The following is a 144179-nucleotide window of genomic DNA, read 5'->3' on the forward strand; positions in this document are numbered from 1 at the left end:
AATAGTCGTTTTTGCAGTGGACCGTATATCAGATATCACGGTAACTGCAAAACGACTAACTGCGGATCCGCAGTTACCGTAGTAACAGGGGTATCAGCAAAACGTAACATATGTGTGTTTACGTCATATCTACTGTGATTCGACGTCATATCTGCTTTGACGAAACTGGTCAAAACTTCCTGCCTTGCTTCTACTAAATTTCCGACTTCAGCCGGATTCCCGGCGAAGGATTTATCCGGAAAGAACAAAGGGTTCTCCGCAGGCTGGTGCTTGAAGAAATTAAACTAATTCAGGTTCGTTTCTTTCATCAGCAAGTCAATCTATGAAAGAAAGGACATAATAGCCAAATATTTCTCTTGTTTATAGACCAAACGTGTTACAACATAATGGCAGAAGTGATAGATATCAATCAGGAATATAAGGACGGTGATAAAGACTCGGACGATAGTGAACCCTCCAACAAAAAACCGAGGATCACCAAGAAAAGGGCAGACCAAAGATATAAAACTGAGTGGGAAAGAGAATCTGACTTTAATGAAAGGTTACGAAAAGGAAAGGTGCTGACCGGTCATAACAATGGATATTTAGCTCACTGTCTTTACTGCAAAAAGGATTTTGTTTGTAAAAAGGGGAAACATGACGCAAAAAGGCACAAACAGACCAAAGCTCACAAAGATTATAAAAAAGTGTGGATGACTTCGTCTTCTAAGGCCATGCCATTGAGTCTTCATTTTTCTGGTGATTCAAAAATCTAAAAAGTGGCCACTGTTGAAGCGAAGGCAGTGACATTTCTCGTTGAGCACGATCTACCCTATTCGCTTTCTGTAGACTTGCTGAAACTTGTAAAAAGTATGCCAGATCTTCTAAGCCCGGCCACTCTTGGTACAACTAAAGCAAATAATATTGCCCGACAAGCATTAGCCCCTCATTTTCATGAAAAGATTCTTGAAAACCTGAAAACGAATCTTTTCTCCATAGTAATTGACGAGACCACAGATTCCTCTGTAGCCAAACAACTTGCTGTTTGTGTCAGCTTTTGTGACGAAGCAATGTATGTGCAGGTATATTTGCTCGCTCTTGTCGAATGCAGAGAAGGATCAGCGTCTGGTCTATTCAACCCACTAGTAAAGGTGATGGAAGATGTCACAACGACGGATGTTACTTTACAAAACTGGGTAGGATTCTCTTCTGACACAACGAATGCTATGATGGGGATAAACCACTCAGTCAATGCACTTGTTGAAGGGAAATATCCCTGGGTTACAGTTGTGAAATGTAGCTGCCATTTGTGTGCCCAAGTTGCAAGTCATGCTTGCAAAAAACTGTCTAAGAGCCTCGAAGATCTATGTCGGACTGTGTGCAATCACTTCAGACACAGTGCAAAACACCAAGATGCATATAGGAAGGAGTTTCAAGTCTTTACTCAAGTGGAACAGCACAGAGTCCTTGCTTTGGATCCAACAAGGTGGTTGTTGTTTCAAAAATGTGCACGTCGTATTCTTGAACAATGGAATACTTTTACGCTCGACTGGAACTTTTTGGTACTAGATAACCACTCGCATGCTAATGATCATGTAATAATGACACTAAACAACCCATACTGGAGGGTTATGATGTTTTTTGTCGAGTACGTGTTAGGAGAGCTGAATGAGTTCAATACCATATTCCAATCTGAAAACTTTTCTTTCACCTGATGAAAACCCAGATGAAAAAACTTCTTCGGACATTAGTCATTATCCTTATGAAGCCTTCATGTGTTAAAACAATCAATCCTATCGACATCAATCTGAATGACGAAGTGAACAATTTTCCTGACAAAAATGTCTATATCGGCTACAAAGGGTACAATTTTCTTGTGGGTCTGAAAACAAGAGAAGTTACCAATGGCCATTTTATAGCGAAAAGTCTCCAAATTCGTTGCTCCGCGAGGGATTTCTACGTCGAAGCTGTTCAACAGATTCTTGACCGTTTTACATTCTCTGAAAAGATCTACGACCTGGTACACTTGCTTACCCCAAGCTCCTCTAGTTATGAACTGATAGTTCTCAGTCTTCGTCAGTTCTTCAACTACTACGATTCTGCAGTTTGGAATAAAGTAAAGATAGAACAGGAATAGCGGTATATACTGAATGTAGCTCTACCTATTACTGTCGATTTTCCTGATGTAGATGACTTGGATATTGTCGTTTATTGGCACCACACCTCACAAACGAAGTCACCAACTGGTAGTCGGATGTTCCCAAATATCGAGTAAATGGTTCTGTGCTTTTTCTCACTCCTTTTCTCAAACGTTATTGCCGAGCGTCTCATCAGTTTGCTCAAGGAAGCGAAAACTGATAAGTGAAACCGACTGAGTGCAGTGACTCTTTCGGTAACACTGGAAACCAGGTGTGGCCTTAAGCGCAATTCTAAAGGAGGCCTTGACTCGGGTAAGTCAGTGCTAGAGCTAAAACCTGGACTAGTCAAGTGTGTACTCAAAGTTAAGGCTAGTGCCTCATCTCGTGACTGTAACGTTTTGAACCAAAGCATTGTGTATGATCTGGCCAAAGATATTGTTTGTGACATACGTGAACAGTCCGATTCCAATTAATCTTGTCTCTTTTTGTCTTGTATTATTTGTCTGAGATTAATCTTGTTTGTTTCTCTTGTATTATTTGTGTGAATATTCATTCTTAAACCTTTTGATAACGATTTTTATTAAAAAATTATCGAAAAGGTTGAGATATGATAATCTAGGTACCTATTGGATACTCGATTGGATGGACTTGAAGACCCAAGGAAAAACAGCTCTTAATTTAATAACTATTCACTTCACATTTATACGGTTTTCCCACCGTGGACTTTCCCTGCTGTGGTACCTCTGCACTTTTACTTCTGTTGTGTGCTTTACGAAAACGATGAACGACAAATGTGTGTTCACGGACTGAGCTGACAATGCTTTCCTTTGACCGCTGAAAAGAAGGACAGACAGCACGTGTTTTCTCAAATTTATGACAGATCTTCACCACACTTCACTTGACACTGAATCAACATTCATATTGAAGCGATATTTTTCACCAATTTTCTCTAAAAAATACAAAACAGCTTGTTCCGAGAATTTCGGGCATGCCGTGGTTTTTACCGCATTTTGGTTTAAGGATGCCGCGGAAATGCCGCTTTTTGACGAGGCCGGGGCCGCGGAGCGGTGCCGGTCGAGTGGCAACACTGATGGAAATCCTACGAGTATCGGCAAGATTTTTAAAAACTATTAACCTTAATTTAGAAAATATAATAGGAAGGAGAATTTTTGGGCTTGCCAAATTAGTTACGGTATATAGTATACGTTTCAACCTTGAATTTAAGTTATCAGGCTTTTTCTTTCCCAGAAGCCAGCTACACTGGTAGTACAGTACTAATTTTGGCTAGTAGCCTAGCCTATACACCTTTCATATGAAACAAGAGGAACTGTAAAGAGATTGCAGTTATTTTGAAGCCTTAGTTTTTGGACAACCTTAAATTTATCATGATTCATGGATCTACTTATGGTGAACTTGTAGTTTAGGAGCTTCTTGCTATCTTGAAAAGTGGCTGGGTTAGGAAAATGAAACTTTCAAGGATGGATGTAGGCTACAGCTTAAAGTACATCCCATAAAGGTCTTTTAACGTTTCTACCTCCACCCCTCCCTGCTCTTTATAATAAGCATTGCAAATCATTTTCTGTTTACATTTTATCCTGTATTAATGTTAAAAGTAGGCTATTAGGCTAATCTGTCCTTACCTTTAAAAAAATCCAACTTTTTATATTCAAAATTGTTTTAAACACAATAGGCCTATTTAGTGATTAACTTATTTACTTACAACTTGTCAATTTTAAAGACCAGCTACCTGTTTTATGTAGTAGGCCTATGCTCAATAGACTAGGATAAGATACAACATGTCAAAGTTTAACAAGTAGCCTATGTGATTAGCTTGAGTATTTTAACTATATACAGCACTCAAAATATCAAATATTCTGATAGACAACAGCAGAATATAATCTTGGCCACACATTTAAAGCTTGATCCAAAACTTAGAAAATGTTGTCTGATCTTTGACACAGGATCTTAAAGTTATAACTACATATCCTAATCACAGACACAGTCAACCTTGGTCAGATTTAATCTAAGAGAAATATTGGTAAACAGAATAATTATTATCAAATATGTAGAATAGCCTACCTATTTTTGGGAAAGACCACTTTTCTTTGGCATTCTGGAAAAATAGAGATGGTTTTTGGACTATCCCTATTCTACTACAGCATGACACAATGCAAGTGCGGACCCAATCACCTCTCACTAGAGCCAGTCCAATGGGAGTAATTTGTCATCATAAATTTAAAATGTGGTCTCTGTTTTGACAAGCAATTGAAAAGAAAAAAATTATAGGTAATATTTGTGATTTATAGAATAAATGAAAAGCAATAAAAACTACATTTTTAGAACCAGAAGACAATCAGCTTTCTGTTAATATGTGAATAAAACTGAAACAATGAAAGGATATGTACATCAAAATAGAGTAATTAATATTTCTAAAAAGAGGTCCTTCTAGGTAAGTCTATAAACTAATTATTTCAGGTGTTTGATCTTAAATAGTTTTTATGATAACTATATTGATGCATAGATAAGCTATTTATTAGCATATGCAATTCTTCTCAGTTTCTATTTGGTAATAAGATGTGAGGGTTTAAGTTTTAGATAATTTTGCTCAATTTTGTACTTTTTTTTACCCTAGGCTAGGTTGTTGAGGCAACTTTTGTCTAAATTCAAATGTTTAAAAACAAGATGCTTTCTAAGATTGTAGTCAGTCAATCCCAACTGGTCTAGTTGTAACCATTGGCCAATCATAACTATCTAACCCTATACACATAAGGTCCAAAATTAGGAACATGCTGTGTATGTATAAAGGAGATACTTTTTAATCAGAATATCTGGCCAAGATTGGGCACTGGTCAAGTACTTTAGGGTCTTACCCTATAGGATTTCATAAAACTGACATGGTTCTGATCTTAGTAATGGCAACCCTGTACTTGTTAACAAAAGTTAAAAAAAGTTGTAGAACATAACCTTTTTTGTGAATTTGTTAAATAGGAAGAAAAGATAAGAACAATAAGCATCTTGTTGAATTCTAAGTTTTATTTGTAAAGACTAAAAGTCACTGGTTAAGTATTTAAAGTATTTGTTTTTTAAACAAAAGTAAGCCACAGGCTTTTCTCTTCATAAATACAATAGAAAAATATGAGAACCAAAGCATAAATGATAGTCATAACAAAATAACAAGAAGAGTATAACAAAAATAGAGACAAAACCTATGATTTTGGGTACCAAAGCCATAAATGTTGTAGCCCCATTGGCCCTTCACATTTCTAAAAAAAACAACAACCATTCTGACAACCACTAATAAACTAACTTTACAATAAAAAAATGGATAATAAAGAAGATTTATACACCAGGGTATGGATGGGTACCATAAATAATAAATAAATTCCATAGGCTTAACATGTTATGGAAATAAACAAATAACCTGCTTAAGGATACACAGGGAAACAAATTCATGACACTCTTCTTGGGGGCACCAAGTAAATTGTATCACTATACTGTATACTGTAATTGTATCACTACCTCTTTTATAAAAAGAGGCTCCAACCAAAGCTCCAGCTAAAGCTGTCATTATTTTTTGAAAAAACCTGGTCAGGCAGCATGCTACATAATTTGATTGACCAATTTACTAAAGAACCTTGTCCAACTTTTCTTGAAACCCTTTTCTGGTACAATTTTAACAATTTCTCCAGTATGGGTGAATATTGGCTGTGAAAGAAATTACTACAAAAAAATCATCAATACCTTTAGCAATTTGAAATGTCTTAACAAAGTCTAATCTACCCCTCCTGAATTGCAGAGGTAGTAGATACAGCTTAGCCTATGCTCATAAGGTAAATATTCCAAATAAGAAACAAATTTTAATGCCTGTTTTTGCACTTTTTCAATAATTTGTGAATCAGATTTTCCTGTTGGATACCACACAAATGTGCTGTAGTCAACTAAGACAAGTTTAGATAATGTTTTTCATTTATTTGTTCAAAAAGTCAGCATTCTGTTTCCTTCAGGGATTATGCTACTAATAAAGCAATCTAAAGATTCCAGGCCTATATTGGTTGGTTTAATAGACTAAGGTCATTGTCTATAGATTAACAACCAAGTTATGCTGGAGGAGGTGATTAAGTTATGAAAGATAGACTTGTCTGCTGAACTAACACCACATTTTTCATGTAATGCAGATGTCTCTGACAAAATTATTCTAGGAATACCAACAAACTCCACTAAGGGCTACTTGCCTGAGGAACATGTCATCTTTGATAAAGATATCTTTACTGTAGAGAGTCTATTAGAAGACTTAGAGGGACAAGGTAGTCCAGGAAGGGAACGGTTTGACGGGGAACAAATTGCAATAGAAAAGATTCTTTCAATACCCGACTCAAAAAAATGTGCTGATTCCAAATATGCAAAGTTTGCTCATCTAGCTGTTTCAAATATATGTTTTTTTTTAGGTTGAGGGTGATTTGAGCAGGTGAATTTTGTGTTTCCATATATAGGCGTACAACAAAAAAATTGATGTCTAGAATAGGGTACTAGATCATGGTGAGTCTGAAAATCACCTTTATTTGAACGTAAAATTGAAACTTTCATTTATCTTTTTAGGTTGAACGATGAATATATAGCAAACTACTAAAAATTATGTTTTTGAGGTTGATTTTGAGGATGTAAAATTCGTGTTTTCATATAAAGGCGTACAACAATGAAATTAATGTCTAGAATAGGGTACTAGATCATTGTGATTATGAAAATCACCTTTAGTTGAATGTAAAATTAGAACTTTCATCTAAATATTCCATCGGTTTCATAACCCTTTTGTGACTAACGGGACCTAACAATCCCAGAATGTAAAAATCCTTCAGGCGATTCTAAATCTATCATTACAGTGATAAAACCTGTTCCATCGTGTTTTGCCTTATCTGGCCAGTCGATTAATGGATAACAGGTCAAAGTTGTGTTCAGTCAGTGAGAGTTGTTTAGCTGATGGTGAAGTTCAACCACTTCCTATATGCGAAGTATGCCAGGGTGTAACTGCAAAATATGAAACAGCTGGAAACTACCAATCCCGACGTGTTTGACAATTTTCAGAACGGGAGCCATGTTATCCGCAGATCCGAAAAATTTTGGGCGGGCCTGTCGTCAGATCTGGTCATTGAGCAGGTCCTCATGCACTCGTTGAAAACTAATGGTGGTCTTACAAGGGGAAGCGGCATGTGTGAGTTGCAGAGGCTGACTTGGTTACTCTCAGCACCAACTTGTAGTGCAATTAACTCTTCAATGCAAACTTTGCTAAGGTCCAATACAAGACGAGCAAACAGCACAAAGAAGTTAGAGAGTCGAGGATTGAACGTGACAACCATGACACTAGCAAGCTCCTTTGCTTTCTTGCTGAGAATACCCCTTTTGCAGAAGTCCTGAGCTTGTGAAACATTACCTCTGGAGTTACAGCTGATGAAAAAGTCAATGTCAACACAGCTAGATCCGTCAGACAAGAAATCATGGATAGCATGACTGGGAAAAACGTCAACACGTACACATTCAAGAAAATGTCTGTGGCTGTAATGCTTGCTAATAAAGCTGCACCAGTTATTGACGGACAGTCAGTTGCCGTTGATCCAGCATTCATGTTTCAGTGGCTGGAAATAGCAAAGACGATTTGGAGTCATACTTTAAGTATGAATTGTGTTCACCGCCTCCATCACTTTTTGAAGCAAACGGACTTACACTGACAGCTGATAAGCCTGCCCTCACCAATGCGATGTGGCGTCTTGTTGCAGAGCAGCAGCCGAAAACTGAAGACTTCGTCAGAGATTTCAGTGACAAGCATATAGCTCTCGATGGTGGGGCACTGCTTCAGCAAATTCTTTAGGAAAAAGACTCAACTATGATAGCATCTGCCAGATGTACGTTGACGACGTTGGACAAAAATACAACGCGCAAAGGACGTCGGTGGTTTTCGACGGATGCAACCAAGCACCTTCAATCAAAAACATCACCCATTTGAGATGGAAAGGGAAACGATCGTGCCCACAGATCAATTTTAGCAGGAATATGGTCTGTTCTACAAAGAAAGGAGTGTTCCTAAGCAACTTCAAGAATAAGCAAGCAATCATAGCCATGACCAGTGAGTACCTGACCAAAGCTGGGTGTCAGGTATACCAAGCAGAAGGGGACGCTGATCTTCTCATTGTTCTAACCACAATCGATCTGGTTCTATTATGCCTACTGTCCTGGTTGGAGATGACACAGATCTGCTTATACTCCTCTGTTATCACGCCCAGACAAATAGCCAAGCGATCTACTTTTACTCTGAACCTCGAGCTGAAATCTCAAAGAATAGAATTTGGGATAAATGCAACAAAACACAAACTTGGATCTCGTATATGCAGCACAATCCTGTATGTCCACGCCTTCCTTGGGTGCGATTCAATTTCTCGTGTCTATGGCATTGGGAAGTCAGCGGGACTACAGCTTCTGATAAAAAACAACAAGTTTTACAAATCCGCTAAAGTTTTTATGGACCCACTATCCACCAAGCACAACATTTCAGCAGCTGGGGAGAAAGCAATGATGCTTTTGTTTAAGTGTCCAGGCTCAATTTCAACCCTCAATCAGTTGCATCATCTCAAAACCGACTGCTCAAATATGCAATGCACTTGCAAAAGAAATGGCATGAAATGCACCTGGGCCTGTGGAGCTTGCAAGGGAACAAGTTGTGCAAACTGTGTTACAACTGAGTTTCTCGGAGTTGATGATCTCGAAGATAACAAAGATCTATGAATATTGATATTTCGTTTTTTTTATCACATTTGCATATTATATAACTGAAAAAGTTGAGAATGCTTTAATCGTTAATTAAACCATCAAAATGGGTGATAGTTGTCATTCGACATTTTAAGACTGGTTTCTTTCAGATTCAGCGTGGTATAACTCTAGATGAGAAAATTCACCCTCCTCCTGCATACTTCCCCTTTAAATATTGATAACCGTAGTTTATCCTTGCAGTTAGAGATCATTTTCAGATTCAGCGTACTTTATTACCCCTGAATGCATATTGTTTTTCGTGGTTCTACGCATTTCTGCAAAAGACATTTTTCTCCTCCTCGTTATTTACCTCAACCCCCAAAAAAACGTATTTGTGAAACAGCTAGATGCGCAAACTTTGCATATTCGGAATCAGCACATTTTTTTGAGTCGGGTAGTCAAAGAATCATTTCTATTCCAATTTGTTCTGGGTTAGGCCCTTTTTTTCACACACTTCCTGGACTAAGGTATAGAGCCAGAGTCAAACATGTCATCCTTTCTTTATTACATTCTTAATACATTACCTTTCATAATTAGAACCAAAGTTTAAAATAGCAAAGCAAGATGTTCAGGATATACCAACAGCCATATAACATCAGCTTGTTCTATTTTTTATGAAAATAGCCTAGAAAACTTTTTAAGTGCCCTAATTGTCTTGGCAACCATCATGTTAAAGCTGGAATATGATACAATGAAATGGCAGATGAAGCAGGCAAGGGTGGGACATCATTGGGATACTATGGTCCAAAACTTTTTATTCTCATTTCTCAGGGCTGCTGGAAGGTGTTGGTGCAGAGTTGGGTAATGAGAGAACAGGTCAAAATTGGCATTGGAAGGTTGGATGTAAGGAAATAAAGGAATTACTCCCAAAGTTTAACTCCATCTTGACTAAATATTTTCTATGACTGAACAGGTCTGAGACAAAGATGGTTACAGAAGCCATAACAGGAATTGAAAATTTTGAGAGGGTTGAATCTGCATTATGCCAAAAGTGTGAGATGGCCTGTAGAAACAGGAAGGCATCTGATAAAAGAATGTCCAGCTAGGAATAGCTACCAGCTTGAGATATTTCATAATGTTTCTGTCAAGCTGGAGGACATAGTGATGGAAGGAAAAGTCTGACAGTTGGCAAGATTTATGGTAAGGGTGGGGAAGCCCTAATCCATTTTTGCCCCCCTCCCCCCACCACTATTGGAGCATAGTTTTTTGAAAGACTTGGTGACCTGAGTTTTAATCCAGGGACAGCTGGTCCACTCCCATCTAATAATAATGTTAAAAATCATGCTAAAGACAAAACATTTCCCATCATTATGAGTGTTGCAAAGGTTATAAATAAGGCAGTAGAAGAGAAGATCCCAATTAGTGCTGCAAAGAAAAAGTATGCAGCTGTCTTCAAATCATATATTCATTTTGAGGAATTGGCTTTTTGGCTTACCAATGAAATATTTCCTCCCATTTCAATTCCAGAAACCCAAAACTAAGTTCAAATAATTCAATACAACAGGGAGTCTTAGAGGCTTTGATTAAGAATAAAACACAAATTCTTAAAATACCTAAGAATTAGGGAACTTATGTGCATTCCTTTAATAGCATGGATTCAACCATTGCTTTTGTTGTGCTAGTAGCAGACTATCTGCTTGTCTGATAATCTGGGTTGTCAATATTATCTAATCTTTACAGAAATTGTTGTCTAAAAGAGAATTTTTTCCAAATTCCACAGTGCTCCCTGATGGATTTTTTGTGATGATAATTGGAAACCATGGAAGGATAAATTGGGAGGCATGGTCTTTCAAATCATTAATGTATTAATGAATCACAAAAAGTATTATTAATTTCTCATAATTTTGTTTCAACCTTTAAACCAAACTAATTAAAATAAGAAAAAAAATGTTCATCTCTGGAATAATAAATTTTCCATAATAACTATTTACCATTTCTCTGATTAAATCTCATTTGAATTATTGCCCAACAGTCTATTTAAATACGTTTTTTGTATACATTTTACAATATAAAGCAATAAAAATATTAGTTAAGGATCTTCCTTTAATCATCAAGATACCTTAGACAAAACTGGGTTGATTCTAGCTTTATCTATTGACATTTTTATCAGTATCTCTCCCCTTTGGGGATATTTTCCCCTTTTTTCAAAAATTACACTAATTTTCTCAGGTTCAAAAATTTTCATTAGCAATTATATACAACTGATAGAGAGAAAAAAGGGTTTTATTAAAAAAAGAAACAACACATTAACAACAAAACCTGAAGTTTATTAAACTTGTATAGGCAGACATCACTCTTTACAAACCCTGCATACACAATTACTACCAGCCATCCTTAGCCCCCCCCCTAAAAAAGGCAAAAAAATAAATAAATAAAAATAAACGAAATAAATTAATTTCTAAAAATTTCATGACCTAATTGGATACCGAAGACACAAAATTCAAAATCATTCTTCTATTCTACCTCCTTGTTGCCCTCCCAAAAAAGGTGTCACAATCACTTGAGAGAAAATTTGCTCAGCAAGGATTAAAACTCATATGTAGACAAACACTGTCCTTTTAGTTTACTACGAAATTCATTTAGCTCATCAATTGTTGAAATTGCCTGATGTAATGGTTCCCACACCCAAGGACCAACATGTCTTATGGAAAAAACGGATCGCTTTGTAATAACTTGAGGTCGCCGAACTAGTTTTGATGCTCTAGTCAAGTAGTTATGAAAATTAACACCACTTATAAACATTTCCCTAAAACACTCAGGTAATAACGCGTGTGTATATTTAAACATAAAAAGAGCATTATAAAAACGGAATAATCCAGCAGTCGGTAATATATTTACTTGATTATATCTATGTCTAACAGACATATTATGATTATCTCCAGTTAAAACACATAGGGCATTATTTTGTAAACTTCTAAGGGGACGAAGGTGAATTAAAAACGTACTTGACCACACAAGACAACCATATAGAAGGTATGGGTGAACAAAAGAAAAATAAAGCAATCTCATAATATCTTTTGGAAAAAAGTGCTTGAGTTTCCTCATCATCCCAACATTTCTTGCAACCTTGCCACTAACACATGAAACGTGCTCTTTGAAGTTAAGGCACTCATCAACAATCACCCCTAGATACTGTGTCAAAACTTCCCAAGGCAGAATATTTTCACTGAACTGTATTTTGTCAATCCAAGGGTAGTAATTGCTACTTCTCCAGTACATTACAAAATGGAATTTTGCATGGATTAGCTGAAGTCTGTTAACCCTCATCCATTTTTCAATGTTTAACATGCCAGTCTGAAGATTCTGTATAAGCATTTTCCCGGTTTTTGCAACAACAGTTAGATGCATGTCATCAGCAAAATAAGGAAAAATAGATTTTGATGCTCCAGTATGACTACATTTTAAATTAAAAGAGAGTCCATTGATAGCATTTTGCAGGTCATCAATATATATAAGAAACAGTAGTGGCCCCAAAACAGACCCTTGAGGGACACCGAATTCAGCACTTTTATCTTGCGATTTGATTTCACCAGCACTGACAAACTGTTTTCAATCTTGGAGAAAATATTCCAATAGACGATAAAACATAACTTGAAAACCACAATTCCTCAGCTTCACCAGAAGAATTCCATGGTCCACTTCATCTAAGGCTTTCACAATGTCAAAAAAAAAAGATGCAACTTTCCACCCTTGGTCCAGAGCATTGTTCACAAAAGTCGTGAGAAAATGAACAGCTTGATCTGTCGACATTGCTTTATGGAATCCAAACTGAGTTTTACTAAAATACTTTTTATTCTCAAGAAAATCAACCATCCTGCCACTAATCAATGTTTCAAAAACTTGATAAAACTGGCAGCAATGAAATAGGCCTATAATCATTTGGCATATTTTTTTCTCTGCCCTCAAAAAGCGGAACCACTCTAGCAATTTTCATAAAATTGGGAAAAACACCAGATTTTAGGCACATATTAAATAGAACACAAACCTGGTGGCATATTTCCGAGAAAACATACTTAATTACACGCAATGAAAGGTAATCAGCACCTGAAGCATTATTTCTCATGTTCCACAATGTGGTAAGTAATTTACTAGCAGTCACTGGTTTCAGATGTGCAGATACATCACTTTCCTTGGGTAAAAATTGGTGGTATTTTCCATCCTCAAAAAATTGTGTTGTGGAGTTTGCTATCCGTTTACCAACAATAGAAAAATGGTCACACATATTATCTACAATCAAAGCATCAGTGTTGAAATTTTCAAATAAAATTGAACTTTTGGAAGGGCTCACAACAGACTGAATTACTCTCCACGTTTGCCTGGGATTACCTGCACTTTTTTTTAAAATTCATTTTCATAATAATAATCAATTCTCGCTTTTCGCAATAGGATATTGAGTTCACAATTATATTTCTTGTATCTCACTTTTGCCTCAGGAGACATTACAGAATATTTATATAGCAGTCTCCGATTTGATATGGCCTTCGTCAGTCCTCTAGTAACCCAGGGTTTTCTAGGGGTAACATGAAAAGCCGGCTTTTTAATAACTGTACAACTTTCTTTTAGTAATTTAGTTATTTCTGAATACCACAATGAAAACTTTTCATTCACTTGCAGATCACTACTTTCTAGAAAGTCAAATTGAGTGTTTTTTAATTTTCTTCTGAATATGTTAAGAGCCTCAGCATCCATTTTTAATGCAGAAATTTGTGGTGGTATATTCATAGCTGTAGGAACACCAAACTCTCTAATAACAACAAGAACACCAAAATGATCAGAAACATCATTCAAAATAACATCAGCAAAATCATACTTCACATTAACAAATATATTATCCAAAAGTGATTCCGAGCACAAAGTCACTCGACTACATATATTAACTGTTGGTCTTAAACCATAACCCAACATAACATTTAAAAAATCTCAAACTCTCGGGTTTACATTTACTGAAAATAGATCAAGATTAAAGTCTTCACAAACAAAGCATGGGCGATTTGAACCTGACAACTTATCCATTTGCCGCTCTAGCAAATCACTAAATTCCTGCACATTTCTAGATGGAGGTCGATAAACAACCACCACAAAGAAAAATTTTCCTGACTTACAAAGTTCAACCACCATTGATTCAAAAACCATCTCTTTATTTGCACGTAGATCATTCCGTATTTTCATTGTAATATTCTTCCTGCATTATCAAGCCAATCCACCATGTAATTGTGATTCCCTATTCTGCATCACACAGTCATAACTATCAATTTCAAGTAGATTCATTGTATGATTACAAAGCCACGTTTCATTCTATGCAAGCACATCCAACTCAGAAAACTTGCATAGTTGTTTTAAATAATTAAATGAACTAGAAAGACCTTGACAATTCAAATAGAAAATGCTCAAACTTTGTGGACCCATAGTAGATTTGTTTCCAATATCAACTGGAAATTTATATTTAACCACTGGAAAATCCTTCAGTGGTCATCAAAAGGGACGATTCCCTTCATCATAATCCGGATTTAAGACCCCATTCCCCAGAACATCCCAACTCAACGAATTTCTCTCAAGTTTTTTCAATCTATTATTGTCATAATCCAATTCTTTTTTTCAAGACACTAGCTTAGGAGACAAAGGAGGAAACTCATAGAAAAATTAACTCTACTTACAACAACCACAAGTGATCTCCAGTATCCAGGAGGGCCGCAACCAATAACAAAAGAAAAAACTGAAATAAAGAGAAAATAAATTAAAAATAAAATTTATCATAAATAAAACACAAAATAAAAAGATACAACATAACATAATCAGTCTCTGTTTAGTCTCCGGAGTGATAACATCTTTTTGGATCTAGTGAACTTTAAAACCAGCTGTGAAATTGTATTAATTCAGTGCTTTGAGCTATAATATATTCAGTGACCTTGAGGATTAGAGAAATTTCACAATACTCTGCTACGGATTATAATCTAAAGTAAACTTATTGATATGGACTAATTGCTTTGTTTGGACTTAATAATACGGTAGCAACAACAGGTACGACATTTCCGTGTTTTGAACAATTTTTTTTTTTTTTCGAATTTTAAGGGAAAGAAAAGGAAGGAAAGAAGGGAAAGAAAAGGGATTATTTGGCAAATAAAACAGTTTATTAGCCAAATTTCATTATTTTTTCGCTAATTCAGTGACAGCCTGTGCAGAAGAGAGTGGGAACAAACACAAGAGTCGTATCGGTACCGGCCGGATATTGATCCTTAAACTGCTGGGGAAAGGCGATTTGGGTACCGGCACTTCCCACAGGTTTTGTTAGCTGTATCTCGTTAGCATTCATTCTGTGTAGTTCATTCAGCATTCATTCACCCAAGAAACGAGTGAATAGCCAGAAGCAATACGTATATGTCTGCGAATACTTTTTGGACCGACTTTGAATGTGATTAAGGACCTGAATTGTTAATTGTTTTGACATTATTGGATGCGATTGGACTTAATTTGGATAGATTATAAGCGAAAGAAAAATGGCGAAAATCAAGTATTTATATAGCCCTTTTTTAAATTTCATCCAGCGTTCACTTAACTTCAAAGATATTCCCCATGAATCGGTTGTAAGCACTGCCGTGAGATCTTTTGACAAGGAATCTGTCACACAAGCCATAAGATTTATACGAGATCAATTAGATAACCAGATGGAACCATTTTGAAAGAGCGTAGAAGCACAATAAATGCATCGGTTTTTGTAGAAGATGCGATTCATGCTATGAAGGAATTGGACGCTAAGGGTGATTTCCCTTTCAAATTCACTATTTATTATCCATCTGAGACTCCTTCCATACCTCACGATGTATTTACCTCATTAACATGCAAACTAAAAGAATGTGGTGAAAAAATGAATGCATGGCTAGACTGATGCAAGGCCAGTTTTGACACTAAAACATGGCCTACTCCCAGCGATCTCTAAATATCCCGCTTCACGTAAAAGAAGCACCACCCGAAATCTATAAATCGTGCCAAAAGCAGAAAGAATTTCTTGATTCCAATGGTGCATCCGGAAAAGTACAGATGGTAGTTACGAGAAGCGATACGCTGGTGTTGTATGTTAGAACCGAGCATGATGCAGAAGCTATAGCTAATAGCATAAAATCGAATTCCGCGGCTGTAGTTAAAGTCCATAAACCGAAATTCCTGGCAGTGAATAAATTTGCCCCTGAAGATACGACAAATGAGGATATTGAGTCTGATATGGAAGGGATCTAAAAAGCGAAACGCTATGGCACTAGCAAGTCAGTCAAGCTAACATTCAGAGACAAAGAAGCTCTTGAAAAAGCACTGAAATATGGCGTTTACGTCGGTTATTGCCATATCAAGGTGGACAAATATGTTGCCACCCCTCTGAGGTGTTTTAAATGCCAAAGGTTTGACCACTTGCAACGAGATTGCCCTAACAATGCGAAGTGTTCCAGATGCTCCGGCAATCACGAAAACCCTAAAGACAATCCATGTGTCCGTGACACTAAATGTGCTAATTGCTCTGGAAAGCATCCATGCTATAGCTCGCAATGCCCGGTTTATAAAAGACAATTAGAGGCTAGTTCAAACAAACGTAAGCAATTAATGCAACTATCTCGCTTTATATCAGAAATATAAATGGGCATACTCCACAGAAACTGTCTGTTTTAAGTGATCTAGTAGCCAAGCATAGCATAATGTGCATTCAGGAGTATTTGATAACATCCAATCATTCAGCAGTTCTTGACCAATTTCCAGGAAACGACTATTTTTTTTAGCCTGCTATCCGTAACAGCCCAGTTGGAAGGTCGAGTGGTGGACTCTTGATCATTGCAGACTCTAATTTGCAATGCACGCTAATTGATTCATGCGATTCTTTTTCTGCGATCAGAGTTCCTGGTCCAAATGGCTTTATAGTCATATCAGTGTACCTTCCTACAAATTATCGTGATGTCCTCTCAGAAAAGGCGTTATACGAAGGCTTGGGTGAGACTCGGGAGGTTGGTCAAACAATACAAGTCAAAAAAGATTATTATCTGTGGGGATTTCAACTGTCAGCTTCTGGATGATGATTGTTTTTTCACCATATTAAGGGGGTGTCTGCCAGACGCTACGGTCCCGGTTCCAAAATCCCAGTCCTTCACGTTTGTCCACAGCGCATCCCTGGCTACATCAGATATCGATCACTTTTTCGTAAATTTCCTACTTCCGACCGGGATTAAAGCCATTGTTGACTCGGAACACAATTGTAGCGATCACCTTGGGATTAGCTTAATGGTACCATTCTCCACCTACAAGCGGTGCCCTGGGCGATCATGGTTTATCAAGAGTGAATGGCAAAGGATAGATCAGTCCTTGTACAAAGATATTCTTGACTCAACTCTTGCTAAAATCAAAGTACCGTTCCACATGCTTACTCATGGCCAAAATGAAGACAGACTAGCCCTGAACATCTTTTGCTCCGAAATTGTTCATTCGATGAAGCTGGCGGAATCTGCCGCTGTTCTAGTCGCAAAAGTGTACCCCAATACTCGTAAAAAGGGATGGGATAACCCAAATGTCAAGTTTGTCAAGAAGAGATCCAACTTCTGGTACGAATTGTGGAAGGATTGCGACAAACCCCGCTCTGGAGTAGTTTTTCAGTGCTTTCGATATGCCAAAAAAGAATTCAAACGTACTGTCGAGAATATGCAAGTCCAGCAAGTGGAGAAGTTGTCTTGTGATTGCAGGAGTGACCCAAACATCTTATGGAAGCGATTCCAATCTAACAGGGCCGACGCTGATGTGCAAAGTCCCATTCCCGATGAAAGTTGGTTAAACCATTACAAGGACGTGTTTGCGCCACCACCCAACGAGCTGGACTCCGTATATAAATCTGAGTTAGATAGGCAATTAATGAGCGCAAAACTCCGCCGCACTGCTGTCATTGTTTCTAAATGGCATATTGAGATAATTATGAGAAAATTGAAAAAGAACAAGTCTCCAGGGCTCGATGGGATCACTCCGAGGCACTTACAGCACGGCACAGAACGTCTACATGAGTACTTAGCCTTACTATTCCAAATGAGTATCGAGCAGGGACTCACACCTGCCAACTTTCATGGTTGCCGCACATCCAATATTCTGAAAAAGAATTGAGATCTCTTGCTTTGTAAAAGCTACAGACCAATCACATTGGTTATCAGCACAGTATTTGAGCAGGTACTGTTGCCCCATATTATGTCACATGCTCTAATGGGAGACAAACAACTTGGATTCAGAAATGGGTTGGGCTGTGGACACGCCCATCGGCTACTAAGAAGAATAATGAGGTCTACATCTTTAGTTAAAAAGCCACTCTTTGCCTGCAGTGTCAACATTTCCGCTGCGTTCGATTCTGTCGTCCAATCGCAGGCACTGTGGTACCTCTTAGATTCAGGAGTCGACCCCCGCATTGTCCTTGTTCTCCATGACTGGTACTCCCACACGCATATTCGTCTAGCTTTGGGATGGGAAACAATCGCCGGTCACCGCAAGCAAAAGCTTTCTGAACCCATTCGGCTCTTCAAAGGAGTTCGGCAAGGATCTGCTCTAAGCCCTATCATCTTCAATTCTGCGATTTACTCTGTAACTAGATTCGTTCGTGGGACCTTCTTTTTGGATAGCTTGGATCTAAGTTTCATTTCTTATGCAGATGACTTGTTGCTCCTAAGCAGCACGCTGAAGGGTCTACAAGAGAATCTTCGTCTCTTAGTGACCCTATACAGAAGAATAGGACTACGAGTCAACATAGAGAAAACCGATTTTATCGTTTTTAGCGGCACCAACTCGACCAATTCCAATCTTGTCCTTGACGGTATCAGAATCCAGCAGTCGCAGTCCCTAAATTACCTTGGTATCACGTTTGGCCAGACGCCTAGGTCAACTAGAGGCTTGTTGGCTGAATCAGTCTGTAAATCTATCCGCTCAGCATATGGAAAAGCTGTCAAATGCAAGTGGTCATTTAATCGATTTATTAAGTCAAAACTATTCAACGCCGTCGTCTCTCCTGCCATCTGGTATATATCACCCTTGTGGGAAATGTTGTCCCTCACCGAGCGTCGAAAAATACGAACCACGTGCTACAGATTTGCAAACTTTTGCTGGGACTTCCACTAAGATTTTCTAACACGGAGATCTCATCCATGTATGGAATCCTTAATGCATCAACCAGGGTGATTGATCTAGAACGGAGAGCCTCAAGACGATCCCTCAGTAAACTCTACGACTCACCGCTGACTCAACTGTTTCTGTGAATGAAATACCTGCATTTAATTTTTAGTGTTGAACATGTTTTTCTTCTTTCTTTGTTTCATTTTGTACTCCGCTTTTTTTTTGTTTTTCCATTTCTCCATTGTAAGCGGGCATAAATAAATATATATATATATAAATAGTGACGAAGACCACACTGCCTTTTCATAATAAACAATAAGTAGAACAACATGGAAACCTCCATACAAGACAGTAGAACGCGTTCCACCGTCCTGTACAAAAACCTCCCCGCTGCTCCACCCACTGCCCATACAACATAACAAAAAATTTTTTTATGGAAAATAAAAATGGGACAACCTCACACAAACTAAAAAAGACTGGATAATGCAATCGAAGAAAATATAATTGGTTTTCTTCGTCATGCACATACTTGTACCAGTGCCGCTAACCACAATAACAAAATTCATCTAATAATAGCAAAAAAATGACTCTTAACTTCAAAACAAACAAATGAAATGCTAGAATCAACTATCAAGTAGCTCTGGTATTGGCTCATTATACATGTATTTCACTTTTCAACACCTTCTCTCTCAATCTGAATGAATGGAAGAACAGTATTAGATACCCAAGCTGGAATACTCTTTCTACTCAATTTAGATTTAGTCTCGTAAAGTCTCTTCCGCGCTTCACGAACACACAATGGAGCATCATCGCTGACGTAAACATTTTTCATGGCTGTATTTAAACCGAAAGTCTTATTCTTAAGTTTTTTTTCTGATTACGTAAGATCATAATCTTCGCCTCGGGTGAATTAACATTCTCTTTGAAAAACTTTTGCTCTTTTTTATTCGCAACAATTGTAAATTCTGGAACCTTTGTTAATTCTAAACCATTGGCACATATTTTTTGAAATAAACTTTTGCAGTAGCTACATCATCACAAACCGTAGTCCATACAATAATACTATTTTCTTTTGATAAATATTCCACCGACGTCAATCGTGCCGAAAACGAAGACATTATTTCACGGTGATAGTTTGCCTCAGTGCATACAATATACATACGCGTTTTTAGTGTAATTACTTCTTCATTTACTGGATAGCAATGTTTTCCAACTTAAGCAACGTTGGATTGTAAGATAGCTTGAGCATTTTCCACAGAAATTACTCGATTTTATAGATTAGCTAATCTCGTGTCAATTGATTTTAATGTACTTTGAGACTCCATTACGGTTTCAAGAATTTTCGAGAAAACGTCCGCTAATGACTGGATCGAAGCACGATTTATATAATAAATCGTTTTTTTGCGTTGAAGATGAATGATTTTTGCGTTGAAGATGAATGCCCAGATTCGTCATGCGAAACCGATCCAAATTGGTCCTCTGTTTTACGTTTACGCTTATTCCTCGTCATCACAAACAAGTAAGTAAAAAATTAGAACATTCTTACTAGAAAAAGTATCTATTATTTATCCACGTAAGTACCGACCTGCAGTTCGCTAAACCGTTAATGCACGGTTAACACATAAATTGTCAACAGGAACTCCTCAAATCTTCGCTTGGAACCCTCAGCTAATAAATTGACTTCTGTTTATGCGTAATCATTCATTAGCAGTCTCCTTACATAGAAAGAACTTGTTCGCATTCACAGAACAAAACTCCGCCCTCTTTGCTATTTCAATTCATTTTATCTCACATCAACCTAGGTTAAAAGCACTAGCCAAACGATGTTACTTGGCTGATAGCTAATTCATAACTGAATCAGCTATCGATATTGCTATCTGTTATTGATAAGCAGACATATTTCGTTATATTTAAACCTTTACAATAAAATCGTTACCTTGCTTGTGTTTTTGGAATCAGCATAGGCTTAAATTATTTTGATGTAAATATTATTTCCACAATTTTTTTTCTTTAGAATTTGGTTACTTTTGGTACATGTTGCTCTTTAGTTAGTTTTTTTCGCACACAAATTTTTTGAAATGCCACAAATCCTAGTTAAAATATAAAATTCACAAGTGAAATTTTACTATACATTAGAGCATAAAACAAATTGTAAGCAACCTCTAAAAATTATGAAAAGAGAATTCAATGGCAAGTTGTTATGAAAAGTACATTTGGAAATTGAATCCAAAATTACAAAGATGTTTTGTTGTATTTAAGCCAGGAATTTGATTTCAATCAATAAAAATCTAATTATAATTGGCTCTATTTTTTCATTTTTAATTGGAAGGTTCTATTCTAGTTAGAGTTCTAATTTGGATTTTTTTTTTATTCGTAATGTTAAAATAACGTTGGTTAAAATAACTGCTTTCTCTCCTTGATGGTGACTACTAGTCAGCACTTGTTGTAGTGCCTTTTCTATAGCAGTAACTTCTCAATCATATATTGTTCCTTCTTCCTCTAGCCTTTCCTATATAACTTCTCCTGAATATTGGCTACACACAGCAAAGTCAAGTTTATGCCCATTTTTGAACCATAAATGTAATAAAAATAGTATTGTTTGTATTTAACTGCTAGTATGTTCAGTAGACAGTTTGTCTTTAAAGATGGTGGATTGTCTTTTCTACAATTTGGTCCAATTCTTTTTGAACTATAAGCTTCTAGTCTTCAACTTCATATGCCAAATGTTCGTATACAGAATGGAGTACCGAATAAATACTAGATGGAAAAAACCAGGAACAAGGGAAGTGTCCGGACCCTCTCACCTATTCCCCACAATTACAGGTACTGACTGGTACAATAGGTGCTTTTGAGGGATTCCTTCCCCTCCTCTGCTTGTTCCCAGAGAATGCAGATGTATCCTAATGATATGAAACCATAGATGGCATTTTAATATTGGTAATATAGATGGCATGTCAGTCTACTCGAGAGAAAAGATTTCACTGGTGAAAGTACACAGAGAGAAAGACCTACACCAGTAATTGAAGAATGTCTCTCAACTACTGCTTAACTAAGAAGCTAGTTTTAAAGGGTAGAAATCAATATGAAAATAACCTCAAAAGAATTTAGCAACTTAGTGCAATAAAAAGCCAAGAAGCAAATTCAGCCACAATAACACTTGATATAACATTGATGTCAATCTCTGGAAAACATTTGGTTTTCTGATGGACTGACCTTGTTGCTTTGTTTCATAATGGATGAATATCATTACATTTATTGTCCAGTGCTGAATTTCATCAAGACATGTTTAGCTTTCCCTGATAGCATCCCAAAAGAGGCAGTGATTAATGCAGGTGGTAAATTTTTCTTGAAGAAGCTAATTAGAGATGTATATACATCATTGAACAAGCTAGTTATAACTTACAATGAGATTCTAGCACTTGTCAAACGTCAACAGATAGGAAGAGATATCCTTAGGGGCAATATGTTGATACACTAAAGGCAGCAACTGATAAACTGAAAATTAAAAGCCAAATTTACAATATATAGCGCATATGAGATACCAAAGATGCCATGACAGCATTATATGTTCACATCATGGAGTGCTCTGATCAAGTTGAGTCTGTTGTGGATGAGCTCAAAGTTTATGGCCTGAGAACTAAGACTTAATAAGTGGGTCCTCAAAGTTACGGCTAATGCAGGGTACCCATGATGTGAATAAAGTTAATAAGGTTTTTCATGAAATTGCGAACTATAAAGTTTGTCCCACTCACACAAGAATTTCACCTTTTTAACTTGATAGCAATTTTTTATAGAAAATAACTGAAATTATCATATGTGGAGCTGAGAAAACCATCTTTTTAAACATTTTTTCCTTTTAATAAGTAAGGCTTAGATGAAAATATTTCTTTTTCCAACCCTTAATCTTTTACCAAGCAAAATATTTGAACGAGCATACACTATTATATAAGTACACACTAATTTGTGTGTGGTTTATTTGAATTTTATACAAGTCTTCAGCTAGGTCTATTGGCTGAACTTCGCAGACTTTCTTGAAAAAGTTCAACTTTTTTCTGACAGCAATAAAGTCAATAAAGTTATATGAGGAAAATGGTTTATTAGGTTTGTGGACAGCTCTATCAACTTTATCAACGCAATGGGAGCCCTACATAATGTGACTTGAATGACTGCATTGCTATGAGTCGAAATATTTTCAACAGCGCATCCAACGTAGGCATTGGCGAATCTCGTGACAAGCTGTCTGATTTAAATTGATCTTGGTCTGCCCATCTCAATATTTTTTAATGCTTTCATTACGTTTAGTATGATGATTCTCATTATAACTAAATATAATTAGTTATAATTACTGGGGAATACGAAGGCAGCAAACCATGCCATACTCGTCAGCAGCATGATAGGAGCTTTCCAAAAACTTGGGTGCTTGATGAGTATAAATATGTACTTCCTGTTCTCACACATGAAAGAAGTTTCCTGAAAACCTTGGGACGATAAGTGACGAGCAGGGAGAAAGGTTCCATCAAGACATGTGCCAAATGAAGGATAGGTAACAGGGAAGTTGGGATGCAGTCATGATGGTGGACTACTGATGGTTGCTGAAGAAAGACAACCCAGCAGCTACTCACACGCAGGAATCATAGAAATGCTGATTTATGCTGTAAACTTTAAAATTTTGTGCCATGTAATGCTCATTCTTTTACCAATATTATGAATTATGCTTATCAAATTTGATGGAGTAAATAAAACTGAATTTGGATACGTTGACTATTATTTCTTGAGGAAAACAGTAAAGATCGTCAGGTTTCTCAGCTGACAATCCACAAAAAATTGTTTTTTTATGCAAAATAATTTTTTTTTTTTAATTTCTTTAGCAAAAACTCCTGACCTGATTGAGTAAAACCAAGGTCATTTTTAGACTCAGAGCATCAAAATTAATCTAATTCAGCTGGAAAATCCAGGATGATTTTCAAAAGATATTTTTTTGTTACCCAGTGTTATCGTAATAATGGTTGTTTGCTGGCCATTTCCTTTTTCATTTTCCGTCTCATATTCCAGGCAACGCCGCATCTCAGGGCCCATGCACACAGTTCCTCCAACAAAATTTGCAAAATTGACTTTTGAATATGAAAAATGACCTACAGGGTCACAGAAAACCAGTAAGTACACATAGAACCAGATGCAATCTTTTCAAGCCTAGTCCTCACGTTTCCATATGTCTTTAACATCTGGTTCCAATGTGTACTTGAGTCATTTTAACTGAAGAATCCAATAGTGGTAGAGTCAGGCTTCAGAAAAGGGGAGGGGGAATCCACCAAGAAACACAATTAAACTCTGTCTTAGATACTTGTTGTTGTAGACACGGGCATCACTAACTATATTCCTTTGGGGACGGGAGGGGGTGAAAATGTGTGGTTACATCTAAAATCCAGACCATGGCGATGATTTTTTATTTTTTTTGAACAATCAAATATTATATTCCTGCGAAACAGTGAAAATTGCAGAAAACTATTACTGCAAATTATCTGTAAAAATAGAAACATAGAATTTTGGATAATGTATTAAAACCTGGATAGTTAAGCTTCTATTGAAGAACAAGATGATTTTCTCTTAGATAATGTTCTATTTATCACTCGTAGTTGGAGAAGTTTGAACCTATGTATTTGGAGAAATGCCTAATATTTTGATCATCCTAAACAGTATTATTAAGTGTTAGTAAGCACATAGAAGATTATCAACTTGACGCATTAATCTCATTTTAGACTCAATATCGAAACTGGGCCTCAATGAATGCGAGCTAGTTTCGTTTTTTCTGTTCGAATGTAATTTTTTTAGCTAAATAGATGTTGAACCAATGAAGAAGTGGGTATTATTATATCTCTCTTAGACCAATAGTTAGGGTCTTATGGTATCAGTTAAAGGATAAAATGCAGCATGTTTCTTAGTTTTCACTTGTATTTCAGATTTGTAGAAACTAATAGGAAAATGATTGACTATCCTAAAATCAAGAGGGATGAAACAGCTGAAGAAACTCTTCATGGTGTGACAGTAAGTATTTTTTTTTTTTCAGAGGAATTATCACTAAATCAATCCTTATATTTCTACTGTAAGTATAAGATATGATTCCCACATGTAAGAAAATGTGTTTATAGTAACGATGGTGTTACTCAGTGTAGATTCAGTTTTAAATCGAGACTTTTATATTTATTGTATAATAAAATTCGTAATTAATCCTTCGTAAATACCGATTTAATATCAAACCAATTACTAATTTCAGTCTATCTATTGCTCTCTTACATAGCACCATTTACTTTAGTACATTGATCTGGTGTACTTTCTACCATACATGAATAGGAAATTAATTATAACTCTCTTATCGACTAAACCGAACGCCTGTTCACAATCTAGAAAACTGAGGACTAAAGGGATCTGATCATCCAGACATCGAATTATTAATCTAACAAAGAAAAATAGTTGACTTATCCTCTTCCCTTCCTTAAATCTCCTGTTCTTCAGTTAAAAGTTTATACCATCTCTGAATCTTAAAATTATCATCATAGTAAGTAATTTGCTTCCTACGGATACCAAGCCAATGCCTCTATAATTACCGCATTCACTCGTATCACCAATCTAATAAATGAATTTATTAAAAAAATCTCTTATAATCCCTAGGTACTTTCCCTTTTGCAAAAATCATAGAACTGCCAGAGATTTATCTCTAACTTCATAGTGACCATATTTCGAAAACCCGTTTGCCACACTATCAGTACCTAAGGGGTTATTGTTTTTTTATTCATTTTACTACTGTATTAACTCAAATAAATCTTCATCACACTTTTTATTGTTTTCTGTATCATTTCCTGTAACTTTATCAGGTTTTAACACATTCTTAAAATGTTCTGACCATTTCTTTTTAACACTTTCCGTATTACTAATTTAGATCTTGTTTTTATGTTTAAGTGGGACTTCACTTCATGTTTGACGGGCCACTTTATCTCAATTTCTTAATATGTGTACACATTACTTTACTAATATGCCGCCTGGCTGCATCTTTCAGATCCTCGACAGTGTTATCATTGGCCTCAACTTCACACCTCCTAACTCGCACATTCGAAGCTTCGTCACTTCTTTTACTTTCTTCTTATTCTCATACAATCTATCATTCAGATATTCCTTGCACAACCTCCTCTTGTCTATCGAGCTTTAAAACGTTTTGCTCCTTATTGCGTTTCTAACTTTTTCCCTTAGAATATTTTAGGAACATTCTTCCTTATTTAACCGGTTCAACATAATCAACTCAAATGAGTAAATCCTTTGGACACGTTTTGGTTGGCGTGAATAAGAACACAAGCCATGATTTGCTACATTATGTTTGCCTATATTATGAAAGTCTCAGGGAAAGTGGTGAGCCTTGTGAAGGACTACTAAGAAAACACACGAAGCAACATCTTCGTATGTGGGGAGCACATAGAACTCTTCTAAGTTGCCTATGGTGTTTGGTAAGGCTGCCCGGCTTCATGAATCCTCTTCAACTACATCCATTGATTGAATCTTCAAAAACTCCATAAAATCAGAAGAAAAAATCGAACTGGCCGGACGGAGAAACTAGGGGTAATTGGATACGCAGATGATTGTGCACTCCTCGCTGAATCAACCGGCCAAGCCAAGGACATGCGCAGAGAGCAGCAAACAGAGCTAGCCTGACAACCCTGACCGCCCGTGTTTTTCAAAATCAAGTAACTTTTGACGGATAGGAATTCGTCAGTTATCTGCAATGAACAGCAGCTTGAACAGGTACTGAATGATTGATTTCAAGGGCAGGTCCTCTATCAGAATGAAAGCTAAACTAAGTAAATCATGGAACACTTTAGCCAAACTACGAAAGGCATTATGGTTCAGAAGAGATATCGATCTGAATACCATATTCTGAGTCTAAGTGGAGTATATTCGCTCTATTTTGCTGCATGGATGCGAAACTAGTCCACCAAAAAAAAGAATGCTCACTCGACATACCTGACTGGAAGTGCCTAAGAGTCTAAGCGTAGCCAAAGTTTTATTAACGAGCACCTTATGAAAATGTGTAATCGGAAGTATTCATTATCCCTCATCATCAAGAGCAGAAGGCTCATGGGGTTTGGGCAGGTTATACAACGTACAAGCGAGTTCCTTACCCACCAGTCACTTGAATATAAGCCCCCCTCCCAGCGAAAGAAAAAGAACAAGGAGGTCGAACTAAATCCTGGCATGCCACACTGAAGAAAGATCCCAAGCTTGTGGGTTGATTCTGGAAGTAAGGTTGCAAATGGGACAATCCACGGTTGGAAATCATCTGCCCCCAAATAGTAGACCGAAGACACTGCCAGTATGTGGTTCAGTGTATTCTTGGTGCCGAATTAGAGTGAACAGAATTTATAACTTCTTAAGTACCAGTGCAAGTAAGTCCTCCAGGAAGACGAAAAAAAAATTCGAAACCCAGAAAAAACTCAAATTTTGGAGTTGTTTTCTTTTACATCTAGCATTATCTTTGAACCTTTGCCAACTGAATTCGTGTAAAAATACGGGCACTAGTGGCTGTTATTAACGCAACTTCAACCCATGAATTTACTGGTACGGTGGAACCCTTCAGGATAGTGTAATCCACACCTATGCATAAGGGGACTGTAAGGGAATTTTCTCACTGTTATTCGTCTTTAAGACCCCACCCCCGTCGAAATTGAAAATCAGTTTATAAAAACGTACTTTTTCTGTGATGGCCACAACCCCACCCCTAAGACTCAAGCATATACATAACTATGATGTAATCTATTTCGTATTATATCTTCTTCCAGGTAAAGGATCCATATAGATGGCTAGAAAACCCTTACTCAGACGAAACCAAGGAATTTGTGGCTGCACAAATGAAAATTACTGGCCCCTTTCTAAAGTCCTCGCCAATCTATGGCAAAGTCAAAGATAGGCTCACTGAATTGTGGAATTTCCCGAAATACACAGTGCCTACTAAACATGGCTCCAAGTACTTTTTCGAGAAGAATTCAGGACTACAAAATCAAAAGTAAGGTGTTTTTAGAGTAACTTTATAGAAATTGTGTTCTGATATGAAGCCTAATGATTCTTTTAAACTAAGCTCTAAAACCTTCGACACTAGTATAACTGAAGACTTTATGTTACGTTGTGTAGTCTTACGGATCTATTTTGTCACTAACTCAGACAGTAAGTGAACTTGAGCTCTACTTTAAATCTTACACTACATGCGTTTGTTACGTCAGGGAAAGCCCAAAATAGCAGCAACAAAATGGAATCTCTGGATGAGCAATTAATAAATCTCAGAAATAAATTAACACGCTTTTCCTAGAAAACCTTTCATGCTTGATTCGAGATGTTGTGGATCATAGGCAGCGCGCTAGCGCTGCATAAGTAAAGAACGGCGTGACCACAATGTTTTTTTTTCTCCGACAGGCACTTCGTATCGAAGGAGTTGTCGTAGAAACTTCGAAAAGGGCTCATTCAATTGGAAATTGGGGTGGCTAGTACCCTTTTTAATAGTCGAAAGTGATTGGAGGGTAACTAGCCACCCCCCCACGCCCATCATTTTCCCAAACACCTCCAATAAAAAGTTGAAGATAGATATTTTGTTCAGCATAGATGATTTCCACATTGAAAATATCTCTTTGAGGAGGACGCTCCCCCACTAGCATCGGATCTAGGGTTGTAAGTTCTGCTCTGGGGGCATATAAGGTTTTTATAGAAGGCGGTGTCGTAGGAACTTCAAAACAGGCTCATTCGATAGAAAATTCGAAGGGCTAGTGCCCTTTTTAATAGTCGAAAGTGATTGGAGGGTAACTAGCCCCCCCCCCACACCCATCATTCCCCCAAACACATCCAATCAAAATTTTGAGATAGCCATTTTGTTCAGCGTAGTTGTTTTCCAGATAGAAAATATGTTTTTGAGGAGGACACACTCCCACAACCCTCAGGGCAAGGGTTTTAAGTTTTGCCCTAAGGGCATATAAGAACGATGTTGGCACAATGCACTATGCATTATTTTTTTCCTTTAGAGGGCGCTTCATATGGAAGAGGTCGTCGTAGAAACTTCAAAAGGAGCTCATTCGATTGGAAATTAAGAGTTCTAGTGCCCTTTTTAATAGTCGAAAGTGATTGGAGGGCAACTAGCCCCTCCCCCCCCCCCCACGCCCATCGTTCCCCGAAACATATCCAATAAAAATTTTGAGATAGCCCGATTGTTCAACGTAGTTAATTTCCATATAGAAAATATGTTTTTGACGAGGGCATTCCCCCGCAACCCACGGGGTAAGGGTTTTAAGTTATACCCTGGGAGCATATAAGGTTTTATATAAGGCGTCATTGTATAAAATTCAAAGAAGGTTTGTTCGATTAGAAATTCGAATGGATATTACCCCTTTTAATATTCGAAAGTGATTGGAGGGCAAGTAGCCCCCCCCTCACGCCCAGTATTCCACCAAACACATACACTCAATATTTTTACATAGCTATTTTGTTCAACGTAGTTGATTTCCAGATAGAAAATGTGTTTTTGAGGAGGACAGACCCCCACTACCCCCAGGGCAAGGGTTTTAAGTTATGCCCTTGGGGCATATAAGGTTTTTATAAAAGGCGTTGTCGTAGAAAAAGGCTCATTCGATTTTAAATTCAAAGGGCTAGTGCCTTTTCTAATAGTCGAAAGTGATTGGAAGGCAACTACCCCCCTCCCCCCCCCACGCCCATCATTTCCCCAAACCCATCCCATCAAAATTTTCAGATAGCCATTTTTTTCAGCATAGTTGATTCACAGATAGAAAATTGCTTTTTGATGAGGACACTCAACCGCAACCCCCGGGACACTTGTTGAAATTTCAGACCTGAGATTATCTAAGGTTCTTGTAGAAGGTGTTGTTTTAGTAACTTCTAACCAGGCTCATTCGATTGGAAATTCGAAGGGTTAGTACCCTTTTTAATAGTCGAAAGTGATTGGAGGGCAACTAGCCCCCCCCCCCCACCCCCCTCATTACCCCAAACACATCCCATCAAAATTTTGTGATAGCTGTTTTGTTCAGCGTAGTTGATTTCCAGATAGAAAATATGTTTTCGAGGAGGACACTCCCCTCAACCCTCAGGGCAAGGGTTTTAAGTTATGCCCTGAGGGCATACAAGATTTTTAAAGAAGGCGTTGTCGTAGAAACTTCGAAAAGGGCTCATTTGATTGGAAATTAGAGTTGCTAGTGCCATGTTTAAGAGTCGAAATTGATTGGAGGGCAACTAGCCCCCCTCCCCCCCCCCCCGTCATTCCCCCAAACACATCAATCAAAATTGTGAGGTTGCGATTTTGTTCAGCGTAGTTGATTTCCAGATAGAAAATATTTTTTTAAGGAGGATTCTCCCCCACAACCTTCGGGACAGGGGTTATAAGTTATGCCCTGAGGGCATACGTATAAGAACGATGTTGGCACAATGTACTATGTATTATTTTTTTCCTTTAGAGGGCACTTCATATGGAAGGGGTCGTCGTAGAAATTTCAAAAGGGGCTCATTCAATTGGAAATTAAGAGTTCTAGTGCCCTTTTTAATACCTTTTTAAAACACCTCCAATCAAAATTTTGAGATATATGTTTTGTTCAGCGTAGTTGATTTCCAGATAGAAAATATGTTTTTAAGGAGGACACTCCACTCAACCCTCAGGGCAAGGGTTTTAAGTAATGCCCTGAGGGCATACAAGGTTTTTATAGAAGGTGTTGTCGTAGAAACTTCAAAAAGGGCTCATTTGATTGGAAATTGGAGTTGCTAGTGCCATTTTTAAGACTCGAAAGAGATTGGAGGGCAACTAGCCCCCCTCCCCCCACGCCCGGCATTCCCCCAAACACATCAATCAAAATTGTGAGGTAGCGATTATGTTCAGCGTAGTTGATTTCCAGATAGAAAATATGTTTTTAAGGAGGATACTCCCCCACAACCTTCGGGACAGGTTGAAAGTTATGCCCTGAGGGCATATAAGAACGATGTTGGCACAATGTACTATGTATTATTTTTTCCTTTAGAGGGCACTTCATATGGAAGGGGTCGTCGTAGAAACTTCAAAAGGGGCTCATTCAATTGGAAATTAAGAGTTCTAGTGCCCTTTTTAATAGTCGGAAGTGATTGGAGGGCAACAAGCCCCCCCCCACGCCCATTATTCCCCCAAACACATCCAATAACAATTTTGAGATAGCCATTTTGTTCAGCGTGGTTGATTTCCAGATAGAAAATATATTTTTGAGATGGATATTCCCCCACAACCCTCGGGGCAAGAGTTTTAAGTTATGCCCTGGGGGCATATAAGGTTTTTATAGAAGGCCTTGTCGTAGAAACTTCAAAACAGGCTAATTCGATTGTAAATTCGAAGGGCTAGTACTCTTTTTAATAGTCGAAAGTGATTGGAGGGCAACTAGCCCCCCCCCCCCACGCCCATTACCCCCAAACACATCCAATAAAAATTTTAGATATCCATTTTGTTGAGAGTAGTTGATTTCCGGATAGAAAATATGTTTTAGAGGAGGACACTCCCCAACAACCCTCGGGACAAGGGTTTTAATTTATGCCCTGGGGGCATATAAGGTTTTTATACAAGGCATTGTCTTAGAAACTTCAATATAGGCTCATTCGATCGGAAATTCAAAGGGCCAGTGCCCTTTTTAATAGTCGAAAGTGATTGGAGGGCAACTAGCCCCCCCCCCCCCACGCCCATCATTCCCCCAAACACAACCAATCAAAATTTTAGGATAACCATGTTGTTCATCTTAGTTCATTTCCTGGTAGAAAATATGTTTTTGATGAGGACACTCCCCCACCAACCTCGGGGTAAGGGTTTTAAGTTATGCCCTGACGGCATATAAGAACGATGTTGGCACACTGTACTATGCATTATTTTTTTCCTTTAGAGGGCACTTCAAATGGAAGAGGTCATCGTAGAAACTTCAAAAAGGGGCTCATTCGATTGGAAATTAAGAGTTCTAGTGCCCTCTTTAAGAGTTGTAAAGTATTGGCCGGAAACTCGCCCCCCCCCCCCCACGCCCATCATTTGCCAAAGCATATCGGTTAAAAATTGTGAGATAGTTATATTGTTTAGCGTAGTGAGTTTTACGATAAAAAATGCATTTCTGAGGAGGATACTCCCCCAAAACCCTCAAAGCAAGGGTTTTAAGTTATGCCCTGGGGGCATATAAGGTTTTATAGAAGGCGTTGTTCTAGAAACTTCAAAACAGGCTCATTCGATTGGAAATTCGAAGGGCTAGTTCCCTTTTTAATAGTCGAAAGTGATTGGAGGGGAACTAGCCCCCCCCCTCACGCCCATTATTCCACCAAACACATCCAATCAATATTTTGAGATAGCCATTTTGTTCAACGTAGTTGATTTCCAGATAGAAAATATGTTCTTGAGGAGGACAGACCCCCACTACCCCCAGGGCAAGGGTTTTAAGTTATGCCCTTGGGGCATATAAGGTTTTTATAGAAGGCGTTGTCGTAGAAAAAGGCTCATTCGATTTTAAAATCAAAGGGCTAGTGCCTGCTTTAATAGTTGAAAGTGATTGGAGGGCAACTAGCCCCCCCCCTCACGCCCATTATTCCCCCAAACACATCCAATCAAAATTTTGAGATAGCCATTTTGTTCAACGTAGTTGATTTCCAGATAGAAAATATGTTTTTGAGGAGGACAGACCCCCACTACCCCCAGGGCAAGGGTTTTAAGTTATGCCCTTGGGGCATATAAGGTTTTTATAAAAGGCGTTGTCGTAGAAAAAGGCTCATTCGATTTTAAATTCAAAGGGCTAGTGCCTGTTTTAGTAGTCGAAAGTGATTGGAGGGCAACTATCCCCCCCCCACGCCTATCATTACCCCAAACACATCCAATCAAAAGTTTGAGATAGCCATTTTGTTCAGCGTAGTTGATTTCCAGATAGAAAATATGTTTTTGAGGAGGACACTCCCCCACAACCCTCGGGGCAAGGGTTTTAACTTATGCCCTGGGGGTATATAAGGTTTTTATAGAAGGTGTTGTCGTAGAAACTTCAAACCAGGCTCATTCGATAGGAATTTCGAAGGGCTAGTACCCCATTTTTAATAGTCGAAAATGATTGGAGGGCAACTAGCCCCCCCCCCACGCCCATCATTCCCCCAAACACATCCAATCAAAATTTTGAGATAGCTGTTTTGTTCAGCGTAGTTGATTTCCAGATAGAAAATATGTTCTTAAGGAGGACACTCCCTCAAAACCCTCAGGGCAAGGGTTCTAAGTTATGCCCTGGCGGCATGCAAGGTTTTTATAGAAGGTGTTGTTGTAGAAACTTCAAAAAAGGTTCATTCGATTGGAAATTGGAGTGGCTCGTACCTTTTTTAATATTTGAAAATGATTGAAGGGCAACTAGCCCCCCTCTCCCCACGCCCATCATTTCCCCAAACACATCAATCAAAATTGTGAGGTAGCGATTTTGTCCAGCGTAGTTGATTTTCAGATAGAAAATATGTTTTTAAGGAGGATACTCCCCCACAACCTTCGGGACAGGGGTTATAAGTTATGCCCTGAGGGCATATAAGAACGATGTTGGCACAATGTACTATGTACTATTTTTTTCGTTTAGAGGGCACTTCATATGGAAGAAGTTGTCGTAGAAATTTCAAAAGGAGCTCAGTTACTCCAAAATTGAGAACTCTAGCATCCTTTTTAATAGACAGAAGTGATTGAAAGTTAGCAAGCCCCCTAAGCCCATGACTCCCCCAAACACATCCAATCAAAATTTGGAGATAGCCATTTTGTTCAGCGTAGTAGATTTCCAGATAGAAAATATGTTTTTGAGAAGGACACTCCCCCACAACCCTCAGGGCAAGAGTTTTAAGTTATGCCCTGGGGTATATAAGGTTTTTATAGAAGGCGTTGTCGTTGAAACTTCAAAACAGGCTCATTCGATTGGAAATTTAAAGGGCTAGTGCCCTTTTTAATAGTCAAAAGTGATTGGAGGGCAACGAGCCCCCCCCCACGCCCATTCGTTCCTCAAACAAATCCAACCCAAATTTTAGATAGCCATTTTGTTCATCGTAGTTGATTTTCAGTTGGAAGATACTTATTTGAGGTGGAAACTCTCCCACAACCCTTAGGGCAAGGGTTTTAAGTTATACCCAGGGGGCATATAAGGTTTTTATAGAAGGCGTTGTCGTAGAAACTTCAAAAAAGGCTCATTCTATCGGAAATTCAAAGGGCTAGTACCCTTTTTAATAGTCGAAAGTGATTGGAGGGAAACTAGCCCCCCCCCCCCACGCCCATCTTTTCCCCAACCACCTCCAATCAAAATTTTGAGATAGCCATTTTGTTCAGCGTCGTTGATTTCCAGATAGAAAATATGTTTTTGAGGAGGTCACTCCCCCACAGCCCTCAGGGCAAGGGTTTTAAGTTATGCCCTGGGGGCATATAAGGTTTTTTAAGAAGGTTTTGTCGTAGAAACTTCTAAAAAAGCTCATTCGATTGGAAATTCAAAGGACTAGTACCCTTTTTAATAGTCGAAAGTGATTGGAGGGTAACTAGCCCCACCCCCACGCCCATTATTTCCCAAACACCTCCAATCAAATTTTGAGATAACCATTTTGTTCAGCGTAGTTGATTTCCAGATATAAAATATGTTTTTGAAGAGGACACACCCCCACTACCCTCAGGGCAAGGGTTTTAAGTTATACCCTGAGGGCATATAAGGTTTTTAAAGAAGGCGTTGTCGTAGAAACTTCTTAAAAAAGCTCATTCGATTGGAAATTCAAAGGGCTAGTGTCCTTTTTAATAGTCGAAAGTGATGGGAGGGCAACTAATCCCCTCACCCACGCCCATCATTCCCTCAAACACATCCAATCAAAATTTTGACATAGCCATTTTGATCAGCGTAGTTTATTTCCAGATAGAAAATATCTTTTTGAGGAGGACACTCCCCCACAACCCTCTGGGCAAGGGTTCTAAGTAATTCCCCGGGGGCATGTAAAATTTTCATAGAAGGCGTTGTCGTAGAAACTTCAAAACAGGCTCATTCGATTGGAATTCGAAGGGCTAGTACCCTTTTTAATAGTCGAAAGTGATTGGAGGGCAACTATCCCCCTTCCCCCCCACGCCTATTATTCCCCCAAACACATCCAATAAAAATTGTGAGATATCTATTTTGTTCAGCGTAGCTGATTTCCAGATAGAAAATATATTTTGAGGAGGACACTCCCCCACTACCCTCGGTGCAAGGGTTTTAAGTTACGCCCTGGGGGCATATAAGGTTTTTATAGAAGGCGTTGTCGTAGAAACTTCAAAAAAGGCTCATTCGATTGGAAATTCAAAGGGCTAGTGCCCTTTTTAAAAGTCGAAAGGTATTGTAGGGCAACTAGCCGCCCCAAGCCCATCATTTCCCCAAACACATCCAATCAAAATTTTGAGATAGCCATTTTGTTCAGGGTAGTTGATTTCCAGCTAGAAAATGTGTTTTTGAGAAGGACACCCCCCACAGCCCTCAGGGCAAGGGTTTTAAGTTATGCCCTGGGGGCATATAAGGGTTTTAAAGAAGGTGTTGTCGTAGAAACTTCTAAAAAAGCTCATTCGATTGGAAATTCAAAGGGCTAGTACCATTTTAATAGTTGAAAGTGATCGGAGGGCAATTAGCCCCCCCCCCCACGCCCATTATTCCCCAAACACCTCCAATCAAATTTTGAGATAGCCATTTTGTTCAGCGTAGTTGATTTACAGATAGAAAAAATGTTTTTGAGGAGGACCACCCCCACTACCCTCAGGGCAAGGGTTTCAAGTTATACCCTGAGGGCATATAAGGTTTTTAAAGAAGGTGTTGTCGTAGAAACTTCTAAAAAAGCTCATTCGATTGGAAATTCAAAGGGCTAGTGCCCTTTTTAATAGTCGAAAGCAAATGGGAGGGCAACTAGCCCCCTCCCCCACGCCCATCATTCCCCCAAACACATCCAATCAAAATTTTGACATAGCCATTTTGTTCAGCGTAGTTGATTTCCAGATAGAAAATATCTTCTTGAGGAGAACACTCCCCCACAACCCTCAGGGCAAGGGTTTTAAGTTATGCCCTGAGGGCATATAAAATTTTTATAGAAGGCGTTGTCGTAGAAACTTCAAAACAGGCTCATTCGATAGGAAATTCGAAGGACTAGTACCCTTTTTAATAGTCGAAAGAGATTGTTTGGCAACTAGCCCCCCCCACGCCCATCATTCCCCCAAACACATCCAATTAAAATTTTAAGATAGCGATTTTGTTCAGCGTAGTTGATTTCTAGATAGAAAATATGTTTTTGAGGAGGATACTCCCCGACAACCTTCGGGGCAAGGGTTTTAAGTTATGCCCTGAGGGCATATAAGAACGATGTTGGCACAATTTACTATGTTTTTTTTTTCCTTTAGAGGGCACTTCATATGGAAGGGGTCGTCGTAGAAACTTCAAAAGGGGTTCATTCGATTGGAAATTGAGATTTCTAGTGCCCCTGAGTGCCTCCCCACGCCCATCATTACCCCAAACACATCCAATCAAAATTTTTCGATAGCCATTTTGTTCAGCGTACTTGATTTCCAGATGGTAAATGTATTTTTGAGAGAGAAATTCCCGCACATCTTTCTGGACTTGGATTTTAAATAATGCCCTGGGGGCATATCAGGTTTTTATTGAATGCGTTGCTGTGGGAACTTGAAAAAGGGCTAATTCAGTATGAAGTTCAAGAGAATAGTATTCTTTTTAATAGTCGAAAGTGATTTCAGGGCAACTAACCCCCTTCTCACGCCCACCTTTTCCCCAAACACATCCAATAAAATTTTTGAGATAGCCATTATATTCAGCATAGTTGATTTCCAGATAGAAAATATATTTTTGAGGAGGATACTCAGCGTACTTGATTTCCAGATAGAAAATATAACTTTGAGGAGGACACTGCCCCACAGCCCTCAGGACAAAGATTATAAGGTATGCCCGGGAGGTATTCAAGGTTTTTTTGAATTATTGGTCGTAGAAACTTAAAAAAGGGCTCATTCGATTTCAAAATCAAAGGGACAATACTCTTTTTAATATTCAAAAGTGGTTGGAGGGTAAGTGACCCCCCTCTCACGCCCACCTATTCCCCAAACACATCCAATCCAAATTTGTAGATAGCCACTTTACTCAATGTAGTTGAAAGTTTTGGAAATTAGGTCTTTAAGGATGACAACCCCTCCACCCATTGCCCTCAGGGCAAGGGTTATAAGTTATGCCCTGGGGTAATATAAAGTTTTTATTGAAAGCGTTGTCGTAGAAACTTCAAAAGGGCTCATTCAGTTGGAAATTGAAAGGGCTAGTGCCTTTTTTAATAGTTGAAAGGTGGTAGTTGACAGGTGGGCCCTTCTCGCGCCCACCATTTTCCAAAACACATCCAATCAAAATTTTGCAGGCCAAACTATGGTCTTAAAAAACGAAAAGATTTAAGGTATTATTTTCTTTTTCCCTGAAAAAACTATGTCTATATAAAACGAACAGAAATTAATTTAAAAAACTCTTTCCACAAAATCATTTTTTCAAAGAAAAGTAAAGAACTCCATTAAACAAAAAATTAACAAAAATAAAATCAAATAATCTACTAAGCGTGAAACTACCACAAATCAGCATCGATAAATAAATGAAACCCAAAACGAACAGAAATTACAATAATTCACCAAATCAAACTCAAAACGAGTAGAAATTAACAAAAGTAGGGCGCAAAATCCCTGTGCCTTCCCAAGGCCAGAACAAAACTTGCACTTTATTAAAAATACAAATGAATGTGCATTGTCAGTTTAATATACATATACTGTTATTTAGTAATCAAAATGTTTATATTATTTGATTAATTAAAGTTATAAAAGTAAAAACATTTATATTTTTTCAGTGAAGTGCAAATTTTGTGTACATACGCCCTTATTAGCCCGGATGCACGCAGTGTCTTTTGATTTATTTCAGTACCCCTTTAGCATTCCCCAAAAATTTCAAGCATTCTTCAACATGCTTTAAAAGTTTCAATTTAACACCCTCAGCCGTTCCTGAGATATTGCTGATTAATCCTTTTGACAGCTAGTATGCAGATAGTGAGTTTTGATTTTGGTCAACCTATCTTCAACATTTCCTGAAAGTAGTCGAAATGGTCACAGTCACAATCGCAATTAAACGTAGTCACAAGAAGTCGCAGTCGCAAGTAGTTGCAGCTGCACTAGCAGTAGTAGTAGTCCACCTGAAAGTTCCAAATTAATACCCTTAGCGATTCCTAGGATATTGCAGATGCGCCCTTTAGATAGTATGAATACACAGTGTCTTCTGATTAAGTTCCGTATCCCCCTCAACTTTCCCTGAAATTTCACCTTAATACACTTAGGTTTTTCGGACACACCCAGGATCAAACATTCCCTCTTTCCCAGTGATAAATCAATCATGCAAACAATGGGCAAATTACAAAGTTCACAACCACTGCCCAAAGGACTGTATGGGGCATGGCATATCCTGAGGCCTAGTTATTACATCTTTTGAAAAAAATAGTTTTTTTTCAATAATTTCGATCAGTGCTGGGGAGGAGTCATCTAAATACGGCAAGTGGTGGAGGAGTTGGTTGCCCTCCAATTATTTTCGAACATCCCCGTCCATAAGCCCTGAAGGTTTCAAATTAATACCTTCAGCCGTCCCTAAGATATTGCTGACACACCTTTTTGACAGCAAGCAGGCATATATTGTGGTTTAATTGTGTTCACTAGGCCTATTCCCCTCAACATTTCTGAAAGTAGTCACAAATAAAATTCGTCCCAGTCAAAGTAGTTGCATTCACAGTCACGAGTAGTCGCTGTCACAAATAGTCGTAGCCGAAAGTAGTCAAAGATAAAATTAGTCACTGTCACAAGTAATCTTAGCCGCAGTCTAATGTAGACTGCGTTTTGTACATCTCAAGAACGATTAATGGGATTTAGTAGAAACTTTTAGGGAATGTTGAGGGGAAAATTAAACTAAATGAAAAGACCCTATTTGCATCTTGGTTGTCAATGGGGCCATATGTGAAATATCTCAGGATCAGCTAATGGAATTTAGTTGAAACTTGCAGAGGATGTTTAACTAAAGGAAAAAAAAATATTACATACATCTAACTTGTTAAAATAAGCGGTGTGTGCGATGCTTCAGGAGCATTAAAGGGTAGAATTTGAAATTTTCAGAGAATGCTAAAGGTGTTGAACTTGATCAGAAGATGCTATATGTATCCCAGTATTCAAAAGGGCGTATCAGCAATATCTCATTTGCAAATGACAAAGGCTACACTCAAGTCCCCTTTTGCCATTTCAGACTTAAATTAGAATATGATGTTTCCTGTAAAACTATAACATTATTTATTATATTAACCAATAATAAAACTTTGGCAATTAAAAAAGAAAAGAAATTAATTGGAAAAAAAAACTTTCCGAAAAAGAAGTTTTTAGTCAAGAGCCATGTTAAACTTAAGACCAGCAGTAATAAAGTTCCTCAATAATTCCAGCTTAGAACGACCAGAAATTACTATCAAAGAATAAATGAAACCCAAAACGAACAGAAATTAGAATAAATGATCTTTGCAAACATAAAGTTAACAGATACTGATAATCAGTCAGACGAATAAATCAATCCTAGAAAGAGAGTAAAAATTACATTGAACATTCAAGTCCAATTGAAAACGAACAAAAATTGCTATGAACAGGAGTTTGACTGTTACCCAAACCTTAAACGTTCTAAGGCCTTATGAGTCATTTGCACTTTACTAGAAACAAAATATATAAACATATTTTCTGTATTTATAGCGTTGAAAAAAAGAAAAAAAATCAATAAAAAAAGTTATATATTTTTAATTATAACAAAAATATCGTGATATATTAAATTTTCCGTTTACTTCCATTAGTTTTCTTTTACTCATCTTGATTTTTAAGGAGATTTTGTTGTTTTTTTGTCTATATCTAAAAAAATTAAAACACAATGTTCAAAATACATATAGTTTTCAATAAAACGTAGATGACGCAATGGTTTATTAGATTTTCATGTCGGGGAGGGGCAAAGAGGCAGTTGTGAAACTCCTGTTGTAGTAATTTTGGCATTTGTTTCGGAAAGTTTTTAAAATTAATTTTATGTAAGGGCCAATCCGTTCTGTCCCCCTCCCCTCATATTTTCCCGTGTCATCATAAATTGTCGAAACAAAATTATTCTCTACATTTTAGTTCATTCTGAAAACGAGCTCCCTTTTTATTATTTATTATTCCTTTGATGTAAATTGCAATTTATTATTTATACAATGCAATTTGAATTGATCGATTATTTCAGCGTCACATACGTTCGAGATTCTTTGGATAGCGAGCCATCTATTTTTCTTGATCCGAACACTTTCTCAGAAGATGGAACTATCGCCCTGACTAACAAAGCTTTTTCAGAAGATGGTCAGATCTTTGCCTACGCTTTAAGTCACGCTGGCTCTGACTGGCAGCAAATAAAGTTCAAAAATGTTGCAACGGGTAAGCGTGAAGTGTGAACTCTGAGCCGAGATTGAACTCTCTCGCTCTATCTGTCTTCTCTGTTTTTTCTCCTCTCTGTTTTGCTGTCACTCTCCCCCTCTCTCTCTCTCTCTCTTTCTTTCTCTCTCTGTCTTCCTCTCTCATTCTTTCTCTCCCCCCTCTCTCTCTCCTCTCTCTCTCCCTCCTTCTCTCTGTCCTCTCTCTCTCTGTTTCTCTCTCTCTTTCTCTCTCTTGCTTGCTCTCTCCCCTCCCCCCCCTCTCTCTCTCTCTCTCTCTCTCTTCTCTCTTTCTCTGTCTCTCTCTGTCCTCTCTCTCTCACTGTCCTCTCTCTCGCTGTCCTCTCTCTCTCTTGCTTTCTCTCTCCGTCACTCCCTCTCTCTCTCTCTCCCTCTCTCTCTCTCTCTCTCTCTCTCTCTCTCTCTCTATCTCTCTCTCCCCTCTATCTCTCTCGCCCCCTCTCACTCTCCCCTCTCTTTCTCTCTTCTCCCTCTTTCTCTCCATCTCCTTTCCCCCGCTCTCTGTATCTCTTCCCCCGGTCTCTCTCTCTCTCATACACTTTTTTAAGGAGTTTGAAAGCAAGATATGCCTTTTACTAATGAATTTCTCTTTCTTCCCACAACTCCCCTTGCTATCTCCTATCGCACATTCATCTCTTTGTCATATCTCTTTCTTCTTCGTTTATATCGCTACGTTTTTCTTTACTATCTTTCGTTGTTTTTTATTTAATGTGTACTCCCTTACTCAACATTTTTCTGCTTGTCTAAGAATAACCGTTATGTTTATTACTTTTTATGAAATTTCTTTAAAGATAAATGAATTTGCTAAACTTATTCGTACAAAAGAAAAAGAATTGTTGTTAATTGAAGAGAGTTGACTCGGAGTAAGATAATTATACCTTAAATTATAACACTTTGTCATTTTATGTTAAATTATAACTTTTTGTCAAAACTCTACTTCTTATAGTAATGAAAAACTTTAGAATAAAGAGCGAGGCATTGAGGAGGGGACGGCCCCTTTCATATACGGAATAATTTCTGTTTGTTGAAGTTTTAATGCCGCTCCTCACTTTCAGTTAAAAAATAGTTTTTTTTTATTTAATTTCTGTACGTTTTTCAACTAATTTACTTTCAAATTCGGCTTCCAGTGATCACTCCAGAAATGCCTCCTTCCGTAGAATTTTTTTGGAAATCAAAACACGTGGAAAATAGCCCCCCGATAATTCCCCCGGAAAATCTCCACATACACAATTGAGTTGACAAAGATAATGTAAGACAATTAACAAGAATTTCGTATAGCAATTCTGTCAAATCCCCGAAGTGTAAAATTTTTCCTGGAAAATTCATTCCCCCCCCCCCTAAATTTTCCTCCCCAAGGAAGATTCTCCCGATGGAAATCCGCCCCAAGCACAACTCTCCCCTCCAGATAAATGTCTGTACACTTGCCAATAACAAATACTACTGGTAAACAATGGGCAAATTTCGAAACTTACAGGTCTGTTCCCACAGACTATGGGGGATCATTTTACCCCTAAGGACATATTTATTTGGTCTTTCAATCATACTGAACAAAATGGCTTCAAAATTTGATCAGATAACTCTTACATCTTATACATCTTAAAATTTTAATCAAATAACTTGGGGGAATAAGTGGGCATGGGAGAGGGGCCAGTTGCCTTCCAATCTTTTTTGTCACTTAAAAAGGGCACTAGAACTTTGAATTTCAGTTCAAATGCGCCCCCTTTGGATCTTCTAGGACAATTATTTCAATACGATTACCCCTGGGAAAAAAAAAAAAAAAAAAAAAAAAAACACAAATAAAAATGCATCCGTGATCTGTCTTCTTGCAAAAATAGCAAATTCCACATTTTTGTATATAGGAGCCTGAAACTTCTACAGTAGGATTCTTGGGTACGCTGAATCTGATTGGGTGATCCACCAAGATTCCTTTAGTTTTGGGGTATTTCTCTCCGATTTCAAAAGTGGGGATAATAATCGTACTCCTTTTCTTAGCAATTTCTGTTTGTTTCAAGTTTGACTTGAATATTCTTTTTAATTTTGCTCGTTTTAGGGTTTGTTTATTTTTTTGTATCAGTATCTGTTATATTTATGTTTGATTAAATTATTTATTGATAATTGTTCACACACACATTAATTTCGGTTGGTTTTAGATAGTTTATTCATTGATATTAATTTCGGGTCAATTAAAGTTTGAATTACTATGAGACTTTATTTATCCTCTGTTTAAGTTTTAATATGGGTCTTTACTGTTCTTTGAAAAAGTTCTCTTTAAGTGGAAGTTTCTTTTTCAGTTAATTGTTTGAAATCAAAATTGACTTCTTTAAGAAAAACTGGCATGTTGGAAAATGGTTGTAATTATCTATAGCAATGCCAAAAAATAAGACAAGTTCCTCACAATCATTTCAGTTGCATTTTTTTTTCTGCCAGGCTTGTGTGTCGTTTTGAATTATCAAAAGTAATACCTTATGTTCTCATTAATGCATTGTTTGTTAAACTTCATTAATAAAAGAACTAAAGCCAAACATGCCCAGCATGATAAATCATAGAAAGAAAATCTTTTCTCAAGATTCCTTTCTTTGCAATTTCATTTTCGGCTCATTCAGACTGAGATTCTTACTAAGACCGAAGTTTAGCTGTCGCTGATTTGAGTTAATCAGGATTTGTCGTAGAATTTTTCAGCCATTCAGAAAATTATGTGAAAAATCTGGTTGGGTAAAATTAACACCAGCTACATCGCAGTATTAGTGAAATCTTTTGTCTATGGTCCTTATTTTTATTATTTTTTATTTTTAAATTAGAATTTTAAATTTTATTTTTAAATTAAATTTTATTTTTAAATTTTTAAAAAATTAATTTAATTTTTAAATTAATTTAAATTTTTTATTTTTATTTTTAAATTATTTTTAAATTTATTTTTTTAAATTAGTTTTATTTTTGTAGGAGAAGATTACCAAGAAGTACTAGAAAAAGTGAAGTTTTCCTCAATTGCATGGACTCATGACAACAAAGGGATATTTTACATGGTTCGTAAGAATTTTAGAACGATTCTTAATAGAATCATAAAATATCAATGAAGGATAAAAAATATTAAATTGAATTAAAGTATATAATTCCCTAAAACAATTAAAAAAGAATAGCTATTGACAATTATTCAGTGTAAATGAATTTAATTTTGATCTAATCAAGCATTGCTAATTAAGTGTAGGAATGAATATGGTGATTAAAATTGAAAGGTAAACATATTTAATTAAATTTATTCTAAAATTGAACAGAATAACTTCCGATTGAGACTTAATTAAATCTGAATAGACAACGCTTCAAGCATTTTTATGCTTCTTTTTTTCTAGATTTTGTGTCTTTGTGAGGTTTTGTGTCTATGTTTGTTTGATAAACATGAGCACCATTAACCATAAAAATGACAAGAAACCATAAGCAAAATTATGATGTTTGTTTGATCACTTTAAATTTAACTATTAATTACTTATAACAAAAAAACTGAGTTCCGATAATCGTGTGTCCTACCTTGGATTGCGTCATTTTAGAAACTTGAAGGGAGGAGCATCCATTAAACTGCTTCTGTCATTGGTCAGTTGCCATACGGAGCTGCATGATCGATCTAATCCTGACCCATTTTAGAAGCAATCAGTTACACAAAATTGAACTGGATTTCATTGATTACTGACAGTCTCATAGAAACCTCAGTCGCCTTAAGAGCGGTGTGACTTTAAGTGGACATGTGGAGCCGCATGTTACGTTTAATTCTCAGATATTCCAGAAGCAATAAGTTGCCATGTGGAGCAGCATGTGGCACCTAGTTTTCATTTATTTCAGAAGCAATTGATTGCAAGAAGTTTTTGCCAAATGCTCACCCATTGCTCACCCAAATCTGATTCTCACCCATTTCAGAAGCAATCGGTAAAAAAAAACTGAATTGCAAGTCGCTGTTTACTGATAGTCTCACAGAAACCTCTTTCGCTTAAAGATTTGTATGGCTTAAAGTTGCCATGTGGAGCAGCATGTGGCACCTAGTTTTCATTTGTTTCAGAGGCAATTGATGGCAAGAACTTTTTGCCAAATGCTCACCCATTGCTCACCCAAATCTGATTGTCACTCATTTCAGAAGCAATCGGTTAAAAATAAAACTGAATTACAAGTCGCTGTTTACTGATAGTCTCACAGAAACCTCTTTCGCTTAAAGATTTGTATGGCTTAAAGTTGCCATGTGGAGCAGCATGTGGCACCTAGTTTTCATTTATTTCAGAAGCAATTGATTGCAAGAAGTTTTTGCCAAATGCTCACCCATTGCTCACCCAAATCTGATTCTCACCCATTTCAGAAGCAATCGGTAAAAAAAAAAACTGAATTGCAAGTCGCTGTTTACTGATAGTCTCACAGAAACCTCTTTCGCTTAAAGATTTGTATGGCTTAAAGATGCCATGTGGAGCAGCATGTGGCACCTAGTTTTCATTTGTTTCAGAGGCAATTGATGGCAAGAACTTTTTGCCAAATGCCCATGGTTGAAAATTCCTCATAGAACAAATCCAGTCCAACATCTCCAGTTACAAAGTAAATCACTTTTTTAAAGGGAAGAAGTGATTTCTCATTATTATTTCTTTTTTTTCGCAAGAGTGATCATATGGAAATAAAGGTTTTAAGATCTTGACAGATGATTCATTTCAAAGAAAATTGTCAAGTCTAGGGGAGGGTGGGGTTGGTTCGGACAAAATTGTTGGGTTGGGTGCAGCTTCTGTCCAAATCAGTATCCATCTTCCGTTTTCATCTTAAAAGAAAGATATTGTGTCCAAGATTTGTCAGGAATTTTGGTAGACTTTTATCTCTCGTCTTTAGACAAAAAAAAATCCAACAATAAAAAAAAAATAATTGTCCGAAGTTACCCCACGGTGTGGGGTGGGTTCAGACAATGTGTGGGGTTACTTCGGACAGCAGTAATATGGGTTTGGCAACTTCACAGATTAAAGAAAAAAACGCCATTTACTGAAAAGTTGAATATGTATAAAAGTAAAACAAGTAAAATGAAAGTTGAAGAAAAAAAATCAAGTAACTAGAACCGAAGCTCACAGGAGCTCTATCTCACGTTGTAGCTGCTGAGATCACATTGAAAAGTGAGTCCTCGCTTTGTCCGTTCAGTCCCTCCAGTGGCAGTTGGTCATGGAAGAGAAAGAACAATGTCGTTTGAAGAGACGAAGGCTTTGTCCACAATATCCGTAAAAATGAACCGTGCTCCATTTCTGCGAAGGAACAAGACTTTTAGATCGCTTCCAGTTTTTCCTTTTATCTGGCCAACGTAGAAGATATCCGACTTCTTCGATTTGCCAAATTTGAATTTTACCAGAACATAGCTATCCGTTTGAGCTTGGTCAATATCAAAAGGCTCAAGGTCCTCTTCTACGTCTCCACAGTGAAGAGACTCGTCGCTTGAGGAGTCGCTCGGGGCAACAGGTTCAGAAAGAATCTCCGCCTCATCAGTTCCGTCGTCTTTGTTAGGCTTGCGGACTGCGCTGCTCTTACGTTTCTTTGTAGATGGCGTCAGCTTGGCCTTCTTTTTCTTTTTAGCTACGATCTCTTCTTTCTCAGGGGTGTCAGTGAGAATAAGAGTTCTTCCTCTGTTGCGATTCCCAAGTCCCAGAACAGTAACAGCCCCCACTCGCGGAAAAGGTTTTACTTCTTCGGGTGACCTTATGAAAGAAGCAATTGGTGGTCCAGCTTCGGAGTTGGCTTGCAAGGAGTGGCTCTGCGAACTGGTTGTTTGGTCTAGCGGCCTATCCGTCACAAAGGATGGGGCAAAAGCTCCCTTTAGGAGTACATCGCGATTGAATGGAAAAATTCCAGCTGCTCGAAACGCAGAGACTATGTTGGATGCACTGAGCTTCTCAAGGAACGGAACCCTGCTGAGTGAGGCTACTTCATAAATTGAAATGCGCTGTCCGGGATGCAACTGCAGCCATTCATTGAAGCGCTCTTTCAGTGCACCCTTGAAAGGAGAAAGCACTCCTACGTCAAGTGGCTGAAGCTTGTGGGAGCAGTGGGGTGGGAATGTCAACAGTGTCACGTGATTTTGCTTACAGTGTTCGATCACACGTACATCCAGATGGCTATCATGGTTGTCCATGAGCAGTAGGATGGGAGTCTCTTCATCTGGCTTGGTTATTTTCATGAAGTGTCGCATAGCCTCCAAGAACAACTCGCCGTTGACCCAACCACTAGGGTGCGCAAGCCCAAGGCAACCAGGGGGGCCTTCGTTTGTCATTCTAGGTATGAAATTCACTCGCGGAAAAATGAAGACCGGTGGAATAGTCGCTCCAGACGCACTGGCAAAACATACAGCAGTCACGTTTTGACCTCTTTCTGCAGACACAGTCTGACCAACCTGTTTTTGTCCAGTTGGTGCTAGGACTTTCGGTGGTGGAATCACGGTGACTATACCTGTCTCGTCAATGTTCCAGATGCGATCAGACGTCAGTTTGGCTCCAAACCTTCCATAGACATCAAGTAGCTTGTCAAAAAACGTCTGAACGACAGTTTTGTTGAAACGGGAGGCTCTTGCCTGACTTGTGGCTTCTGGCTTCCTCACCGAGATGTCTGAATTCCGTTTCAGAAACGCAAAAAGCCAGTCCTTTTACGCTGCTTCATTGAAACACCAGTTTTCTGGTACAGAAATGTTATTCGCACGGGCGTAAGAGTAAGCAAATTTTCGTGCTTGAGTTGTTGTTAGTCCATGGTTCATTCTCGAACAAGTGCAAAAGTAGTCGGCTAGTTTTCGCTCGTGTTCGCTTTCAAAAACTTGCCTGTTATGTTTTGGTCTTGTCGGGAAGTTTATCTGTATTGGCCCAGGTTTTTCGTTGACACTTTTATTCGCTTCTCCTGTCTGCGGCCTTGAGCGCCTTACATAGCCCAGTAGCGCCGACTTCTTTATGCCGAAGTTTTCTGCAATTTGTCTCAATGTTCCTTCCTTTTTCAGATAAGCCCCAACTGCTTTCTTCATGTTTTCTAGGTTAACGGGAGGGTCTTGTCGCTTATTTTTTTATGATCAAGGCATTCTGAAAGAAACTGTTTTTAGTAACAAGTAATAAATTGCATATTAACAGGTACACGATGTGAAAAAAAGAGGAAAAGTTGGAAATACTGACCACAAAAAGTGTCTGGGGTGGGTTCAGACAATGTCCGAATCCACCCCACTACCGTTGTCCGAAGCAACCCTACCCGCGATAAAAAGTCTGAAACCTCACTGACGCTGTAACTACTATAGATGCCGCCAAAAACTAAAATTTAAACAACTTAGCAATGCCATAGTTAAACGCTGCAACAGTCAGCAAAATTCAATGACTAGTAATAACGGCCAAATAAAATCACAAACAAAGAAAGATACAGGACGCCACACCAACCTTTTTTCGGTTTTTCTCAAATATTTCAAAAACGATTGCACGTGTGATAACCAAACTATATACTCAAGTAGGGTACTAGATGGCACATCTATGGTATTTTTTTGGTGAATTTTAGAGGGCGTTGTAGGAAGAGAGGCTCTTGTCCAGACTCACCCCGTGTCCGAACCAACCCCACTCTCCCCTTTTGCCCGTTTTGAATAAAAATCGCGACTCTGTTTCCCTGAATTTTGCTGATCTTTGCAAAAGAAGTTCATGGGGATTAAATACAACTCACGAAATAGTGATAAATGCTCTTGCGATTACTTATCAGTTTTAACTCTATAACGTTTAATAGATATTGATTTGTCAACTTGAATTAATTGTTCGAGTAAATCATTCCTCTGACAAACTAATTGAAAAAAAAAAGTTTTATTGATGAAGTAAAATCCAAAGTTGAAGCTTAAAACCAACAAAAATTATTGCTTCGCAGTTTGTGCAACATATATCTAAAAAATTGGTTCAAATAAACCGACCCGTGATACTTTGCCATGCTTGTAGAAATCTATAAAAACCAGCGTTTTACTGAAATCACAAAATCGACGAGATAGAACAGGATTAAGAGTAAAAACATCCTTAAACAGCTCGAGTAAAAATTCATTTTCATTAAGATTGAAAATCAGGCAAATTTTCTCAGGCTAGTAGATTTTGATTGGTAACTTAAATTTAACGAATTATATTTTTTGGAATCATCATTAAAAGCCAATTATTTTGATGTACTAATTGTTATCATTTTTTTTTAGTTTCGGTTAAAAATCGGCCCGGGTCGGCCCTTCTTACAATTCGTCACCACTAGGTGTTTGATAAGATTACCCTTCTGAGAAAAGCTTTTCTCATAATTCAAACTTACGTGGGATCTGCACCCTTTTACGTTATTTGGCGTTGAATGAGATTATCTTTCTGAGAAAAGTTTTTTTCGTGTACATCATACTTGTGTAGCTTTTTACCCTTGTGCGCTCTTTGGTGTCGAATGAGATTATTTTTTCAAATTATTTTTTCTCGTGAGACTACTATTCTTTGAAAACCTCGTTTTGCATTCGTCAAACTTGTGTTGCTTTCCATCGTTGTGCGTTGATCTTTGGGCTTGAATGAGACGACCTCTCTGAGAAAAGCTTTTATTACATCTGTCGCAATTGTAAGGCTTTTCATCGTTGTAAATTCTCCGATGTATAACGAGATGACTAAAAGATTTTTTCGCATATATCGCGTTTGTATGACGTAATACCAGGTTGAATTATCAAGTGTCTAATAATATGGTTAGATTTATCATCCTTTTGGCCAGGTGTTTCATTCTTCAGAGTTACTTCTTTGTTTACATCATTGCTTGAAAAATTTTCCAGCTGATCATTTCTCCGGCTGACGCACAACGGCGAAAAGCCATACAAGTTTGGCGTTTGCGATAGTTTTTCTCAGAAAAACAGTCTCATTAGACACAAGAAACTAGAAATGGCAGCGAAAAGCAACACAGGTGTGATATATGCACGAAGAATTTTAATTTGATAAGTAATCTCTTTCGGCACTTGAGAATTCACACTGGTTAAAAGCCATAGAAGTTTGGCGTTTGCGATAGCTTTTCTCAGGAAAACAGTCTCATTAGACACAAAAAACGAGAAATGGCAGCGAAAAGCAACACAGGTGTGATACATGCACGAAGAATTTTAATTTGATAAGTAATCTCGTTTGGCACTTGAGAATTCACACCGGTGAAAAGCCGCACAAGTTTGGCGTTTGCGACAAGAGCTTTTCTCGATAAGATTATCTCACTAAACACAAAAAATCGACACACAGCAGCGAAAAAGCCATAAAAGTGTCATGTTTGCAAAAAGAACTTTTGATAGAATAGTGTTTTCATTACAAAAATGAGAAGACACACCGGTGAAAAGCTATTAAAGTGTGAAATATGTGAGAAAACTTTTAATTGGGATACCCATTATATGAGGCAACTGAGAGCCCACACTAGTGAAAGCTCTACGCATATGACATATGTCAGGAGGCTTTTTAGTAAGAATGGTAACCGTAAAAGACACATGAAAACAAGTGATACTTGTGATACTTGCAACAGAAAGTTCTCTGAAAATGAGTAATTTGGCAAAGCATCTGAGGATCCACAAAGGGAAAAAGCCATTCAATTCAAAATATGCAACAAACCTTTGATCCAAATGCTAATCTCGTTCAACACTTGAGATTTCACATTGGTGAAAAGCCGCATAACTGTGACATAGGCGAAAATTGCTTTTCTAAAAAAAAATAATCTCATTCGACACCAAAGAGCGCACAAGGGTAAAAAGCTACACAAGTATGATGTACAAGAAAAAAACTTTTCTCAGAAAGATAATCTCATTCAACGCCAAATAACGTAAAAGGGTGCAGATGCCACGTAAGTTTGAATTATGAGAAAAGCTTTTCTCAGAAGGGTAATCTTATCAAACAGCTAGTGGTGACTAATTGTAAGAAGGACCGACCCGGGCAAATTTTCAACCGAAACTAAAAAAAAAATGATAACAATTAGTACATCAAAATAATTGGCTTTTTATGGTGATTCCAAAAAGTAAAATTCATTAAATTTAAGCTACCAATCAAAATCTACTAGCCTGATAAAATTTGCCTGATTTTCAATCTTAATGAAAATGAATTTTTACTCGAGCTGTTTAAGGATGTTTTTACTCTTAATCCTGTTCTTTTGTGTTTCCAGTAAAACGCTGGTTTTCATAGATTTCTACAAGCATGGTGATGTATCACGGGTCAACCTATTTGAACCTATTTTTCAGATAGCAACAATTTTTGTTGGTTTTAAACTTCAACTTTGGATTTTACCTCCACAAAAAAAACTTTTTTTTCAATTAGTTTGTCAGAAGAATTGTTTACTCAAACGATCAATTCATATTGACAAATCAATATCTATTAAACATTATAGGGTTAAAAAACTAAGAAAGAAAGAAAAAACTCTTCAGTAGAGAGAAAAGATGAAAAACTAAAACAACGCGGATATTTCACCTGTATGCAAACCACCACCAATATTAATAAAATACAATTGTCGCTACTGATCCACGTAGGGAAAAGAAGCTATTATAGTCTTTTGAAAAGTGAACCAATATTCAATAAGGGAATTAAGATTCTCAGTAATCACCAGGGGACTAGATTACCTACTAGAGCCAAACGAATTGCTTCAGTAATAGCTAACAAGAGGATTATTTCTCAACAGAATAATTAACTTCATTTCAATTTTTTATGCTTTTACCTCTGTTGCTTTGGTGTTCTCATCTAAGTAACTAATAGCTTCTTTTGCTAGACGTTTTGCTAGTAAGTGAAACTAGACGTTTCTGATCGCGGGGAAGATATACATTTATAAATACTACAAATAAAACAGGGGATAAAGGAGTAGCTAATCGTTTGATAACACATGCAAGGCTCCCGGAGGACCGGCTTTTTGTTTTACGGACATTGATGGTGGCTGCTTCTTCGTAGAGAGTTAAGGTAGATGGGAGGAAGTAAATGTTCTTGCTAGAAAAAAAATGTCGAAACTATTCATTTTTTAGTTTAATGAGTCATCTTTATCTTTCGTACCATCATAGGCAGCGCAATAGCGCTGCCTAAGTAAAGAAAGATGTCGGCACAATGTATTTTTTTTTTTTTGTTTAGACCTGGGCACTTCGTATCGAAGGAGTTGTTGCAGAAGCTTCGAAAAGAGCTAATTCGATTGGAAATTAAAAGAGCTAGTGGCCTTTTTAATAGTAGGAAATTATTGGAGGGAAACTAACCCCCCTCTCTCGCCCACTATTTCCCCAAACACTTTCAATCAAAATTTTGAGATGTCCATTTTGTTCAATGTAGTTGAAAGGTCCACCCCCCCCCCCTCATCCCTCCGGGCAAGGGTTTTAAGTTATGCCCTGGGGGCATTTTAATTCCGTTTTAAGACTCAAAAGTGATGGAAGACAGCTACCCCCCCCCCAACCGCCCCTCTTCATCAAATCAATCTGATTAACATTGTGAGATAGCGATTTTGCTCAAAATAGTCTAAAGAACATATAACAATGCCTATAGGGTTGACACAACCTCCCAGTGTCCTGGGGATAGGCTTTTAAGTTATGCCCTAGGTGTTTATGAGGTTTTTATGGAATGAGCGGTTGTATAAACTTCAAATGATCGTCATTTGATTTGAAACTGGAAGTCATAATGCCCTTTTTAAGAATCAAAGTGATTTGAAAGCAACCAGCCCCCCCCCCACTCCACGTTCATTATTTTCCTTAATACCTCCTATAAAAATTTGGAGATAACAATTTTGTTCATCGTAGTTGAAGGGTCCGCAAATTATTTCTGTGGGGAATACAACCCCCTACAGCTCGCAGGGCTTTAGCCTCACACGCTGCCTTGCCGTTGGAACTATCAGAGACTGTGGCAAGCACAACAACAATGCAATCAAATCTTGCCTTCACCTTCGAAATAGAGTGGACTGCATAAAACTAGCGAATCTGGACGGTCCTCTCAAGCTCCAAGATTTTTTGCTCGTTAATACGCTGGGATTCCACAAATAGCTCGTGTCGAGTATTGCTGCATGATATAAATGCGTAAAGTCTTTGCACCGCAGAGATAAATACGGAAAGTTTGCTAATATTTTTTGAGGCAGTCAGTCAAAACCAAGTTTAATTTGTGGGCGTGACAGTGTACATAAACTGCATGAGGTACCTTCTCCCTAAACTTTGCTTGTATTCCGTTATATTCCCCACTCATAACGGATGCACCGTCACAACATTGGGCAATGCATCGTGTCAAATCTACACCATACATTTCTGTAGGTTCACAAATAGAGGTGGATAAGCACTCGGCGTCTAATTTGTGCATGTGATAGCAGCCGATTGGTTGCTCCACTACTTTTCTATTTGATATGTACCTGAGTAGGATCGCTAATTGTTATTTTCTAGAAACATCTTTTGTCTCTTCGAGAAGAGTAGCAAAGTAATTAGCTGATTTTACTTCTGAAATAATGTCTTGGCGCAAAGCGTTTCCCGTCAGTGTAACTGCGTCATTTTTATGCTGATGACTGCAATATTGACCATATCCGCTCTGTAACTGGGCCTTCAGCTTTTCGTTGCCTTTAGACATTTCTTCCATCAACTCAACCTAAATATCCCAATTTGCAAATGTTTCTGATTCGTTATGACCCCTCAAAGCAAGACCTTGGCGGCCAAGAAAGCAAATAGCGTGAAAAATGTACTTGATATTATCTCTATTTTCCTGAACCTCTTGAGATCTGGATTGAATTAAGGCATTCGCTGTAGATCTCGAAGTATCAATACTATTTGTCTTAAATTCCATTCATGCTGACATACAATGCTTTTGTCTTTCAGAACCATCATGTTGCTTTGATAGAGCAGAACTGTCTTTCCACTTACAAAATCCTGACTCAATGAAAACCCTTTTTCCAAGTATTTCTCCAGCCCTTAGAGTCCCCATAGAAAAATGGCGGCTAGCAAAACAAAACATGGAATTCAAGTTTTTTTAGTATTCAATCCATTCATAAGTCTTGTAGTAATTTGCGCTGGATTTCCTACCTTTTGAAGTGGAATCCGTATATCTCTCAAGAATAGGTTGAGCTGGTTTGTCTTGACGCGTCATAGAGATATCTGAGAGAGGTTCTTGACTGCTACTGCTACTGGAATCCGCAAAAGGTTCAGGGATGCAGACCGAACTTTTATGTTGACCTGAGCCAGATATTGTTTCGCTTGTTTTCGAAGGACGGTCACAGGTGGGGGAATTTATTTCGACTAACCCGACATATTTCGACTAACCTGACACTTTGAGCGCTGTCACTATTGCCAGTTTCTTCATTTTTCCTCTGCATATTCCCCGTAAAAAAATCCAAAGTTTGTTGTCGCTTTTTACTCATAGTTTGATTACGAACTCTTCACAAGAAACAATAAAGAAATACTGACCAACCGACGTTTAGTTTTGAATAAACTCTACTCAGAAATCACATTTCCGGTCGAAGATTGGGTAATAAAAAGGCGTAGATGCGCTCTTAGGCATTTCAAAACAAGATTGTCTCCTAATGGTAGAATTAGGGTGGTACAAGAGTGGGAAAGACGGAAAATTTCAAAACAAGGTCATCAAAAAGTAAAAGTGATATTTAATAGCTGCGCAAAACGATGCACTGGGGTGACAAATAAAAACGACCAGTTATCCAGTCTCGCTGGTTTAATATAGCACATAACTAAGATAGAAAATGGCTGTGAAATATAAACGAAAGGTAATTTTCAAAGTCTAAAGGAGGGCATGGCCCCCGCCTGCCCCCCCTCCTAATTGGTGCCTCTGACCACTGCTACTTTGATTTATTCTACTACTGCTACTATACTACTCCAACTACTAGTTTAATTGCAACAACTTGTAAGGGTTAAAGTTTTAAGGTGAAAAGGGCGTCAAAAGGGTGTCAAAAGGGCACATCAACATTATTTTTGGAATGGCTTAACGTGTCAAGGGAAACTTCTGGGAGATCATGAAAGCGATGGTCAACTGACCAAAAGGCAAATGCACATGCTACTACCGCTATTAATACTGCTACTACTACTACTACTAGTACAACACTAACGCTGCAACTGTTTCTACTACTACCGAAACTACTGTGATAATAGTACTACTAACGCTAAATCTATGAAGTTAAAATTTGAGATAATATTGATGGCAAATTCGAACTAGTAAAAGACACTATGTGCATTTAGATTGTCAAAACTGCGTATTTCAGAGTTGATTTGTGTATTTAGTTTAAACTCTATGGGAAAGTTTAAAGGGGAAGATCAGTTGACTAAATGCCTATATGTGCACACTACTATTACTATTTTTGACGCAGTAAAATCTAGTATCTCTACTACTGCTATTACGGCCTCTTTAGTTACTGGGTATATCGCAACTGAATTCAAATCTAAGGCCATTAAGATGAAAACCTCAAACTGTGTATAAACGTACAGATGAACAAAAGAGCAAATCAACCATGTCATAGCAGCAGTTAATTGTATTATGTTGTCTAGTTATACTGCTGCTGTGACTACTATTAAACCTATACCTAAGGGTATGAAGGTGAAATTTTCAGAGGATATTTCCGAAAATTTTTATTTGTAAGGATGACAACATGTCATCCGTATGCAGGTTGTCAAAATGACCTATCAGCAATATCTTAGGAACAGTTTTGTTTGTGAAATTAACACTTACAACGCTTGTTGTGGGGGATGTTGAACTAACCAAAAACCAATATTTGTATCATAATACTACTGCTTCTACTTCTGCAGCTACTGCTACTGCTACTATTAATATTACTGCTACTAGAGCTAAGACTACTACTATTAACTCTATTCCTGCTGCTACTACTATAACTACTGGTGCTACTACTACTAATAAACTTAAGGGTAGTAAGGCAAAAGTTTTGGGCAGTATTTTAACTGTATTGAAATAAATCGAAACTCACTATGCCCACATAGGTTGACAAGAGGACGTATCAGCAATGCTTCAGGACCAGTCGATGGTATTAAGTTAAAAATTTTATCCTGTGTTGAAGGGGATGTTGAAAAAAAGGTAATATATGCATACTGCTACTAATGCTACTACTGCCGCTACAACTATTACTACTACACAAGCTAAGGGTATTAGGGCGAAGCTTTCAGGGAATATTTAGGCGGATTCTGAACTAAGTCAAAAAGAACTATGATCATGTAGATTGTGAATAGGATGACAAAGCAATATCACAATAATGGCTTACATTATTAAGTTAAACCTTTCAGGGTTGTGACAGATTTTGAACTAGCCATAAGACACTATACTACTACGGTTACTGTAACTAATGATACTAAGGGCATTAAGTTGAAACGTTTAGTGGGAGTTTTAATTCAACGAAAAAGCTATACGCATGCAATATTAAAAGGTTATGTAAGTAATATCATAGGCAGCGCTGCTCTATCATGGCTAGTAAAAGCATTGATATATTAAAGGCGCTAATTTGATTTGAAATTGAAATTCTAGTATCCTTTTTAAGAGTCAAAAGTGATTGGAGGGCAATCAGCCTTCTTCTTTGGCTCAAAATTTTTCTAATACTTCCAATCAAAATTCAAGATAGCCATTTTGTTCAGCTTAGCTGAACGGACTTGTAACTGTATCTTTATGGCTATTGCGTAGGTCAGCCCCCCACAGCTATGCAATTTTCCGATTATGCTTAAAAACTAAATGTTGTGTTAAGATTAAATACAAAAGCACTGTGTGTATGCTGATTGGCGATAAGACATCTCAGCAATATCCCAAGAATGACTGACGGTATTATGTTCAAACTTTTGGGGCTACTTCTATTACTACTTCTAATCCAAGCTGTCAAAGGGAATATATAGATTTTTTGTCCTAAAAAATTGTTGAAAAGTTTTCTCCAGCATACAAATAGCAGACAAAACTATAAATTCTTAAAGAAAAGCCGAAGAGATTTAAACTATAATTTTTTTCCCCTGAAAAAACTATGCCAATATAAAACAAATAGAAATTAATTAAAAAACTTTTTCCACTGAATTACGTTTTTCAAAGAAAAGTAAAGAACTCTATTAAACCAAAAATGAGCAAAAATAAAATCAAATAATCTAGCAAGCGTAAAACTGCCACAAATCAGCCTCGATAAATAAATGAAACCCAAAACGAACAGAAATTACAATAAATAACCAAGTCCAACTCAAAACGAGCTGACAAAGCCCCTATGCCTTCCCAAGGCCAAAACATAATTTGCACTTTACTGAAAAAATCTTTTTAAATGTTTACACTTTTGTAACTTTTAATAAATCGAATATTATTGACATTTTAAGGACGAAATATCAGCATATGTGTATTAAACTGACAATGCACATTCATTTGTGTTTTTTTTTACAGTAAAGTGCAAATTATGTTCTGGCCTTAGGAAGGCATAGGGGTTTTGAGCTCTACTCATATTAATTTCTGCTCGTTTGGAGTTTGACTTGGTTATTTACAGGGTTCGGACTCGCCTATAAATTCCAATAAATTCCTATATTTTAATGCACTCCTATAAAATGCCTATATTTTTAGCTAAAATCCTATTATTCCTATATTTTCGGCTGAAGAGCACCAAGGACATTGCTCATGATTTGCAATTTTCACTGCTCGTTAAGTAAGCCAAGATGTGCTTTTCTTTGCTTTTGACTCTGCTTGTAGACTGTGCTGTCTTTCGGTGTAGATCGATAATTAATTACAAGTGTTGAGCTGTTTGAACTTAACTAATGATTTGTGTTGGGATTAGTAAGCTGCTTCTGCCTGGGCTATGCTGTTGTGTTGACTTAGTAGCCTAAGTTTTGTTTTTTGTCATGTTGGGCCTGTCCAAAATGAGCGAAGATCAGTATATAGGCTAGCAGTCTCTTCTTAATGAGACTATGAGTTCTTGCGACTTATGCGTTTCCTGGCTGAACGCTATAAAAGGCTGATACGAATACGGCCCAGTTTTTGACATATCCACATTTTTTCTTTTTTATGGCCTTTTAATCGTGGGATGTTTTCTGGAGGTGATGCTTGGTAATTAAGTATGGGGCCTACCAAGTTCAATAGTTCATGGCTTGCTAAGACGGATTGCAGCGGTAGAAAGATTGGCGAATGGTGCAAGACTGGGAACGACCAGTACTCGTTCTTTTGCAAACTCTGCTTGAAAAATCTTGGTTGCACAGCTGGGGCTGCTCAGCTAAACCAACATGTGCGATCTGCAGAACACAAAGCCGCAGTTACTGCTCAACTACATCCACTACAGCTTCACCTGACCGGAAAATCTCGAGTTGATGAAACAACCAAGGATAAACCATTAGTTGGTACAAACATGTTTTGTGAGTGTGATGCCGCTTATAAAGCTGAGTTAATATGGGCACTTCAGACGGTAAGGAGTTCCATGTCTGCTAACTCTTCAGACCATGTTGTCGCAACCTTCCATGCGATGTTCCTCGGTAAGATCCCCGACGGAATGTCCCTATGTGCGAAGAAACACACGTATCTGATCACCGATGCGCTGCATCCTTACTGCAAGCAAATGCTTGTGAAGGACATTCAGTCAGATTTTGTACTAGAATATGACAAGACAACCAACAAAGATGGTATGAAAGAGTTACAGATACGTGTTCGATATTGGTCCTCATACGGAAACGAAATCCAGAGCAGAGATTTATGCACTAGTTTTATGGGTCACACGACAAGTGAGGACCTGTATTGGAAGATTATGTCAGCCATTGAGCAGAATCAGCTGCCACTTGAAAAACTGATCACGCTTGGAAGTGACGGACCAAACGTCAACAAAAGCGTTTGGAACAAGTTCAATGCCAAAAAAAGAAAGTGACGGGAAAGGGAATGTTGAACATTGGTACTTGTAACATCCATATAATTCATAAAGCTTTCTTGAAAGGTCTTCAGGTGTTCGGAGAAGAAAGTTCCGACTTTGTTATTCTCGTGCATTCATTTTTTGACGGCTGGCCTGCACGTTGTGAAGGCTATCGAAAGTGCCAAAAGAAAGTGGGAGTGCCAGAGAATGCTTTCATGAAGCATGTCCCAAGCCGCTGGCTGACGATCGGACATGCCCTGGCTAGAATCATGCAGCAGTGGCCGGCAATCTTAGAGTACTTCCTGAACTTCGTGCCGAGAGAGAAAAACCTTTTGGCAAAAAACTCCCAAGTTTCTGAAGATTGTGGCTTATATCAAAAGTGCGACGATGAAGGCCCAACTCGAGTTTGTTCTAGCCTCAGCAGAACTGTTCATGAGTTTCACCCAAATGTTCAAGAAAGAAGAGCCTCTCATTCATGTTCTGCACTCAGAGATCAAAAGACTAGTTGTGACGCTTTGCGGACTGGTCTTTACTCCTGATTTCGTGACCGAGACGAAAAATTTCTCACCAGAAATGTTGAACCTTGCTGAAAAATTTGCAGAAAAGCCCACAGTTTCAGAAAATGTGGAACGAGCTTTCGATGAGAAAGCAACACTGAAAGACAAGACCATTTTCTATGTCATTGTGCGAAAACATTTTATTGCGGGTATTCGCCATATTTTGAACAAATGTCCTCTGGAAAAGGATGGTTTTCTATAGGCTTTACGCTGTTTGAGTCCGATTAACATGAAGGATTCAAGAAGCATTGCATACATAGCGGTTGTGGCACGCGAGATTGCGATTTGAGTAAGCTCAGACGTCGCCCAGGCTGAGTGGCTGCTTTTGTTAACGGAAACTGAACCCCGTGAGGACATTACTCGGATCGATCATTTTTGGAGCCATTATTTTGGACTGGTGAATGAGCGCGGGGACAGCAAGTACCCGGAACTTACCAAGCTTATAAAAGCGGTGCTGACGTTGTCGCATGGCTGCGCAGATATTGAGCGAGGGTTCTCGTGTTCTGGTAGGATTCCCGGTGAAGACCAGGCCTTGATGTCTGAACGCGTTCTGGATGCGAGACTCATGGTATATGACACGTTGACGTTTTATGGAGGAAAACCAGAACGGTTTTTTATTACAAAAGAGCTGTTGAATCTTGCACGTTCTGCACGGTCTCGGTATCAACAATATCTGGATGAAAAGAAAAAAGAAGAGCTATCCAAGAAGGAGTAAGCAGCTTTCGAAGAGGACAGAAAGTGGAAGTTGCATGAGGTCTGCGACAAAAAGAAAGAAATAGAAGACCTTTAAAGCAAAAGGAAAAAACTTAGAGTATTAGAGCAAGAAAAGAGAACAGTAGCAGATACTCTACTTCAGGAAGTGACCGACAGAATGAAGAAGGCTACCGAGTCCAAGAGTTCAATAAACATTGCCCTAACTGTTTCTTTGATCGAAGGAGCTGTGAAATTCAGAACAAGTAAAAGAGAGTAGATGGTGAAATATTCGAAAATGGAGCAGTCTCTTGCAAAGAGAAAAACTGACCTCATATCGAAATTAATGCCCAAGAAGCAGCAAGAATGATTCCAAATATTTTACCTGTATCAGTCAATCGTTGGCACAGTATGTGTATCTGATTTTTTGCTTTTTTTACTATTTGTACAGTTTGTAACTGAAATTAAAAAAAAATAATAATAAATACAAAAACTCGGGAAATGGCGAATTTATGTGACCAGGCATCCCACGCCATCTACCACAGATCTAATCCCGAGGACTTCCGAATCCTATATTTGGCCTATATTTGGGCCCGGGAAATCCTATAAAAATAGGACAGAGCTTATAATTTGAAACGAACCGACCTGTCCGAACCCTGTATTTATTGTAATCTCTGTTCTTTTCGGGTTTCATTTGTTTATCGATGCTGATTTGTGATAGTTTTATGCTTGGTAGATTATTCGATTTTATTTTCGCTCATTTTTGGTTTAATGGAGTTCTTTACTTTTCTTTGAAAAACTCACTTTGTAGAAAAACTTTTTTTAATTAATTGGTTGTTAAAAGAGCAGATTGAGACGGACAATCCGACAGTCATTTCTGAATCACACGTTTGCTCACGATACGCAGAATAAAAATCTATTGTAATATAATTTTAAGGCACCATAAAATAAGACTTTGTAGGATTAACTCATATTTGGGCATGGGTATTCAGATGTTTCAGTATTGAGCTGACATTGAGTTTTTTTGCTCGTGAAATATTTCACTAAGTTTATTTTATCGCTTAATGTCGTGCGTTTCAACTGCCATTGTTGTGTCTGGAAACGAAGCTTGGATCCAGAGGAGAAAGAGAGTCGAGAAAGTATGTCTTTTGATGTGATATGTGCGTTTTTTTTTTTTTTTCACTCTTCGAACTGAACCGAAGTAGAATCATAGAAAGACAGAACAGTATTATTTGTTTTACTTTTATGTAGAATCTCTCGTTTTTCAAATTATTTACAGCATACTAGACTCTATTCTCCGAATGAAGAAAATAAAATGCGATCCGAAGGTTTGACTAAGAATGATGTCTTTGCTTAGGATTATTCGAAATTCTTAAGCTTGTACAGATATTTTGAATCTGTTAGAAAGCTCTTAAGGAACAGGGAATTTTTAAGTGTCTATATCTTTAAAAGAATCCATGTTAGGGGTTATTTCATAGTTGATTTAGAATTGCACTTCTAGTTGTGGTTGTAAGAGGTATAGCCTAAGACTTTGGAAAATATCTACTTTGCATTTTCAACCTTTTGTCAATAAATATTCTTCATCTCCTTCATTGTTTGTGGTACTAGTAGCATTTGTAGTATGCACATATTACTTTTTAGTCACTTGAACATCCCTCTCATCATGCCCTGGAAAATTCAAATTAATACTAAAAGCCGTCTCTTAGAGATATTACTGATGCGGCCTTTTGACAATATGTTTGCCCGTAGGGTTTTCAAGTTAGTTCAACTTCCCCCTCAGCATTTCCTGAAATTTTCACCTTAATACCCTTAGCCTTAGTAGTAGTCTCAGTGAAAATAGTAGTGGTTGTAGTAGTAATAGTGTACACACAATGCCGTATCGTCAATATTGGTCATTCCCCTCGTCTTTCCCTGAAAGTCGAAACTGAGTACCCTAAGCTATTCCTGAGATACGCTCTTTTGACAACCTGCATGCACAGTGTGGTTTGATTTAGTTCAACGTTCCCGTCAATATTCCCTAAATTTATTTTTATTGGAATTTTAAAAATTATTATTTTTATTGGAATTTATTATAATTTTATTCTCTTCTGAATTTTAGTGTTATAAACATCAAAAAGGAAGAACGGATGGCACTGAGACTACATCTAATGAAAATCAGAACATGTACTACCATTATCTGGGAACCAACCAAATTGAAGATCATCATGCTCTTTGGTGGTGTACCCCTCCTGGGCTGGATCCCCTTCCAAGACTGAGAGAACAATCAAACGATTCATCTGACAAATCATCAGAAGAAAACGAATCATTTCCTAAGTGGAGAACGCAAGTTTATTTTTTTTAATTTGTTTTGTGTTTTGGGAAGGACTTATTAAGATTATAGAAAGTACAAAATGTCTTGAAAAACCTTAACTTGTACTATTTTAGTATTTTGTTTTAATGTTTAAAAGCAATAATATATATTTTGTATATACATATATATATATATATGTATATATATATATATATATATATATATATATATATATATATATATATATATATATATATATATATATATATATATATATATATATATATATATATATATATATATATATATATATATATATATATATATATATATATATATATATATATATATATATATACATATATATATATATATGTATATACGTATATAGGGGAGAGAGGGGCGAAGCCACACGGGGGCGACTCCGTACGTTTGACCTCTTGTCTAAAGTTTTTGATCTAATCCATTCAAAAGATTCCCACTAGATACCCTTCATGTAACGCACATTTGGTGCAAGTTTTAAATTTTGGATAAAAGAGACAACTGAGAAAAGAGGTAAGGAAGTTTTTATATGCTTGCTGGAAGTCTTGACACATGTAGTCTTTGTAATTATATTTTCTAAGCTATTGTAGCTTTTGGACCATAACATAGCAGGATCAGACAAGGTATGCCCCTGCTATCTGTATGGCAATTTTCATCAGTAAATACCAGGCCGTTATCTACGAAAGAATAAATTTTCAAAATGGTATCAACATGGGGCAACTCCGGACACTTTTTTGGGGACGATTCCGAACACTTTTCATGGTGTCCTGTTTTGCTTTGTACTAACAGAAGTTTTTCGTAACTTAGAAAATGGAACTATATAGTGTTCCTGTTGTGTTATAGAGGACCTGAAGTGATATATTTTTGCCTATCAACATTTTTTTTTCAACCTTTTGTCAATAAATATTCTTCATTTCCTTTCATTGTTTGTAGCACCAGTCATTGGTGCTCTAACTGCTTAATGTTGACAGATGTATGTAGCACTGCGATACAATAAAAGTCCGTTCTCTCCTAACCTAGTAATTTTGAGACAAACATAAGAAAACTATTTGAAAATCACGGTTTTCGGGTACAAATAGACCTAAAATGGGTCCAGGGAAAAAAAGTTTTCTTTTTGATGTCATTGGTGCTCTAACTGTTAATGTTGACAGATATATGTGGTACTGTGATACAATAAAGTTTCTTTCTCTCCTAAAAACCTGGTAATTGTGAGAAAAACAAAAGAATTCCTTGAAATTTTAGGTTTTCAGGTACGAACAGGTACGAAATGGGTCCAGGGGAAAAAAGTTTTCTTTTTGATGTCAATGGTGCTCTAACTGTTAATGCTTACTGTTTGCGGTACTGTGGTACAGTAAAATGTCGTTTTCTCCTAAAAACCTCGTAATTTTGAGACAAACATAAGAAAACTCCTTGAAAATTGTGGTTTTCAGGTACGAATAGACCTAAAAATGGTCCAGGGAAAAAAATTTGTCGTTTCATGTCATTAGTGCTCTAACGGCTTAATGTTGACAGAAGTATGTAGTACTGTGATACAATAAAATTTTGTCCTAAACTAGTAATTTTGAGACAAACATAAGAAAACTCTTTGAAAATCACGGTTTTCGGGTACGAATTGACCTAAAATGGGTCCAGGGAAAAAAGTTTTCTTTTTGATGTCATTGGTGCTCTAACTATTAATGTTGACAGATATATGTGGTACTGTAATACAGTAAAATATCGTTCTCTCCTAAAAACCTCGTAATTTTGTGACAAACAAAAAAAAGTCCTTAAAAATTTCGGTTTTCAGGTATGAAAAGACCTAAAATGGGTCCAGGGAAAAAAAAGTTTTCAGTTTGATGTCATTGTTGCTTTAACTGCTAATTTTGACACAAGTAAAATAAAAGCTCTGGGAAGAATTGCTGTCGGGATAGCTTTATTATGCTTTGTAACTTTTTTCAGCGATCTTGTACTTTTTTGAATGCTGTTTCAAGTTTTAAAAAAAATACAAAAAAAAATAAAGTAAATAATAATAATAATTGTAAAATTATTAGAAAGTTGAAACAAGAATCTCCTTTAAGGCTTGAAAACCAAGATATTGCTACAAAGAATATCGGGATAGTGTTCTTATAAAAAGATATCTTCAATAACAAAATTATAAAAATTATTTTTGTATGGATAAGTTTTTATATGTTTGTTTTCACTGTGCTATTAAAAAAAGTACGCATTTCTTATATATTTTTATTTCAATTGTAAAGTTTGTTTTGCAATAAGTCAGTGTTCAATTCTCGTATATAGTAAACTTTTTATAGTTTTGCAAACATCAATGAATTGAAAATAATCTAATATTCATGAAAATTTAACTATATTAGGGAAATAAGATGGTTTAATTTCCTATGGTGAATTTGTTGATGGAGTATCTAGGCTTAGCAGTTAGAGCTACCTGTCAAGTGGACAGGATTCTAGGGGTTCGACTCTGATAGATGACAAATTGTTGAAATCTGACTTCCATTTTTTTTCGATGAATAGAAAAAACAAAAAATTTAAATAAAGGAGTAAAATGAAAAAATAAAAGAAAAATTGAAAGAAAGAAATAAAATAAAGAAAAATTATTGAAATTTTCAGCCATGTCGCACTTTCTTCATTCCACTGGTTTCGTACTTTCTTCATTAACTTTTTTAATTTCATATGGGTAATTTGTCGCTGGGACATCTCAATTCAGCGGTTAGAGTTGCCTGTCAAGAGAGCAGATTTCCAGGGGTTCGACTCGTGATCAATGACAAGTTTTTTTTTAAATCTAACTTCCATTTTTGTAGATGAATAACAAAAAGGAAAATTGAAAGAAAGAGATCAGAGGGAAAAATGAAAGAAAAAATAGGACGAAAAATTTTAAAAGAAAGAAATAAAATGAAAAAATTAAAGAAAGAAAAAAAAATTGTCTGCGTCCAAATCGTACTTTCTCGTTCGGCTGTTTTATTCTAACTTTCTTCATTCTTAGGGTGAATTTGTCACTGAGTTGTCTCATCTGAGTAGTTAGAGCTGCCTGTTAAGCTGGCAGGATTCCAGGGGTTTCAATCGATGGCAAGTTTTTTAAATCGCTCTTCCATTTTTGTAGATGAGTGGATAAAAAAATACAAGAAAGAAATAAATGAAAAATGAAAGAAACGATTGAAAGATAAATTGAAAGAAATAAATAAAATAAAGAAAAATTACTGTAATTTTCAGCAACACCTAAATCGCACTTCCTTCATTCCTTCATTCATTGCCTTCATTGCTACTTCCTTCATTGTACTTGTTTAATTTCCGATGATTAATTTGTCGCTGGTGCATCTCATTTCAGCGGCCAGAACTGCCTGTCAAGCGAGCAGGATTCCAGCCGTTCGACTCGGATGAATGGCAAGTTCTTTAAATCTAACTTACATTTTCATTAGGTGAATTAAAAAAAAAAATAGAAACGAAGAAATAAGAGAAAAAACTGAACAAAAAACTGAAAGAAAGAAATACAATAAAGAAAAATAATTAAAAAATTCAGCTACGTCGTTATTTCTTCATTCGTCATTTTCTTTTTTTGTAGATGATTAAAAAAAATGAAATAAACAAATAAAGGGGAAAAATAAAAAAATAGAACGAAAAATTGAAAGAAACGAATAAAATGAAAAAGTAAAATAAAAAAATTGAAAGAAAGAAATAAAAGAAAGAATATCGAAATATTCAGCCATGTCTAAATCGCACCCAGCAGTTTGACTCGGATCGTTTCCTTTTTTTTGTAAATAAATGAAAGAATAAAAAATAGAAAGAAAGATAAAAAATAAGAAGATGAAAGAAAAATCAAAAGAAAGAAATAAAATAAAGAAAAAAATTGAAAATTTCAGCCATCTCTAAATCGTATATTCTTTCATTCCCCTTTCTTTAAGATTCCACAACAAGTTTCTAATCTCCATGAAGGATTTTATTTTGCATCTTCATGACTTGCCTAAATGCACTGAAAGTTAATATTATTTTAAGGTCATCAGAGGTATCGGTCTGTGGAAAGTATCTATTTGTCACTGTGCAGGTCGGGTGTGAAAATCAGTTATTATACTATGTTGACTTAGAGGCACTGGTTCAAAGACGAGGAGCTCCCGATTATGACTGGTCGCTGGTCGCCTCACCGCATCAAATGTACGCACAACTTCCTATCATAACAATAGTCAATAAACTTGAGGCAGATTTTGAGGTAATGAATTAATTTTTTTCAACACCCCTTAATTATGTATGAGATACTCCTAAAGGACGTTAAAGTATTCCTGATTTTTTAAAACCCAATATCCCTGACAAAATTATAGTTAGGAAGTTGAGGAATATATTGAGATAATTAACTACTCCTTATTATCCCCTTGTCGTCAACTACTCTTTATCTCTAATTCTCTGTTCTACTATTCTCGGGGGGGGGGGGTATTCAAATAAAAAAAAGGGTAGTATTTCTCTCATGAGAATACTTTAAAAAAAGCAAGGTAGGTTTTGAGCTATTGGAATAGTCTTGTAATTTGTCCTTGTTAGTGTTGAATCAGGACTAAAGATTTCTGCGTGAGTCAAGCATCATAGTCTTCCATGTTCTGCTCAATTTTTATATAGTTTAAGCTGTTGAAATCAGTATATCAACTGTTGAAATAAGAAAATAACCTGTTGAAGTTAGTACTTCCACTATTCAAAAAAAAAATTGGACTCTCCTCGAATTTTACCAAAACAAAATTGATTCTTTGAAATATACCCAAAAATTAACGCTAACGAAAGCTACAATTACCTGTAAGTATTAATGTTTGCATTGATTTTTGTGGGGGTGTCTGAAAACCAAGTCTTCCTTCGGGGAGTTATGACAAGTATATAAAACTTTGCCAATAATATGACTTGAAAAGCAGGTATATGTCGATTGGTTCATGACTCGAAATTAACCAATTAACGTCAACGTCAATGAACCAATCAGAAACGTCAAAGATTGAAATGAACCAATCAACGTCAATGATCGAAATGACCCAATCAACATCAATGTCAATGAACCAAACAAACGCCAATCAACGTCAGTGAACCAATAAACCAATCAGAAACGTAAAGATTGGCAATTCTGAGCTCGATTGAGGGTCCACTTTTGTGTGGGTACCTGTCATTCCTCAGACATGTGCTGTTTAGAGTACAACTGCTCAGAGCTTAAAGCAGGCATTGTTACTTTTCATTATTTCAAGAATTAATTCTTCATAGGCTATTTAAATTTTTCTTTTACACTTCATCACTTTGAGTTTACGATGAAACAAGGTCAGGGACGAATCCACATTTTTTTGGGTGGGGGGGAGGCTGCTCACCAGAAGAATGAAGAAGAACGATTTTACGTCCCGTGGACATTGTCTAATGGTTTTAAATAAGTTGGTTCTTTCCTGCATTTTTATGACCAATTTACGGTTCGAGGAAATATCTTTGGTCATGGAGACCTATTGATAAACATCAAATGATGGCTAAATTAAATAGGTGTCAGGCAAAATTTTACCACACAAAGCAGGAGACTCGTCTAATCAACAATTGAAGGCATATGAAAATTCAATCCTTGTGCCCCACACTGGAAAGTTGCTTTCTCCCACCCTTTCCAACTTTCCTCCATAGATCTGTATATCTTTGTTTTTATTTAATTGTTTTTTTTTTGTTTTTTTTAGATGTTACTTGAATTTATTGTGGGAATGTATACAGGTTTTTTTATCGTTTTTTTAGAGGCGGGAGGAGGGGAGTGAAACAGTTCCGAAATTGAAAAACTGTAAAAAAAAATATCGATATATGGCATACGGGGCATTTGCTTGAAAAGGATTCAGTTTCAACAGCTATTTAGCTCAGTTAAAAAAAGGTGGACTGAATTTTGTGTGGGTTAGATTTTGCTTTGGTGAAGGTGTGCCGGGTTCAGCTTTGTGTTAGGTCGTTCGTGCTAGACTGAAGTTTAGGGGGGTTGGGCCATTTTGTATATATCTGTAATAATCAGGGGAGTTTATTTAGGAGAAGACAATCTTCCCTCTATCTTTAGGATGTGTTCCTTTTTTGTATTTTCATCTCGAGAAACCGATAGAAAAGAAAAATGCACATGTCCCAAGATTTCGAATTTTTTTTTTTTATCTTCATAAAATAATAAAAAAATTCCAGTCTGTTTGTCAGTGTGGTTTGATATAGGGGAAGAAAGTTTTCAAATATTTATCAAAGAATTTTTTCTCTTCATAATTTAATATTTTCTGTTTATTTTATGATGGGGCATAGGGTGGATATGGGAGAAAAGATGGCTAGGGGAGATAAAGGTGGGCTGAGAGGATAAGCTAGTTGAGCATTAATGTGTGATGAAGATGGGATTATTTCTTACCTATTATACGGGATTATTTATTTTGTCCAAGGCGAAAAATTAAATATGGAATTTTAGCCGTGCACGAGTGAAGACAGTGCGTAAAGTTATGCAGTTACTTAAATCTATGTCTGCCAGTGTTGATCTTTTGTCCCTACCAGCTCTTAAAGTGATTTTAGGATATATTCTTCCCTGTCTATTTTTATCATTAATCTTTCCCTAGAAAAGGTAAGTTTTGCGCTGCAATTTAAGGTGGCGAAGGTCATTCTCCTTCACAAAGGTGGTCATAAGGCTGATTTCGAAACCTGGACACCAATATAAATTCTACCTATTTTTTCAAAGATACTGGAGAAAGTGGTACATAAACAGCTCTATAATTTCCTTCAGATGAATAGGCTTTTGAGTCCAGCACAGTTTGGGTTTTGTAAGGGTCATTCACGACGCATGTCTTGCAGCACCTGGTTCAAAGCGTTAACTATGCAATGAGCTTAGGTAGGCTAACATACCTATGTCTGTTGTCATTGACATTAGAAAAGCGTTTGACACGGTTGACTACCAAGTGTTGCTTCAACGAAGCAGAAGTCTTGGAATAAATGGGGTTTGTCTAAGATGGTTTGAGAGCTGTCTTCACATTAGGTTCCTTAAAGTCGTTTTAAATGATGTAGATTCATCATCTTTTCCTGGGAAGTGTGGTGTGCCTCAGGGCTCTGTGTTGGGCCCTTTACTTTATCTAGTTTACGTGGACATGATGCGCTTTTATCTGCAGGATGTATGTATTAATTTTTTTGCGGATGACACTACGCTAACGGTATTTGCAAAATCAGTTGATGATTTAATAGCAAAAGATAATAATGCTCTCAAAAGACTGGAGGTGTTTACGAGTTTAAGTGTGCTGTGCGTGAACGTAAAGAAGACGTCTACTGACATTCTGTAGAGTGGGTGATCCTATCGATGTAAGTGGTTAAGTCTTATTGTGTGAAAAGCCTATTGTACAAGTAAAGTCACTATACCTTGGCTTCCATATTGATTCTAATCTTTTGTGGAAGCATCATACCGACATTATTTCCCAAAAATTGCACGTGGAGTTGGCATTCTCAGAAGATTGAAGCATATTCTGCCGGAACGTACTCTTCGCATGATATATTTTGCAATAATCTACCCTTATATATCATATGGATGTGTAGTTTGGAGCAGCGACTTTTATGTTAATTACAAGCGTTTGCAAATTCTACAAAATAAAGCAGGAAGAATAATGAGGAAGTACGTAAAAACTGTGAAAGACACCAGTGCATGCTTTAAGTCTCTAAGACTATACGATGTTTGACAGATAAGGGATTATCAAATGGTGATGTTTGTGTTTAATTGTGTGCATAATCTAGTCCTAGAAACTTTTAATGAGTTTTACTATTTCAGAGGTTCTGTTCATGAGCATGATACAATAAGAGGTAACAACTTGGTTGTGGAGATTGAAAATAGTGTGAGATCCGGTTTCACTTTGAAGTATCTTGGCTCTTCTGTATTGAATTCGCTTCCTGTTTTGTGATTGGGTGGTTGTCCGCATGTGTCAGGAACTGTTATGAGCTGCGGCAATGAAATTGGAATTCATTCAAGTTCCCTATAAATGCATTAATTTTAGAATTTTTGACTATTCCTTAGTAGAAGTGGAGGTTTTACTGGGGGAGGGGGAGGAGTAAGATAGAATCTATTTTTCTCCATAGAAGTGTATTAATAGTTGATGTATTTTTTGGGTCGTCATCAACTTAAATATATGTGAAGTTATCCAAACTGCGAGCTGCTCTTTACGTGAAGTTCCAGCTTAAAGTTTCAGATATGATCATCTGCCAATAACTTTCCAAATATATAAAATTATTTGTACTGATTTCAGCTTAATTTGCGGTTGCCGAATTCCGACTTCTTGCTTTCCGGCCTTGTGGCCTCTTTTACTGGGATTGCACGTTATTTGTTTATTTTTAAGAGATTCTATCATTACTCTTAATAACGGCCATCGGACCACCTTGTTCACAAAGAGTTGTGTTTGTCACATCATCATTATGCTTAATCACTAAAATGTCCTTTAAATTGATTTTATAAAGTACTTTTTAATTGTTCTGATTTCTTCTTATTTTTGTCTAAGTCCTCCTAAAACCATTAAAAAAAATATGTTTATCCTTGACTCACTTGATTTTTCAGTACATCACAAACATGAACGCTCCATGTGAATATGGAAATGAAGAACGTTCACTTGCAGAGAAAGGTTACCCTGCTATTGGATCCCAAGCAGAAGTTGCCATCTTTCTAACAAACAAAGACGCTCCACGCCGAAGGCTAATAGCAATAGATTTATCCAGGTATACGACGAATTCTGATTGTGAATCTTTATATAGATCTTGGTCCACTATAATCCCTGAACATGAGAAAGATGTCCTCGAATGGTGTGCCTGTGTTGCTGATGATAAGCTCGTCACCTGCTATTTGAGAGATGCCAGGGTAAGGTTTTTTTTATATTTCAAAAATTTTGCAAGATACGGAAAGCTTGTACCCTAAAACACTAAATAAATCTAGTATTATCCATATCTAGTAAGGTATTATCTATACCTTACTTAATCTAGTATTATCCATATCTAGTAAGGTATTATCTATACCTTACTTACTTGTAAGTCTAGTATTGTATACTTCACAGAAATCTATTCAAGAGCTCAGGCAATCGTAGTTTTCTTTTCTTTTGATGAACCTTAAGTTAACTATAAAGGCTGAATAAAATGGTTCAAATGGCTGAGAAGCATAGATATAATTTTTTGGGGTTGAAAATTTTTTTTTATTTCAATCAGTTAATTAAGGTCTCTATATTACGGGAAAATATGTTAGCTATAGCTGTATTTTTACGACAATAGATATTCAAAACTACGGAAGTCATCTTAAGGTATTATTAGTGTGTACTATAATTAAAAGTTTTCAGTTTATAAACAGATTACAATAATCGAAGTTGAGGATTTTTTGGTTTCCCAACGAGGTAGAACATTGCTGAAAAAAAGATATTAGTTTTATCATTTAACCGTTTCCTATCACGACTTATTCCTAAGAAAACCCTTCAACAGGCCCACGAAGAAAACAACGTCTTTTGTTCAAATTAAAATACGCCGTTCCTGGAAGAAAAAATAACCGGAGCTTACTAGAGCAAGCAAGTAATTTAAAATCAGAGGAAAGGGGACCACATTACCGAAAGGGCCTAGTATTAATATGGATGAAAAAAAGATTTTCACTATTACCATATGTCCAATTTTTCTCATTCTTCTTTCTTTGTCTCTTTTGTTTCTACTATTTCTACTGCTAATAACTCACCACAGCACCAAGCCACCTGAGGCCGACGCAGCTACGCACGCTCCTCCTCCATCCTAATCTATTCAAAGCCTCCCTCTTTACACCCTCCCAGGAAGCTTCCATTTCTCTTAATTTTTTCTTTATGACTTTTTCCAACCCCAACCGTGGACTACCTGCTTTGCATTTAGCCCTAGACGGTTGGCCGGAAAGGAAAATCTTTAGCAATATGTCATCTTTCATCCGCAGAACGTGCCCTAACCATCTCAATCTTTCTCTCATTGTAGCCCTAGAAAGCGGGTTTGAACCACACTTTTCGTACTGCCTACTGTTTGGAATACGGTCAGTCAGCCGTGTACCCAGAACAATCCCTAGGAAATTTCTCTGGAAACATCTAGCAAATTTTTATTCGTTTGTCGGAGCGTCCATGCTTCAGAACCATAGTTCACAACTGTCGTCACTGTAGTTTCCTCCCTACATGTGCCCCTTATCCTTCCTGTCAGAGTAAATAAATTCTGTATCACTTAATTTTAGTGATAGCAGCAGGGTGATGGTAGCAATACTAGTAGTAGCAAAAGTAGTAATAGCTGGAGTATGCACCTAATAGATTTGGCTAGTTCAATAACTCTCTCAGCATGCTCGGAAAGGTTCAACCTAATGCTCAAAGTTGTTCCTGAGGTGTTGCTCACACGTCATTTTGGCACGATGTATGTACATAGTGTTTTAGATTTAGTTCAACATTCACTGAACATTCCCTGATGGTTTCACCTTAGTACCTTTAGTAGATAGTAGTAGTAGTGGTAGCAATATGCACATTGTACTCTTTGGTCAGGAAAACATCCCCTCATCATGCTCTGAAAAGTTCAACTTAATGCCATAAGCCGTTCCTGAGATATTGCTGATATGCCCTCTTGACACCCTACATGTATATAGTGTATTTGATCTAGTTCAACATGCCCTGAAACCCTTGCCTTAATACCATTAGCCTTTCCGAAGACAAATGGCAAAACATGATCCCATTTCCTAATAACGAATCTTATATGTAGCAATGATCAAATTGCATAACATACAGGCCTTGACCCAAGGGCTGCTGGGGTGTCACGTCATCACAGAGGTTTAGCTATTGGACTTTTTGATTATGCTGAAAAACTGGCTATCTCAAAACTAACAGGGACTGGTGGCCCTTCAGTCACTTTTAGTTTTTAAAAGGAGTACTAGAACTTTCAGTTTCCAACTTATTGAGCCCTATTGGGAGTTTCTACGCAGTACCTTCGTGAAAAATATATATATGAAAAGCAAAATAATATATAGTACCCCACATTTTTCGTTTATTTCTTTTATCTACAACCCTAATAACCCCATAGAAGGTGTCTTACTATTTCTATATAACGAACTTTTAGCTTTTTGCCCCCTCCTCCGTAGTTTATGGGTGTATTTGGCCTGTTTCACCTAGAGGCAGCAATGGCGATTTGGGATATGTTAATAAGCGCGTTTTTCTCTACAGAATGATACAAAAATCCTTTCTGTTGCAGTTTGTTCAAGATCTACCCTTTTTTGTCTTATCTTTATTGTACCATAGGGTCCACTGCTTTTTGCGCAGCCTAGGAAAAACCGAGTAAATAGTTTTTATCTTTTATTGACCAACAAAAAAAAAATATTGTCAGTTAACGAAGAGAAGCTATTTAAAATAAATCCTTAAAAACAAAGCTACTTTAACTCAAAGACAAGCAGAAATAAAGTTAAAAAATAAGTCAAGCTTAAAACGAACCTACATTGCTCTCAGTAAACAAATGAAGCCCAGAACAATCAAAAATTGCCACGAATTGTCAAGTTTAAGTAAAATAAACAGGCAACTTTATGGTAATGGTTACTATTATGGTAACTTTATCTTCTTAATTTTACTTGGTAAATTCATTGAAAGAGAGGTTAGTTTCACATTATATAAATGTTTTTACTTTTATAACTTTAATAAATCAAATAATTTTAACATTTTGATTACTAAATATCAGTATGTGTATATTAAACTGACAATGCACATTCATTTACATTTTTTCAGTAAAGTGCAAATTTTGTTCTGGCCTTGACAAGGCATAGGGGTTTTGTGCCCAACTTATATTAATTTCTGCTCGTTTTGATTTTGACTCTGTTATTTATTGTAATTCTGTTTGTTTTGGGTTTCATTTATTTATCGATGCTGATTTGTGGTAGTTTCGAGCTTGGTAGATTATTAGATTTTATTTTTGCTCATTTTTGTTTAATGGAATTCTTTACTTTTCTTTGAAAACATATTTTATGGGAAAAGTTTTTTTAATTAACTTCTGTTCGTTTTATATTGACATAGTCTTTTCAGTGAAAAAGAAAATAACACTTTAAATCTTTTCGTTTTTTTAAGGATTTATAGTTTGGCCTGCTATTTAAACACTGGAGGAAAATTTTCAGCAATTTTTAACAACATACACCCATTTAAAAATCTGGCCACAAATAAATAGTACTGTTTAACTTAGTTTGATACCTCCTCTAGTTGACCCGAAATGGAAAACTTGATACCATTTGCAAAAAAATCTGTTTACTTTCTTTGATAGCTTAGATACACTTACACTATTTTGATTTGGTTAAATTTTAAGAGAAGAAGAAGCCCCAAAAGTTTGAACATAATACCCTCAGTCATTCTTGGGATACTGCTGAGATGCCTTATTGGGAATTAGCAGTATCACAGTGCATTTTGATTTGATGTTAAGGCAACATTTAGTTTTTAAACATAATGGGAAAATGGGAGTCGAAGGGGAATTAGTTGCCCTCCAACCACTTTCGACTATTCAAAAGGGCATCAGCCCTTTCTATTTTCAATCGAATGAGCCCCTTTCGAAGTTCCCATGACAACTCCTTCGATACGAAGTGCCCTGGTCTAAACAACGACAACAACAAAAAATATTACTGATCACTTTTGACTATTAAAAAGGGCACTAGTCCTTTGAATTTCAAATCGAATGAGCCCTTTTCTGAAGTTTCTACGACAACACCTTCTATAAAACCTTAAATGCCCCCAGGGCATAACTTAAAACCCTTGCCCTGAGGGCTGTGGCGGAGTATCCTCCTCAAAGACATATTTTCTATCTGTAAATCAACTACGCCGAACAAAATGGCTATCTCAAAAAATTTTTTGGATGTGTTTGGGGGAAGGTGGGGCGTGGGGGGGGGGCTAGTTACCCTCGAATCAGTTCCGACAATTAAAAAGGGCACTAGCCCTTTGAAATTTCCAAATTAATGAGCCTTTTTTGAAGTTTCAACAACAACGTCATCTATAAAAAACCTAATATACCCCCAGGACATAACTTAAAACTCTTGCCCTGAGGGTTTTGGGGGAGTGTCCTTCTCAAAAACATATTTTCTATCTGGAAATCAACTAGCCTACGCTAAGCAAAATGGCTATCTAAAAATTTTTATTGGATGTGTTTGGGTGAATGATGCACGTGGGGGGGACTAGTTGCCCTCCAATCACTTTCGACTATTAAAAAGGGCCCTAGCCCTTTGAATTTCCAATCAAATGAGCCCCTTTTGAAGTTTCTATGACAACGCCTTCTATAAAAACTGTATATACGCCAGGACATAACTTAAAACCCTTGCCCTGAGGGTTGTTGGGAGTGTCCTCCTCAAAAAGATATTTTCTATCTGGAAATCAACTAAGCTGAACAAAATCTCAAAATTTTGATTGGATGTGTTTGGGGGAATGATGGGCATGGGGGAGGGGCTATTTCCCCTCCAATCACTTTCGACTATTAAGAAGGGAACTAGGCCTTTGAATTTCCAATCGAATGAGCCTGTTTTGAAGTTTCTAGAACAACGCCTTCTATAAAACCTTATATGCCCCAGGGCATAACTTAAAACCCTTGCCTTGAGAGTTTTGGGGGAGTGTCCTCCTAAAAAAACATATTTTTTCTCTGGAAATCAACTAGCCTACGCTGAACAAAATGGCTATCTCAAAATTCTGATTGGATCTGTTTGGGGGAATGGGCGTGGGGGGGCTAGTTGCCCTCCAATCACTTTCAACTATTAAAAATGGCACTAGCCCTATAAATTCCAAATTGAATGAGCCTGCTTTGAAGTTTCTACGACAACGCCTTCTATAAAAACCTTACATGCCCCCAGGGCATAACTTAAAACCTTTGCCCTGAGGGTTGTGGGGGAGTGTCCTCCTCAAAAACATATTTTCTATCTGAAAATCAACTACGCTGAACAAAATGGCTATCTCAAAATTTTGATTGGATATGTTTGAGGGAATGAGGGGCATGGGGGGAGCTAGTTGCCCTCCAATCTCTTTAGACTAGGCCTATTAAAAAGGGCACTAGCCCTTTGAATTTCCAATTGAATGAGCCTGTTTTGAAGTTTCTACGACAACACCTTCTATAAAAACCTTATATACCCTCAGGTCATAACTTAAAACCCTTGCCCTAAGGGTTGCGGGGAAGTGTTTTCCTTATAAGCATATTTTCTATCCGAAGATCAACTAGGGTGACCAAATTGTCTATCTCGCAATTTTGATGGGATTTGTGCGGGTGAATGAGCTGCATGGGGGGGGGGGGTCTAGTTGCCCTCCAATCACTTTCGACTATTAAAAAGGGCACTACCCTTTTGAATTTCCAATCGAATGAGCTTGTTTTGAAGTTTATCCGACAGCGCCTTCTATAAATACCTTATATGGCCCCAGGGCATAACTTAGAACCCTTGCCCCGAGTGTTGTGGGGAAGTGTCCTCTTAAAAAAGATATTTTCTATCGGGAAATCCACTATGATCATCAGAATGGCTATCTTAAACGTGTGAATGGATTTGTTGGGGAAAATGCTCGATATGGGGGGGGGGCTATCAGTCCTCCAATAACTTTCGCAAATAGGAAAGGGAACAATTCCTTTGAAAATACAATCAAAATAACCAGTTTTGAAGTTTGTGGGACAATGCCTTCTATAAAAACCTTATATGTCCCCAGGGCATAACTTAAAACCCTTGCCCCGAGGGTTGTGGGGGAGTGTCCTCCTCAAAAACATATTTTCTATCTGGAAATCAGCTACGCTGACAAAATGGCTATCTAAAAATTTTGATTGGATGTGTTAGGGGGAATGATGGGCGGGGGGCTAGTTGCCCTCCAATCACTTTCGACTATTAAAAAGGGCACTAGCCCTTTGACTTTCCAATCGAATGAGCCTTTTTTGAAGTTTCTCCGACAATACCTTCTATAAAAAGCCTTATATGCCCCCAGGTCATAACTTACAACCCTTGCCCTTAGGGCTGTGGGGGAGTGTCCTCCTCAAAAACCTATTTTCTATCTGGAAATCAAATACATTGAACAAAATGGCTATCTCACAATTTTGATTGGATGTGTTTGGAGGAAAGATGGGCGTAGGGGGGAGGGCTAATTTCCCTCCGACCACTTTCGACTATTAAAAAGGGCACTAGCCCTTTGAATTTCCAATTAAATGAGCCATTTTTGAAGTTCCTGCAGCAACACCTTCTATAAAAGCCTTATGCGGCCCAATGGTATAAATTACAATCCTTGCTCTGAAGTCTGTGGGGGAGTCTCCACCGCAAAAACATTTTTTGTATCTTGAAATCAACTACGCTGAACAAAATGGCTATCTCAAAATTTTTATTGGATGTTTTTGGGGGAACGATGGGCGTGGGGGGGCTAGTTGCCCTCCAATCACTTTCGACTATTAAAAAGGGAACTAGCCCTTTGAATTTCCAATCGAATGAGCCTGTTTTGAAGTTTCTATGACGACGCCTTCAATAAAAACTTTATATGCCCCCAGGGCATAACTTAAAACCCTTGCCCTGAGGGTTGTGGGGGAGTGTCCCCCTCAAAAACATATTTTCTATCTGGAAATCAACTACGCTTAACAAAATGGCTATCTCATAATTTCTATTGGATGTGTTTGGGGGAATGATGGGCGTGGGGGGGGGGAGAGTTGCCCTCCAATCACTTTCGACTAATAAAAAGGGCACTAGCGCTTTGAATTTCCAATCGAATGAGCCTGTTTTGAACTTTCTACGACAAAACCTTCTATAAAAAACTTATATGCCCCCAGGGCATAACTTAAAACCCTTGCCCTGAGGTTTGTGGGGGAGTGTCCTCCTCAAAAACACATTTTCTATCTGGAAATCAACTACGCTGAACAAAATGGCTATCTCAATTTTGATTGGATGTGTTTGGGAGAATGATTGCTGTGAGGGGGAGGGGGGCTAGTTGCCTTCCAATCACTTTCGACCATTAAAAAGGACACTAGAACTCTCGATTTGCAATCGAATGAACCCCTTTTGAAGTTTCTACGACGACCCCTTCTATATGGAGTTCCCTACTTTAAAGAAAAAAATAATACACTGTACATTGTGTCAACATTCAGTTTCCTCCTCAAGAAGATATTTTCTATCTGGAAATAAATTACGCTGAACAAAATGGCTATCTAAAAATTTTGATTGGATGTGTTTGGGGGAATGATGGGCGTGGAGGGGGCTAGTTGCCCTCCAATCACTTTCGACTGTTAAAAAGGGCACTAGCCACTCCAATTTCCAATCGAATTAGCCCTTTTCGAAGTTTCTACGACAACTCCTTCTATGCGAAGTGCCCGGGTATGGAGAAAAAAAACACGCATTGTGCCCACATCGTTCTTTACTTAGGCAGCGCTAGCGCGTTGCCTATGATTTGATCTTCTTATGTAACTATGCCATTTTTTCTAGTAACGGGCATCACATTAAAAAAAAAAGACGCGAGTGAAATATTAGCCCCCCCCCCAAAAAAATGAAGCCAAAACATTAAGCTGAAAACATGTGGGACAAAACAGTTTGAAAAGGCGTTGTTTTTTTTCTGAAGGTGTTCTGTTTTTGAGAATCAATATGTTATTAAGGTTCAAGTACTCAAGGTCAGTTCACAAGCCAGGTTTTTCACAAGCAGGTCTTAAACCGGTCCAGCGTACTCTATGTAGGCTACTCTCTCCTTTAACTGTTTGTAAAAACGTTCTGGAAAAAGTTGAACTGCCGACGACTTTATACACCACTCACAGTCTTTTGGGTGAGCTAGCTTGTAAACTAGCCATATGTAATTACATTAATATGTGCAAAAGTTCCAGTGGCACTGGTCTTGAAAAGGCTGGACGAGCTTGTAATTCCGGATATGATTAGTATTAACAGCAGACGACAACCCACGGTTTACACCCACCGCCTAGCTGACTACTAAGAATGTGGGAATTTTGTGTGTACTCGACTACTAGCATGCTCGCTGTAAACTCAACGTGTACTTAAGGCTTTAGTATTTCAATTTTACGACCGAAAAATGTTGTCAAATTTAATGAATTGCTTTTGTTTAGTTATTTTAATAGTTCAACGTGGCAGCTCCGACGAAAATGTCATATTACCCTAAGAATCTCTTAATTTTAAAACTACCAGACAATATACCAGAAAGTTTTTTTTTCAGGTATGAATAGACCTAAACCGGATCCAAAAGGCAAAAATGATTTCATTTTCATGTTATTATTATTAACATCTATTATTTATTACTATTATTGTTATAGATTATGTATATTATAGGTTTTGTTATTAATATTATTATTATTATTTATATCTGTGTAACAACTAGTTTTTAGAGTTGTTGTTTTATTTTCCCAGTTTTCACTGTAGAATATTTGGCTGAAATAAATATGTTTTTTTTTTCAAGGATATACTCCAGCTCAGGGACTTGAAGACTGGCAATCTGATCAAAGAGTATAATTTGGACATGGGCACAATATCTGGCTTTTCAGGAAAAAGAAATACTCCGAGTTCTTTTTCAGCGTCACGTCATTTTTGTCTCCCACGATTATTTATCAAGTTGATATATCGAAAGATGCAACTGCTGAACCTAAGGTGTGAATTTTGATTATCTTTGCCTATCTGAATCTAATATCTTCGGAATTTGAAAAGAATTGTCCTGTGTGATGCTACGATTAGGTATTTTTGCTGCCTAGTTTCTGACAAGAATATGTTATACATTGGGGATATCGAGTATATAGAATGTTGGCTTGTTTGGCATGTTAAAACGCTAGTGAAGTGACTTAGGGCTTGTAAAATGCCACTACAATATGTGCGTAGGCCAGGTCTATCTATATGAATATTTGTGTATATATGCATATTTTTATATTAAGGATATCAAGTTCATAGAATGTTGGCATATTTGGTATGTTAAAATGCTTGCAAATTGAAGGATGGCATGCATGATGCCATTTTGAGATGTTTGTAGACCAGATATATATATATATATATATATATATATATATATATATATATATATATATATATATATATATATATATATATATATATATATATATATATATATATATATATATATATATATATATATATATATATGTATATATATATATGTATATATAACCCCATGACTGAATATTCAATTCAGTCATGGGGTTGTAAATCATCAATTTCAGTCGAATTAAAATTTCTGGTGTGAATTCAATTCCTTCGTCCTGTTTATCACGGTTGCAGCAACAGCTTAGTAAACAACGTTCTTCACAGAGTCATAACATCTTAGACCGAGCTTCGTTCTGGTCTGATACTCGTCACACTGCAGGCTTGTATGATTATGATTCTTGCTGTCGCTATGTTAATTTTGTTGTAAACCAGTCCAGCTGCTTTGAAGCGAAAATAATACTATTGATGAGTGTAAAGAATGAACCTAATTGGAATACCTCACGATGTTATGAAGTCATCATAGGTTGGACATGGTCACCCTGAAAAAAAAAGACTTTTCCCCAAAATTATGAACTATCTTGTTCCTTTTTTATGCCAGAAAGCGCCAGTGTGCTAATCTTTAGAAAAAAAAATATCGAAATTGTTTTCGAGAAAAAATATACTTATATTTACACTCAATTATTTCTCGTTTGATTTAAAAAAAAGTCTAGGGTTCTTTACTTTAGCATTCAATTCTTCTTTCCACATAATATTATACGTCCCACGTTCATTTTCAGGTGGTAGCCGAACTTCCAAGTTTTGTTGTTGTTTAACACAGAAAAATACTACGTACAACTCACCGTAATTAAAGACAGGTTTATGTATGGTCACCCGAAACGCTGGTCGCAGTTGAAATTGTTGTCGTTATTATGTACATCCAAGTTGACCTTCAAGGTATTGACTAGGCTTCAGATATTGACTTGTTTCTCGTCTCGTTTTTGGTGACTGGTTATTAGTTTTATCACCACTAATCCCAAATCGAAATAATTGAGAATATTCTTTGCATCAGAATCGATTTAATTTTTCTTCATTTTTATTTTTCAAACAAAATTAATTGTATTTTATGTTTCTAATTGTTGTGCGAATAGCATATCCATTACTTGTACTTATTGCAAGTCTCTTCCTAAATTTGTTTCTTCCCAACTTTTCTTTTTTTCTCTTTTTTTCCACTCCTCTTTTCTCAACAAGTGTCTTCCCAACTTTTGGGCAGTCTTTTTTCAGGAATGTATTGATTTTTCTATTTATTGCTTCTCGTGACCATGTTTTCCCTTGCCAATGTAAATGTGCTTTTTTCCCTCCCCATTTGTTTAAATGTTTCAGGTATCCGCTCCATCTTTGTGGTTAAGAACAACCTTTTCAGAAACCCCCCGTTTCGTTTCAGCAACGGGTGTTACTATACTCGCTACAAATATCCGTTTTTTTCCTTCATCAAATACATGTTTAGAAACTTGTATTTCAAAAACAGGGTTAGTAAACACCGGGATTCAGCCCTAATGCTGAAATTTGCATCTGTATTTTTAAGGGAACATTAGAATTTATGATTTGCAACTTCAATTTAAATAATTTCAGTTCAACTAAATTTGGATTCAAATCAAACAAGTTTTGGTTTTGACTCCACTTATATTGATAGCTAGCCAGACATCTATTGAGCCTAAATTAAAGTATTTGTCCTTGTGTGCGGTGGATGAAGGGGGGAGGGAGGTCAAAATTAAAAAAAAAACATTTTTGGACTTATTCTCCTTTGAGAGATGCCATGAGTAGTATTGATTGGAGAATTCCTCGCCAGGATTACCTTAGATCTAGATGTAGTCGCAAATGAGTAATGCTAGTGACTCTAAATACTAGTACTAGTAATTGTACCAGTATTATGTGTAATACTAGTACTAGTAATAATAGTAATAATGTGTAGTAGTAATAATGTGTAGTAATAATGTAAAACTAGTAGTAGTAATAATGTGTAGTACTAGTAATAATACTAGTAAAATGTGTTTCTGGATTTGAATCAGAAGAATCAAAGGGTTTTGAACCCAGATAAAAGGATTTTTCCTAAAAGGACGGGGTGGGGTGGGGTGGTGTGGGATTACAACTAAAATACTCTCAGACCAGCTATTTTCTCAATTTGTCAACAGATAGGAACCATGATTAATTACGATGGACTCGGCAAAAACGGTCGTGTTAGGCGTATTCAACGTAGGAGTAAAACTGGCTGCACTACTAGTAGCAGTTTTAGAGCTAGATTTGAATTAAATTAGCATGTTCCAAAACCAACATTGGTGAAATCTCATTATTGCTAAAGTCTCACTCTGAATGAAATCCTAACCTAGCCCAAACTCCTCTACACTGAATTAAAATTATTATAATCTAAATTTTGGTTTAAAAAAAAAAAAAAAAGTCTTGAACTTTCAACATCTCCTCAGTAGTCTGCTCTGTCATCGGTACTTGTATTTTTATGTCGCTTTAAATTATTTTATTCAGCTATATCCGTCAAGACCATCTGAGATTAACGTTGATTAAGCTGAATTATACTATCACATTGTGAGTGTTTGTAGATAGAAAAACTTGTTTAAAGGCATGAGAAACATGTGGAAATAGGGAAAATTTTCCATTCTGAAGCAAGTTTAGATCATTCTGTGAGAAAAAGTCTTAGCTCTATCATACTTCTGCTTCAGTAAATGGATTGATATGGAGCCAACAAATCCTGTGGTATAATAATCTTGTCATACTACTATACAGCCACAGATGTCACAGATGTGGAACTGCCACAAAGCTGCGTGTTACACAAAGCTTAAAGTCTTGCTGAAATAGGTATAGGTCTCTATAAAGTCTCTATAGCGGAAAAGTATAGGTAGTTAAAGCTCTCTTCCGACGTATAATTAAAGTTTTACTCAACATTTTCTTGAAAATATTCTATATTCTTAGACTAAAATCTCATTAGAAATTGGTGGAATATTAATCAAAAAAGAAAAATTTTATTTCTAAGCAAGTCTGTGTGACTCTTCAAAAAAAAATTAAGCAATATCATAATCGGTCTCGGTGATTGGATAGATATGAAAATAATAAACCCTATAATATAAGTATCTTGGCCTTATAGTGCAGCTTAAAGGTGAAGCCTTGTTGAAAAATTACTTCTTTCACAGGGACCATAAATGCGTTAAAGTTCCTTTTATCAGATGCCCATCTGTTTTTGTTCCGTATTTTGTATAGCGTGTCTTAAATATTCAACTTTCATTCTTTTTTAGGTTATTCGTGTAGTCACTTTGGATAAACTTGATAGAACAAAATTTATGACGAAGCAAATTTTCTACTCTAGTAAAGATGGCACCAAAGTACCCATGTTTATTGTACATAAAAAGGTAATTTCTTCTTTTTTTTCTTTCTCTCTTATCTTGTTTCTAGAATTTATCTTTTGCGGCATGAATCCATAACAAAGTTTGGTAATCAGTGATAATTGTAGTGAATAATTGGGATTCATATGGTATATTCCCTGCCAAAACTTGGAAAACTGTCCTCTGATCCACGTGGAAACAGGTAACCAAATTAGCGGAAAAAGGCTCATGAAAACCAAAAGCTCGCTGATGTATCCAACCCGTTTTCATATTGGGTTCTAAGGGGATTTGATGCCATAAAATTATTTTACGAGCCTCAGTGGCAGCCGACTGTCTCAAAGACAAATGTCCATTATTAAATTCTCTCAGGGGAAAAGCCACCATTGAGAGCTGTTGAGGATCTGCGACTTGACTATGTATTTATTTAAAAAAAAGAAATATTGTGTCTCCTGTGTCGGCAAGGTCTTGGCAGCACCACAGGGAACTCCAAAAGCTGCCAAATTGGTCAAATAATATTAGAAATTGTCAACGCTGCCAAATTGGTCAAATAATATTAGAAATTGTCAACTTTCATAAACATTTTAGTTTAAATTAAACAAAGGAATAAATTAAGTGGTTAAATTAAAATCTTATGTTTTGATTATAATAACACTATAATAAGTCTTAGAAATAACAAATGGTAAAACAACAAGGAATTAATAAAAGACAGTGAAAGCTTTTATGTAAATCAATATTTAGGTTTTATATTTAAGAGCCGTGGGACAAAAACTTCTTCTTTTGCCTTGGCTTATATTTTGTCATTACGGAAGATTCCCAAACCCAATTGGGTTTGGGTCAAAATCCCAAACCCAATCATAATCGCTATCATTTTCAATTTTGACATGTTTTGATTCTCACGGTCTAGGTTGATTTTCATTGATTCACTCACATGTTTGGTGTCGCATGTCTTCTAACCGCGTGTGCATTTGCTCTTCATTTTATTTTTGTCACGCCGCCGCTTTTCTTCTAACCGTGTGTGTCTCTGCTCTTCTTTTCCACTATTGACTCGCTCAATTTCTCGGTGTCGTATGTCTTCTAACCACATGTGTCTGCTCTTTATTTTTATTTTTAACACGCTCTAATTATCGTCGTAATAACTTCTCCAGGATTTCTGAACTGACTTGAACTCCTTGTATTATGCTTGTGAACACTTGAAAACGGTAAAAAAAAAGACCGTTAAAGCACTTGGGTGACAAATTATTTTGGTACTTAGACATAAATAGAGCATTATAAAATTTCACCTGACCAAACATTGGTAATATCTTAAGTTCAACATAACTGGACCTTACTGAAGAACGTTTATCTACACCCGTCAGCGCTTTAACCACTTTATTTTGAAGAATTCTCAATGGATGCAGGTGAACTACGAATTTAGGAGACCATACAGTAATACAATATACTAGCTGAGAATACATGAGAGAGAAATAAAGTGTCCTTAGGATATTATCCGGGAAACTATGCTGAAGTTTGTTTTTTTATCATTCCGATGGTATGAGAAACCTTTTAGGAAACATGATGAGCATGATTCTTGAAGCTGAGGCACTCAGCCAGTACAACTCCAAGAAACTTCTCTGATTTCGCACATATGACGATGTTTCCACTTAACTGTGTCTGCTCAATCCAAGGATAATAATCGGGGCTTCTACCATGTATTACCAAGGAGCTTTTCTTGTGGTTTAAGTTCAGGTTATATTTCATCCATTTTTCAATGCATAGCAAATAAATTTTCAAAAGCTTTTTAGCTGCTCCTTTTCTGTCCTAGCAGCCATCGTATAATGAATATCATCTGCAAACCCCGGTAAAATAGCCTGAAGCGAAGAAACTTCCCTAGCTGACAGATCACAGCTTACCAGACTTGTCCAAATCATCAATATATGTATAAAAAACAATAGGGGGCCCAGAACTGATGCTTGGGGAACGCCACATTTTGCAAAATATGGCGTTTAAAGAGAACATACATGACCTGACACAGCTCATTTTTTTTCTAAGTATTTTCTGAAATTTTAAGTCTGTGGAAATTTCAGCGTCATTTCTACTCTGATAATTTGTTTTTAAGTTTTAATGTTGCTTCTTACTTTTAGTCGAAAAAAAATTTATTAGTTTATGATTGTTTTTCAAATAATTCCGGAAATACATAGAAAATTCCCCAAATGAAAATTCCTCCCGCAAATCCCACCCCAGAAATTTCCCCCGGACAATTCACTCCTTGCTGAAAATCTCCCCTAAAATTTCTTGCGGACAATTCCCCTGAAAATTCTCCCTATTTTCATTTGAATAAAAACTTGTTTATGTTTAATTTCTGATCATTTTTCAAATCATGCCGGAAATTACCCCCTCGTAGATAATATGCCCCAAAACATCCTCCCCCCCCACCCTCCGATGGAAAAATCCTCCTCGGACATTTCTCTTCGTGGTGAAAATTTCACCTATAACATAATCTCCATGTGGAAAATTCAGTAGCCGTAGAGAAAGTAAGTTCTGGCAAATTCCCGTCGAAAATATCAGTATATTTTTAAATAACAAATACTACATGTAAACAATGGGCAAACCGTATAACATATAGTTCATCCCTCAGAGGCTCATGTCATCTCAATAAGCAAAGTTATTGGACCTTTCAGCTATGCTGAACGAAATGACTATGTCAAAATTTTGATTGGATGTGTTTGGGGAAAAAGGGGCGTGGGACAGGGGGCTAATTGTTCCCCAATCTTTTGTTCAATTAAAAACAGCTCTAGAACTTTCAACTTTCGTCTGAATGAGCCCTCTCCCGACCTTCTAGGACTATTTGCTCGATATTATCACCCCTGGGAAAAAAGAAAACAAGCAAATAAACCCGCATTCATGATCTTCCTTCTGGCAAAAAAGAAAAATACAAAATTCTGCATTTTAATAGGTAGGAGCTTAAAAACTCTACAGTAGGGTTCTCTGATACGCTGAATATGCCGGTAGAATTCTCTATAAGATTTTATGAGTTTTGGGGGAAGTTTCTCCTCTTTTTCTAAAATCGGACAAATTTTCTCAGGCCCGTAAATTTTGATGGATAACACTTAACTCAATGAATTAAGTTTCGCTTTTTTTTTCAGGATCTCAAATTAGATAGCTCCACTCCTACACTTCTTTATGGATATGGTGGATTCAATATAAGCATGAAGCCAAGCTTCAGTGTTTTCCGTTTAGCATTCATACATGACTTTAATGGTGTCTTTGCCTTGGCGAATATTCGCGGAGGGGGGTAAAGCCTTTATATATATATATATATATATATATATATATATATATATATATATATATATATATATATATATATATATATATATATATATATATATATATATATATATATATATATATATATATATATATATATATATATATATATATTATTTCTTATTTCTTTCTTTCTTTCTCTACGGATATGGTACTTTGAGACCCACTAGAAGAAGTTATTCAGTCTATCAAACTGTTGCGTCGCTCCTGAAAAAAAAATCGACATTTTTTAGGAAGAAAACATTTATCTGATTTTTCAATCCATTTCCCATTTATGTACACTGTTTTGTTCTGTACAATCAATTGATAAATCTAAATCAAGCGAAAATAGGGAGGGATGGTTTTGTAAATCGTTCCTAAATTAGCAAAACTGTGGGGGGTGCGCAAATTCCTGCCAGGGCGTGCCTCTCCTTAATTTTTACCTCAAGATCCTTTGATTCTGGTCCTATTCTTTGGGTCTTTGGAAAACTGCATATATTAAAAATATACCCTCAAAAATGTATTGATCAAAATACTATAATTATATAATATCTTTGGATCTTTTCAAACTCTTAGGTTTTTTTTTAAATAATTTTTTAGACCATACTGGCTCAGTATGACAAAACAAGAAAACGAAGGATAACGAAGAAAAACGAGGTTGTCAATAGGCAATGATAAAAGAAGAAAAATGAAAATATTTTGGCCAAGACTTCCGCTAAACCAACCTCGGTGCAAAATGTCTGACTGGGAATAACCCTGTTTTTCGTCTTTATCTTTCTTTTTCTTTTTATCCTTGATTTTTGTATTCTTTCTGTTCCTATCTTCTTTTTATTTTGCTTTTGTTTTGTCCTTCGTGAATTTTGAGGTTTTGTTAAATAATACACACCTCCTATTTCCTGGATTTATTTTTGACCTGCGTTTTCGTAAGTTGTGGAAAAAGCCAAGAGCCTCGTCTTTAAAACCAGGTCGTCCGAATTGACCTTAAGCTTTTACAAGCCATGGTGGCATAGAGGAAGGTGTATTTCGATAATCATTCAATAGTGTAAGATTTATTAAGGAAATTGCGAATTAAGCCTTAAAGAAATTGTAAAAAAAAGCATTTAAAACGATAAAAGATAGGTGCCACTTTACATGAGACCCAAACGATAAACTATTCAAACACTGAAATAAAAATATAAATAAACCAAAAAACGCGGATTCAGCCACATCAAGCAAGGCCGATCTAGAGTTACCGGATTGACATTTACCTTTAAAAAATACACTAGTGAATTTCTTGTATCAGGCACAACAGAGAAGGTAAAAGAATTAAATGGCTTGCTATCTCAAATAGGCGCAAGAAACCGCTGGCTTTTACGAGTAATTTTATTTTTTAACGAGTTTTTAAATTTTTTTTGGTTGCTATGGGCCAGGGTTCGTTCTTTACTAGGATGCAGCTACCGCTGGGACCATGATTAGTATCTTTTCTGCTTACTCTTTATAGACTTGTATAGTCTAAAATCATTTGCATCTTGGCGTTTGGATCAGGAATAGAACATGTCTGTAGCTCGCTATAGACTGTTTTCTTTGAAGAATCCTTCGATATAAAGGTTGGATCGGAAAAAAAGCAGGCTGAACATGATCATGATCATTGCAGCAGAAGGTAATTTAGTGAAGCGCACGAGAGATGATAATGTATAATAACTTTAGAGAATGTTCAAGACTGGTGGGAATAATGATTATCCTTGTTTTTCCCCATTGGTCAAGGGGGTATCCTATTCGACAAGAAGGGGGAAGGAGCCCCCCTTTCACTGATCGTGAAATAAAATGCTTGAAAATGCTCTATAGGATCCAGTAGCATTCACGGTTCGTGCACTGTAATTGGGTTAAACCTCAATATTGCGAGCCCTAGCCACCTTTGATAAAATAAATTCTTTTTGATATAGTCTGAATTATATGTGGAATAGTAATGAATTGATTGATGAATCTAACGAAAAACTGTTTACTTTGAATTTCGTACTCGAAATACAAATATTTGATAGTTTTATGTTCATTTCTTTGCGTTTCAGAGAATATGGAGAAGAGTGGCAAAACGCTGGACGATTGTTAAATCGACAGAATTGTATTAACGATTTCATTGCCGGAGCTGAATATCTTATAGATGCAAAATACACTTCAAGTAATAAGTTGGCCATAATGGGTGGGTCGCATGGAGGCATGCTAGTTGGTGCTTGCGTCAACCAAAGGCCGGAACTTTATGCAGCAGCAATACCTATGGTTGGGTAAGTCGATAGTAAAGTTGAACAGTTATACCCGAGTTACACCATAGTTACGTCTGTTATTAAAGTTTGTTATAAAGTCCATTATTAAAATCTAAAGTAATCTAGTGATAATTTCCTTTTATTGATGACGGATTCGCCAAATATTTAAGTTTTTTCAATGTCCAAGCCGCATCATTGTCGCATCTGTCGATAAAAAAAAGCCAACTTCAATCAATGGCCTGGAGTTTTTCTTAATTCTTAGGCATATAATATCCCCCCCCCGTCGATAAAAAAACAAAGATTTATGAACGGCCTGGGGTTTTTCGTGAATTTAACGGCAAATTTGTATTTCAGAAACGAAAAATCACAATGAGAAGTAATCAGTTTGAAAAGATTGCGTCAGGAGTAATTTGTTCCCAACTTTCCAATACTAGGTATTTGCATTGTTTTCCAGATTCCTGTTACACATAGTAATACTGTTATTCTGAGCATCCATCTTTTCCAGTTGTAAAAAACTAAGCCTTAAGGTATGTGTTCCCTCTGAAACAAGCGATTTTGTTAAGAACCTCCAGCTGTGACATTCACCAGAAAGAGAAGATATCACTGGACTGATTAGTCTTGGATTTATCCATTTACGGAACCAGAATTGTGATATTGCTTAGAATTTTTCTTGGAGAAGGATCTAAATTTGCTCAAAAAATAAGAACGTTATCCTGTCTTCAACAATTCTCAACTAATATTCCACGTATTTGCAATATGAAAAGAAAGCATGTACATTGAATTTCAACAAAATAGCCCGGTAGACGGATAGAACTGAATCTCAGCTATGGAGTGATAGCAAATGTGTCGTCTTTCGTTGATATATTGATTTAAAAAAAAAAATTCCACAAAATAAGCTATTTAAAGAAAAGTAGAGTTAGTCGTTGATTCTAGCCCATGCCAGATTTCACTAGCTGTAAGCTGGGAGGGGGCTCTTACTCCTCCTCCGCCGCTATTGGGAGAACTCTAATGCCACCAGAGTCACCTAGCGAAGCCTCAGGAGTCAGGGTAACTCCTACACGCCACAGATTTCTACGTGTCCCGTTTCTGGCGGTTTCCACAACCGTCAGGTTCTGCCAAGTGTACTTCCCCTGTGGTATAAAAGTGCCACAGTAATTGGCCCCAGACGCCACAAGTACTAAGCTCCCCGATTCTCTTTCTTTCTCTCAGGGAAATATCTCTTACTTAGTATAGGATTCTCTTCCTATACCAAGGCAATATAATCTCAGCCTCTCTCTAGGCTTCAGACCCTACCCAGGCTAATTAAAAAGTCAAAAGTATAAAATAAAACACTTCAAACTCATCACAAGAACTAGATAACAAAACTCTTACAATTAATCAAGACACTTTGAGACACGCCCCCGTGCACGCCGCTCTGACTCTATAACTGAGTCAAAATTAAAATTGCCCAGCATCCTTTGAAGACGTATGAGTCATCGCCTTCTACACTTTTTGAATTGAATTAATTTGTGAATTCTTTCAGGACATCACGTGGTAACAGACCGGTCCAGAGTTTAAACATTGTAAGATAAAATAAGTTAAATTTACAAAAAGGGCCATTTTTCTGATAAAAAGGACAAAGGTCCCAACACTTTGCAAATAATCAGATTTCATTTTCAATGTTCTTGGTACTCTAACGATCAACTTCGCAGTTAAGAGTTTGTTTTGAAGCGATTTAGAACTAATAAGAGTAAATCATAGTTAGCTATCAATCCTAGCCTATACTATCTAGAACTGCATGGCGATATTCGTGAGCTTAGTGAAGCCTTTTCTGTCCAGTGAGCTGTCCAGTGATGTCTTTTCATTGATATATTTGACGGGTGCAAAGCTTCAGCTTCGATAATCGTGAGCTAGTAAGGATTATTCATGAATTTACTGCCTGAATAGATGCCAGATAATGCAGGAAAACATTGCACTACGCGACCACGTGAGCGAATATTACAGTTCTAACAGGAATAGGGCCACCGATGGCAAAAGAGAGGCAAACAAAAAAAAAGTTATCAGCTCTTGTGTCAGTTGCTTAATAACTCTGGGAAGAAACATTGGGAAACATTTGCTCATGGCATGGAAGAAAATCCTTTGGATTTCTCTATTGTAATGAAGAAAATTAGCATATAATTTAAGTTAAAATAAAAGTAATGGAAAAGTTTTTTCGAAAATAAATTCTTTTGGCTAAGTAAAAGAACCCAATATAAGTCTCCTGAACCTGTTTCCCATCCTTAGCTATTATTTCAAGTATGCATTGCTAAGTTTCCTTGTCCCTTGTTTTTATGTAGTAGTGTCTCATCTATTTTGAAGAAAAGGAAAGATCTGAATTCTTGCAATTCTTACAGGCCCATTATTATGGCATGTACTCTTAGTAAACTTTTGAGTATATTTCTCCCACATATTTTTGATTTGGTTAAATATTTGGATAATAGTTTTCAGAGAAAAGCATAGTTGTCAATATGTTCATCAGGCTCTTGTCTATATTTCAAAGGAAGCTAGTCAAAATCGTTGCAGTCTCCATTTTTGTACTTTAGTCAATCCTAAAGTATTCGAAAGTGCTTACCATTTGCAAGTTTGGTTTGCTTTGCATCAACTTGGGATTAACGCTTCTCTGATCTTGGTTTTGAAGTTTTTGTACTCGTATTCTCACTTGCCGCTTAAGTCGTCTAGTGGAGATTTTTTTTGGGCATGTTGCCGTGCGCATTGGGATCAGGCAAGGAGGTGTACTTTCGCCACATATTCTTAATGCCTGTATTGCCAGTATAGTGTCTGGGATTCTAAGTACCTGTTTGACAGGTTTTTCTGATTCATCATATTTTGCTTATGCAGATGATTTGCTTCTCATAGTCTTTCTCAAGTTGGCCTGTCATATTCTGTCTAGTTAGTGATTTTCGAGGTATTTGGCTATTTCGTAATTTAGATAAATTTAAATATCTTGTGTTTAATTGTGTTGTAGGATCCGATCCGTTGGATTTCTGTCTTTTGCTTATTATAAAAGTAGAGTATTTTTGCTGGCTAGATCTCACTGTTTGTAGATTACTTAGCTCTTTTCGGTATCAGGTTCTTAGGGTTGTTAAAATGAATATTAAGCTAGGGTACTCGAAAATTTTTGAAAACCAGAGTCGTTATAGTAGACGAGCTTTATCTAGACTATATATGTTAAAGTTAAACCTAAGTTAGTGTATTCAAAAATTATAGAAATGGGAGTCTTCATAAAAGACGAACTTTTTCTAGACTATGCACCAGCTTTAGTTGCCACTCCGTGCTTTCTTATCCCGGTGTTAGTAGTACGTTTAAAAATAGTAATTTAGTACAAATTGAGACCGACTGTTACTGGTATCTTACATTTTACTTTATCTTTCTCGATCTTTCTGTAATAGTAGATTAGTTACTCTATATTCAGCAGTAGATATTATTAAAACATATCGTTTAGCTGTAAATTATTAATTGAGCCACCATTAAGTCTTTGGTTCGCTCCACCGTCTTATCCACTCTTTCTTGTAAATAACTTCATTTTTTTGTGTTTTTGTGTCTTTTATTTACTCTGCTTTTGTATCTTCTGCTTTTTCTATCAGCTGAATTAAGGACCTGTTTATAGTTTATAAAGCTGTTTATAGGCCTGATAATTTACTACTATTAATCTAAGCATAAAGTTTGATTATTTTTTCAAACTTTCGCGCATATCATAAATCTCTTTAATATACTTATCTAGTATACTAAATAAGGATAATATAGGGTTCTCTCTGGGAAAGCTCACCTCGATCGGGTGAGAACTTCCTGTGCAAGAAAGCTGGTTATAACCCTTTGCTGCAAAAACCTTGCTGCATGTCTTTACATGAGACCCATTATCGACTATGTATACCCTCTGTATACTGGTGCTCCGAAACCGTTGCTGGCACCATTCCAAAAGATATAAAATAGGTCGAATAGAGCAGGTTTTGTCCTTCCCCGGCACTCTCAAGTCTTCCTGAGGAAGTTATTCGCAGAAGTTTCTCTATTGACTTTCAAAAGAAGATTCAATAGTCATCTGAAAACCTCGACAAAAGACTAGTCGCAAATGAGATATTTAATTATACCTGGCGCCGCGAGTTTGGGAATAAAAAAAAGACCTTCACTAACACTTTTCTATCAGCCGAATTAAGCATATGTTCACTATCTACAAAAACGATTAGTCCCAATGTTAGTCACAAACTATTATTAGTCACAATTCACAATTATTAGTCACAATTATCAAGATTAAAATTTGATAAAGATCTTTCTACCTATAACCACTTTTTTTTAACTTCATCTATAGAACCTTTCTAGTCTAACCAGTATCATCATATTGAGTAATTTGTTTCCTACTAAATCCAACAAAAACCTAGAAGCAACACATTCATTTTTATCCCCTTTTCTAATCAAAGGTTTTGTTTAAGCTGTCCTGAAATCCATAGCCGCTTCGATTACTGAAATCATATACGATATTTTCAACATCTTATCTCTAGCTTCATACATGCAAAATCAAATAGAATAAATACAAGCATATGATAACGACCAGCGATCTTACTAATTTTGGTTCTTTTAGTATCTTTTCTAACTTCTCCTTAGTAAATAAATGCATCTTCTTGATGTTCAACAATTTTATCCTTAACCTCATTTTACCTCTCCTTGTTTCAAACTTTGATTATGAAATTTCGTTAATTTCCTGTTATTCCCACACGAGCTAATTACTGAGAAATTTCTTTCAAACCCTTCTCTCTTCTTTCAACCTTGAATCTTTTTCGTTAATACTCCTAGCTGCTTTTTGTAACCTTCCTTCCTACGACATCGTCTGCTGCTTCATATACTGTTTTCTTAAAATATATTTATCCCTGCAATAACAGCACTCCTGCATACCTTAGTTTCTTGTATCAATCCTGTCAGTCTTTTATTAACGATTCAATAAAAAAGACAAGTTTTTTGTTTGCTATGGCCCAAATAGGCTTGTTTTGCACTATCTATAACTATTCTAACATAATCAGTGACACCATACCCGCCATGCGACAACCGAGTCAGTTCCAGAGTAGACAATATATTAGTTAATCCAATATTATAAACAAAAAATAATTTTATAGATGTATATTTATTTTATTTATCTGTGAAGTTTTTCTCGAAAACAACACTAAAGTTTATTTTTCTGAAAATTGGGATAAAACAAAATTTCTGGTGTGAAAAATAATTTAGATAGGTCACAATTTCGGGGAACTTTTGGGCCTTAATTGTGGAGAAACATTTTTCATATGAATGACTTCACAAATACCTGGACGTCCAATATCCTAACGGATTTACTTTCTACAGCGAATAAAAAAAAAAATTTAAGTTGTTTTGCAAAAGAGATTAAACATTTTTTCTTTCCACCCAGCGCAGCTAAGTCCCCTGGTACTATACCTAAAATGTATTAGTCTATTACCATTGATTTCCCCCTCGCAAATCAGACTCGGTTCAGACACCATCTATCTGATGTTTCCTAATACAGAATACTGCATTTCTACAGTCAGCTTTAGAGATGTACGCTATTACGACCACTACCTTACAGCTGTAAGGTAGTGGTCAAATAGTCAGTAGAAAAAATAATATTATGACAAAAAGGTGAGCGCTTTAAACCAGAATACTCAAACCTGTTCCTACCCATGGAATGCTACTTGGTTCAGATTATTAAGATTATATTGAAAATGTTACTCTATTAGATATTAATATGTTTATTTAATTTTTCTTATCTCCCCCCCCTCACTCCTAAGCTAGACATGTTAAGATCACATGTTCTTAATCTATGACATTTACATGTGGATTCAGGGAAGAAATGGAAGAAAGGTTGAAGGAGCTTGCCAAAGCACTGGAAGAAATGGAAGAAAGGTTGAAGGAGCTTGCCAAAGCACTCCAAATAGCAACAGAGAAGGCTATTTCATACCCTTTTGCAGCTATGGAAGCAAATGCTGCCCAACCACACCAAATAAAACCCATAATGAAATCAGCCAAAACTTCACAAGTCAAACACTCCCATTGCTTCAAGTACCCCTTACAAAACACCATCTTCTAAGCCCCCTAGCTCACATCCCTATCAGAAAGAATCACCAAGCCAACAAGCCTCCTCATCCAGTGAGATGAGGTCTGCCTGGCCTCCCTCCCAAGAAGAAACAAACCAGAAACACTACCAGGAATTAATCCCTTAATTGACAAACCGGATGCACAACCAAACATGCAAACTCCAAATATATGCCTATTCATTCTAAACTGTAATGCAGTTCAGGCCATGAATATACAACAACTACAGAAAACAAAAATCATAGCTGAATTGGAAAAAATCTATATCCATAATCATATGCTCATTCAAGCAAAAAAAGATCTTGCTTTACTATTAACAAAGCTGAACATTGATACCCTCATACGAAAAACAAATCAACGAAAAATAAATCAACAGCACATATCAGTACTCCAGTGGAAAGTAAGATCACTTACAGAAAATAAGTGAAATGAACTAATATATTTTATGAATAATAAATTCATTGATATTGCTTACCTCCAGGAAACTCGTTTAACCCGAAATCAACAAATTAAGTCTCTGGGATATACTATCATAGGCAGCGCGCTAGCGCTGCCTAAGTAAAGAACGATGTGGGCACAGTGTGTTTTTTTTTTCTCCATACCCGGGCACTTCGTATCGAAGGAGTTGTCGCAGAAAGTTCGAAAAGGGCTCATTCGATTGGACATTGGAGTGGCTAGTGCCCTTTTTAATAGTCGATTGTGATTGGAGGGCAACTAGCCCCCCACCCACGCCCATCATTCCCCCAAACACATCCAATCAAAATTTCTAGTGCCCTTTTTAATACTCGAAAGTGATTGGAGGGCAACTTCCCCCCCCCCCCAAAGTGATTGCAGGGCAACTAGCCCCCCCCCATCGCCCATCATTCCTCCAAACACATCCAATCAAAATTTTGATGTAGCCATTTTGTTCAGCGTAGTTGATTTCCACATAGAAAATATCTTTTCAAGGAGGACACTCCTCCCCAACCCTCGGGGCAAGGGTTTTAAGTTATGCCCTGGGGGCATATAAGGTTTTTATAGAAGGCGTTGTCTTAGGACCCTCAAAACAGGCTCATTTGATTGGAAATTCAAAGGGCTAGTGTCCTTTTCAATAGTAGACAGTGATTAGAGGGCAATTAGCCCCCCCCACGCCCATCGGTTCCCGAAAAAATCCCATAAAAATTGTGAGATATCGATTTTGTTCAGATTAGTTAATTTCCTGAGACAACATATGTTTTTTAGGAGGGCACTCCCCCACAACCCTCAGGGCAAGGGTTGTAAGCCATGCCCTGGAGCATATGAGATTTTTATAGAAGGTTTTGTAATAGACATTTCAAAAAAGGCTAATTCAATTTGAAACTCGAAGGACTAGTGGCCTTTTTAGTAGCTGAAAGTGATTTACCGAGACCCTACCCTCCTCTCACGCCCACCTTTTCCCCACATCAATCAAGTCAAAATTTTGAGATGGACATTTTTTTCAGCGCAGTTCAAATTTCGGAATATTAGGTCTTTGAGGATGACAGCCCCCTCACAGCCCTCAGGACAAGGATTGTAAGTTATACCCTGGAGCATATGAAGTTTTTATAGAAAGAGTTGTCGTAGAAACTTCAAAAAGGGCTCATTCGATTAGAAATTGAAATGGCTTGTCCCCTTTTTAATAGTCGAAAGTAATTGAAAGGCAGCTAACACCCCTTCCACGCCCACCATTTCCCCAAACCCATCCAATCAAAATTTTGAAATAGCCATTTTGTTCCACGCAGTTAAAGTTTAGTAAATTATACCTTTGAGCAGGACACTCCCTCACAGTCTTCAGAGCAAGGGTTATAAGTCATGCCCTGGGGACATATAAGTTTTTATTGAAATCTTTATCGTAGAAACTTGAAAAAAGGCTCATTCGATTGGAAATTCAAAGATCTAGTGCCCTTTTTAATAGTCGAAAGTAATTTGAGGGCAACTAGCCCCCCTCTCTCGCCCACCTTTTCCTCAAACACATCCAATCAAAATTTTTAGATAGCCATTTTGTTCAGTGTTGTGGATTTCCAGATAAAAATTATTTTTTTGATTAGGACACTCCCCCACAGCCCTCTTGGCAAGGGTTGTTAGTTGTGCCCTGGGGGCATATAAGGTTTTTACTGAACGCGTCGTCGTTGAAACTTCAAAAAGGGCTCATTCGATTGGAAATTGAAATGGCTAGTGCCCTTTTTAATAGTTGAAAGTGATTGGAAGGCAACTAACACCCCTTCTTCCCCCACCATTTCCCCAAACATATCCAATCAAAATTTTTAGATAGTCATTTTGTTCTACGCAGTTTAAAGTTCAGGAAATTATACCTTTGAGCAGGACACTTTCCCCACAGTCTTCAGGGCAAGGTTTATAAGCTGTGCCCTGGGGGCATATAAGGTTTTTATTGAAATCTTTGCCGTAGAAACTTGAAAAAGGGCTCATTCGATTGTAAATTCAAAGGGCTAGTGCTCTTTTTAATATTCGAGAGTGATTTGAGCGCAACTAACCCCCCTCTCGCGCCCAGCTTTTCCCCCAACACATCCAATAAATATTTAGAGATAGCCATTTTGTTCAACGCAGTTGAACGTTTTGGAAATTAGGTCTTTAAGGATCACACCCCCCCCCCACCACCCTCAAGGTAAGAGTTTTAAGTTATTTCCTGGGAGACTGTAAAGTTTTTACTTAAGACGATGTTATAAAACCATCCAAAATGTGTCATCCAATTAAAAATTGAAAGGGTTAGTATCCTTCTAATAGTAGAAAGGGATTGAAGGGCAACAAACAACCCTCTCACACCCACCATTTCCCCAAACACATCCAATCAAAATTTTGATACATCCATTTTGTTTGACGTATTCGAAAGTTCTGGAAATTAGGTCTTTTAGGATGGAAACCCCATCAGAGCTCTCAGTGCAAGGGTTGTAATTTATTCCCTGGGGGCAGATAAGGTTTATATAGGAAGTTGATGTAGAAATTTCAAAAAAGCCTCATTGGATTAGAAATTGAAATTGCCTTTTTTACTGGTTGAAAGTGAGGGGAGAGTAATTAATCCCCCCTCTCACGCCCTCCATTTCCCCAAACACATTCAATCAAAGTTTAGATATAGCCATTTTGTTCAACGTAGTTGAAAGTTCTGGAAATTGTGTATTTAAGGATGACAAACCCCGCAGAGTCCCCAGGGCTAAGGTTGTAAGTTATGCCCTGGGGGCATATAAGGTGTTTAATGATAGATTTGTCGTAAAAACTTCAAAACGGGCTTATTCAATTGGAGATTTAAAGTGCTAGTGCCCTTTTTAATAGTTGAAAGTGATTGAAGGGTAACTAACCCTTTTTTCACGTCCATCATTCTCCCAGAAATATCCAATAAAATTTTTGAGATAACCATTTTGTTAAATGTATTCGAAAGTTCTGGAAGTTAGGTCTGTGAGGATGACAACCCCCCATCCCTCAGGGCAAGGGTTTTAAGCTATTCCTTGGGGGAATATGAAGTTTTTATTAAAAGCGTTGTCGTAGAAACATCAAAATGGCCCATTTCATTGGAAATTGAAAGGGATAGTGCCTTTTTTAATAGTTAAAAGTTATTGGAGAAAGACTACCGCCCCTCTCACGCTCACCATTTTCCCAGACACATCCAATCAAAATTTTGAGATAGCCATTTTGTTTAACCTAGTTGAAAGTTCTGGAAAATAGGTCTTAGATGATGACAACTACCCTCACAGCCCTTAGGATAAGAGCTGTAATTTATGCCCTGGGGGCATATAAGGTGTTTATAGGACGTGTTGTCGTAGAAACTCAAAAAGGGCTCATTCGATTGGAAATCAAAAGGCTTAGCTTTTTAATTGTCGAAAGTGATTGGAAGGCTTGACATTTTTATAGTAAAGATCGATGTGGGTATAAGGTATTTTTTTTTGTTCTTGTTGTTGTTGTTTAGACCAGGGTACTTTGTATCGAAGGAGTTGTCGTAGGAACTTCGAAAAGGGCTCATTCGATTGAAAATAGAAAGGGCTGATGTCCTTTTTAATAGTCGAAAGTAATTGGAGGAAAACAAATCCCCCTCCCACGCCCACCCTTCCATTTGACTTTATGTTTGAAATATAAATGTTGCCATAAGATTAAATCAAAATGCACTGTTTTAATTCTAATTCCCAATAAGGCATCTCAGCAGTATCCCAAGAACGATTGAGGGTTTTATGTTCAAACTTTTGGGGCTGCTTCTGCTCTTAAGATTCAACCAAATCAAAATAGCGTAAGTGTATCCAAGCTATCAAAGAAAGTAAACAGATTTTTTTGCGAATGGTATCAAGTTTTCCATTTCAGGTCATCTAAACGAGGTATGAAACTAAATTAAACACTTCTGTTTGTGGCCAGATTTTTAAGAGGGTGTATGTTGATAAAAATTGCTGAAAATTTTTCTCCAGCATACAAATAGCAGGCCAAACTATAAATCTTTAAAAAAAATGAAAAGATTTAAAGTATTATTTTCTTTTTCTCTGAAAAGACTATGTCAAATTAAAACGAACAGAAATTAATTAAAAAAAACTTTTTCCACGAAATAAGTTTCTCAAAGAAAAGTAAAGAACTCCTTTAAACAAAAATGAGCAAAAATAAAATCAAATTATCTACCAAGCGTGAAACTACCACAACTCAGCATCGATAAATAAATAAAACGCAAAACGAACAGAAATTACAATAAATAACCGAGTCAAACTCAAAACGAGCAGAAATTAACATGAGTAGGGATAATAACCCCCTATGCCTTCCCAAGGCCAGAACATAATTTGCACTTTACTGAAAAAAAAACAAAATTAATGTGTATTGTCAGTTTAATATACATATACTCATATTTACTAATCAAAATATTAACATTATTTGGTTTATTAAAGCTATAAAAGTAAAAACATTTATATTTTTTTTTCAGTAAAGTGCAAATTATGTTCTGGCTTTGGGAAGGTATAGGATTTTTGAGCCCAACTTATGTTAATTTCTGCTCGTTTTGAGTTTGACTCGGCTATTTATTGTAATTTCTGTTCGTTTTGGGTTCCATTTATTTATCGATGCTGATTTGTGGTAGTTTCACGCTTGGTAGATTATTTGATTTTATTTTTGCTTATTTTTGTTTAATGGAGTTCTTTACTTTTCTTTGAAAAACTTATTTTGTGGAAAAAGGTTTTTTAATTAATCCTGAGAAAGGATAGATCATCAGAGAGAAAAGGAGGTGGGAGTAGCTTTGGGGGACTTGCCCGCTGGCAAGACAAATCTCCCGGTCGTAGGCTTAGTCTCAGCAAATCGCAGTGTCAATTACTGCTCTACCATTTACGACGCTCCGGCCGGTACCCAAGTCATCTACAAATGATTTTGGCACTCGACCTTAAGGAATATTTGATTTATTCGACGGTGAAGCTGCCCTGTCGCCGTCACCCGAGGGCAAGCAACCACCGAACCTTGGCTTATACGGAAATTATTCCGCATATGAAAGGGGCGGTCCCCTCCTCAACGCCTTGCTCTTTACGCTAAAGCTTTTTATTGTTTAAAAAATAAAGTTGTGAGACAGAGTCAAACTTTAGCCTAAAGAGCGAGGCGTTGAGGACGGGACCGCCCTTTTCATATACGGAATAATTTCTGTTCGTTTTAAGTTTTAATGTCGCTCCTTTCTTTCAGTTTAAAAAACCTTGTTTTTTTTATTTAATATCTGAATGTTTTTGAATTAATGCAGCTTTGATTTTGGCTCACCGTATATGAATAATTAAAACGAAATTTGAATATTAATTTTACTTTTTTTTGGCTAAATGGCTTTCTCAAAATGTTGTTCTGACCTAATTTACAAATTAACTTGCGTAACGAACTTCTATATTCGTATGTTCTCATAACGTCTATTAGGGAATTCATCCCCCTAGTCAATACCTCACTCTTTACGCTAAAGTTCGAATTTTGTTCGAATCACAAAACCCTGAATCACAGAGGCCAGTTAATTAGAATAGATAGCTCTTTCGAAAGTAGTAAAAAAAAACTTTAGCGTAAAGGGTGAGGTATTGACTAGGAGGCGAACCCCCTCATATACGCAATAATTTATGTTCGTTTTAAGTTTTAATGTTGCTCCTTACTTTCAGTTGAAAAACTTGTTTTTTTTTAATTTAATTTCTGATAATTTTTTAAATAATGCTGGGAGATCCGGTGCCCCCTTCATAGAAATGTCCTTTCGCCGAAGAAAACATCCTCAATGGAAAGATCCTCCCCATTAACCCCGTCCTCCGACCCCCCGACCCGAAAAAAATCCCCCCTGAAATCGTCTGTATACTTCCCATTAACCAATACTATATGTAAACAATGGGTAAAGTTCATAACTTGCAACCTTTCCCCCGGGAACTGTGGGGCATTAAGTTATCCTCAAGGACATATTTATCAGATTTTCAACTATGCTGAACAAAATGGCTATCCAATTTTTTTGGTCACTTAAAAAGAGCACTAGAACTTTTAATTTTCGTTCGGATGAGCCCTGTCACGATATTCTAGGACTACTGGATCGACAAGATCAACCCTGGGAAAAAAAAACACGCATCCGTGATCTTTTTTCTAGCAAAAAATAATTAATAATAATATAAAATTCTGTGGCATGAACTTTCCAGATTTTGTAAATGATGTTGATGCAATTGGTATGGATGAGTGCAATTGCAATTGGTACGAATGAGTGCCAAAATAAATGGAAAACAAAAAAGGCAGCTAGGAGAATATTCCTTAAAAAAAACATAACCTACTACATATTTAAGAAAATTACAAGCAGAATCTAATCTGAAAAGGATTATAATAAATGCTAAATATAACTACTGGAATAATTTTGCGAATAATCTCTCCAGAGAAAAACATGAGCCAATTATACATAAAGTCATAAGCCACATCTGTGGGAAAGAAAAAACTTCCCCCAACCCACTCCTGTATGAGCTTATACATAATAATACCCATTATGACAATGATAATGAAAAAAGCTAAGTTATTTGCCACTCTTTTTGTTAATAAGCTAACATCAAATAATTGCAGCAAAACCTCCCCAATTCCTATGAACCCAAGTTACCAACCTCGCCCAGGATCCGAGTATATAACAAGCCCATTTTCAATCCAGGAAATGAATAATGCAATACATCATATCAGGACCAAGAATAACAACAGCTATGACAATATACACCCTACATGGATAAAGAATCTCACCCCTTCATGCAAACAGGAACTTCTAAATTGTTATAACCATGCTTGGGCTTCATCTACGTTCCCCAATATCTGGAAATGTTCGTCCCTCCTAGCAATTCTAAAGAAAATTAACCCAAAAATAACCCCGAGTCTTATAGGCCTATAATGATTACACATGTGATGGGGAAAATAATGGAGAAAATGATCTATTATCGGCTCCTCTGGATTTTTGAAAAAAATAATATGATCCCTTACACTCAAAGTGGTTTTAGGAAACACCATTCCTCAACAGATGCTTTCATATTGTTAACAAATGCAATAAATGAATCATTCTCAAAAAATGATGTCCTAGTTGCAGCTTTCCTAGATTTTGAAGGGGCATATGACAATGTGAACCACCAAATCCTTTTAACTAAAGTTGCAAACCTTGGACTACCCCCCAAGCTAGTATCTTTTATAATATCTTTCATAGAATTGCGAAGTTTCATTGTTTGTGTAGGTTCAGCTTCTTCACACCAAAAGACAATAACCAAAAGCCTTCCTCAGGGAGCAGTCCTGAGCTGCCTCCTCCTTGCCCTATATCTATGTGATTTGCACCTCCCCCACACGAATCTAAAATATGCTGATGATCTGGTGCTATGGGCATCTGGCAACACCTTTGCACAGTCAAAGCTGCAAAAGTCACTTTTCCAATTTGAAAAAAATTCTCAATATTCAGGTTTACCCATTGCACCAACCAAGTCGAAAATAATCCAATTGTGTTAATACAAGACTAACTCTAGATGGAACAACTATTCCAGAAGATAATCATATTAATTACCTAGGTCTCATGCTTGACCAAAAACTTAACTTCCACCTCCACATTTCAAACACAATAAAAAAATGCTATAAAAAAAACAAGTATACCAAAAGGACTTCTTTCCACACCCTGGGGTTGTAAGGAGAAAACCTTACTCCAGTTTTATAAGTCACATACAAGACCCCATATTGACTATGGGCTCATCGTTTATAGCGCATGTGCAAAGACCCAGATGCAAAACATTGAAACAATACAAAACGATATAATACGTCTCAAATTTGGTCTTAGGAAACCCAAAAGCACCAAGTTTCTGCTTATGGAGAGGGGATTAACAACAATAAGGGAGAGACGTAGCTTTCTCTTGATAAAACATCTTACAAAAATTGAATCAAATAGCTCACACAGCCTACATAATTGGTTAAGAAATCCAGCCATGTATAGAGGCATTGCAGATGAGTATGCCAATATTCAGAAGAAGTTTCCTGTACCCGCAAAGTCTATTACACCTACTCTCCCCCAATCCCCTCCATGGAATTGGTCAATTCCCATAATAAATGCTGATTTCTCAAAGTGGACTAAATATTTAACCCCCATTGCTTTTGTCCAGAAAAAATTTGCTGAACTTGATACAGTTACTTATAAAAACCATTTCTAAATTTTTGTTGATGGGTTCAAACTGAATGAGAAGGTAGCAAGTGGTGCTTTCCTTCCTCACCTGAATATTGCAATGGGTGAGAGATTGTATAATAATATATTTATAGTGTCTGCAGAGTTAAATGCCATAACCATGGCATTAGAACGCCTTATGAAAAATCAACCTTTGATTGCTAATTCAAATAATATTATAGTTTATTCTGACTCTTTGTCAAGCCTTGAGTTGCTGTCTTTCGCTCCTCAGTATTTGTTGGATATTGACACTTATCATTGTCATAGTATTATTGATAGTCTTGCTTTAAGTGGCATAAGAACTTATCTTCAGTATATTCCTAGCCACTCTGGTATAAGTGGTAATCATAAGGTTGATGAAATAGCAAAAAATGCTATAAATATTGACCAGCCAAGTGGGGGACCAATACCCCGCAAAGGAAGTTACCGATGGAGAATATCAGATGTTATGTTTAATAAAAAAAATCACATTCTATCTCACTTTCTCAATAAGGATTTTTTTAAAATTTATCATAGAATTCGTTCTGGACCAAATGGACTAAATTTTCTTGTATTCTCCTATCAGTTTCCTAATTCAAGTGGTTCAGTTCCCTTGTCCCCTCTTTGCCGGTATTGTAGTACGAATAATGAAACAATTAACAACTGCCTATTCGAATGTAATATCCTGACGTCTGCACAGCTTACCTTGCATTGTAAACTGTTAAAGTGCTTCAAACACCACAAAAACTCACTATCAGCCAAAAGCCTAGCCAACTATACCTGCACACAGAGCACAGAAATCGATATCTATCATCTTATATTCAATCCTTGAGTCAAAAGATCTACTGAAAGATATCTAAGGATATCTAATAAATAAGAGGCAACCAAGCCAGTAGCTCTGTTCAGCCAACAGAGTGAAGCAAAAGGAAAAGGGCTAAATAGTATCGACTGAAAAGCTTGCCTGCTGTAATAAAAGAAGAAGAAGAAGAAGCACATCCTAGCTGTTGCCTATTCTAGATTAATATTACCTCATGGCAGTAAAACAGCCTTTAAATCTCCCTGTTCTGCTCATTTCAAATGTAAAATAATTCAGGGAATAACTAGGATTATTGAAAATCTTGCAGAATCGGAGCCAGGATTAACAATGTCAGTTTGTCGAGACACGTTGAGTTGGACAAATGAAGCATGGTTGAATTTCAAATAATTTGCTTTTCAGTTTTTCAATATGTGCTATAGTTTCTACTAGGCAGTCTTATAGCCAGCTTCGCTTTGCGTTGGATCTTCGATACGAATAAGTACCAAATAGGAATTTCTTTGGTGCGCCTATTAAATAAACATTACGACAAGTTAAGTCAGTTCCTTAAAAAGCTACTTAAGTTTAATAATTTCTCAAATTTTAGAATTACAACTAGAATTTTTTTTTTCTGGGCAGGGGAGAGGGAAAGTGTATTTTAATACAAATTGCCAGGAGTGCGTGTGACTCTGTTGTGTGCGACTTTGTTTTTAAAGAAGCTCTTCTTTCAATTCTTTAGGCACACTAAATTAAAAAAAAATGCATAAAAAAATATCGGCATAGCATTATGAGGGAAAATTATAAACAAAAGATAAGCAATATGGTAGTAAAGTAGTTTCAATCTAGGTTCTTCTTATCGTGATTCACAATTTTACAAGTTATATCTCTTATTTTTCTGTTGTATACATTTTTTTTTCATCTTGTCCAAAGGTACGTAGGTTATATCATCTTATATGTGAACATGCATTTTTATGTAAAGATATGTCTTTCCAGAGTAATGGACATGCTTCGTTTTCATAAGTTTACCATTGGATATGCTTGGTGTACCGACTATGGCACACCTGATGAGAAGAAGCATTTCGATAGCATTATCAAGTATTCCCCACTGCATAACATTCGAAGGCCATCAAATGGGACTCAGGTATTTTGTTTCTCTTTTGCAATCTTTGTGGCCTTGTTTATAAGGGTTGGATTTTTCTGTTTTTGTGAAAACACGATATTCTTGTAATTAAAAATTCAAGACTTTTAATTTTTAGCAATAGAAAAGGCCATTCCGTTTGACTTGAGGGAAGTTTAAATGCCCCATCTTTGTTTATTATAATTGCTTGAAAAAAAAAATCTTAATGTCAAGATTTAAAATATGATAATCATATACACCTGGGTAGTATATTTGAGCATTGGGGCTGGAATTGTAAATTAAAGGTTCTAATATAGCAATCTGGAGACAATTAAAAAATACTTGTGAAAATTAGTCTCATTTATTTATACGTCATATTTGCTCTCTCTCTCTCTCTCTCTCTCTTTTACCCTATTCCTCTCTCTCTCTCTCACTCTCTCCCTCTCTCTCTCTCTCTCTCTCTATCGCTCTAACACACACACACTCTCTCGCTCTCTTTTTCCTTTTCTTTTCCTCATTTATTTTTTTAGTGCTTTATATTCATTTTTTATATTGCTTTTAAGCTTATCATGTAGCTTTAACAAGTCATGTTTTTGCTTACGTTGTAAGAAACATGCTAAAGAAAGAGGTAAATATTTATTTATTGGAGAAGATATATACAAATATTTCTTTTGCAGTACCCTAGTATACTGGTTCTCACAGCTGATCACGATGATAGAGTTGTTCCACTCCATTCTTTTAAGTACATAGCAGAACTACAAAATACGATAGGATCCTGGGAAGAGCAGAACAACCCACTGCTTATTAGGATTGATGTGAAAGCAGGCCATAGTGCTGGAATGCCAACCTCCAAAATGGTAACGTGCTTTCTAATTACTATGGCTTTTTAATTTGGTAGGCAATGAGGTGTTGTTGACTAATATACCTAATTGTTTGTTTTTTGTTTGTTTTTTCTGTAAACCACTTGAAAAAAAAATTCTTAAAAAAAACTTCACTAAAAAAAGCTTCTTAAAAATTACTTGAAAAGCCTAGTTTAACTTGGAAGAAACTCTGAATATTCTATAGATAGAAAGTCTCTAAATGCAATAAGAGTTTTGTCATTATAGCGTTTAAGTACAGAGGATGTTGTACAGAGAACTGTTGGCTTAGAAACTTAGTTAGCTTTGAAAAGATATCTTGCACCAAAATTACCTATTTTTATATTTGCTTTCAGTTTAAGTACTTCAGTTTAAGTAAACGAAATAGGCCATTTATATTTATGTAGACTCAAATTTGAATAAGTCAGCATAATAGACGCTGTAAATAGGCGTTAGTCTAGAAAAACGTTCTAGGTCGAATGTTATGCGCTCTGGCTTTTTCTTCCATCCTTTTGGTCCAAAAAGATAGAATTTATGCTCCTGGTTTAGGGAAGGTTTGTATGTACTAGCCAATAGTTTTCGTAGCTGGGGGGAGGGGGAATAAAGGTTGTCTGAGTTCGATCATTTGCGCTATGCCCCCCTTATCAAGAGACTTACAGGCCAAGTTTATCAAAATAATTTACCGATTTTATCTCAGGAACGAGACGGATATATCCCTGAAGAGGATATGTCGGGAAATATGCAATTGAGTGATATATCCCTAAAGAGAGGTACGTCAGAAAAGCAGAAACAATGTCGATGCCTAAGTTCAGTCACCATTAAACATTTTGAAGAAAGCGTATTAGAAGTTTTCCTAAACGTATTACAAATTATACTACTATATTCAATTTTACGCTAATAGGTTATATACTACTTTATACTAATATTCATACTTTCTGCTAAGTTACTACAAAATCAATTTTAAAAATATTTAGTTATGATTAGCTGAACTCTCAAAATTAAAAGGGTATCGTCTCTTTTTTCAAACAAAAAAAATTAAAATGGTATCGTAAGAAGCTTCCTTTAAAAATTAGACCTGAAATGAGTGTTGTTTTTTTTTTATTTGTTTTTTGGTCTTGTGAGAGTCATTTTTTCTTGTGACTGTCATTTTTAATCACAGACATCAAAAAGATCATAATGCTAGCAGAGAAACCGATCAGAAAGGGACTTAAGTGCCCATCTATCGAAAAAATATTATTTTTAATTTTCTTAATTCTAAAAAAAAAAAAAAAAAAAAAAAAAAAAAAAAAAAAAAACAGAAATACCCCTTCCGCCATGCCTTTATAAATGTCCTTCTTTGTTTTTTTGTTTTTTTTTTGTTGTTTCTTTTACATAAAATAAATAATAATAATAAAATCACGGCTTCCGCTCCACATTTTTGTGAATCTGTCTTCTCCCAAAATCATTCTTGGGTTGAAACACGTATAAAGATACACACTCGTATTGATGAAACATGAGTCTTAGCTTTGAAATGAACACAATTTAAAGACGTAGAGATTGGTTTATGCACTTGGTTTGGTTTCTTCTTCTTTTTGGCTTTTTTGATCCGTGTCTCCATTCTGTTCTGATTTAATCCTTTCACTTTTACACTTCTCAATATTTGTTTTTTTTTTAGATTGATGAGTACACAGATATCACGGTGTTCATTGCAAAAACTCTTAAGCTGGAATACGAACCATGAAAAAATTGAATTTAATAAGTTTTTTTCAATGTTTTGAAATTTGAATAAAAATAGATTCAGTAACGTTTAAAGTTTGAGAAATATTTTTTTTAGTGACCCTTAGATGATTTGAAGAGTTCATTCTGGTGTTATTAATTGGGGGGGGGGGCTCACTGGGTTGTGTCCCCTCAGATTTTGAAAAAAAAAATTTTTGCGGTATTTCCATTGGAAATTTTTTTTGGTATTTTCAGTGAAAAAGTAAAAAAAAAGTTTCACTCCCCTAGATATTTAATATTTTACCCCCCCTCCTCCAAGTGGTCGTGAATTGGTGCCACTGGCTCATTCAAAGAATATAAGAAACTGGTAAGAGATGAATTCAAGTTCCATTAATTTCCATAAAATAACAAAAACAATATCCCAAAAGGCTCAATGGCCCGTTATTTGGGAAACGACAGAGAATATAAATCTGTAACGAAAAGAAATCAGCTCACCGACAGCCCCCGCGAAACAGTGACCCTACTATCACCCGACAATAAAAAACAACTTAAAATGTCTACGTCATCGAGGATCCAACTCCAACAAAAGAACAGCCCACAAAAATTCAAATCATAAAACAACTAAAAAAATTTTTAATATTTACCATTACTTTCATCTTTCAACTTTCATCTGTTTCTTAAAGGGGCCAAGTGTTTGTGACTGCCGGATCTCAGCTGGAACCAAGTTCCAAGTACGCCCCACAGTCACGGTCAGACCGAAGTCGGAACGAACAGATGGAGTAGCCGGAATTATCACATCCTCCCAGTTTTGAACTGTGTTCAAATTTGCTTCCCCTACTAGTTTAAGTGGCTCCGAAAAACAACATGGGAGATCTCCGTGAAAGTATTGATATGCCAACGAAGATAGAGATATAACATAAATATCTTTAATCTTAAGGAGATCAACAGGAGTGTGTGTAGTCGACTGAGAACTCTTGCCGCTTTCTCATAAAGATGGTGAACAGGAGCCAGTACAGAAGGAAATGTAGACATCCACACAGACGAACAGTAACATATAAAAGAGTGAAGAATTGATCTCCGTGGAAGAATTGATATGCCAACGAAGATAGACATATAACATAAGATCAACAGGAGTGTGTGTAGTCGACTTGAGAACTCTTGCCGCTTTCTCATGAACATGGTGAACAGGATCAAGTACAGACTGAAATATAGACATCCACACAGACGAACAGTAACATATATAAGGGTAAATGAGAGAGAAATATAAAAGACTAAGGAGGATAGGAAAAGGGAATAAACGCTTGAATTTTTGGATGATTCCAAGTCCAAAGGAAATTTTCATTCTTATTACTTGAACTCGCCACTTAAATGATAGATTTTCATCCAAAAGAACTCGCAGGAATTGTACATATCGATCCGGAGGGACGACTTATGGAGCCTGTTGGTTTACGAAGCTCAGTAATTGCGGGGCTGCTCATACCTGTACAAGCAAAATAAGAAGGTACGACTTTTTACATGTAAAGCTAGTTGGTTTATGTTAAACCAATTGAGTATTTTCTCACTCATTGCTTAAAGCTTTAGAATAAGGGATGATTCGTCCGTAGCCGCAGCACCTAGAGTAGTGTGATCTGCAAATACTACCTATTCCTCTCGACTATCTGATGTGAACGCTGATGTAGTCTGAGAGTAAAATTTATAACACAATCCACAGCAAACATTGGTAATTGGGGTGTTAAAAAGTCGGTAGAGGTCGATCACATAGATGAGGAAGAGGGTTGGTCCAAGAATAGAACCTTGGGGTACTCTGTATCTAATGGGAACTTGTTTGTCTGTATCTTCCGTGGCAATAAATCTGACAGTGAGGTATGAAGAGAACCAAGACAATGCTTCCCTACACACACCAGGATGAGAAAGTTAGCCAATGAGGATCTCGTGGGTACGACTGTCAAAATCTTTCTTTACATCAAGAAAAATGGCTGCAGGAATGAGATTAGAATCTAATGATCGTCGTATAAACTGAAGAAGTCTATTACAAGTATGTTCTGTAGAATAATATGCGCGAAACCTAAACTGAGGCTGATGGAAAAAATATTTACTTCAAGAAATCTTACCAGACGTTTGAGCATGGACCTTTCAAATATCTTAGAGAACACTGACAAAAGAGATATTTCCTGTAGTTCCCAGGATCCTCACGGTCACCTCCTTTAAAGAGAGCTATCACATGTGACAATTTAAGAGAAAAAGATAAGTACTTCAAAACTCAATTCCTCCTAGAATTATTTAAACTAAATAGTTACCCCCGCCCTAGAAAGTTCGGAAAAACACGATAGCCTTATTTATAGTGAAGCGTTTCTTAGTCGTATGTCTACCCGAATATTTAACAAGTACCATTTTTCCATCTGTTTAAGTATGAACTCCAATTTTTTCCAACGAGACTATGCAACTCAACCGCATTTAACTAATCCCCGTGTAACTGAATCCGCATGTAACTGAACCCCTCGTGCAACTGAACCCTCGTGCAACTGCACCCCCGTGCAACTCAACCCCCATTTAACTAAACCCCCGTGCAACTGAACCCCCCATGTAACTGAACTCCTGTATAACCGAAACCCCGTACAACTGAACCCCCGTGCTAGTGAGCCCTCGTACTACTAAACCCTTGTGCAACTCGACCCCATTTAACTAAACCGCCATGTTACTATACCCCCTTTAACTGAACCCTCGTGCAACTCAACCTTCCACGCAGTCCATATCCCTCAAAATACTTTTCAGAATTTTATTTTTAATTTTTTTTTTATTTCTAAACTGGTTTAAAGGTTAAATACACTGCAAAACATCACTTATGTATTATACAAAAAAAACATACCCCATCTCCTCCATTTTAGAAATACTATTACCCCGTTTTTTCATAGGTTAATCAAAAATTTCCCGATTTTAAAAGCATTTCCATAAAAATAGCTCTTAATAGAACTTTTTAAGCGTGAATTCCTATTTTTCAGACGAAATTATAGAAAATATCGTCAAAACACACTTCTCTGTTTCAATTGTGTACATTTTCACATTTTCTGATTCAAATGTGTATCTTCAGTCAGAAAAGCATAGTTTCGATTCAAAAATGAATCATTACCATAGCAATAGCTCTTAATAGAATTGTTTAAGTATGAACTCCAATTTTTTCCAACGAGACTATGCAACTCAACCGCATTTAACTAATCCCCGTGTAACTGAATCCGCATATAACTGAACCCCCGTGCAACTGAACCCTCGTGCAACTCAACTCCCGTGCAACTGAAGCCCCATTTAACTAAACCCCCGTGCAACTGAGCCCCCCCATGTAACTGAACCCCTGTATAACCGAAACCCCGTACAACTGAACCCCCCGTGCTACTGAACCATCGTGCTACTGAACCCTCGTGCAACTCGACCCCCATTTAACTAAACCCCCGTGTAACTGTACCCCCTTAACTGAACCCTCGTGCAACTTAATCCTCGTGCAACTCATCTCTCTCAAAACACTATTTAGTCATTTTTTGTTAATTTTTTTTTATTTCTAAACTATTTTAAATTGGCAATACTCTCCAAAATATCACTTGTATATTATAAAGTAAACAATCACCCCATCTCCTCCAATTCGCAAATCCCATTCCCCCTTTTTGCAAATATTAATTAAGCATTACCGATTGTAAAAGTATTTCCATTAAAATAGCTCTTAATAGAACTTTTTAAGCGTGAACTCCTATTTTTCAGAGGAAAATATAGAAAATATCGTCAAAACACACTTCTCTGTTTCAATTGTATACATTTTCACATTTTCTGATTCAAATGTTTATCTTCAGTCGGAAAAGCATAGTTTTGATTCAAAAATGAGCCATTTCCATAGCAATAGCTCTTAATAGAACTGTTTAAGTATGAACTCCAATTTTTTTCCAACGAGACTATGCAGATCAACCGCATTTAACTAATCCCCGTGTAGCTGAATCCGCATGTAACTGAACCCCCCGTGCAACTGAACCCACAACTATACTTTACAGATTTTTGGATACCTCAACACCAAGAAATACTTTCAAAAAGACATTTCAGAGCAAGTTCGTTTACTAATGTCCCTTCTAAGCACATTTTAAAACTTGAAGCTCTTACCTTTTTCATCGACAACCATTCTTTACATCTTTTTAGATACCTTAATAAAAAGAAATCCTTTTCAAAGACAATTTCAGAGCAGGTTACTTTATTAACTTCCTTACAAAACCCACTGTCAAACCAGCAATACTTATCTTTTTCAACAAAAACTATGCATTACACAGATTTAGATACCTCAACACCAAGAAATACTTTTCAAAGACCATTTCAAAGCAAGTTACTTTCTTAATGTCCCTCTAAAACCCATTTTCCAACTTGAAATACTTGAAGTATTTTGAAATACTTTTCAAAAGACATTTCAGAGCAAGTTACTTTCTTAATGTCCCTCCTAAAACCATTTTCCAACTTGAAGTACTTATCTTTTTCATCGACAACTATTCTTTACAGCTTTTTAGATACCTCAACAAAAAGAAATACTTTTCAAAGACCATTTCAGAGCAAGTTACTTTCTTAATGTCCCTACAAAACAAACTTTCCAACTAGCAGTACTTATCTTTTTCACCCACAACTATGCATCACAGCGTTTTAGATACCTCAACACCAAGAAATATTTTTCAAAGAACATTTCAAACTAAATTAGTTTCTTACTTTCCCTCTTAAACCCATTTTCCAACTTGAAGTACTTATCTTTTTCACCTACAACTATACTTTACAGCTTTTTGGTTACCTCAACACCAAGATATACTTTTCAAAGACCATTTCAGAGCGAGTTACTTTCTTAATGTCTCTCCTAAACCCTTTTTCCAACTTGAATTACTTATATTTTTCACCGTATACTTTAATGTACAGTTTTTTGGATACATCAGCACCAAGAAATCCTTTTCAGAGACCATTTCATACGAAGATCAAATCTTACTTTACATCAACAAAGCATATTCCAACTTGAAGTAAATATCATATTCACCCACAACTATACTATACAGCTTTTTGGATACCTCAACACCAAGAAATACTTTTCAAAGACCATTTCAGAGCAAGTTACTTTCTTAATGTCCCTCCTAAACCCATTTTCCAACTTGAAGTACTTATCTTTTTTCAAACACAACTATACCTTACAGCTTTTTGCCCGGAAGAAGAAAAGTTCAACTTCGATTCTGAATTTTCTTAATGAAAATGAAATAAGTTATTGATCAATTCTATTTCCCCAAAATAATATAAAAATTTTCCACTTCAGTTCAGATTTTTCTCAAAGAGATGAAAATTTAAATACTTCCAAATTTTTCATAGAAGATAGAAAAGTTCAAGTTCTCTTCTGAATTTTACCAATGAACACAATTCAATTCTAATTTCTCCAGAGAAAATAAAAAGCTTCCACTTCAGATTTAACTTCACCAAGACATAAAAAATTTAAAATTCTGTTCTAAATTTTTCCGTAGAAGATAGGAAAAGTTATACTATGATTGTGATTATTTTCCATGAAGATAAAAAGTTTCACTTTAATTCAAATTTTCTTAAATTCAGTTCCGACTTTTCACATTGAGATGAAAAAAATTTAAAGTTCTGTTCCAAATTTTTCATAGAAGATTGGAAAAGTTATACTTTGATGGTGAATATTCAATATATATTTTAAATCAACATGCAAAGTCGACATAGCTTTATTTCATTTTTTAAGGTTCATTTAGACGAACTTTATTTCATTTTTTAAGGTTCATTTAGACGAGGTTACGTGCGCGCACGTAACCTCGTCTAAATGAACCTTAACTAAACTACTAAACCCTTGTGCAACTCGACCCAATTTAACTAAACCCCCGTGTAACTATACGCCCTTTAACTGAACCCTCGTGCAACTCAACCCTCCATGCAATCCATCTCCCTCAAAACACTTTTCAGCCATTTCTTGTTAATTTTTTTTTATTTCTAAACTATTTGAAATTGACAATACTCTCCAAAACATCACTTGTGTATTATACAGTACACAATCACCCCATCTCCTTCAATTCGCAAATCCCATTACCCCGTTTTTGCAAATGTTAATCAAACATTTCCGATTGTAAAAGCATTTCCATAAAAATAGCTCTTAATAGAACTTTTTAAGCGTGAACTCCTATTTTTCAGACGAAATTATAGAAAATATCGTCAAAACACACTTCTCTGTTTCAATTGTGTACATTTTCACATTTTCTGATTCAAATGTGTATCTTCAGTCAGAAAAGCATAGTTTCGATTCAAAAATGAATCATTACCATAGCAATAGCTCTTAATAGAATTGTTTAAGTATGAACTCCAATTTTTTCCAACGAGACTATGCAACTCAACCGCATTTAACTAATCCCCGTGTAACTGAATCCGCATGTAACTGAACCCGCTTGCAACTGAACCCTCGTGCAACTCAACCCCCGTTCAACTCAAGCCCCATTTAACTAAACCCCCGTGCAACTGAACCCCCCATGTAACTTAACCCCTGTCTAACCGAAACCCCGCACAACTGAACCCCCGTGCTACTGAACCCTCGTACTACTAAACCCTCATGTAACTCGACCCCATTTAACTAAACCCCTGTGTAACTGTACCCCCTTTAACTGAACCCTCGTGCAACTCAACCCTCCATGCAATCTATCTTCCTCAAAACACTTTTCAGCCATTTCTTGTTAATTTTTTTTATTTCTAAACTATTTTAAATTGACAATACTCTCCAAAACATCACTTGTGTATTATACAGTACACAATCACCCCATCTCCTCCAATTCGCAAATCCCATTACCCCTTTTTTGCAAATGTTAATCAAACATTTCCGATTGTAAAAGCATTTCCATAAAAATAGCTCTTAATAGAACTGTTTCAGGGTGTGAACTCCTATTTTTCAGACGAAATTATAGAAAATATCGTCAAAACACACTTCTCTGTTTCAATTGTGTACATTTTCACATTTTCTGATTCAAATATGTATCTTCAGTCAGAAAAGCATAGTTTCGATTCAAAAATGAACCATTTCCGTAGCAATAGCTCTTAATAGAATTGTTTAAGTATGAACTCCAATTTTTTCCAACGAGACTATGCAACTCAACCGCATTTAACTAATCCCCGTGTAACTGAATCCGCATGTAACTGAACCCCCGTGCAACTCAACCCTCGTGCAACTCAACTCCCGTGCAACTCAAGCCCCATTTAACTAAACCCCCATGCAACTAAACCCCCCATGTAACTGAACCCCTGTATAACCGAAACCCCGTACAACTGAACCCCCCGTGCTACTGAACCATCGTGCTACTGAACCCTCGTGCAGCTCCACCCCCATTTAACTAAACCCCCGTGTAACTGTACCCCTTTAACTGAACCCTCGTGCAACTCAACTCCCTCAAAACACTTTTCAGTCATTTCTTTTTAATTTTTTTTATTTCTAAACTATTTCAAATTGACAATACTCTCCAAAACATCACTTGTGTATTATACAGTACACAATCACCCCATCTCCTCCAATTCGCAAATCCCATTACCCCTTTTTGCAAATGTTAATCGAACATTACCGGTTGTAAAAGTATTTCCATAAAAATAGCTCTTAATAGAACTTTTTAAGCGTGAACTCCTATTCTTCAGAGGAAAATATAGAAAATATCGTCAAAACACACTTCTCTGTTTCAATTGTATACATTTTCACATTTTCTGATTCAAATGTGTATCTTCAGTCGGAAAAGCATAGTTTTGATTCAAAAATGAGCCATTTCCATAGCAATAGCTCTTAATAGAACTATTTAAGTATGAACTCCAATTTTGTCCAACGAGACTATGCAGCTCAACCGCATTTAACTAATCCCCGTGTAGCTGAATCCGCATATAACTGAACCCTCCGTGCAACTGAACCGTCGTGCAACTCAACCCCCGTGCAACTCAAGCCACATTTAACTAAACCCCCATGCAACTGAACCCCCCATGTAACTGAACCCCTGTATAACCGAAACCACGTACAACTGAACCTCCGTGCTACTGAACCCTCGTGCAACTCGACCCCATTTAACTAATCCGCATGTAACTGAACCCTCGTGCAACTCAACCCTCGTGCAACTCAACTCCCTCAAAACACTTTTCAGCCATTTCTTGTTAAAATTTTTTTTATTTCTAAACTATTTAAAATTGACAACACTGTGCAAACCATCACTTGTGTATTATACAGTAGGCTACACAATCATCCCATCTCCTCCAAAACACTTTTCAGTCATTTCTTGTTAAAAATTATCCAATTACTAATTACCCATTTTTTTTCTCCACCTTCATACAATCCAATCACTAATTAGAATCATTCACACTCCTATTATTCAAAACTTTAATTAATATCATTCATATTGTCCAATTTGCGAATTCCTTAACCCTTTTTGCAAAAATGTCAAATACTCACTCTCTTTGAAAAACTAAACCAGACTATACCCATCAAACCAGAGTATACACACCAAACCAGATTATACCCACCAAACGTGTCTCAAGCATGGGTGTTACCTCAGAAACCCGTCTGGGAACGCATGTACCGTTCGTAGTAATAGGTGACTGACCCGTGGTAAGCCAATGTACCGGTTAAACTACACGCATATTCATGTAGGTTTTTTTTGTAGGTTTTCAATCAATAGTATGGATACTACTCTTGCAACCTGCATTCCGCTTTTTTGACCACCCTACCCTCCACTCTCTACGCTACAGAAGGTATTATTTCACATTGCTTCAAGAATGAATCCTCTCACTTAAGAGTGATATAATAAAAGTTTTAAATTAAATGTGTCAATGAACTCCTTTGAGAATGAAAGAGCTTCTTTATTCTCTTTCCCTTCTCCTCAATTAAGGTACTGTGGTCGTGGACGTACTTGTACATGGTGGGTAAGCTTATCAAACGACCAAAGTTTTACTTTAGCGTATAGTATTTTTTTTTTTTTTTTTTTTTTTTTTTTTTTTTTTTTTTTGCATAGCCAATTCTCAGAAAAATTAGCATATCGTTCTTTAAGAATAGTTCATTCCCAGGTGTTAGAATAAAAAGAGGCAACATCTTATAAAGAAAAGCATTATTTATAACTAAATTTTTAATTCTGGCTCTAAATTTCATAGTTTAATTTGAATTAAGTTTTAAATTCCCTATTTTGTCAATTCTCAGGCAGTTTAAGGAGCCAGAGAAAAAAAAAATTCAAAACACTTAGCTAGAAATAAACTCTCTCACTTTCCTTTAAAGCTTTGACAACCTTGTAGTTATCATGTATAAAAATAAGCTTGTTTACACGGTTTGGGGCCAACATAGAATTTAGCAGCATAGAGCATAGAGCTTAGCAGCAATAATCAATCCTGCACCCCCTGAAAAACCCTTTCTACTGTGGCACTTGTTACCACCAACGATATAACTTTTCTTGCCAAAGCTGCAATCCATGGCAGCTGAGTAAAATATCTTTTCCAGATGGCAAGGGTTGCATCAACTGGGGCAGGATCTTTTGATCTCCTAGCACGGGCTGACAAGCCCTGATATAAATCTACTTGACGCCGAAACATATCAATATTTTCATCCTATTCTGCATTGTCGTTCTGACACATTATTTGATCGAGCAACCTCGTTTTTTTTCATGTATGATCATGAAGAAATTTTGAGTTGCTACTCTTCTGAGAAAACCCACTAGCCATATTCCCACTACTGATAGGGGTAGCTGATCCACTGACAGGACCAGAGATCACATCCTCTTGTTAGGGCTTTTCGAGGGCCCCCTCCTCTTCGTACAAAAGAATTTCTATTGCACTAAAATGCCGATTTCGATTTCAAGCACAAGCAAATATAATAGATAATGCTATATCTCCCTTCTTCACACTTAACAAAGTCTATACTAAGCCGTGTTACTGGCCTAATCACTCTGCCACTACGGGTCCTGTGCAAGTTCACTGACGCAAAGGGAGTGTTGTAACTTCCGCACGTACACAGGGGTCCGCATGGCGAGGGGAAGCAGGTCTGACGTTTGGTGATGAGTTTGGCGTTAGTGGCGCCTCTTCTTCGCGTGACTCCTGATCAATTTCTCGGGCTTCTTCCGTTGGATAAGAATCAATGCGTGGATTTACGACATGGGAGGTGTCCGGATAGGCTGTGTCCTTGTTTTCGTTTCGAGTTGCCAGGGTGCCCGGTGACGTGGGGGAAGGGAAACGGCGTCGAGAGATATGGGTTCTGTTTCTTCGCAGTCTAGATCCGTCAGCAGTTTCAAAAACGTAGGATCTAGGATTTTCAAGACGGGAAATGGTTTTGGCTTTCGTCCAAGAGCTATTTGCCATTTTCTGGACGAAGACTTTGTCATCCGTCTGGAGTTCCAGGAGTTGGTTTTCTGATTTGTCGTAGTAAGATTTCTTCCTATTCTGTTCAACCAACCTGTGTTATATGAAATCTTTTGTTGGGGTGATTCTGGGTTTTAGCTGTTGGTATTTTGATGGTAGGATTGATCGGAGCTGACAACTCATTAGAAGCTGGGCCGGTGAAGCATAACTGCCAACTGGGCTATTCCTATCAAAGGCAGCGCGCTGCCTAAGTAAAGAACGGTGTGGGCACAATGTATTAATTTTTTTCTTTCTCCATACCCGGGCACTTCGTATCGAAGGAGTTGTCGTAGAAACTTCGAAAAGGGCTCATTTGATTGAAAATCAGAGTGGCTAGTGCCCTTTTTAGTAGTCGAAAGTAATTGGAGGGTAACTAGCCCCCCCCCAAGCCAATCATTCCCCCAAAGAAATCCAACCAAAATTTTGAGATAGCCTTTCTGTTCAGCGTAGTTGATTTCCAGATAGAAAATGTGATTTTGAGGTTGATACTTTCCCACAACCCTCAGGTCAAGGGTTTTAAGTTATGCTCTGGGGGTATATAAGGTTTTTATAGAAGGCGCTGTCTTTGGAGCTTCAAAAAAGGCCGATTCGATGGGAAATTTAAAAGGCTAGTGCCCTTTTAATAGTCAAAAGTGATTGGAGGGCAACTAGCCCCCCCCCCCTCCCCCCACGCCCGTCATTCCCCCAAACACATCCAATCAAAATTTTGAGATAGTCGTTTTGTTCAGCGTAGTTGATGTCCAGATAGAAAATATGTTTTTGAGGAGGACATTACCCAACAATCCTCGGGGAAAGGATTTTGAGTTATACCCTAGGGGTATATAAGAACGATGCTGGCACAATGCATCATTTTTTTTTCCTTTAGAGCAGGGCACTTTGTATCGAAGAAGTTGTCGTAGAAACTTCGAAAAGGGCCCATTCAATTGGAAATTGGAGTGTCTTGTAACCTTTTTAATATTCAAAAGCTATTGGAAGGCAACTAACACCCCTTCCACGCCCACCATTTCCTTAAACACATCCAATCAAAATTTTGAGATAGCCATTTTGTTCAGCGTAGTTGATTTCCACATAGAAATTTTTTTTTTGAGAAGGACACTCCCCCACAGTCTTCAGGGCAAGGGTTGTAAGTTATGCCCTGGGGGCATATATGGTTTTTATAGAAGGCGTTGACGTAGAAACTTCAAAAAAGGCTCACTCGATAGGAAATTCAAAGGGCTAGTGCCCTTTTTAATAGTCGAAAGTGATTGGAGGGCAACTATCCCCCCCACGGCCATCATTCCTCCAAACAGATCCAATCAAAATTTTAAGATAGCCAATTTAATCAACGTAGTTTTAAGTTCTGTAAATTAGGTCTTTGAGGATGACAATCCCCTCACAGCCCTCAGGACAAGGGTTGTAAGTTATGCCGTGGGGGCATTAAAAGTTTTTATAGAACGCGTTGTCTTAAAAACTTCAAAAAGGGCTCATTCGATTAGAAATTGAAATGGCTAGTGCCCTTTTTAATATTCGAAAGTAATTGAAAGGCAACTAACACCCCTTCCACAACCACCATTTCCCCAAACACATCCACTCAAAATTTTGAGATAGCAATTTTGTTCTACGCAGTTTAAAGTTCAGGAAATTATACCTTTGAGCAGGACACTCATCCCACAGTCTTCAGGGCAAGACTTATAATTTATGCCCTGGGGGCATATAAGTTTTTATCGAAATCTTTGTCGTAGAAACATGAAAAAGGGTTCATTCAAATAGAAATTCAAAGGTCTAGTGCCCTTTTTAATAGTCGAAATAGTCTTTTGTGATTTGAGGGCAACTAGCCCCCCTCTCTCACCCACCTTTTCCTCAAAAACATCCAATCAAAATTTTTAATAGCCGTTTTGTTCAGTGGATTTTCATTGTGGATTTCCAAGATATAAATTATGTTTTCGAGGAGGACACTCCCCCACAGCCCTCAGCGCAGGGGTTGTAAGCTATGCCCTGGGGGCATATAAGGTTTAGTAGAACGCGTAGTCGTAGAAACTTCAAAAACGGCTCATTCGATTGGAAACTGAAATGGCGGGTGCCTTTTTTAATAGTCGAAAGTGAATGGAAGGCAATTAACAACCCTTCCACGCCCACCATTTCCCCAAACATATCCAATCAAAATTTTTAGATAGCCATTTTGTTCCACGCACTTTAAAGTTCAGGAAATAATACCTTTGAGCAGGACACTCCCCCACAGTCTTCAGGACAAGGATTATAAGTTATGCCCTGGGAGCATATAAATTTTTTATTGAAATCTTTGTCGTAGAAATTTGAAAAAGTGCTCATTCGATTGAAAATTCAAAGAGCTAGTGCTCTTTTTAATAGTTGAAAGTGATTTGAGGGCAACTAACCCCCCTGTCACGCCCACATTTTCCCCAAGCACATCTAACCAAAATTTTAGATAGCCATTCTATTCAACATAGTGGAAATTTTTGGAAATTAGGTCTTTAAGGATGACAACCCATCCCCCCACAACCCTCAGGGTAAGGGTTGTAAGTTATGCCCTGGAAGCATGTAAGGTTTTTATAGAAAACGATGTTGTAAAAAGATCAAAAATGGCTCATTCAATGGAAAATTGAAAGGGCTAGTGCCCTTTTAATAGTCGAAAGTGATTGAAGGGCAAATAACCCGCCTCCCCCGCCCACCATTTCCCCAAATACAGCCAATCAAAGTTTTGTGATATTCATTTTGTTCAACGTAGTCGAAAGTTCCGGAAATTTAGGATGATAACTCCATCAGAGCCCTCAGTGCAAGGGTTGTAAGTTATGCCCTGGGGGTATATAAGGTATAAATAGAAAGTTGTTGTAGAAATTTCAAAAGGGGGAAATTGATTTCCCTCATTTGATTGGAAATTGAAATTGCCCTTTTTAATAGTCGAAGTGAGTGGAGAGTTATTAACCCCCCTCTCACGCCCACCATTTCCCCAAAAGCATTCAATCAAAGTTTAGAGATAGCCATTTTGTTAAGCGTACTTGAAAGTTCTGAAAATTATGTATTTAAGGATGACAAACCCCCCTGAATCCCCAGGGCAAAGGTTGTAAGTTATTCCCTGGTGGCATATAAGGTTTTTAATGATAGAGTTGTCGTAAAAACTTCAAAAGGGGATCATTCAATTAGAAATTGAGAGGGCTAGTGCCCTTTTTAATAGTGGAAAGTGACTGGAGGGTAACTAACCCCCCCCCTCTCACGCCCACCATTCCCTCAAACACATCCAATCAAAATTTTCAGATAGCCATTTTGTTCAACGTAGTAGAAAGTTCTGGAAATTAGGTCTTTGAGGATGACGCCCCCTCCCAAGTCCTCAGGGCGAGGGTTGTAAGATTTCCCCTGGGGGCTTATTAGGTTTTTATTGAAAGCGTTATCGTAGAGACTTCAAAAGGGCTCTTTTGATTGAAAATTGAAAGGGCTAGTGCCTTTTTTAATAGTTGAAAGTGATTCGAGGAAAATAAAGTGATCAATTGAAAATAAAATTACTCGTAAAAGCTGGCGGTTTCTTGAGCCTATTTGAGATAGCAATCAATTTAATTCTTTTGCCTTCTCTGTTGTGCCTGATATAAAGAATTCACCCACATATTTTTTAAGGGTAGATGTCAATCCGGTAACCCCCCTGGATCGGCCTTGCTTGATGTTGCTGAATCCGCGGTTTTTGGTTTTTTTATTTTTTTATTTCAGTGTTTGTATAGTTTATCGTTTGTGTCTCATGTAAAGTGGCACATATCTTTTATCGTTTTAAATGCTTTTTTATAATTTCTTTAAGGCTTAATTCGAAATTTCCTTAATAAATCTTACACTATTGAATTATTATCGAAATACACCTTCCTCTATGCCACCATGGCTTGTAAAATCTTAAGGTCAAATACTACCTAGAATTCGGACGACCTGCTTTTAATGACGAGGCTCTTGGCTTTTTCCACAACTTACGAAAACGCAGGTCAAAAATAAATCCAGGAAATAGGAGGTGTGTATTATTTAACAACAGCTCAAAATTCACGAAGGACAAAACAAAAGCAAAATAAAAAGAAGATAGGAACAGAAAGAATATAAAAATCAAGGATAAAAAGAAAAAGAAAGATAAAGACGAAAAACAGGGTTATTCCCAGTCAGACATTTTGCACCGAGGTTGGTTTAGCGGAAGTCCTGGCCAAAATATTTTCATTTTTCTTCTTTTATCATTACCTATTTACAACCTCGTTTTTTTTCGTTATCCTTCGTTTTCTTGCTTTGTCATACTGAGCCAGTATGGTCTAAAAATTATTAAAAAAAAAAAACCTAAGAGTTTGAAAAGATCCAAAGATATTATATAATTATAGTATTTTGATCAATACATTTTTGAGGGTATATTCTTAATATATGCAGTTTTCCAAAGACCCAAAGAATAGGACCAGAACCAAAGGATCTTGAGTTAAAAATTAAGGAGAGGCACGCCCTGGCAGGCAGTTGCGCCCCCCCCCCCCACAGTTTTGCTAATTTAGGAACGATTTACAATACACCCCCCCCCTATTTTCGCTTGATTTATCAATTGATTGTCCAGAACAAAACAGTTTACATAAATGGGAAATGGATTGAAAAATCAGATAAATGTTTTCTCCCTAAAAAATGTCGATTTTTTTTCTCAGCGACGCAACTGTTTGATAGACTGAATAACTTCTTCTAGTGGGTCTCAACGTACCATATCCGTAGTGAAAGAAAGAAAGAAATATATACATACATATATATATATATATATATATATATATATATATATATTATATATATATATATATATATATATATATATATATATATATATATATATATATATATATATATATATATATATATATATATATTTATATATTTATACATATATATATATATATATATATATATATATATATATATATATATATATATATATATATATATATATATCCAATCAAAATTTTGAGATAGCTATTTTGTTTAACGTAGTTGAAAGTTCTGGAAATTATTTCTTAGAGGATGACAACCACCCTCACAGCTCTTAGGGTAAGGGTTGTAATTTATGCCCTGGGGGCATATAAGGTGTTAATGGGAAGTGTTGTCGTAGAAACTCAAAAACGGCTCATTTGATTGGAAATCGAAAGACCTAGTGCCCTTTTTAATAGTCGAAAGTGATTAGAAGGCTTGACATGTTTATAGTAAAGATCGATGTGGGTATAATGTATTATTTTTTTGTTTTTGTTGTTGTTATTTAGACTAGGGCACTTTGTATCGAAAGAATTGTCTTAGGAACTTCGAAAAGGGCTCATTCGACTGAAAATAGAAATGGGCTGATGCCCTTATTAATAGTCGAAAGTGATTGGAGGGAAACTAATCCCCCTCCTACGCCCTCCTACGCGGTTTTTTTGCGAATGGTATCAAGTTTTCCATTTCAGGTCAACTAGAGGAGTTATGAAACTAAAATAAACACTACTATTTGTGTCCAGATTTTTAAGAGGGTGTATGTTGTTAAAAATTGCTGAAAATTTTTCTCCAGCATACAAATAGCAGACCAAACTATAAATTCTTAAAAATACGAAAAGATTTAAAGTATTATTTTCTTTTTCTCTGAAAAGACTATGTCAATATAAAACGAACAGAAATTAATTAAAAAAGCTTTTTCCACAAATTTACCCCAAATCACCATCGATAAATAAATGAAACCCAAAACGAACAGAAATTACAGTAAATAACCAAGTCAAACTCAAAACGAGCAGAAATTAAGATGAGTAGGGCTCAAAACCCATATGCCTTCCGAAGGCCAGAACAAAATTAGCACTTTACTGAAAAATTATAAATGTTTTTACTGTAATAACTTCAACATATTAAATAATATCAACATTTTGATTACTAAATATTAGTAAAGTGCAAATTATGTTCTGGGCTTGGGAAGGCAGAGGGGTTTTGAGCCCAACTTGTGTTAATTTCTGCTCGTTTTGAGTTTGACTCGGTTATTTATTGTAATTTCTGCTACGTTTTGGGTTTCATTTATTTATCGATGCTGATTTGTGGTAGTTTCACGCTTGGTAAATTATTTGATTTTACTTTTGCTTATTTTTTGTTTAATGGAGTTCTTTACTTTTCTTTGAAAAACTTATTTTGTGGAAAAAGTTTGTTTAATTAATATTCCAAAAGAGCAAAATGAGGGTCGGCTCCAGCTTCTTTTGCTTTAATGAGTATTTTCTTGCAGATTTGGACTGACTTTTCTACAAGCCCGTTGGATCCTGGGTATATGGGGCTAGATGTTTTTGAATTCCTCGGAGAACAGTTGTGGACCATTGTCAGAGGATATGAGTTGGGGAATCCCAAAACGTAAAAAAATGGTTTTCATTTCTTTTATAATGGCGGACGAAGTTTGGCTTGGAAATTTTTCAACTTCAGAAAAACCTGCTATAATAATCACAGATTATGAGGTAGCACGCTCTATTCCATTCAAATATGTCAATACCGAGGTGTTTATTAAGCAGCCAGAATACCATCACTCCCATGAGTAATGGTATCTGACTGTTTCTTAGCGGTTCCTTGCGGTTGCTGGAAGCAAACTTCGAACATATTTCACAATTCTGGACGAACCTCTCTATATCTGCATTCATCTTTGGCCAGTATACGATTATTCTTGCGCGCTGTTAGTTTTGTTTATTCCCAGGTTAGCATGGTGGAGTTGGTGTAGAATGTTAGTTCTCAGCGTGATGATCCGCTGACCTTTCAATAGCAGATTGTCGTGGACGCTCAGTTCGTGCTGGATATTCCAAAAGGCCAAAACTTCCATCGGGCATGGCTGACGTTTTGAAGGCCAGCCATCACGTACAAGGGATGCAAGTGTTGCTAGTTGGGCATCTTGGCATGTCTCACGCCAGATTTCCTCAAACTTAGATATCACTTTCTAGAGTCATTCCTCACTGCGTGAACATGAACTTCAATGTCGTTCTGTAATTGAGTGTCCTTGTGAGGTAAGTGTAGACGTGCTAGTGCATCTGGTATTGGTATTTCTGCTCCAGGGCTGTATTGGGCTTCTAAGTCGCAGGGCTGAATTTGTGTTATTATTTGCTGTAGATGGGCAGGTGCATCATGAAGTGCGCGTCACAGGATAGTCTCTAGTGGGCAAAGGTCAGTTGGAACAAAGACTTTGCGACCATAGATGTAGTGGCGGAAGTGTTTGCATCCAAACACGATGGCATACAGCTCTCTCTCCATCTGTGAATAGTTCTGCTCTGTCTTGCTTAGTGCCCGAGAAGCAAAACCAAAGGTTTTACCTTTCATGGATAGTTCAGCTCCCAGCCCTTGTTTCGAAGCATTGGCCTTAAGGTCCAGTGTTTTGCAATCATGTTCAAAAAAGATAAGCTGTCTGATATAGACCTTTTTATTTCTTCCATCGATGATTCGTGGAAAGCTTCCCACTTGATTTCTGTGGCTTTAGTCAGGTCTCTCAATGGCTTGTTTTTTTATGATAGATCAGGTTTGTATTTCGATAGAAAATTGAACATTTCGACTAACGTCTGAATCTCCTCTTTTGACTTGAGCTTCGGCATATCTTTTACCGCTTTTATTTTTTAAGGATCAGGTTTATTCCCTCTTTGCCGATGATGTGTCCGAAGCATTTGACCTGATCTTTCGTAAATTCATATTTGTCTTAATTAAATCAAATTCCGATTTCTTTAGCTCTGATGAGAACTACAGCAAGCCTTCCGTCATGCTCTTTACGGGATTTTCCGTATACTAAGATGTTCACAAGTATTCTGATGCCCTTAAGACCTTCAAATACTTCTTCCATTTTCCTCTGGAACTTATCTTGTGCTGACACAAGGCCAAAGGGATATTTCTTCCGCCTATATTGTCCGAATATTGTGTTGAAAGTTGTTAGGTATGAAGATCGAATAGAAAGTGGTAGTATCCAATAGCCTGAGCAAACGTCTAATTTGCTGAAGACAACTGCTCCATCTAACTCGGCAACAGCATCTTCGAAGGTTGGAATAGGGTAGTATGGATGTTTTATAGCCTTATTACGGTCTACAGGGTCAATACATAATCTGACAGTTCCATCCTTTTTCTCAACCATTACCATGGCATTTACCGAATCTGTTGGTTCACTAATCTTTTCAATGATGTCAAGGAATTACAACCTGTCTATTTCGTTTTTTAGCTTCTCTTTCATTGCTAGTGGTACTTTTCTAGCTGGGTGCACAGTTACACCCAACTAACACATTTAAAGGACAATTGCATTATCCTTTAAATGTATCTCGCATTATGTTTAAACTTTTCCTATGCCTTTAAACACACCAACATTTTCAGCTTCTGGAGACTGTTCAATGTTCAAAACAAGCTTGATTAGATTCAGATCTTTGCTTGTCTTGAGCCCAATTATGGATGTGGTATTCGATTTGACTATGTAGAATACATGCGATTGTATAGGTCCATTTTAGTAGCTGAATGACAGGCTGCATACCCCAAGATAGGGTATGGCTGAGCCACAGTAGCTAGTGAGTCGTTGAGTGGCTTTGGTTAGTTTTGGCTTTTCTGACAGTTTACTTAAGTATTGAGATGGGTGTAGGTGGACCTGAGCACCAGTGTCAACTTTGAATTTGATCTTCAGCTCTCTACTGACAGATATTTGTGCAAAAACTTCATCACTTCTGGAGTCTTTTCCAATCGCATTTAGAAATATCTCAGTTTCTTCCCGATTTTGCAGTTCACTAGTTAAAATAGGGCTCTCTGTTGCACCATTGCCAACGGCATTTACTGCCTCGCTGCTGCTGACTTTGGTGAAGTGGTTACTCTTTTTGCACTTCGAGCATGTTTTTCCTTTAGCTGGGCATATGTGTTGGAGAGAGTAGTTGCCCCACAAAAGTAGCACTCTGCTTTCTTATGAGGTAGGTAGTATTTGCTTTTTGAAATGGCATCCACTTCTTGCTTGATTTCTTTCTGTTCAAATGTTTTGAATTGTGCTTGGGTCGATTCATGTGCACGACAAATTGTGACAGCTTGGGTAAGTGTGAGACTGTCACCAATTCCCAAGAGTTTCTCACGCAGCCTAGGATTTGTCACTCCACATACTATTTTGTCTCTCAACATCTCACTTTCATCAGTATATCCACATGGTTTGACTAGAATTTTTAGGACTGTTATGTATTTCTCAGCATTTGCAGTGACTCTTGGTCTCGCTTTTGAAAGATGAGAACACTTGGTTTTTCTTAGGGGATACATACTCTATGAACTTTTTCAAATACACATTGAATTTGTCTTTATCTGCTTCAGTGAGCTCAAACGTGCTGAATATCTCTCGCCCTTGAGTACCAACCCATCTGAGAAGGTAGGTACAGAGCACTTTCTCTGACTTTTCAGCAGGGGGACTTCGCACATCGGTGTTACATGACTGTCAAAATTGGTCCATTCAGAAGCGAGATCATCGGTGTTCCAGTTGATTAATGGTTGGCTTATATCCACGGCTTCTGACACCATGTAGAATTATTCGATTCAATGGTTTAATTAAGACCCAAGCAGCTATAATAAAATCATAATAAGTACAAGCAGGCAATATAAGCAAAAGCATACACAAACAATCCACAAGCAAGAGCAAGGAAATATAATAGATAATGCTACAATATTCCCAATACTGATTGGGGTAGCTGATGCACTGACAGGACAAGAGATTACAGCCTCTTCTTCGGGCTTTTTGAGGGCCCTCTCCTTTTCGTACAAAATAATTTCTACTGTACTAAAATGCCCACCACAAGTTGAAGTGGAGGGACCTGGAGTGTTGATTAGACAAAAAAGCACTTACAGTAGATGTGATAAAGTACCTTATGTTGGTACTTAGGCTTAACCATTTTGAACAAAAATTCCCTTCTTGTCAGTGACCATCAAGAAGGTTTAGACGGTATCATCCTTGGGAAGCGTAAGTCAAATCTGTTTTTCACATTTTTTTTCAGAAGCAAAATACAGCTACTATCATTAGGCTGTTCTTCAAGGTAACCTTTTAGAAAGCCCCGCCAGAGCAGAGCAACATTTAGGGTAGGAAGAAATTCTCCCTCAGTAGCCTCGACTGTAGTAGAAAAATTTGGTAGACGAGAGCAAAGGTCACGCATTAATTCATATTCCTCATCATCTACAACATGGTCAGGTTTCCCAATTATGAACAAAAGTCTTGCCAGAGGGCTTTTGTATTGAATATTGCATCATACTATATGTTGCATACCAGCTTGTGGGCTAATCCTGTTCCAGGAACCTGCATTGTCCATATCTTTATAACATAGGAGGCAGATCGTCAGCAACCTGCACAATGGGCAACTGAGCATCAGCATCAAGGACCTCATCTAAATCACAAAATCTTTTAAGGAATTTATTGCTATTTTAAATTTGAATTTTTTCAAGAAGGAAAAGGAAATTTTTTTCAATGTTAGGAAAACGATGTTATGGAGTTTAGCTCTTCCACTTTGTACATGTTTTCGTGTACATATGTATAAACTCATTTTGGGTGGGGGATAGGGGGCTTTAATTTTAAAAAATTTCCACCTTGCTTTCAGGCCTTTATAGAATACCTGCATTTCTGCATATGGTAAAACATTTATAAATTAGGTATTTGAGGAATATCAGGAGTATTCGAAATCTTTTTAATTACATAACATTGCATTGTAGCAAAGAGGGTAGAAAAAAGTGAATGATAATCTAAACTCCATAGTTGACGAGTAGATTCAAAAACATTTTGAGAGGATCCAAAATTTTTGCATTATGTTTGCCTCTCAATAATCTCAGAAAATAATTCGGTGCTTAAAATTTCCGGCGGTGGCGGCTGCGCGTTGAAGCCTTTTTGGTGGCGGCGCGCTATACGATTTTCGACGGTGTGCCGCTAGTTTTCGGTGTGGTTTCAGGGACTAGTTCCAGGGAAATCATATTGGCACCCACAGTACCTGGGCAAAGGGCTTTAAGTTTTGAATTTTTCCTATTGTACACATAAAGTATCTGTTATTCCGAAGTAAACAGACATTTGTAGGGAAAGGGAATTTCCCAAAGGTAGAGAAGTTTCCAGGGATAAACTTTCATGGGAAAATTTTACATGGAATAATTTTCCAGAACTCCTATATGAAATTTGTCTTACTTTCTCTTTACCTATTCAATTTTACATGTAGATATATTCTGGGGAAATTGTCCGGTGGAAATTTTCAGAGGAGTTTAGTTAGAATAAGAAGCTTGTTTAAAAGACTAAAAAAAACTCATATGGGGGCATCCCTCTCATATACGGAATAATTTCTGTTTCTTTTAAGTTTTAATGCTGATCCTTACTTTCACTTGATAAAACTTAATGTTTTTTTTTGTTTTGTTTCTTTAATTAATCACTAAAAAATAGAACCAATTCCCAGGGGAAAATACTGAAATGTTGCTGTTTTGAATTGCCAAAAGTGGCAGTAAGCTATAATTCTTTTTCCTAAGCCAGAGTATTTCCAAATCTGAATTTCTATGATATTCATCTATGTAATCGAATTTTTTTTTATTGTTTCATGTTATATTATCCCAAGTGTGAAATTTTTTTGGGGAAAATACCCTTGAATTACAATTATCTATTGAATTTTGGCAAAGCCAAGACTAAATCTGAGAAAAATTTATAAGAAACACCGAACTCGATATATAGGTTATCAAAAGTAAAAATATCGATACATCGATAATTCGTTTAATCAAATTATCGCCCAACACTATCTTGGACCTTACTGGACCAAGGTAGTGTTGGACCCAAATATATATTAAGACTACTAACTGGACCTTAATTTATATTAAGACTATAGAGTGGCATATCTGGGATGCCAAAGGTTTCCTGAGGGACAGGTCAGTTGAGGACACCAGCAAAGTATTGTCTGCACCGTTCTGTCACTTCTTCTGAACTGGTCAGGAGCTGATCATTTAGATCTTTGACAAATGGCCAGACGTCTGTTTGAGTGCCTGCTATTTTTTTGGTTAACATGTGCACAGTTCTACTATCTTAATGACCTGAAGCTTGTTCGGCTTCTGTGGCTAGGTTCTCGATTTATGCTGTCTTATCCCCCAAGCCCCTTACAGACTTCTCTACCTCTTTATCAGCACTTTTATATTGTTCTTTTAAAATATCACGATAATGGATATCACAGAGATGACTAAACGAATATATATCTACAAGTACTTTTATATCTGCTATTTTCTTCATAACCTGCCAAGTAGCTTCACTAATCCATTCTTCTTTCCTAAGCTTCTTGTATCCAACTATTTTGGTAACAACGCCTTTAATACGCTACATCACTGACTCCTAGAGTCCATCTATACTACAATTTTCAAGTTCCAGGTCACCGAATCCGTTTCCCAGTGCAAGATTATATTTCACCTGGAGAGCTTTATCATGAAGCTTTCTAACATTAAAATTTAAAATATTGTTGCAGGTTTTTTTACAACCTTCAGCTTCAGTTTGCACTTTGCTATCACAAGTTTATGATCTGGGAAGCAATCTGCACCGCAGTAAGTTTTAACATCTTTCAGGAATCTTCTCCGTTTACTAATAGGTATGAGGTCTATTTATTTCTTGTTCCTGCCATCGGGAGAATTTTGAGTATACTTATGAACTGTTTTGTGTGGAAACCAAATGCTTCAACCAATTAATTCATACATAGCACGAAAATCAATGAGACGTATACTATTTTCACTCAAATCACCATAGCCGTTTGTGCCAATCACTGGTTGCAAATTGGGCGTTACTTCCAACCTTCGTGTTAAAATCCCCATATATCACCAGAATATCGGGTCGGTAGACATTATGAGCAAAATCGTTAAGCAGCTGGTAGAAAGAATCTTTTTCTGGTTCACTCGCTTCGTTAGTAGGGGTATGGACCGCAATGATAGTCACCTTTGCAATCATAGCAACAAAACGCGCTCTTAAGATACGGTCAATAACAGGTTTCCAATCTGAGACGGATTTCCTGGCTTCCTTACCAATTTTGAGGACCAGTCCAAAAGTTTTGATCTGCCCCTCTCCAGAAAACAATAAATGGTAGTTCTCGCAGTCGGTAGGCCCAAATTCAGGAATGCACGTCTCTAATAAGGCAGCAATTTCGATATGGTAATTTTCAAGGGTCTTCATGGCACTACTAATTCTGCCATGCTGTGTTTCTTGCATCAAAGTTCTCACGTTCCAGAATCCGATTCGGAGTATTTCGTCGTCAAAAATTGTGTCCGGGGGGGGGGGAGCTCGCATTATCTGTTATCATTGTGTCTGTCCGATTTCCGAGTTGCTGATTCCATAATAAGTAGGTTTTTATGGTGACAGGTTATTAGCCTGTCGACCATCCCTCATCCCTTAACATGGACTTGGGACCATCAGTTGTGGTGTGAGAGAGCCAGCAGGGTACTTCTGGTAACCTCCCCGACACACATCAGGGGGGTTTAAAATAGTAGTTTATATTTTTTAATCTCTTTTTCTTTTTCACTGCTGCTTATAGTTAAATCAAAGAAAAAAGAATGGCTTTTGCTAAAAAGTAACAATAAGTATATTTTTTTACGTGTTTTACTAGGTTGTAGGTTGTACACTAGCCTGCCCCAAACTATTTTATGACTTTTAGGAAAAAAAGTTTAATAACAAATTATTCCCGTCAGATCGGACAATATTGAGCAAATTACAACTCAAGGTTTGAGTAATCGGCAGTCACCTAATGTAAAAAAGTCTTAGGGTAAATTTAAGCCTACTAAACCAACATGTATACAACGTCTTCAGAACACACACATCTAGCTCACAGGTAAAATTGGAGGGGTGGGAATTTTTCACATTGCCGTATTTTTTAAAAATTGACCTCAAAGAACCCTATGTCCTGGAAAAAAACTTTTGCCCGAAAAAGCACTAATTGGTGATCCAATATTACAGAACATTCGCAGTAGACTACAATAACTTTGATATTTGAGAAGTCTTCTAAAGTAGCCAAAGGATAGGCCTATTCTTAATTTTTCTAAAATGGGATGAAAAGAACTGAATGTATCCCAGACTAGGTGAAATCCGTCGGATATATAGGAAACTGCTGCGAAAATATACGACTCAAAAACAAGTTTTGACGAGAGCCTGAGTTTAAATCTTGATCACCATTGTTAGTAAAATGAGCCCAAAAAAATCCGCATATCATGTATTTCTCAAAATTTGGCTCCAAGTTCTAGGTGGTTCCGAGTTTTTTCTAGCTGTTTCAGGAATTTGAAGTTTTAGAACTTTTTATCATTGAAAACTAGCACTTTATTCTGCAAAAATAAAGTGCTAGTTTGTCCCCTCCTCACCGCCTCGCTCTTTACGCTAAAGTTAGACTCTTTTTCACGACTCTATTTTTGAAAACAAAAAAAAACTTTAGCGTAAAGAGCGAGGCGTTGAGGAGGGGACAGTCCCTTTCATATACGGAATAATTTATGTTCGTTTTAAGTTTTAATGTTCCTCCTTACTTTCACTTAAAAAAACTTTTTTTATCCATACCTGGATTGTGTCGATCTCCTTCACGTGGTATTACATTTTCAATCATCTATCATTTCAAACATTTTATTAATACTAAAACATTATTACAAACGTAAAAAAGTTATTCGGCCAATAGGCTTGGTATTTTGACTAAGTCATTTGATATTTCAGCAACCCTTCATTAAAATAAGTCTCTGTTGGCTCCCTGAGCCTATTTTTGCTTGTAGCACTTGATTGATTAATAATTAATTAATCTATTTTAAGAAAAACTTTGTATTATAATTTTATTTTCAGGTATGGGTACGCTGTTTAGTATTGTTCGTGGATTTGTGTAAGCGTGGTTTCTTTTACTTAGACCAGTCATTTTACTATTTTTCAATCTTTCAAAGTGATTTCTTTGATTCCTCTGGATTTTATTGTTCCTAGATTTTAAAGTTTCATTGCATATGTTTTGGCAACATTGTCACAAGTAGCATTTACTTTATAATAGTTAGTCTTCAGATTTTTTTCATTTACTATTTCCCGTCTTCTTTCTTCGTTATCTGTATTCTATATTTGTTGTTTTTTATCTAAATCACCCCTTCCTTTCTTTTTCCGTGTTATAACTTTGTTGCGTCTCTTTTTCTTTCTGGTGTTTTATTTTCTGCTCTTCTCTTAACATTGCTCTTTCAGATTTCTCTTAGTAGCCCATTTGAAAGTTTGATAACTTAGTTTTTTAATATTTTCTGCTTGCTTAGTCACTTGTAAAAAGGGTTTACGAAAAGACAAGGATGCAAGAAGACTAAGTGTGAACAACTACGATTTACCACATTTATTTTCCTTTTTACATCGATTGTATAACGAATAACAAAAAGTAAATACAAATACCATAAAAGAATCAAGACAAAATCTTCAGTTTCTCTTATCCCCAGACCTAGAAAAGAAATAAAAATAATGAATGAAAGTGTTTAAGATCATAAGGCTGAGAATGGACTGAAAACCGGATAAATGTTACACAACTAAAATGGATCAAGTCCAGAAAGAGGACCTTTGGAAATACAGGCTCTGATTGTCTGAAGTTTGGATATTTCGACCACATATACAGCGGTCGTCATTAGCATAGACACTAAAGTATTAAAATTAAAACTAATATATTTATACAGATCAAAATAATAACTTCCAGTTTACTCACTAGATTTGTCTGAGATATTGGAAAGGAGAAAAAGATAGAAACGTAAAAAAAACTTGTCTGAGATGTATAGGATGTTGCATCTGCTCTCATTGTTTATTACTTGTTATTGTTTGTTGATTGTATACAATTAGATAGCTATATCCCTAATGACTGTCAGGATTAGTCTATGTCCAAATGACAAAAAATTGCCAAGCCCAGGAAGCTATTGCACAACCAACCTGCTATGGTAATTTTCGGGTATACAAGCTTAATGCACTAAATTAGAGTCAGTTCAATTTAGCTCACAGTTGCTATAACACAAAATTAAATATTTTCAAGCCCTTCAGCAACTGCTGAAGACAAGGTTTTTAGATTCAACTTTGTTTATTTTTATGTTGACAGATTTACTTTTAATACTGATTCCAATTAAAAAAAATAAAAGAAGATGACGAGGAATTTTGTGAAGACAGCTAACACCACAGTGAAAACAACCTATGCGAATATTTTGGTTATTGTAACCACTAGGTGCCATTAGCAAAACGTAATATAAAATAAAATAAATAACTTACTTAAAAATTGATCCATAATATATATATATATATATATATATATATATATATATATATATATATATATATATATATATATATATATATATATATATATATATATATATATATATATGTATATATATATATTTATATATATATATTTATTTATTTATTTATATGTATTATAAGTTTTAGTAGAATCTTAGAGTCCTCGCCTCACAAATGTTCAGTTTTGCCTCTATGGTACTGTTGCAGCTGCAAGTCTAATATCGACTGATCTACCACCTTTTTCATGTTAGAAACGTCATACGACGTTTGACAGCAATTGCCACAGAGAAATTGAATTAGAATCAAAATTAGGCTGTATAAATTCTAACATATACGTACATTCATACATATAATAGCGATCGCAAATAAGGGAATACAATAGCACAGTTTTTTTTTTAAGAAAAAAGTTGCATATATTGTTTCATTCTTCAGCTTGTCTAAAAGGTTGTTTTTTTTCAAGACTTTCTAAGAAACCATGGTTGATACTGGCGCACTTGAAAAACATAGGTCTTCGATCAGCTTATAATTCTGAAAACAAACCTTGGAGCTAGTCTTCTTGACGTTATCCAGACATGGGGATGATGATCTTGATCCTGAAGTGGGTACCTATGCCCCTGATGCGGGGTTTTACAATTTCTTTGCTCCTCTCTTTGATCCACTTATCGATTGATTTACTACAAATGACTCTCACCTGCTTGGTGAGTTTGGTGATGTTTACACTCTCGGAGATTTCGATCCTGATAGCAAGTTTGTCATCTGCTTCCGTGTTCTCTTTAAGGCCATTCTCTTCAAGGATACCAATTCAGTCCCTGCTTCACAGAAGCTCAGTACAAACAGATGAAATAAAAAGTTTCATTTACCCTTAATGGTCTTGAGGTGGAACCCAAGGGTGAATACTTTCCTCTCAATGGCATGATCAAAGAAGTCTAACAACAGTCAATTGGTAATCATTTTTTATTCAAAGAGGGCAATCGCTTCTTCCAGGTTGCCAATGTTTGCCGGTACTAGTTAACTGGCCGTGGTATTTACCATAATGATGCTAAGATCTTTTTGGTTTGCTTGAACAACAAAGATAATTTAATAGTAATCTCTATGTAAAGGGGTGGTGTACCTTTAAGCTGTTTATATTCATTTGATAAATGCAGTCAATGAAATTGAGGAGCGTATTCCCTTTTCCCACAATTATTGTCTTGGATATTTGAATTTCTGCCCATCTAACGTGGGTACCAGTGTTACCAACACTTCAAAACAAAATGTACCACAAATCGCAAGAAAAATGTACCAAAGAAAAAAAATTGTACTATATCTCATTTTTTTCACGTGTTACGCTTCGCGTAACACGTGAATCGTCAATGACGTACAGTACTATCTATGAACATTTTGTATACGAAATTTTCATTCACTTTCTTTTTCCATTCCTTCGTTTTTTTTTTATATCTTCTAATACAGTTCATTATTCCTGACAGTACTTGAAGAAATTGCTCTGAGTAACATATATTACTACAGTAACATTTTACTAAATGCCAAAAGAAGTCGATGTTTTTCGGTCATTTACGACCGTTTACAGCACCGCCCTGAAATTGGTCCCAAATGACGATTTTAATACAAATCAGGGGGTAAAATCAAAATTTTAACCTTGTATTCTTACATAAAATTGCCTAAAACCAGTTTCTGGGACCTGTTTTTCTATTTAATACTTTGCATACAAATCCCCCATTTGCCTTATATAAAGATCTCGATGGAGGGGATGATGGCTTTTGTAGCCCTCCCCTAATATACGCCACCGCCTACAAACAAAACAGGAAAAAATTTCTTTTCAAATTGGGACTTATTAAAGAAGTGACTTTAGGGGTTATTTCTTAAATCAGCTTAAAAATATAGATAATGGCATCTTTTATTTTTAAAACTGGAACTGGGTTTATAACTTTGAGTTATCTGAGGTTCCAACTATTCTATACAACAAAAACTATCAAACAGTTCGTGGTAACGAACTGTAAGTAAGGAGCGACCCGGCTCAATGGTAACCGAAACTCTAAAAAACGGTTTTTGGTACCAATTGATACATCAAAAGAATCAAATTTCAATGCTAAATTCAAATATATAAGCTTCATCAAGTTTAGTCCTACCCATCAAAAGTTACGCACCTGAGAAAATCTGTCTGATTTTTGAAAAAAGGGGGAATACCCTCTAAAAGTCATAGAATCTTAATGAAAATCGCAACATCATATTTAGCTTGTCAGAGAACCCTACTGTAGATGCTTGAAAGTCCTATCTGCAAAAATGTGGAATTTTGCATTTTTTTTGCCAGAAGAAAGATCACGGATGCGTGTTTATTTTTTTGTTTGTTTTTTTTTTTTTTTTTTTTTCAGGGGTGATCGTATTGACCCAGTTGACCTAGAATATTGTGGGAGGACTCATTGGAACCGAAATTAAGAGCTCTAGTGCCCTATTTAAGTGACCAAAAAAATGGAGGGCAACTAGGCCTCCTCCCATGCTCATTTTTTCCCAAAGTCACCCGATAAAAATTTTGAGATAGCCATTTTGTTCAGCATTGTTGAAAATATGATAAGTATGTCCTTTAGGATGACTTAATCCCCCAAAGTCCCGGGGGGGGGGCTGAAAGTTATGAACTTTACCCAATGTTAACATATAGTATTGGTTATTAGGAAATATACAGATGTTTTTAAAGGGGATTTTTTCTGGTAGTAGGGGGGTGGTTGGGTCGGGTGTTATTTGGGAAGATCTTCCCATGAAGGAAGTTTTCATGGGGGAAGGGACATTGCTATGAAGGGGGTGCCGGATTTCCTAGCATTATTTAAAAAAAAGATCAGAAATTAAATATAAAAAAGAATCAAGTTTTCCAACTGAAAATAAGGAGTAACATCAAAACTTAAAACGAACAGAAAATATTACGTGTATTATTGGGTTCACCCTCTAGTCAGTACCTCGCTCTTTAAGCCAAATATTTATTAGTACTTTCATAAGAGCTATTTATTCTAAATAACGGCCTTTGTGATTAAGGGGTCATTTTTAAAGAATTGGAACGAAATTCAAACTTTAGCTTAAAGAGCGAGGTATTGACTAGGGGGCGAGCCCCCTAATATACGTATTAAAAATATATGAATATAGAAAATCGTTACGTAAGTTAATTCGTAAGTTACGTATATTTATTACTAATAAAAACGTTGGTAAATAAAATTAGACAAGTTTCGAGAATGCCATTTAACCAACTAAAAGTAAAATTAATATGCAAATTTTGTTTTAATTATTCATGTACGGTGAGACAAAATCAAAAGCTGCATTAATTCAAAAACGTTCAAAAATTAAACTAAAAAAAAGTTTTTTTTTAACTGAAAGTAAGGAACGATATTAAAACTTAAAACGAATATAAATTATTACGTGTATGAAAGGGGCTGTCCCCTCCTCAACGCCTCGCTCTTTACGCTAAAGTTTGACTTTCTCTTAACTCTGTTTTTTTAAACAATAAAAAACTTTAGCGTAAAGAGCGAGGCGTTGAGGAGGCGACAGCCCCTTTCATATACGGAATAATTTCTGTTCGTTTTAAGTTTTAACGTCGTTCCTTACTTTCTGTTAAAAAAAACTTTTTTTCTATTTAATACATAAAAAAAAATGGCCAAAAATATGACATTAAACATCACTATCTAAATCAGAAGCCATGGCAGCACTTACAATTGCAGTTAATCTGTACCTTTTTCCAATATTTCGCCAGTTAGGGTGTAACACCATGCTCATGGGGGGTTTCCAGTCCTTGCTAACAAATCGTCTAGCATCCAGTACAGCCTTAAGAGTAGAAAAGCCGAGTTTATTTCTCAATTTTATTTTGTTTAAATTAGTAGCTGAAAAGGCCCTCTCGGCAGAAGCAGAAGAATACGGTAGGATAGGGATTTTCATCATGAATTCACCCAGAAACGGGAAACTTTTGACTTGAGGACCATCACATCGTTCTAATACTTTAAGACAGAAATAAACTGGGTCAGAATCTACACATTTCTCAAGATCAGCGCAAAATGGTAGCTTTTCCCAATCTTTGGCAATGTTTTCCACATCAGTCTCTTTTGCCAAACTTAGAAACTGTACAAGTTGTGGGACAATACTTAAGTTTGAGTGGTCACGAAACATAGCTATCTTTGGGTCCTATCTGTCTAAGCTTTTAGCTGACGATTATTTTGAACTGAAAAATTTTTCCTTGTTTCGTCGCTCAATTCTATCATGTAATCCGTACACACTGTTTTTAAGGCAGTTGCAGTTTTTTTTGTTGTTGATAAATATAAACTTTACACGACTGCCAAAGTCTACTTCTTTCATGTCTCGAAAGGGCTGTGGGTTCCTGAACTGTATCAAAGGTGCTTATGTCGTCTCCACGTAGCTTGGCTTCATAGTATGGTTGATAATCACTTTATACAGCTCACTAAGTCCATTGTACAATATGTGAATTTGGGTATCCTCCAACTGAAACAACCGATTAGGGTCACTAATAAATAGTAATATATATGTGAGAAAAGAAAAATAAGCTTTGAATGCAGAGAACAGCAATTTTTAGAGTATAGCTGTGGCTTGTTTCCTTCTTTAAAGCTTTCACTCTGAAAGAAAAGTATCAAACAATCCCATTGTTCGAGATAACGCATAATAACTGGAAGTCAGGAAAGCAACCTAGTTGTGACATGGCACAGGATCCTTTGTCAGTCAAGCTCAATGATTTTCTGTATTTCGACAAACTCACCAGCCATTTTAGGGCTTCAATCAATGTAATTTTAGAGGTCTTGACAGAATTCTTCGACGTCTGTAGGTAGCTTATGACTTGCTGCACTGGCACACAAATGGAGTGGAGTGGCATGTACACCCAAGAACAAATAGGTTTGGTAAATCCAGCGAAAGCTTTGCTTGCACACTCCCTTGTCCCCTCATCATCACAGATGCATTATCTGATGCAAAACCAAACAGATTACGCTTTGGCACTCCAATCTCTTCAAACAGAATTTTTATCAACACGGTATATAGATCTTTAGCTGTGCACTGCTTTACTTCAACCAATTTCAAGAATGATCCTTCACAACTTTTATCCATCCATCATTCTTAGCTTCCTTCACTTCATCGACATGTCGAATAATAGCAACTGGGCTTTTCGAATTACTCACATCAGTACTTTTGTCAATGACAACCGAAAAACAGTTTTTTCTCATCAGGTTGCACAGGTCAAAATTTGCTACTTCTTCAAATATTTTATTGATCACATGTGTAGTTTTTGTACGAACACACCGAACACTTTTTACTATTTCCGAGTCAGGAAATGCTCTCTTTAAGGTTTCTGGAAGCTCTTTCATAACATTGATTGCCAAGTTTTGCCTCGCCAGAAATCCACTTAAAATCCGTTGAGCCTGTCTGATTTTCTGACTTTTTACAAGCCTGTTATTCTTTTTTATACTATCTATTGAGAGCTGTAACATGGGAGCAAAACTAAGCGTTGCACACACCTTTTTTAAATGAGTAGGATTGCTCAGGTGGCGCCTAATATGAAAACTACAACCTGAAAAGTCAGTATTACGCAAAATACAGTGAGGCTGCCCTGTATGCCCTTTGCCGATGTAATGTTTACCCTCAAGGTCAATATTCCAATTTGGTGTAACTTTTTTTTGTTTGTCTGTTTCCTTGTGGTAGCTCTTTTAGCTCCAGCAGCTGTTCCAACGTGCGATTCCGCTTCATCAGTAACTGAAGGCGTTCCGTCATCTTCTAAACTGTTGCTACAGCTAGCAACAACAGCTGAGCTATCTAACTGAATTTCTTCTTCCCTTGTTACAGCAGTGCTTACAGAGCGGCTGAACTCTGAATCTGGAATAATACTCCCAACAATCAGATTGTTTCATATATTTTTGTCTCGATCAAAAACTTCCACGTCAGAATACTGTTCTCTAATATTGGTCAAAATAGGTGAAGATATTTGAGATTCTTCTTCACTGTTCTTAGTACTACTTATGGCCATGCTTTTTTTCTCACTGTTTTTGGAGTTCTTCTAACTAAATAACCATTAACATTCTGGGAGCTCGTTGTTGGCCGTTGGCTACAAGAAACCTCAATTATAGGACCTGTAGGAGTGGGAGACTGATTTTTGTCAATGCGTAAAATTTTACTCTGAGGTTTCTGTCTTCCAATAGGCTTGAAAAAACTGTCCTTTCTTGGCAATGTTGAAAGATTCCTGACCACGAATCTAACGTGTCATTATAGCTTCATTGTTAACCTTTTCATTTTCAGTCGGTAAGACTTGATAGACAGAGAGATGTTTTTGACTGACTTTTGGAAGTCGGAAGCGTCTATTTACGAAGAAAGGAAAAGAGGTGACCGCTGACTACTTGTCTGTCTCTTATCTTGACTATGGCGAACAAGATCAGGGTGAAATGAAATTATTTATAAATGAAAGAATACAAACATCAGTACAAAAATACTGAATTGTATCACATTGTAGTATATTTTTGCAAAATGTACCATATTTTGTGGGCTTGTACTAAACTGTACCAGTAGAGGTGAAATATACCAAAATGGTACAATTGTACCACGTTTGGCATCACTGGTGGGTATGGCCAATCACGCTTCTGTTCACATTCAAATTCCAAAACTTGCTGCTGACCGCAGAAGATCAAAACCAGCTGCTGCTAAATACACTCTTCAAGCCCGTGGAGCTGGCAGTGAGCACACCTAATCCGAGGGTAGAATATACATCTCCAACAAACGTCATATGGTATTTTCAGAGTACCAAGCCGTCAAGGAAATATACAACGACAGTGCTGGGCATACTAAGCTTGAGAAGTCTGTTTGGATTTTATATTTAACATTACTTTGTTTAGAAAATTTCTACGGTAGTTCGGTTTGAACCAGTAATGTGAAAATATAGTTTGAAGTCTTGCAGTAAATGTTTTAACGTTTTTCTTTTTTTTTAATTCTAAATGTTGTATTTTCATAGGCATATTCTTAGCAAACTGTCAATCGATACCACATACGGAAGGCAGTAAAGTTTTATTATTTCGATATATATATCTATGTATATATATATATATATATATATATATATATATATATATATATATATATATATATATATATATATATATATATATATATATATATATATATATATATATATATATATATATATATATATATATATATATATGTATATATATATATTATATACTATAAGTTACAGGGAATAGAGCAAGCAGACCCTGTTTGGTTGTTGCTGACCTAGACAGCCTTCAAAGTTATTTTCAGCATATGTGTGTTATTGTATATATGCCTTGCTTGCTTTGGTGGGGAAAATTTTCGTGATTTTCCTAGCTTTATGTGAAACATACCCGAATTGTATAATCCCAGGAGCTTGTTGCAAAGCATGTTCCGTCTGGTGAGATTTTCAAAGAAGAGACTCGATTTTCATGTCCGTATAGTATCGTTAATCTGACGCTCTTTAATGTGTCCCACACATTAACGGTATAATCGTTGTATCCAGCAAATACCATTCGACCTGAAAAAAAAAGAGTTGAAAGAGCACTTCGTCAGAAAAGTATGAAACAGAGCTGCGTTTTCTAGGGCTATAATCAGAGAATGGTTGATATGCCTAGGGCACGTTCTGCGGATGAAGGATGACATATTGCCATTGATATTCCTTTTCGGTCGACCGTCTAGGGCCAAACAAAAAGCAGGTCTTCCCCGGTTTGGGTGGGAGGATGTTGTAAGGAAAGATTTAAGGAAAATTGGAACTTTATGGGAGGGTGTAAAGTGGCGGGCTTTGAATTGATTGAGGTGGAGGAGGAGCGTGCGCAGCTGTGTGGGCCACCGGTGGCTTGGTGCTGTAGTGAGTTCTTCATAGTAGTAGTAGTATAAGTTTGAATTTGTATTTCTGTCAACACGATAGCGAATTTTGCCGTTTTATTTACTTTTATTTCAGTATAGCTGAATTTTATTTGTAAAGTATTAATGATCTACCGACCTTTTGTCGTCTTTAAATGACAAATAGAGAGGTCCGTTCTTTCCCTGTTGAAACGGAAATCTCAAAATCAAAATGAAAGGTGAATGAATTTTTTTAAGATAGTTTGATGCTGTCCATGGACAGCAAGGAGCTTAGAATCTTTTAATTAGCTGAATAAAAGCTGTCAATTGGTTAATTTAGTTCAAATAATAATAAATTTGAAATTATCACCAAATAATGTGTTCTATTTTCTATTTTATTGTCGACATAGAAAGGGAAATATCGGACACGACAGAGAAAAGTGACCTTGATTGTTCGTCGGCTTTGTAATATTAAATCAAACAAAGCTCAGGTGATAAAACAGTTGGTGGTAACGAACTGTAAGTAAGGAGCGACCCGCCTCAACAGCAACCGAAACTCTAAAAAACAGAATTTTGATAGATACATCAAAAGAATTGGATTTTTATGCTGATTTCAAATATATAAGTTTCATCCAGTTTAGTCTCGCCCATCAAAAGTTACGAGCCTGAGAAAATTTGCCTATTTTCTAAAAAGGGGGAAACACTCCCTAAAATTCATGGAATCTTAATGAATCTTATAATTAAATCACACCGTCAGCTTCAGCGTATCAGAGAACCCTACTGTAGAGGTTTCAACCTCATATCTTCAAAAATGTAGAATTTTGTATTTTTGCCAGAAGAAAGACCACAGATGCATGTTTATTTTTTTTTTTTTTTTCAGGGGTGATCGTATCGATCCAGTGGTCCTAGAGTATCTCTTGAGGGCTCATTCAAACGAAAGTTATAAGTCCTAGGGCCCTTTTTAAGTAACCAAAAAATTGGATGCCAACTAGGCCTCCTCACTCGCTCATTTTTTCCCAAAGTCACCCGATCAAAATTTTGAGATAGCCATTTTGTTAAGCAGAGTCGAAAAATCTAATAACTATGTCTTTGAGGATGACTTAATCCCCCACAGTCCCCGGGGGAAGGGCAGAAAGTTATGAACTTTGCCCATTGTTTACATATAGTATTGATTATTGGGAAGTATACAGACATTTCAAGGGGGAATTTTTCTGGTTGGGGAGCGGAAGGTTGTTACATGGGAAGATTTTTCCATGGAGGAATTTTTCATGGGGAAATGGAATTTTCTATGAAGGGGGTGCCGGATTTCCCAGCATTATTTAAAAAATGATCAGAAATTAAATGAAAAAAGAATAAGTTTTTTCAACTGAAAGTAAGGAGCAACATTAAAACTGAAAATGAACCAAAATTATTACGTATATGAGGGGGTTATCCCCCTCGTCAATGTCTCACTCTTTACTTTAAAGTTTTTTTAGTACTTTCAAAAGAACCATTTATTCTAATTAAATGGCCTTTGTGATTCAAGGGTCATTCTTAAAGAATTGGAACAAAATTCGAACTTTAGCGTAAAGAGTGAGGTATTGACGAGGGGATAAACCCCTCATATACGTAAAAATTTCTGTTCGTTTTAATTTTTAATGTTGCTCCTTACTTTCAGTTGAAAAAACTTGGTTTTTTATCTATCATAGGCAGAGCAATCGCGCTGCCTAAGTAAAGAACGATGTTGGCACAATGTATTATTTTTTTCGTGGTCCTAGACCAGGGCACTTCGTATCGAAGGAGTTGTCGTAGATATTTCTAAAAGGGCTCATTCGATTGGAAATTGGAATGGCTAGAGCCCTTTTTAATAGTCGAAAATGATTGGAGGGCAGCTAGTCCCCTCACGCCCATTATTCCCAAAAACATTTCCAATCAAAAT

General features: G+C 36.8%; 3 protein-coding genes and 1 pseudogene across 3 annotated transcripts in view; 2 read left to right on the forward strand and 2 right to left on the reverse strand.

Annotated features, from left to right (window-relative positions):
* The first annotated feature begins 3239 nt into the window (after positions 1–3239).
* LOC148948938 (prolyl endopeptidase-like) lies at positions 3240–107919 on the forward strand. The gene is given in 16 exon segments (XM_089094840.1): positions 3240–3309; positions 24983–25067; positions 27848–28071; positions 40364–40551; positions 43509–43591; positions 61680–61903; positions 65895–66105; positions 70426–70722; positions 79250–79343; positions 79346–79437; positions 83061–83174; positions 86270–86418; positions 88478–88690; positions 105148–105295; positions 105949–106128; positions 107783–107919. Coding segments are annotated over 15 exon segments (2346 nt in total). The 5' UTR covers positions 3240–3309; positions 24983–25004; the 3' UTR covers positions 107849–107919.
* Positions 107920–130903: 22984 nt separating this feature from the next.
* LOC148948939 (protein CFDP2-like) lies at positions 130904–131368 on the reverse strand. The gene has a single exon (XM_089095064.1). It carries the CDS (start codon positions 131366–131368, stop codon positions 130904–130906), a length of 465 nt encoding a protein of 154 aa, XP_088951190.1.
* A 2096-nt stretch (positions 131369–133464) lies between these two features.
* The window catches only part of LOC148948940 (guanine nucleotide-binding protein subunit beta-5-like), a 230864-nt gene continuing 220149 nt past the window's right edge, over positions 133465–144179 (reverse strand). Inside the window, exons 4-5 of the mRNA XM_089094143.1 lie at positions 141790–141956; positions 133465–133589 (exon numbers count right to left, since the gene is read on the reverse strand). Of these exons, the coding sequence (XP_088950269.1) occupies positions 133578–133589; positions 141790–141956 (179 nt within the window). The 3' untranslated portion in view covers positions 133465–133577. The remainder of the gene's footprint in view (positions 133590–141789; positions 141957–144179) is intronic.
* On the forward strand, positions 134022–141137 carry LOC148948941 (arginine kinase pseudogene; annotated as a pseudogene).

Source organism: Artemia sp. Qi Xiang Cuo, chromosome 9 (genome assembly GCF_049724085.1).
Source record: "Artemia sp. Qi Xiang Cuo chromosome 9, ASM4972408v1, whole genome shotgun sequence".
In the NCBI taxonomy this organism is placed as follows: Eukaryota; Metazoa; Arthropoda; class Branchiopoda; order Anostraca; family Artemiidae; genus Artemia; species Artemia sp. Qi Xiang Cuo.

Coding starts and splice junctions, on each gene's coding strand:
- LOC148948939 (XM_089095064.1), bottom strand. CDS start 131,368: ATGCAAGAAACACAGCATGGCAGAATTAGTAGTGCCATGAAGACCCTT.